The 105,256-nt window shown below is 46.0% G+C and overlaps 3 protein-coding genes and 1 long non-coding RNA gene across 15 annotated transcripts; 2 read left to right on the top strand and 2 right to left on the bottom strand.

Moving 5' to 3' along the window:
- Window positions 1–2,466: 2,466 nt before the first annotated feature.
- Window positions 2,467–10,874, bottom strand: NDUFV3 (NADH:ubiquinone oxidoreductase subunit V3). Of its 2 annotated transcripts, XM_064406779.1 has the most exons (5): window positions 10,718–10,788; window positions 10,563–10,629; window positions 8,607–8,834; window positions 6,337–7,281; window positions 2,467–2,740 (listed from the first exon to the last, which is right to left on the bottom strand). In XM_064406779.1, exons 4-5 carry the CDS (start codon window positions 7,214–7,216, stop codon window positions 2,583–2,585), a joined length of 1,038 nt encoding a protein of 345 aa, XP_064262849.1. In that variant the 5' UTR covers window positions 7,217–7,281; window positions 8,607–8,834; window positions 10,563–10,629; window positions 10,718–10,788; the 3' UTR covers window positions 2,467–2,582. The 2 variants fall into 2 exon arrangements, with proteins under 2 accessions (XP_064262849.1, XP_064262848.1); XM_064406778.1 differs by lacking the exon at window positions 8,607–8,834 and having other exon boundaries at window positions 10,718–10,874.
- Window positions 10,835–76,891, top strand: WDR4 (WD repeat domain 4). Of its 5 annotated transcripts, none has more exons than XM_064406769.1 (12): window positions 10,835–10,984; window positions 12,905–12,967; window positions 13,673–13,819; window positions 16,069–16,225; window positions 16,768–16,880; window positions 18,883–18,943; window positions 19,991–20,089; window positions 25,064–25,128; window positions 25,820–26,003; window positions 26,895–26,964; window positions 36,996–37,048; window positions 76,584–76,891. In XM_064406769.1, the coding sequence occupies exons 1-12, from the start codon at window positions 10,872–10,874 to the stop codon at window positions 76,698–76,700; spliced, it is 1,242 nt and encodes a 413-aa protein (XP_064262839.1). In that variant the 5' UTR covers window positions 10,835–10,871; the 3' UTR covers window positions 76,701–76,891. The 5 variants fall into 5 exon arrangements, with proteins under 5 accessions (XP_064262839.1, XP_064262830.1, XP_064262845.1 ...); XM_064406760.1 differs by lacking the exon at window positions 76,584–76,891 and adding an exon at window positions 42,834–43,058; XM_064406775.1 differs by lacking the exon at window positions 76,584–76,891 and adding an exon at window positions 42,373–42,420 and having other exon boundaries at window positions 10,836–10,984.
- Window positions 47,697–99,197, bottom strand: PDE9A (phosphodiesterase 9A). Of its 7 annotated transcripts, XM_064406736.1 has the most exons (18): window positions 98,714–99,197; window positions 84,556–84,626; window positions 82,634–82,711; window positions 81,711–81,754; window positions 75,082–75,136; window positions 74,172–74,242; window positions 69,819–69,903; window positions 65,630–65,711; window positions 63,402–63,476; window positions 60,323–60,409; window positions 56,741–56,845; window positions 55,059–55,141; window positions 53,951–54,107; window positions 52,718–52,831; window positions 51,966–52,070; window positions 51,092–51,220; window positions 50,367–50,462; window positions 47,697–48,804 (listed from the first exon to the last, which is right to left on the bottom strand). In XM_064406736.1, the coding sequence occupies exons 1-18, from the start codon at window positions 98,780–98,782 to the stop codon at window positions 48,754–48,756; spliced, it is 1,557 nt and encodes a 518-aa protein (XP_064262806.1). In that variant the 5' UTR covers window positions 98,783–99,197; the 3' UTR covers window positions 47,697–48,753. The 7 variants fall into 7 exon arrangements, with proteins under 7 accessions (XP_064262806.1, XP_064262807.1, XP_064262810.1 ...); XM_064406737.1 differs by lacking the exons at window positions 81,711–81,754; window positions 82,634–82,711; window positions 84,556–84,626; window positions 98,714–99,197 and adding an exon at window positions 76,719–76,848; XM_064406740.1 differs by lacking the exons at window positions 81,711–81,754; window positions 82,634–82,711; window positions 84,556–84,626; window positions 98,714–99,197 and adding an exon at window positions 76,401–76,575.
- On the top strand, window positions 98,007–104,940 carry LOC135292676 (uncharacterized). Its single transcript, XR_010354892.1, has 2 exons — window positions 98,007–98,758; window positions 104,586–104,940. It is a non-coding gene; the product is annotated as an uncharacterized LOC135292676 (long non-coding RNA).
- Window positions 104,941–105,256: the final 316 nt, after the last annotated feature.

The raw sequence follows: 105,256 nt of genomic DNA, 5'->3' as shown, positions 1-105,256 counted from the left end.
TTCAATGTGGAAAGTGAATTCCACTTTCCAGATTTTCTTGTACTCTCCCAGTAATGCAATTTACATTGAAAACCCCACTTCTGCAGTCTGTGCTGGGCCTGAACAGCTGGTTTTCACAGTAAATAAGCTGAGACTTAATTTCTTTCACATTTGAGGTTTTCCAGGAATTATGTTAGTATCCTGGATTATACATTCTTCCAAACAAGATCCCTGACTTATCTGACAAGTGCCTAGCACAGCAAGACAAAGTTACTAACGTTACAGAATTTGAGCATATTGTGTCACATCCTGCTTGAAATTTAAATGTTAGCATATGACTCAAGCACAGCAACATCTGACAATAGCCAGGGACAAAAGCATGAAGTCTGTTTCATTGAAATCCAGGAAAACACAACAGTGGGAAAAATTCTTGGTGCCTTTCTTGCAAAATCTGCCTTCCCAGGGCAGACTGGTTCACTGAGCAGGGCAAACCTAAGACGTGCATCACAAGAGTTACAAGGTTATTTGACTTCCAGCTTCATTTTAGAGGTGCAAAAAGATCACCAGAAGACACCAAGGTAGGGTTACATGGATAGAAAAGGCATCCACCACTTATTTTTGCTGTGATCTTGACACGAGGGTAGCAAAATGCCCATCCCAAAAGCAGATTAGAATCTCCTTAGTTAGAAATGCAGCTGAGCAGAGGGTGGGAGTTGACTGAAAGCAAGATACATTTCGACCTCAACCCACTCCTCCTGGGCTGATCCAGTCCCTGGTTAGAACACCAACCCTCCTGAGAAATAAAAAGGCCACGAGGTGAGCAAGTCTGACTCCCAACAGCCACCAGTGCCAGCTACTGTGGGCAGGCGGAGTAAATACACATTTCACTTTTACTGAGTAGAGCCTGACAATCTGCAGCCTCCTCCTGCAGTCCCAGAGCAGCTCAGAGCACAGTTCAGCACCAGTGCAGCTCTGGGGCTCAGGTTACCTCGTGGAGTCTCAGGTAATAACAAATCACAGCAGCAAAACTGGGGCCTCCTGTGGGCCCTTCTCAAAGGAAGACCCCAATTCTTTCATGTTTTTAATGCTAGCAGCAAATTTCTCTCCCTTTTACAACTACAGAGTGCATGGAACCCTTGGTGTCTCCAAGTGACTTTCTGCTCTTTATTCCTCAGCACGTGGATTTATACATTAACAAATTTCTAAATTTCAGTTGGAGTCACTAACATGCTCTTTATTTTTTACAGGACAATAAAATTGCTTGCCAGGGGTTTCTGACTTAAAATTCTACACAGCAAATTGATGTAGGCCTCTTGATCCTTCTTACCACATTTCTGCCAAGTTCCAGTATAAAATATCTGCTCTACTAATTGCACCCAGGGATTCACATCCAATATCCAGATAGACTCCTAAAGCTGACTCTGTTTTCTCTTTGATCTTGCCTGGTCTGTTGCTTGAGAAAATACAGACAGGTGATGGAAAATGCTGGAGTTATTGCAAGAACTGCTTAAAGGCCAATTAACTCCAAAAAAGCCCAAAATGAACAAGAAGCCAAAATGGAACTAGAGCCACAACAGCTGGCGGCCATCAAGGCGATTTTCCCAGAAGGCAGAGGACTGTTACTAATAGGATGGAAATACAAAATTTACTGAGACCAACTGGAACTGCTGATAACGTGTATTGAGAAGTGCCTCATGGCTCACATTTTCTGCAGAGCAAGACTGAGGCTGGACAGCAATTTTAACTTTTAGTGTGGGGAAAAAAAGAAGTGGGAAATTAAACAAGCTCTCAACAGTTATTACCAGGAGCTGTTTTCACCCTTATGGTATTTTCATCACATTTAAAAATAATTGTTCGAGTGTTTCTATCCATAGAAATAGGTTTTTTCCTGAAAGTTTAATCAACACAGTAAAAGTCTATTAGGAACTGCCCACTGAGATTCTCTAACATTTAAAGTCATTTCAATTACTGCTGGAGTCCCAACAGATGATTAAATAAAGTTGTATGTTCTGTTCTCCCTTTACAAGAGCAGAGGTTTTGAGATGTTTCAATCACATTACATAAACTTGCATTCCTCCACTAACACAAAACATTCACTCTAGCCACAGGAGACAAACACTTCTTGTGCTGCTCCCAGCCAATGATTTTAACTCCCAAATCCAGAGTAAACATTACCTCTTCAGAGCTGGGAACACGTTTGTGTGTAAGGAGCACAGCCCACTGCAGTACAGTGACACCAAATTAAACATGGCACACACTCCAAAGGAGCTGAATCCCATGGGAATCTTTGACATGATCCTGTAAGAATGGTCAGTACCCAAAGTTTGGAGACACTGAAAAGTCAAAAAGACTTTTTTACACTATCACCAAATAATATATATGGAGAGGTAGAAAAGATACTTTTATTCAGTGATAATTCATTTGCAGTTCACTCATTAAAGTCAAGAAGTGAGGGACTCCAACAGCCAGGAAGAACTGTTCAAAAGCCCAGGTTATTATGCCTTTATTATTTATTATCTGATTTCAATCACACAGATGAAGCAGCAGTGCTAAACAGAACAATTCCCCATCCTGCCTGGGTGCTGACTGTAAGTGTGGCTCTCTCAGTGCCTTGGTGATGGCCTGCCAGAGGAGGGCTGAGGCTGCCTGTACTTCGCGAGGACAGCGACATAGTCGTGGAAGGTGAACGTGTGATATTCGTGGTGCTGCAGGTTCTTGTAGGTGGAATTGTCAAACTCCTCTGGAGCAGGCTGAGCTGTCTCTGTGAAAACAAACAGGAACTGGTCACTATGAGGATGCCACACCAGAGGACAGTGTTTTTAAGCACTGAGTCAGCCTTCACAAATTGTCAGATCCCTCATCCAGTGAACATTTGAAAGAAAAAAAGTCAGCAACTTTAACAAAAGGAGAAGTTCAGTAAGTCCAGCTGGTGCCTTGTCTGGCCCCAAAGCAGCACATGCAGTGGGGAGCAGGGATCAGCACAAGGCATCTTGCACAGCACAGGTTTTAAACCCAAACCACCACCTAATGCTGGGGGTGGACAGGGCAGAACATTCCATTTGTCTCTGGAAGACATATGTCTGCATTTCCTGGCTTTCTCATATTTGCCTTGGTTTTCATTCCAGCCAGAACAGTAGGTGACATTCTTAGCAAACCAGGAGGGGCAAAGGAGCAGTACAAGTGATGTATCATCCTGTCAGACCAGGAGACACAGCTCTTAGAGCTGCTTTACAGATTGCATTTTTGCCATGGGGAGAAGCGATGGAATTAGCAAGATCTCCACCATTTAATTTCAGATGAGGTTATACCAAACAGTAATCTATCAAGAGCCTTTGATGTAAATTTCTTTTAAATATAACCTTCTAACCTTTGTATTAGCTTTCCTTCAAAAAAGAATAACCCAATAAAGTTATTTAGAACTCCTTACTTCCTGTTAAAGCCAACATTAATTCTTATGCTTTTAGAATATTATGCAAATCTAGGCAGTATCATTTACATAAAAGGTTCTTACACAGGCTGATTTTACAACTGAGCAAATTGCAAGAAATAAAACTTTACTCCCAGTATTAATTTATTCTTGCATACCCAGAGTTTTAACAACAGAAGAAGACACACAGTGTACTGAAAAGCTTTGCTGTATAAATTTGTATGTGGTGGTTCAGATTAGACTGTATAAAGCCCTTATTTTAACAGGTCCACCTATAATAAAAACACAAGAACTTGAACACCAGGATTTTCCTTTACTTATGAAATAATTACTGCAGTGTGAAGCTATCAGATTAAGAGAAATATCTGTAACATTTAGCAAGGCTTGCTTATAAAACTCAAGGTACTAAGTCATGATTTCAGCAAAACATGACAGGAAATATCCCTGTGCCTGCTGCTCAGTTCTCCTGACACAGCTCACAGGAGATGGGATCCAGAGAGAAAAGGCAGGTGATGCTCCTTGCTGCAAAGAGCCCCAGGAACAGGGAAAGGGAGGCAAGAGTAGCTCAACCTGCAAGAGCCAGTTGTTCCAAATTCAGAGACAGATGTGTAGGAAGGGAAGCAGCTGGAGCCTTGTTCTTCCTGCCCAAATACACTGCACTTGGCTTCTCAAAGGAAACATTTCTTCCTGAGTTCATCCTCCCCACACTTCATCTCTGCTTTGTCTCCTAAAGAGCAAGCACTTCTCAGGATGCTCTGATGAAATGAATCACAGGCCTATTTCTGAGTTCCCAGCTCCAACTTTGCTCCTCACTCAGCAGTTCAAGGCAGCAGTTTTTGCTGACTGCTCCAAACAGGGATGACATCACCTGAACATCCAGGTTTGCATTAAGAAAAATTCTTTTTACATCTTTTGTGCGGCTGCTGCAGAGTTTGCAGACATAAGGACACAGGGGAAGGACAGAAGTAGGAGTTACAGGTGGTGCAGTCAGCTGTGAATGCTGAACAAGGAAAAGCAGTGGCTGCTCTCAAAGAAGGAAGAGAGAACAAGATACAAATGGAGACACCAGCAAAGAAAAACGTTTGAGCATCTAGAACTCCACTATGGATGAATGGTGAGAAAAGCATCACCTGTAGATAAAAACAAAGAGCCCTCAAATTTTTGTTACTTTTAAAAGAAAGCTTATGCTGTTGACTGCAAGAAGCAACAAGCAAAACAAAATATTACTTGCAAACAGTGCAGCATTTTGGTTTTTAAATTGCAGAATTATTTAGGTTGGAAAAGACCTCCAAGACTGAGTCCAGCACAGAGTGCCACTTCCAGTCATCTGAGCTGCCATCAAGGGAGGAGGTAAGGAAACAGATGAAATTATGAGCCCTCAAGCAGAAGGCAGGCCTTTTACTCAGCACCATCTCCTAGAAGCTGACATACAAATGCAATTATTTTGTCTCTAAACCTGGTCAGGCACTTGAGAGCCACAGAATGGCTGAGGGTGGAAGACACCTCTGTAGATCAGCTGGTCCAACCCCAAATGCTCAGGCAGGGTCAGCTAGAGCAGGAGGCCCAGGGCCCTGTCCAGACATTTTTAAATGTCTCCAAGTTGGGTTGGAGACCCCACCACCTTTCTGTGCAACTTGTGCAGTGCTCTATCACTCACAGTAAAAAGTGTTTACTGATGTTCAGGCAAAACCCTGTGTTTCAGTTTGTACCCACTGCTTCTTGTCCCATCACTGTGCACCACTGAACAGCCTTACCTCTGTCTTCTTTGCACAAACCTCCTGTTATTTCCACACCTGGATGATGTCCTGTCTAAACCTTCTCTTTTCTGGGCAGGACAGTCCCAGGTCCCACAGGAGAGATACTCTAGTCCCTCCATCATTTCAGTGGCACTTTGCTGGCCTCTGTCCAGCAGCCCCACACCTCCCCTGCCCTGGGGAGCCCCAACTCCCTCAGCCTGCTCCTCCCAGGTCACCCTTGGTGGCCTTTGCTGCAAGGGCACGTTCCTGGCTCACATTCAATTTGCTATTCCCTTGGCTCCCAGGGCTTTTCCTGAAGAATGAGACTCAAGCAACCTTACAATTAATACTGCTTTGACTTCCAAGCAGGCAAATTCTTTAATCCAAAGTAGCAATGAGAAGAGGGGTCTCAAGAATGGCAGATGTTGCCTAAGATGCAAGGCAGAATCTCAACAGATCAGGACAGAGAGACATCTGCTACTGAGATACACAAAATGAGATCAGCAGGACCATCAATTAACAGGATGGCAGTAAATAAGAAGGGTAGGTCGGATAGGGAAGCACAGCTGAGGAGATGATTATGTGATGCACAATAGTCTTTCCTGAAAACACACCACTGTCTCCTCCCCAGCTCTCTACAAAACTGACTCACTACTTCCACACGAGCTGCTTGCAACCTTCCAGTCTCAGAATCAGCAAGGCCTGTTTCTGGCATTACACTGTGATTTCCTTCTGAAATCTGAAACACTGACAGCTTGAAAAACAAAACATCAAAACAAAACCCAAAACAAAACCAGAAAGATGGCAGGGTTTAAGCAACAATGAGATGGCACCAAATTTGACTCATGAGAATGGCAGCTACCAAACCCTTCCAAGAAAAGAGAAGAATGAAAACAAGCGTTGGCATATAAAACCCATGATTTCACTCGCAGTGGAAACAATCTTGTTTCCATTTTATAAGTAACTGTTTTATGAAACTATAAATACAGAGAAATGAAACCGCTTCCTTTCCCAGCATAGCTGGAGACTGAGTATTACTGACAGCTCACAACAATTAGCAGTGAACAATTTATCTTCCAGAAAGTCACTGCCACTCTGCCAGCCTCAGAACAAAGATCAGAGAAGATGTAGAAACCCTTTAAAAAAGTCAAACCCTACAAGAATCAATACAGTTCAAACAATTTAAAGCTGTACCATCTATTGTGCTGCTTTCTCCAGCCTGGACTCCTGCCTCCTGCATGGTCTTCTCCTTGGCTGTGGTGCCCATCACCAGCGTTGTGCTTCCAGAGGTCTCTTCCACTTTAGGAGCAGTTACTTCTTTTGCTTGCAACTCCTGTGTCTTCTTCATCTTTTCCTTCTCTCCTCTGGACAGCTGATCTTGCTTTTTGTCTTCCCGAGTCACTGCTGAGGTTTTCAGCTGAACAGCTGCTACCTGGGGCCCAGTGGACTTTTCCTCCACGTGATCAGATTTACGAGTGATGTCGGCCAGGTCCAGACTTTTCACCACATGTGGTTCTAAGACCTCTTCTTTTGGAGGGGATTTTACTTTGGGGTCTCTTGCTTTGGATTTTGATGTTTCCTGGCTGACTGATGTTTTAGAAAATTTGACCTGCTTTACAGGAGACACGTCAATTTCTGGTTTGCGTGGCAGCTTCTTAATTCCATATTCTTTGAGGGATTTCTGGGACAATTTCTCTTTTGTCAGCATTGATGCCTTTACTGCCATATTCTCAGAAATGACGGGATATCGTCTGGGAAACTCAACTTTAGTTTTAGTGGCAACTTCTGAATCATCAACATTCTCATCCTCGGAGTCTGAGCTAGAATCTGACTCTGAGCTGGATGAAGTCTGTTCCTCAGCTAACTTTTTCCTCAGGCCTCCTCCTTTTGCAGCTGTGGTGGGGTTTTCCTCCTCACGGGAGGAAGCAACTCCTCGCTGAGGAAACGCAACCTCAGTTTTTCTTGTCATGGGCATCCTCGTGTCTTCAGCAGGTTTTGCAGCTTCCTTGAGGTTGGTACTAGAAATGCTCTCACCTTTGTCTGCAGACAGCAGGAGAGAGCTAGAAGACAACATTTTACGAAATTCAAGTGGTGCCTTCACGGCAAGCAGCTTGGTGCTTCCCTGTGGTGCCACTACATCTAGAAATGGCATAAAGAGGATTATCATCATTGTGTCTCACATCACTATTACTGATCTTAATCACACAATTTTAACTTTCAGAGATAATCTACTACAAAAATAAACTGAAAGTAATTATAATGCTAAATACAGGCATTGCAAAGCAGAAAGCTTTTAGACTTTTTTAAGTTAAAGGAACTGGAGTTCTACTAGCACGTAACAGTTTTTGCTGCTGCGATGCCAAAACTCAAGAGACAAACCCTTATGTTCCTCACTTTGCCAGACCCCTCCAAGAGCTGCTTTTCCCTGTGCTTCAACTCTGCAGCACTGGAAAAGGTCTGCAGGCACTTCCCTATCTCAGGTGAGCACTAGGATGGCTCGTCAGCCAAGCTCTTCAAGCAATGCTGCAGAGACAACACTGGTGTGTGAACAAGGCAGCCGAGCAGAGACACAGTAAAGAGACACAGCCACAGCTGCCTGCAAGAGTTATCCTGGGAGCAGAGGGGAGGGATGGCTCCCAAAAGGAAAAGCAGCAGAGTAAGAGACACCTGAGTCCACCCATGAAAGTGTTACTTGTGAGCTGCCCCCTGAGGTGTGTCCCCACAGCTCAACACTGTTTCCCCAAGACCTCCTCTCCTCCAGGCTTCCCTTCCTATTTCTGCCTTGAGACCTCTTTGTTAAAGGGGCCTTAGAAGATCTCCTGATGCTTCATGTTTGTTTCTGTCTCAGTTTCTCCTCCTTTGTGGAAATCTGCATTAAGCTAAACTCTCCAGACAATGAACCAACAGTTGAAAGAGAAGGCAGCAATTTTCAGGTCCTTTCAGGGTATGCATAATATCCCTTGGATGCTTATCATCATCCTCAGGAGGCTGAGCAACAGCAAATACCGTTGTGGTTACAGAAAACAGGAGGTGAAGGAGGACTGGGAGCACATTAAGAAGATTCACCACGGCTGAAATTGGCTGTAGCAAAGCCAACTCCATTACAAGTTGCATCACTTCCAACCAGCAGCAAAATTCAACAGATTTCCAGCACATCATGCAGATTTTTCTGCAGAGTTTGGAAATCTAGAACTACTTTATATGCCCCTAAACAAGATACAGCTTTCCCCTCACTGGTATTGTATGGTAACACCTTGGAGTTATTAACAAGGAGTTATTACCATTAGTTCTGAACAGAAGCAAGTCTTTAGCCATGTCTACATGAAAACATCACAGAAGAGACAAGCACACGAAAATAAAAGCAAAGTATTTAAGAAAGAAATGCAAAGATTTATCATAACAAAACACAATAAAAGAAGATTTCAAGTTTACAGGCAGTATTTTGAATGATTTCAAGCACGTACTTCTCTCTGCCAGATGGAAGGTGCAGGATGGGAAGGAAGGGCAGGGGGAGGCAGGAGGAAGGGCAGCCACCTTTGGAAGAGGTCTGACTCCCTGCACAGACTGACCCAGCCAAACAGCAGCCTGGAGGATCTAACATGTGAGGATGAGTTCTTCAGAGAGGCACAGAAGAGTTAAACTAACACCAGAATGGCCAAAGGGAGGATAGACAAGGGAAAGCTGAGCAAAACCTGAAGAAGAATTAATGTTAAAACATCCTAAGAAACCAAGGAGGCAGGGAAAATTCAACTTGACCATTAATTACTGGAATAATACTTAAAGCAGTTAAGTTTGGATAAGTGAAAAAGATAGATTTTATGATTGAAAGCTGAAACAGCCAACACAACTGATCCACTTTAATTATTTCAAACTTTGCAGCAGCTAATCTGTACTGCATCACTTTGCCCAAAGAACAACACCTCCAAGTCAGTCACAGAAACACCATTCCCAGACGTGTTCCTCCTTGGAACGTCAGCATCATTCCCAGCATTCATTTAAAGGCTGCTCCCACTCAGAGAGGTGACAGGCAGCAATTACAGGTCTATTTCCCATCACTGACTCTGTATGTAAACACAACCAATTTACCAAAGCAAGGAAAATTTGCACATCCTGTTCCAGCCAGGATCTGGCACAGGCATCCTAAACATCTGAATTAAATTAACCTGAGTGTTTGCAGGGGAGCAGCTGCCCTAAGAGGGCTCCTGACACAAATCAGAGCTGCAGCACAGTGAATCCAGAAACTGATAACAAAGTGCCTCTCAAATACACTTAGTGCAAAAAGATAAATCATAATAAAAAGCAATTTGCTGTTCACTCAATCTGTGAAGGCTTTCCTAATGGAACAGCCAGGCTTTTGTTTGCTTTGGCATTTAAGGAGGTGGCAGCAGTCTGCCTTCAGCTGCTCTTTCAGTGATCTTTTCAACAGCAGTCAACAAGTCTGATGGCTCCTACAGATGGTTCCATGGAGCTTTCCTGTTCCAGCACCTGGATCTCTCATTTGGGACAGGAAACCTCACTGAACCCCTGAGCCTCCGTTTACACAAACAAGGCATCAGTCTCTGAAATTTGTTTGGACTTTGGTCAGGGATAAAAGGGTTCAAATACTCCTCAGTGCAGGATGCAGGGCAGCATCCAAACCAAGGTTCAGGCGTGCAGACCCATGGGGCAAGAAGCATTATAACCAAATTTAACACACAGGGCCATGGCAGCTTCTTACACCACTGCCTGCAGCTGCTGTCTGGGATATTTGCATCTTAAAAGCCCTTCTCTAGTCCTTTTATTTTTTAACCCTGGTAACACAAACATTTCAAAGGACAAGGGCAAACATCTTAAGTTAAAAACAAGATTTTACACCTCATTAAAAACACTTCCAGGGATGGGACACCCACAACTTCTCTGGGCAACCTGTGCCAGGGCCTCACTTTACTCTCACAGTAAAGAATTTAGTCCTGATATCTGATCTAACCCTAATTTCTTTCAGTTTGAAGCCTTCACCCTCATACACATTGAACAGCCTGACACTGCCCTATCCAGCCTGGCCTTGAATATTATTAAGGTGAAGGTGAACAGAAAAGAAGTGACAAATAAAACTATATACCTAGACATGTATATATATGTGTGTGTATATATATATATAGATATATATATAGATATATATATCTATATACACGCACACACCCATATACATATATATATATAAAAATTTATTCCACACAACCAGACCTTGACCTTTACTTCTACTTTTATTATTACGCGGTACATTTTATCAGACACCCTCGTTTACATGGCGGTGACCTTTCAGTCCTTGTTTTTTCCCAGCTTATGCAGCGCCTCTTCCGAGGCGCGACCCCTCCCCATCTCTCCTCCCCCGTTCCTTCACCGACACCCCGACACCCCTCACAGCCACACCACCCTCTTACTCTTTGGCGGCGGCGTCCCGGTGCCCACCGGCTTCGTGCACAGCCCCCGCGCCTCCAGCTGCAACACCTGCGCGGCACAACACAGCAAGAGTTAACGCAGCGGGAGGGAACCGCGACAGCCGAGGGGTGCGGGGCTCTCCCGGAGCGCCCCTTACCTCGCGGCTCAGCGCCCTCCCGCCGCCCCTCAGCGCCGCGGCCGCCGCCATCTTGCGCGGAGCCCTCAGGGCGCCCCGCGGCCTCCGGGTGGGCGGGGCGGCCGCGGGGTGACGTCAGCGCGGTGACGCACGCCGCGCGTGGCGGCGCGGGCGCATGGCGGGCGGCGATGGCGGCGGGCGCAGCCCCGGGGCCCGCCCGGCGCTGGCGCTGCGCGGGGCCCTGGCGGCGGCGAGCGGCGGGGGGCGGCTGCTGGCGGCGCGGCCCGGGTCAGTGCGGGGCGAGCGGGGCCGGGGCAGCGCGGGGCGCGGGGGGGCCGCGCGGGCCCGAGCGGCGGAGGCGGCCCGGTGCCCCCTGAGGGGGCTGGCGGGGCCCGTGTGGGCTGAGGGGAGGCGGCGGGGCGGTGCAGAGGTTCGTGCCTTTCCGAGCTCCTCGTCAGCGTTTTGTGGTGCGGGAGCATCGCTTTTGAACCTTCCGGCCTCGGCGGTTTTCTCCCCCAGTTAAAGTATAAACGGTTTGCTCCCCCAGTTAAACTATAGCATAGAGAATATATAGATATACACACACCGCATATATATGTATATATATATATATATATAGACACACACACACATATACATGTACACATATATATGTGTATATGTATATATGTATATATACATATATATACACATATATACATATATATATCTATATGTGTGTATATATGTATATATATCTGTATGTATATATGTGTATATATGTAAATGCATACATATATATACATACATGTTATATATATAACATAGTGTATATGTCTACATAACTTACAGAAAGCATCTATTATTATACATAAATAGCATACATTATTATACACAAAATATATTAGCATCTATTATTATTCATAAAACCACATTCTTGTGCATAAACTATATTGTTATACATAAAACATACATTGTACGTAGAACTATAAATGCCTAGAATGTATACAGTATTATTTTATATATATACACACAGACATATATGCATAGGTAATAAAAGGTCTATTTTATGTCCATAAGGAAGGTGCACATCAATACCTTCAAGGTAGGTGCCAAGAGGATGGTGCCAGACCCTTTCCCTCTCCTGTTGCCCAGTGACAGGATGAGGAGCAGTGGCCATAAAATAAAACACAGGAAGTTCCACCTCAGCAGAAGGAAGAATTTCTTTCCATGGAGGTGGCAGAGCTCTGGAACAGCTGGCCAGGGAGGGTGTGGAGTCTCCATCTCTGGTGACATTCCAGAGCCATCTGGACACTGTGTCACTGTTCCAGGTGACCTTGCCTGGCCAGGGGGTTGCCCTGGGTGCTCTCCAGAGGTCCCTGGGTGCTTTGCAGAGGTCCCTGGGTGCTCTGCAGAGGTCTCTGGGTGCTCTGCAGAGATCCCTGGGTGCTCTGCAGAGGTCCCTGGGTGCTCTCCAGAGGTCCCTGGGTGCTCTGCAGAGGTCCCTGGGTGCTCTGCAGAGGTCTCTGGGTGCTCTGCAGAGATCCCTGGGTGCTCTGCAGAGGTCCCTGGGTGTTCTGCAGAGGTCCTTTCCTACCCAGGTGATTCTGAGGTTCTGTGTAGTGTCTGAAGGGAGGTGTCAGGGATGGGCCAGGCTCTGCTCCACGGTGCCCAGCAATGGGACAAGAGGCAAGGGGCAGAAACTGATGCCCAGGAAGTTCCACCTGAGCATGAGGAAAAACTTTTTTATTGTGCAGTGACCGAGCACTGGATCAGATTGTCCAGAGAGGCTGTGGAGTCTCCCTCTCTGGAGATATTCCAGAACCATCTGGACACAATCCTGTGCTGTGTGCTCTGGGGTGACCCTGCTGGAGCAGGAGGTGGGACCAGGTGACCCATGGTGGTCCCCTCCAGCCTGACCCATCCTGTGAGACTGTGACTGACAGATGTGCTGAGTCTGACAGAAATAAACTTTATGCAAAATGCAGGGTTACCTCCCCAGCAGATCAGGATTTCCTTTTTGACACGTGCACACAGTGCAATAGTTTAACCTTCTGCCACATGTGTAGCACTCTGGGAGCCCACTTGGGCAGAGGTGGTTCTCAGGATGGGGGGCAGTTGTGCACAGTAAATAAAATAAGGGAATCTTACAAAAGAGTTGCCACTCTCCATAGTTAAGCTCCTGGTTGTTGCAGTGCCAGTAATTTTGGGTTTGTTTTTCCCTTGCAGTGATGAGAGTCTCTTTGTGTACGATTGCAGCAGTGCAGAGAAGCAGCCCTTAGGAGAGAAAGGGTGAGGAAATCTGCTCTTTTCTGGAGGGTGCATCTCTGAGCTTGTGTGGCTGTGAAGGCACTAGAAGGCAGCCACAGGATAACTCCCTGAGCAGGTGAAGGGTTGGTTTTGCTAACCCTGATGGATATATATGGATCTGTTTTTTGTTTCTGTTTCATCCAGAGTTTCATTCCGCTGTGAACCTTTTTTCTCTTTTTTTTTCTAAAAAAACCAGCAGTGGCAAAATCAAAATCAATAGTTCTGTCTCTTGTCAGTCAAGACATTTGTGGAAGAGTCCTGGATTTTTTGTTAGACATCTAGGACCAAAAAAACTCACAAAGCACTTACATAAGCTCTCCTCCAGATCTGTTCTGTAAGAGTTCAAAACACACACACAAAAAAAGTATTTTTCATAGCTTAGATTGAGCTGCTGGACATTGTTTTGCTTGTAGCCAAACAAGCAACATTTGACTGTTTTCCTCATAATTTATATCAAGATGTGCCAGCACAAACTTCTGTTTTCTAAACAGGCTTTGACCTGCCAGTTTCCTTTGTCTTGGCTCGTTTCTTTGCATGAATGTCCATGCTGGCTCAACATTTTAAGGAGAAATAAAAGCATTTAAAGTTTTACTTTGTTCCTCACGCTCCTGGTGGTTTGGGAACAACCTCCTGAGGGAATTCAGTATCTGTCAGGCTGTGAACTGTTGGTGCCCTTCTCTCCATTAGGCAGGATGGAAAAGGGACAGATAGAGGAAGTGATGACATCCTGGCTGTTGCCTTCTCCCCATCAGGAGGTTATTTTGCCTTGACAGATGACAGCAAACGCCTGATTCTGTTCCGCACGACGCCTTCCTGGGAGTGTGTCAGTGTCAGGTAAGGACCTGGAGGTGCATGCTGCTGTGGAGTTATGGCTGATGGATTTAGAGTTCCAAAATGGGAGTGTTTGGGATGTTGATATTTGTTATTACTTAGCTTCTTTTTTTTTTTTTAATTCCCTCGCTCAAACAAATGTAATGTTTTTGGGAATTCAGAGTATTTGTCAAGAATTGATGTGTGATCTTCCTCTCACTGAGAATGGGAGTGCAGATATTTAATTCCACTGTCCAAGGAAGGATAATTTCTTTCCTTACTCCAAACAATTTTTTTTTATCTTTAAGAATTAAAACTCCACCCACTCTTGGTACACTGGGGTTGGACCTGTAAGACTGATGCCCAGCAGTTCAGTGAGTGCATTCTCTGTTCCCTCTGATTTTGAGGAGTTTTGGGGAGTTTGTTAGCCTTTGAAAAAGCTGTCATCTTTTCAAAAAGCGCATCTTTAGAGATGCTGCAGCTGCTTTTCTTCAGTACATTCCTCCTGAGGAAACAGCCTGTAGCTGTCCACCAGAGGTCCTCCAGTTCCAAGTTTTCTGCTGCTGCTTGTGACAATTCTCTGTAGAAAAACCAGGATTGTGAAGGGCTTCCTGAGAAAGTACCTGAGCATGTGACATCTCTGCTTCTGTTGGTCTCTGACAAGTGTGAGACCCTGGTTGCAGATAAACTCAAGTCTCTGTAGCTTGGCTTTGTGTGTAGGATACAGGATGGGCCCTTGGGGTTAGACAGGGTTGTAGTGGGGAGGTGATCATGGCATGAAGCTGTGCCAGGGGACATTTAGGTTGGATATCAGGAAAAGGTTTTTTACCCAGAGTGGCTGAGCACTGGGACAGCTCCCCAGGGAAGTGGTCACCACCAAGGCTCACACAGCTCAAGAAGGGTTTGGACAGCACTCAGGCATGTGGGGCATTGTTGGGGTGTCCTTTGCAGGGCCAGGAGTTGGATTCAATGATCCTTATGTGTCCCTTCCAAGTCAAGATGTTCTGTGATAAAACCAGAAATGCCCAACTCTGTTCGTTCTCTCTCCTGCCTTCCCTGCTGCCCTGCCTTGCCTGTAGCATGCCACTGGATAATGGTTTGGTGGTTTAGTTTCTGCTGAAAGTTTAGGACCACAGCTGGAATTTTACCTCATATTGGGAAACTGGGAATACAGGCAGAAGGCTTTCTGCATGAATAACAATGCCATAGTTTGAGCTGTGACTTGTGTTGGTGTTTTGTGGCAAGCTGTATAGAAGTCTCACACCTGGAGGCCAGTGCTGGCCTTTGTAGTCAGCTTGTGTCAGACAGAGGGGAACTTTTGAATCTTTGTGCTTGAGATCCGAGGTGGTACAGTGAACTTGGAGCAAGACTTTCTGGTTGGCAAAGTAACCTTTTCTGGAACCGTGTTGCCTGTGATCCTGTTGTTGTGGTATTCCTTCAAACAGCCACTAAAAAATCTGGGAATTTCTCTCTTCTTACTGAAGCATAGTGTGTTTTCCTCTTGCCTCCACACGGCCACTGAATTTCAGAGCAGGTGAATATAAATATCCATTGCTGTGATCCTTGGTGCCCACAGTCCTGTGCTAACACACAGGATGTGTTTTCTGGCATCTGTGGTCCTTATTTTATCTGGGTGAATGTAAGAAAGCTTTTACCTGCTACACTGGCAGCTGGAACTATGAGATGGTGGCAGATGATGAGGGAAACTCAGAGTTCAAGTTCAGAGCTTTGTCTGGACAAGGAGCGTGGAGCCTGTGGCTCTGTGACTTGGGATATGAAGAGAAGAGAGTTCCAAGGCTCTCCATCAAGGGCTCCCTTTGCAGTACAGAGTGGTAACTGGAGTAGTTCCTACACACTTTTTAAAAAGTGTTGCTGCAAAGGACTCCTAATAGTACAAATCCTGCCTTGTCTTTTCTGTGTGTTTAACTCATGTTTTTATGATGTAGAGTGCAAGGAAGTCTAGCAGCCTTCATTAGAATCCTGGCATGCTGCCTGGGTGAGGTGCTCAGTTGAGAAAATAGCACAGCCAAATGCAGTCATGCAGCTTTTAATGGTCTCCTGTTCCTCTCCCCACCCCAGGTGTTTGCTATGACATAAGTCACTCATTTACTAGACTCAAAAGTGCCATTTCAGCCCCTTGGTGTTACTCTCATGGCTGCCATTTCAGTAATGTTGCATCTGAGAACTTTTTGCCCAGCCTCTTGGTCTGTTTAACTTCAGACTTGCTGAAGCTGCCATCCAGAGCTGTTCAAGCTGTGCCATTTGTCTTTCAGGTTTGTGAGCAGGAGATGCACATCCCTGGCTATCACAGCTGCAGAGGATAAGATTTTTGTTGCAGATAAGTCTGGTGATGTCTATTCTTACTCAATAACAGAACCTAAAGCAGATGGAAAGCTTGAGCTGGGTCATGTCTCCCTGCTATTGGATGTGGTAAGTGTGTGTATTTACAAACCTGCATTCCTGCTTGTGCTTGGGGCTCTGATTGTTGCTCTTGTCCCAGATTTGTGGTTTGCTTTTTATTTTTTTTAAATTATATAAATGAAATGTAGTCCAGATTTTTTACTGAGTTTGTGTTGGCAGAGTTTGGTAAGGAAAAAAGCTTTTGAGTGTTGAAAAAATCTTCATGCTACAGTCACAGAAGTCTTGGTGACAGACTATCTATGGGAGTTCATCCACTCTGCCATGTCAGCTGAGCTCTTTGATGTGCTAAGTTTCTTTTTAAGATGGAGTCTTCCAGCTGTACTTCCAGCTGTTGGGGCTCAGTGGCTTTCACTGGACCTGGAAGTCAGTGTTGCTTGTTTTAGTGAGTGAGAATGTTACTGTCACAAAGATTTAGGCTTCCATTGTTGGTGGAAAAAAGTGGCTTCATGTTTGTATCTGCCTTTTGGTGTGAGTTGATAATTTTTTTTCTTAACTAAGAAGAATTTCAAGCCTTGAGCTGCTGGGCACTAAAGCTCTCCCTTTGCCAACAGGCCCTGAGTGCTGATGACCAGTATATCCTGACTGCAGACAGAGATGAGAAGATCAGAGTCAGCTTGACCAAGGCTCCCTACAGTATTGTGTCCTACTGCATGGGACACAGAGAGTGAGTGCCTTGTGTGCCAGAGCCCCTGTGTGCAGCCATTCCCTGCACAGCCACCTTCATCCACTCCCAGTGGGTGAAATCTTCTCCTCAAATCACACTAAACAGCAGCTTGGTCTGTGGTAGAATCATGGAATGGCCTGGGTGGAAAGAGACCTTTAAAAGCCATCCAGTCCAGCCCCCTGCCATGAGCAGGGACATATTTAGCAAGATCAGGTTGCTCAGAGCCCTGTCCCAGCTGGCCTTGAATGTTTCCAGGGATTGGGCTCTACCACCTCTCTGGACAATGTGTGTTTCACCAGCCTCATTGTAAAAACTTTCTTCCTTATATCTAGTCTGAGTCTACAGTGAGTTTAAACCTGTTATCCCTCCTCCTACTGCAACAGGTCTTTCTAAAAATGTCTGTCCCCATCTCTTTTATAAAGCCCCTTTAGGAACTGGAAGGCTGCAGTAAGGTCTGCCCAGAGCCTTCTCTTCTCCAGGCTGAACAACCCCCAGTTCTCTCAGCCTTTCCTCACAGCAGAGGTGCTCCTGCCCTCTGCTTGTTTTTGGGGCCTCCTCTGGACCTGCTCCAACAGTTCTATGTCCTCCTTGTAGCCAGGACTCCAGAGCTGGACACAACCTCCTCTGGGGCCTCAGCAGAGCAGAGGGGCAGAATCATCTCTCCCCACATGCTGGCCACAAGAGGCTCCACAAATGCTTAGCTCAGGATGGAGCTATCTGAGCCTATCTTAGTCTTAGGAACTGTCTTTCAAGGTTGAACATATGCTAATTAAATTAATACCATCTCAATACAGAACTCAGACTTGTTAGGTTCTGTGGTAATAGAAGAAAAACCTGGCTGTGTCACCAGGGTGGATAGAGCATGCCTGCCTGGACACCAGCTGGAGACTGCAGTATGAAATACATTTAAGGAAGATGGAGAGAGTCTGTAAGAGCTTGGAGTGCCAGGACAAGGGGGAATGGCTTTGAACTGACAGAGAGTAGGTTTAAATTCGATACTAGGAAAAAAAATTCTTTACTCTGAGGGTGGTGAGGCACTGGCACAGTTTGCCCAGGGAGGTTGTGGATGCCTCACCCCTGGAAGTGTCCAAGGTGTTCATTAGTGGTTGCAGAGTGAAAAGCAGTGTAAATTAATTTAAATGTATTCCAAAATTCAGTATTTAAATTAGAAATTAATAAGGGTTACATAAATACAATAATGTCTCATTTCACACTCCTGGATTTTCTTCTTTCAGCGAGGCTCATGGTGATTCTTGCTGGAACTGTGTTGTGCCTGCTTTGTCCTGGAAGTTTGTATTACAGTGACCAAATCTCTCTTATTTTTTTCTCTCTATGGCTTTAAAGCTGTGCCTGTTTACAAAGGCAAGGCTGTCCCATTCAGGTCATGTTCTGCTCAGCTCACTGTATGTGAGGTTGGTGAGCTCTGAGATAATAATGATCCCCAGAAGCTCAGGTCATCACTGCTCACCAAAAACAAAACAGGATCACCAACTTCTGGAAAACAGAACTTCTGGCTGAGTGTAGGCACTGGTAAACTGCCACATTAAAATTCTCTAAAGATTGCTTTTAAATCATCTCCCATCTGTGTCTGGAGAGATGTGGCACTCTGGAGGCTGAGCCATCACTGCTGAGTTTCAAATGATCTGTTGATTCATGTTTTTAATGTGCATCATGAACTGAGAAAGGGAAATGTGCTACCTGAGTAAATCTGTCTCCATTGGCATTTTTTGATCTAAATTACAATGTTCTCAGCTGGGAGGAAGTCAGTAGAATTCCCTGAGTACAAATGGGGAAATGCAGTTCTTTATTAAATAGAAAATCAGTAGTTTGTGTAGTGCATGTTTACTGGTGACATTTTCTTCTTCCTCCTAATTATCTTGATGTGGAAAATCTGTTTGTTTATTGTAGGTTCTCTTTAAAACTGTTGTTTTCTCTTACTGTATGTGCTAAAAAAACAGGGTGTCAAGCAAGAGAGTTCAACTTTTGACTGCTTTTCCTTTAGGTTTGTAAGCAAAATACTTGTAATACCCAACTGTCCTGACCTGCTGTTGTCAGCTTCTGGGGTATGTATTGCAATTTCTTCCCAAAAGTGTTGGTTTTTTATATGTTTAAGTTTTTCAATTATTATTTATACTTGTGTTTTGGCCATATTCATTGGGATGCTTGGAATAATCTCTCATGGTTTGCAGCATGGCCTCTCTCCTCTTCCTGCCCCCTTTTTCTTGGTTCTCTTCAGTGTTCAGCCATTCTGTTGCTGGATCACATAAGAACCTTTTACTGTGCTTATAGTAAAAGGCAGCTTTGGGATGGTAGAACTACCATTAACTCTTGCTCTGGAGCACAGACATTGTGTTCTTGGGTGAAAACTGTAGAAATGAATGTTCCTTCCCTTCATCCCCAGCCCTTTTCCTGAACTGATGGCATCCTGCTGCCATGCCACATCTGTACACAGGTGGAGTTGGCCTAAAAGAAGGGAAACAATATTCTTTGTTCCCCAGACTGCCAAAACTGCACAGAAAACAAATGATGTTTCCTGTGAAGATGTGAAGATCACAGTAACTCCTGGCATTTGGTTTCAGCTGCTGTTCTTGCTTCCCTAAGGCTCTTGTCCCTCTTAATTATTGAAGCAGCTCCAGTGCTAGTGCTGCACATGGCTGTATTTCACTCTTAGCAAATGCCCTTGCCTTTGTTGTTCCAGAGAGGTGTTTAGTCTCTTAGTCTCTCCTCAGGAGGTTGCTAAATCAAATGAGAATTTGGTTGATAACAAGAGCATGGGGCAGAGAAGGGCAGCCTGGAAGAATTGTCATTAAAATGCTGAGCACATGCATGACTGTGCTGTTTGAGACAGGCTTGAAATGCCCTCCTCCAGCTACCCAATTTCCACTTCAAAAGGAGAATTAAAATTAGCATGATTGAATAATTTAGAATGCAGGGGGAAATTATGTTAATTAAAATGCTTTATCTGCAATTTGAGGTCTTAACTAAGTGACTATTTAGCAGCTTCTGTGGGGAACTCTTCAGGGAAGCAGGGTTTAGCTGAAGGCCAGGAGTGGCCTCTCTTTGCCTGAGTGATGCTAGTAACAGACTTGTGTCCACTTCCATCTGTCCAGGACTCCACTCTGAGACTTTGGGAGTATAAAAGTGGAGAAGAAGTGCACTGCTGTCAGCTGAGTACCATCTGTGGGCCTCAGGCAACCAAACCAGACCAGGTATGTCCATGAGTGCCAGTGCTTTTCCATGCTCCTGATCCTTGGCACTGCCAAACGTGTTGGTTGCATTTTCCCTTCTGTCACTGGGTTTAGAGCTTAAAAAACTGTTACAGTAGTCTGGGATTTTGGGAAGATGGTCCCTGAAATCCATTCCTGTGTTTTGTGTGAATTTCTAAACTGCCAAGCAGTGATCAAAAGAAGCTGCTTCTAATTCTTCCCAAATTTAAGTTCTGCACAGTGGACAAAGCCTTCACTTGAATTTTTTTCTCTAAAACCACAGGTGTTGTAGTCTCCTAGGCAGAAAACATCCTGTGACACTGGGAAGATCTAAACATTTGCCCATTTTTTAAAATGCTTAGAATTTCAAGTGTTAAAGTTGCAATTTTCCTGAGCAAAAAGAAGCTTTGTAATATTTTAACCAGTAACCTGCAGTAGTGCCCTGTGGAGTCAAAACGCTGGGCTTGTTATTTTAGGTTCTCTTGCAGCTGGACAGTGTCCAGAATTTAAATGTGTGAGTCCTACACAAACCCTGAGCCCCCCAGGAGCTCTCCTGAGCTTCCAGCCTGTACACCAGCAGTCTCATAGAAGTTTGGGGTGCTGCTGTGATTTGAGATGCTCACCTGATGTGAGCAGTTGTTCTGGTAGTGCTTCAAATGTAGTTTTGGTTTTTTTTTCCTTGTAATTTAATGTGCCATAAGACCAATTAGCAGTGAAATAGCATTTTCCTTGTCTCTGCTGCATGCATGGAATTAAACCACCTACTCATCTGCTGGGTTATTTGAGTTCAGCTCACCACCCATCCTGCTGTGTGTGATTTTTCATGTGAATCTATAAAAACACTTCTTTCCCTGCAGACCACAGCTGCCTCCCAGTTGTCAGGTGACTGGGAAGCCATGCAGGGCTCTTGAGGCAAATCCACTGTGGAATCCATATCCAGACAGAAACTGAATTAAAAATTCTGCCTTCCCCCCTCTGTGTTGTGGTTTTGGTGGTGGAAGTGTGTTGTGCTTCACCTCCCAGCAGCTGGGGAGCCACTTCCATCACAGCTGTCCCATTTACATACTGGAAATCTTGGGTTTGCCCAAGGGTTGGGCCCTTGGGTTCCTGTTAGCAGGAATTCAGGTGATATCCATATGGACAATTGAACCTGCTCCTTGGACTTGGGAGTCTTCTTGAGAACACACCTGAGCCACACACCTTTCACACACATTCACAAGGTCTCTGCCTCATTTCAGCTCAGTGGCAATGCTTCAAATCTTTGAAAAAGCTGTTTTTGGGGTTTGACAAGTGAAAAATGTACAAGATTGGGTGACAATCCCATCTAACTGGTATCCACTGATACTCTGGGTGCAGCAGAGCATTTGTATTAGAGGAAATAATGGGTTTATTTTAAAACAGTTTGCTTTCTAGATTTGTAGGATCACTGAGGACAAGTAAGCAACTAACTGAAGTGGGGAATTCTGTGATTAATATTAAAAATGCTATTTGTTCTTTAGACTGACTTAGCATTATTAAGATGGCTTGTGAGTAAATTAGCAGTGCTTGATCTGACACTGAACCCTAATTCCATTGATTACAAACAAGTTAATAAAAAATACTGAAATATATAATAAACTTTGAATGTACCATTGGATAAACAAATGTCAAAAAACTTGTTGCTGCAGGTAGGAACTGATCTAAGAAAACCCCTCCAACTCTCTTAGAATGTTTTTAAATGTAGTTTAGCAATACTTGCCTTGTCTCCTAATAAAATCCCTTCCATGAGATATTCTTCATGCTGATACAGCCTCAGGAGAAATTGGAGGTGCCCTTTGCTTGAGGAGTCTCCATTTACCTTCTTTACCCCAGTGTGAGTAAGCCAAGACAGAAAGGGAAAGCCCATAAACTGTGGGTTAATAAATAGAGCACAGTAATTAAGTAATAAATATTATTCCTGCAGTGCTTTGCAGTTTTTCCATCCAGTGCCACGTGTGGTGGTGCTGTTGGGAGCCACATGGTGGCCTGTGACTTGTCTCTGTGAAATCCTGGCCACTGCTCACTCTCACAGGTGTTCTCCTGGCATCAAAGTGCCAGAAATGCCAGAGGTGACGTCTGGTGACAGTGTTTAGTCATGCTGTGCATCCAGGTATGTCACAGATCATCTCCACAGCCTGGAGTGACATTCATGGTCTGAATTTAAGGACACAATGTCTTGAGCCAGCTCTTTGCAGCTTGTAACAAGCACACGTCTGCAAAGGACTGCAGCCAGGGATCAGATAGGGATAGAAGTGCTTTTTCTGTTGTTTTTTTTTAATTATTTTTATTGTTACATTTAATTTTTACCATTGATAGCCAGTGTCAAGGCACTGGAGCTTTAAACACAGCTTGAAGCTCAATGAGGGTGGAATCATCAGTAATGGTGGGTCATGTGAGCACAAAAATGTGGGCTTATTTTGCTTGGCACATGGTGAATATGTGTCTGTTTGGGGAATGTAGGAGTGTTTTGAGCAGTGTGGCATTGGTTTCAGCTGATGGCTTACAGATCCTAGTTCATTTTCCCACTAGAATGGGAGTAATTCTCTTAATTCCATAGTGCTATATAAATATTTTCCTGCTTCAGAGCTTTCACCTCATCTGATCCTCTTGACAGCAGAAGCTTGTTTAAAGTCCAGAACATGAATTGCACAATTCTACCCCAATGCACCAGTGCACTGATTTTTTATAGGGTCACCTCTTCTAACAGATGACATCAAAAGTTAATTTTAAGGTGTTGGCAGGCTGATAACAGTGTCATATAAATACTGACTTGAGTTCAGAGAGTATTAAGTGAACATCTGTTTGTCACAGAATGTTCTTGTAGCCCTTCCTTAACTGATTTCATAGCCCTGTCCTTGACCATGATACTGCTGTGGGTCTTGCATTCATTTTGCTGATTTTTTTAACTTACCCACACGTGGAAAGAACTTGGAAGGAAGATGCATTTTCTTGTCTCTTTCCAGCTGTGAATAAAACCTGGTTTAAATCAAAACAGCCTCCTCCTCCCTCCTCCAGTGGGGTTGGGAGAGAGCTGCTGCCTAATTGAAGTTCACAGGGCCCTTTGTCTCCCTAACAAAGCTCTTGGCTGTGTAGGTGGGCACTTCCCTGCATGTTTGTCAGGCAACAGGCAGGGAGGCAGAGCTTTGTTATTAGAAATAAATAGCACAGGTTTCAGCTTTTATATACATATATATCTATTTTGGCTTGTTCCCTTAAGTGTCTGAAGAACCCACTCATGGCTTACAGTAAATAGGAGCTGCCAGTTCTACTCCAGAGCTGTGGTGTGAGTGGCTCCATCCTGCAGAAGCAGCATTTAGCCACATTAGCTCCAGAGAACCTTTCTGGTTCAGCCCACTCCTCCTACCTGGTACTTGGAACCTTTTGTGTCTGTGTGAAACAGGGCTCCTGGGTCCCAGTGCTGAATATGGAATAACAACTTCATATTTCTGCAGAGTAGCAGGAGATCAATCCCATCTGTTCCCAGGAGCTCTGAACCATACCAGTCCTTTTGATGATGTTTTTTTATTAAGTGCTCCTCTTCTGTCTAAACAGGTGGTTGAGATGGGTGAAAAGTGTCTGCATGCTGTTCTTGCTTCCCCCTGTGAAATTGTAGCACACAATTTTTCTCATGTGCTGGAGGAAAAAAAAAATGTTTTCAGCTCTGTTATACCATGAATTAATTTTCTTTCCCACAGTTGGTTTATCTGTTAGTGGTTGCATCATGTGCTGTTGACAAAATGGTTAGCTTCTGGTGTTAAACTTGCTGACTTGAATTTTTGGAAGCTGTACAGCTTGTTTTTCTTTCCTACATGGATTGCAAAACTGTGAAACAAGCACCATGACAATGCCTATACATCAGCTGGTAGCTGCAAGGGTAAAATCCTGTGGAAACTCCCAAATTTACCCTAAATTACTGAACCAGAGGTTCTGTCCAGTCACCAGTGTCATGTTAGGGAAGAAGGTGGAAGTTAAAAAAATGAGTACAAGAGGATACATCAGAATTCTGCCAGCAGAGTGTCAAAAAGATGTATTTTGCCTGCCCTAAAGGAAATAACTGCTTCTCTACTTGGAAGGTTTTAGTCATCAGCAGTGTTGGTGTTGTCACTGCTTATAAAATACCCTTGAGAACCAGCCTTTTGCTGTTGCAGTTTTGCTGTTCACATTATATAATAGATACTTTTGAAAAAGCACCCCAGGACATCATTTTGCAGTTTCCCTGCTCTTCCCAAGTTCTTCCCACTCCAGAAGCCTCAAATCAGTTGTTTTATATTTCAAGTAGAATGGTTTGTGCAGCAAAGATGCTGCTTCTCTCCCAGATAAAACCGTGTAACTTCTAAATTAAGAAAGTGATGTAGGTTTGGTTTTGGTTTTGTGTTTGTTTTGTTGGGGATTTTTTAAATGAGGAAAATGGCCTCAGGCAGGCCTTCCTTGTTGTTCAGAACACATTTTCAGTGGAGCAGGATGGCTTCACCCAGATTCAGGTTAGAACAGAGGCAGCACAGCAGGGATATTGGAGATATTAGCTATGCATCACTATCTTTGTTTTTTAACAAACAGAACAGCAGCTAATAGCTTGTGTTTGTAATGTCTGAGCTGCTGGAGTGATATTCTGCCTGAGCAGGCTTAATGTCAATGTTTTTACCATTAGTATTGCAGGAGAGAATGTTTGGAGCTGGTGTATTTTCCTTCATCTCTCGGTTTGTTTGCTAAGAGTAGTTCGCTCAAACCCTTACATTTGAACTCTGGACAGTGTGGAAGGGAGAAGTGTGGAAAACTTTATAAAACAGCAAACACTGGTACAAAAATAACCTTGAGTGCAGTTAGAAGATAATTATGTTGCTTAACTTGCTGTAAATTAAGACATCTGCTAAATTTTAAAGGCTCATAGTGAAATGAAATGTGAATTTTTTGCCCATACATTTTTAACTTACAAGGATTTTTTTTTTCTATTCCTAATAGAAATACACCGTGTCAAGAATAACCTACTGCTGTCAAGGTGGTTATGTTGCCATTCTGTGTGACAGGTAAGAATAGATGGAATAATGCCTAAAATCATCACAGCTACTGCAAAGGCACGAGGAGCATTCCCTGCTGGCTGTCCTGGCTTTCCCTGGACCTGGAGTTCTTGGTTCTGTGGATCTCCAGATGTCCAGGAATGCCTGTGGCCTCCCAGGGAGCCTTTGTGTCCTGGACTTGCTCTGATTGCAGTGGGGAATGCAAGGGTTACCTGGCTCAGTTAATTTTTGTGATTCAAACATGATTCAAACAAATGATTCAGAGTTTGTGATGCCTTTCCCTCAGTGGAGGAAACACGAGGATGGGATGTACAAGAGCTGGGGGATGTTTTATTTTGGCTGGTGCTCAGCTGTATATTTACCTTCAAGTGCAGCCCTGTAGGCCAGTGTGTCACAGTGCAACACTCCTCATAAAAGTCCTTAGTAATCCTTATGAAATTCCATTTACTACCCTTTCTTTTAAAGAGGAGGCAGCACTGGCTGCTTTTTCTCTCACATAACACTTGAAAAGCTGTTTAACACTTTGGGTATTTACAGCTTCTGACTCAGATCATGTAAGCAAACAGCATTTGAAGTGCTCATTCTAGCCACTTGGCTTTGGCTCTGTTTGGAATTAGAGTGGGTGTCTGTAGCTTGCTGTACAAGTGATGGCTGTAGGTGGATTTGGTAATAATGGTAATTAAGTTTTTCCTCTCAAAAGTATTCCCACAGTCTACATCTTTCAGCTCGATGCCACTGCCCAGCAGCTGCTTTACAAACAGCAAATCTCTCTGAAACACAAAGGCTGGGACATTGCATTTGAGGAAATGGGAGACCTGTGGATTTTGCAGGAAGACAAGGAAGCTCCTCTTCTTTCCTACAGAGCATGTGATGGACAGTGGAAGGTACTTTCTTAATGCTGAAAATCCTGAGTGTTTAGTGGTGTCTTGAGGCCACAACAGAAGTGGAGTTTGGTGTTCCATGAAAGCTCAAAAGGCACCTTTGTCTCTGTCTTGGGATGGAGTAAAAGCCATAGATACACATCTCATTCTTCTTCTCACCTGTGTGTGGTGCAAAGGTGTCAAGGGCTTGTTGTGAGCACCAGTGTGTCTGGTCTCAGCTAAAGCTGCACAGCAGGATCAGAGTGCTTGTCAGCACTCACTGCTTCAAACCATTGCCTGAGCTTTCTGTGGGCTACACTTGATGATTAAAAAAAAAAAACAAAAAACACACAAACCAACAAAATACCTTTGGATTTGCTTAGGAATTCTTCCCACACAGCTTTCCTTGTGCCTGCCTCTGAGGGATCCTTTGCAGGACAAGGCATCCTGGGAGCAGTAAGGGAATTACTTTTCTTTTCAGTGAGAACAGGGAATGAGATTTGGGGTATGTGCTATCAAGTTCTCTTTTATTGCCTATTAAAGAACTGGAAACTCATTTGTTATCCTTGTAAGTCCCCAGTTAATTATGGTCTGGTTGTGAAGAGGTTTTAATGAAACTTCTGAGTGTGTTCTTTGACCCTAATGTGTTCCCTGGGATATTTCTTTTCCTCACAGATTAGTAAGTGGGAATCAATTTCTTTGTTCAAATGGCAAAGCTTCCCTAGCAGAACTTGAGCTCTCAGGCCAGGTTTCAACAACAGTCCTAGAAAAAGGAGCCTGGAAGAGATCATGGAGGTTTTACACTTGCTCTGTTTCACTACACACTGCTGAGAGCTGTTGCATTTTCAGCATGCTGTGGAACACAAAATTGTCCATTAATCCCAAAATAACATGCAGCCTTCTTTCTTTTCCCAGGCTGTAACTGATGACAAGGGATTACAGAAGATGTCAAAATACATTCAAGACAACTGGACAGTGTTTGAAGGTGAGAAATTTGGCCTAAAGGTTTAGGGAATGCAGTTTTTACAGCTGAAGCATAAGATTTAGGACAAGATTGGAGTTCAGGCCAGTTCAGCTGGCTCTTGAAGTCACTCAGTCTTTTCTCAGTTTCATCACTCTGTCTGGTGTGGAAGTCAGTGCAGATAATGAAGTGTGTTGAGGGCTCTGTTATCACAGAACCATGGAGGTATTTAGAGGTGAATTGCAGCCTTACAACTTTTCCATAGACATCTTCTCACAGGGATGCATCCAGACAGCCTCTGGCAGAGCTGCTGTCTTACTGCTGTGGTAGCAAACCCTGGTGGTTGTTGTCTTGTCTCCTGCCTGGGTGTGAGACTTTATCACAGGTACATGGAGACAGTCAGGAATGGAACAGCTCTGCTGTAAAGATGGGCTGTTGGGTCCACCTTGGCAGGGCAGAAGTCTGATGTGACTGGAAGGTGTGACCCTGGATGGGACAGGACATGACATTGCTTAGTGTCTGGCTGACTCATTTTGGTTTTGCTTCCTGCCCTACTCTGTCAGAAAAATAATGCCTGGTTTCCTCATTCAGAAGCACTCTGTGTTTCCAGGATTTTTTCTATTATAAAAAACACCCAGCTGAAACTTTAGCAGTGGCTGTGGCATATGCTGAAATCTCAATTATGTATTGAAACTTAATTCACAGAAATTTCTATCCTGCACTTTGTTGGGAGACTGGAATCTCCCTTAAAAAACTTGGTACAGTTCCCACCAGTCTTATGGTCTGTTCATGGTGGCCATCTATAAAGATGGAAGAGCTGTAGAAATGTTCAGTCTGGTGTAAAGTCTCCTTAATATCTGGTGCTGGATGGTTTAGCATGTAGCTGTCATTAAGTTGGTCATTAAATTGTAATTAAGGTTGTGCAGTCTTTGTAAGTCAGGTGCTCCTTTGGAAGGGAGATGTTTGCATGGAGATATTGCAGACTTGATAGTTACAGCCAGGCAGATAATTAGGAGGATGAGGTCTGAGTGGAAATGAGCACAGAGAAGTAGAGAGAGCAGGCAGGGGGAGAGATTCTGGGCATAATTAACATGTGGAAACTCAGTCACCAGCTCCTCTGCAGCTGGGAGGGGAGCACGGCTCACATGACAGGGTTCATTATTGTTAATTAGTGAGGGGAGGCTCACTTGATGAGCACTTATTCCAGTGCATAATTAGTGCTTTAAAGGGAGTTACATCTTCTGAAACAAGTGATCGTTACATTGTTTGTATTCAGTCCCAGTCCCTGCATATTGTCCTTTTATAAACTTTTCTCACCTGTCTGAGGTGTCTGTAGGATTTAGGATGGTCAATCTGGAAGTATCACAGGATCCTAGGATGGTTTGGGTTGAAAGGAACCTTAAAGACAGCCCAATTCAACTCCCTGCTGTGGGCAGGGACACCTTCCACTAGTCCAGGCTGGTCAGAGCCTCATCCAGCCTGGCCTTCAACACTGCCAGGGATGGGGCATCCACAGCTTCTCTGGGCAGCCTGTTCAAAGTGCCTCACCACCCTCACAGGGGAGAATTTCTTCCTAATGTTGACTCTAAACCCATTCTCAGTTTGAAGCCATTCCCCCTTGTACACAATAAACACTTTGGCATTGTGCTGTAACTGATCCCAGGAAAGGATTTAGTGCAGACTGATCAAGTGGAGGGCAGCATGGCTGTTCAAACTGGCAGCATGCAATTTCTCCCAGGGCCAAAGGCCAGTAAAGCCTGTATGAGTGCAACACCCCAAAAGTGAAAGCTTGAGCTTTGCTGAGTGCCACAAAGGGTAACTTGCTTTGTTTGTCTGCCAAGAAACAGGGGATGCTGTATGTGGGTTTCTGTGGAGCAGCACACTTAGCTTCAGGACCAGACCTTAGCAGGTACTGGATTTCTCTTTATTTGTTCTTTAAAGATTTTGGTAAGTGGGAAAAGATGAGAACTGGAGATAACTGGCTTTGTCAAGTGCCATTCCAACATTTTTTTATAAATATGGACCAAGCCAGCTGGTCTCATTCTGTGTTCTCTACAGAAACAATCTGATGAGGGATTTTTGGATAGCAGTTAGTTCCCTGCTAAACTCATCTAAACCTCCAGTCTTGGGGATGCTGTGAGGAATAATACCCTGAATTCACAGAAGGTGTAACATTGGAACAAATGCTTGGGAATCTGTGTGCTATAGAACACGACTATTTGAAGTCTGCTCCTTTGTCCTTCTTTGAAGTTAATACTCCAGGAGAAAATCCAGCTAAGCACAGTTGGGTGGCAACTCCCTTTGTAGTGCTTGGGTCTCAGGGAACAACTTCAGTAGATGAAAAACAGAAGCCCTGAAGTTTGCAAGTGTGTGAGGAGAGCTGTGGCCTCTCTTTGCTTCACTGTGAGCTGCTTGACTCTGTATGAATTTTTTAGCCTAAAAGTGGAGGCTGTGTCTGGCTGGTGAATGCTGAACAGGTGCTTGCCAACACAAATCAGGCTTACACAGTGTAAATGTTGATATTAAATCACAGAGTGGTTTGGGTTGGAAGGGACATTAAAGATGATCTCATTCCATTCCCCTGCCATGGGCAGGGATACCTTCCACTTTCCCAGGTTGCTCCAAGCTCTGTCCAGCCTGGCCTTGGACACTTCCCTGGATCCAGTGGCAGCCACAGCTGCTCTGGGCACCCTGTGCCAGGGCCTGCCCACCCTCACAGTCAAGAATTTCTTCCCAATATTTAATCTAAATCTGCCCAACTTCAGTTTAAGGCCATTCCTCCTTGTCCTGTCACTACATGCCTTTGTGAAAATCCTTCTCCAGCTCTCCTGAAGCCCCTTGAGGTGTTGGAAGGCTGGTACAGTGGATAGGACCACAGTAAATGAATTGGAATGCCACTATCTAAAATTACAGTCCAGGAAGTCACCGATGAGACTGCTGAGGGAATTAACATCTGTGTTCTTGCTTTGGCCAACTCCAGGTTTTGTTGGTGCAGGGAGCTGCTACAGCCACCTGTACAAGGCCTCCTTGGACAACATGGATGAGTACCTGCAGAGGAAGGAGGAAAGGTTACAGCAGAAGAAGAAAAAGCAGGGTCTGCAGCATGGTTCCAGTGGACAGGCAAAAAAAAAGATGAAGACTGAAGAGCCATCACTATGACTGCTGTGAGCTTGTGACCTTTGCCTTAGGAAAGGAAGTGGTCCGACTGTGGACTGTTTTTATATGAAAAGTGAATTATGCAAAAGGACTGGTTTAAAATTTTATTCAGGTTTTCAGGCAGGCTGATATGACAATATCCTGTTTGCAGCAAGTAATGCATTTACAACATAGCTAAACTTTCCAGCAGAATGCAGTGTTAGTGGCTCAGTCCTGTGAATCTCTGAGACATGTTTTAGGAATATTGGAGATGGTCTTTTCCTTGAAACAGGATGTTCTTTTTGCCTACTGTGTTCAGGCTTTCTTTTTCAGGTGGAAACATGCTGATTAAAGTGGATGCAACTTTGTTTTTATTACTTTTGGTTTGGGTTGTTTTGGGGTTTTTTTAAAAACTTTTTTTAAAAAGTCTGTTAGTTAATGTAACTAACTTAGTGTACCTGAGTATGGGAAAAGGAGTATAGAAAAAATTCTTGCTGGGTATGAGAGGTTTTAGCTGAGACTTTGCCTTCTCTGTTTTTATCCTTTACCTTTGGTTCATATGGTTGGGATTTTGCAGAGCTTCTAATCCATTACTTCCTGCTTGTGGAATATCTTGTAGGAAGAAGTGCAAAAGTTAATTTTGTATGCTGCAAAGTAAAATGTGTCAGTCAACATTGTGTTATTGGAAGCTCCTTCCATTGCAATATGATCCTGCTGGTGTCTGTGAAAATCATTCCAGAGGCCTGGGAGCAAAATTTGGAGTGCATCCTGCTTTTTTCATCGAGAACTTTTCCATTTTAATTATCCAAGAGCTACATCTTCTTGAGAAGTTATCAGTGAGAGCCTTATGGGGCCACTTGTTGCTTCATCAGGGGTGCAGAAGATGTGTTCATCTGCCAAATGGTATCATGTTCATGTGGAATATAATGTCCTTCACAAAGCCAGGTGTGGAAATCTGTACAGTCCATTAAAAGTACTCAGAATTAACCTGTGCACTGTGAGTGGTTCTCTCTGGAGTGTCTGGACATGCAGAATTTTTGCATTCAAATGCAGATGTTGGTTTGCTGACAGCTTCTCCCTTTCTCCCATGGAAGATTCTGAATGTCAATAATAGACCTCAGCAACAGAGAGGCAGATTTCTTGGTAGTTCACCTAAATGCCATGCTGGGATGAAAAACCTGTAATTTCAGTCTTCTGAAGGAAGGTGTGGGGTGAAAATCTTTTGAGCTGTACCTGGAACAGTGCAGTGGTACAGCACTGGGATGAGGATTTTCTTGGGTCTCAGGAAAGGGTGAGGAGCTGCCATCTGAAGTGCTTTGATATTGGGCAGCAGTGGTGGCTTGGCTTTTAAAACTTGGTGGTTCTTGTGTTCATGTAATTGAGGAGAGGCTCTAGGGAAAGCAGTTGGGGAAGCACTTAAGGCAGCTCAGCCTCAGAGTGTAGCTTTTATTTAGGAGTAGAGTTTGCTGGTGTGAGATTCTGTAAAATACCACTAGGAACAGGCTTGTATTCACACTGCCTGTGAACCAGACTGGACAGGAGGAAAAGGTTCTGACTGGATCTTTTGCTAGCTGTGAGAAAGAAGTGATGCCATGATGAAGCTTGCAGACACCATGCAAATTCCAGCATTTCTTAAATTGGAATCTGCAGCAGGAGCATGAATTGGGTCACTTCCAACCCATTTTCTCACTGCAGGAAAACCTGAGGAGGACACAGTTCCTTCAGTGGCTGGTTGCAGATCCTGTATGTCAATATTGTTAAACTTCTAAAGGATCAGAGGCTGCCATGGCAATTCCTATTCCTGAGGGATATTTTTCCTCAGCACAGGATAGACCTTGACAGTGATCTCCACTGGCTGCAGGCACTCCTGTGATCCTCACCCTGCTGCTCTTCTGGAAGAAACCCAAATTTTCTTCCAACACTTGAACTTATGACAGATTGCAGTGTGTGGGAGTGACATGAGATGTGATATCTGGCAGATGGCTCTAGCCTTTTTGTTCTTCCTGCAAGTTCTCCTTTCCTATTCCATTTCATGTTCCCTTTTCTGCACACAGCAGCTCCTGAGCTTCAGTTGTGAGACCACGTGTGCCTGGGCATTGCTTTGAAGGGCTCTGTGCAAAGTCATCAGAGAAAGGAAGCTTTGCTGGATGGTCTAAATCCTTCTAGATGTTTTCCAATCTTCCTTGTCTAGCTGGAAAACTCAAATCATTAAAAGGGAGTGGATACCACTGCTGAGGAGAGGAAGACAACACTCCTTTCCCTGGTATTTGAACTATTTATTTCTAGTGGTTAAACCTGAAGTCACTTGCTGGTGTTTATTTTCTGAACTTGAACCAAGGCCTGTCTGTGTGCCTGGCAAAAGGGAGTGGGTCAATGAGGGTGTAGTTTTATAGCAGGACTGGAAACCCTCAAACCATTCCAAGAATATTTGTAGGCCACATAAGTTCACCCCACGCTGCACTGGAGGTTTTTGTGGTGATTGTGCAACTCCTCTGCCTCTCTCCAGAGCACTGCCAATCCAAGGAGATTTTAAAAATGCAGGCAGAGGAAATGGTGTTTCTTTTCCTCAGTATTTCAAACCAAAATATAACCTTCCCACTCCTGTTGCTGGGATTTCACCAAGCCCCCCCTCAACAGCACAGTTGAGCAGAGTGACCTTTTATCTGTCATAGCAGGAAGGAACCCTAATCAAATGCAGCCCAGAACTGTGCTTTGGAACAGTCCTTACATTTTTAAGAAAACTTTGAAAACAAGCTTGTTCTATAAACAAAAATGACTGTAAACAAAGCTGTTCCTTTCTTTAAAAAGAAAAACCCCAATACAATGCAGTTGTTTTATCTCCAGGCTAATAAAAAGTTGCTGCCAATTTCAGTGCACTCCAAAATCTGCCTCAGCTTTCTTTGCTGAACTATTTTGTGTGGAGTGCTCTGATCTGAGGAGGAAACACCCTGGGGGTTTAACTCCTACTGCTTGTCCCTGCTGCCATCAGTCCTGGGTGCTGTGAAGGCAGACCAGGGTGACTTGGGAGTGTGGTGAGGGAAAGCACAATGTGATTTGTCAACAGCTGTGGATGCAGAGGCTGGAAAGAGAATTAAATGTTGATTTCAAATGTATTTGCACAGGTTATCCCCCACTCCTGCACACAATACTTCTTTCAATATTCTATTTCCCCCTCTCCTTTTCTATTAATGGGGATCATGGATGTGTTTGCACAGGAAGATGTGCCCATGGGCATGAGCTGAACATCCAGAGAAATGGCTGCCCCTCATTTCCTGACCAGCACTTACAGCCCTGACTGAACAGCTTCTCAAAAACTTATTGGAGTCAGTGCATTGCAAATGGGAGCTGGGTGCTGTTGGTTGCTTCATTCAACATTGAACTCAAACAACTCTTTATAGCTGGGTGGAGGCAGTAACTCCAGAGAATCAGCATGAAGCAAATACAGGTAGAAGCAAACTGAACTCAGCCAAGGAGCCTCCCCTGCTTCTGTCAACAGCCAGGCTCCAGCTCTCCATGGAAAGCTTTGTGCAGTTACTCACCTGTGTCAGATTTATCACATCTACACCTGCAGGCAGGATGTAGTATTTCTGCATGTTGCCATAGGGATAATCAGAATTTAATAGTCTTATCTGGCATAGAAATTCTGATTTTGGACTGCCAAACCTACTCATATATATATATATATATATGTTTGTTTATTTATTATACACATGTGAGTGTGTATATATATAGTGCATATATATATTTATTTACTATACACATGTGTATATATATAAAATTATATGTGTATATAAAAATATATATGTATATATATAAAAAGATATATAATACATACATATATGTACATAATAAACATATATAATACGTATATATATATGTGCATGTATATATACATACAGATAGAAATATATACAGTATATAAAAATAAATATGTATAAAATATATATGGATAAATATCCATATATATAGAGAGATAAATATGCATATCTATATGGATATATGGGTAAAACCATATGGATACATATGGATAGATGTATTTTTAATTTTTATATGTGTGTGTGTATGTGTATATATATGTGTGTATATGTATATATATGTATGTATATGTATATATATGTAAGAAACCCCCACCAAACAAAAAACCCCAACCATTCATGGACCCAAACTTCTTTCTAACACAAAATAGGGAGATCCTCACCATGTGTTGTATCTTTCTGTTCTATCACCCTTTGGCTTCATTTGTACATGGGAAAGGAATTATACTGCATGTAGCCCTCACTTCCTCACCCTCTGTGGGAGAAGGAAAACCTCAGTCCTGTGAAATGTCCAGGGAGCAGCACAAGTTGGCACTTCTGAGCTTTCCATGCCTTGTGTTAAAGAAAACACAGTATAAACAAGTAGCTGTGCTGTTAATCCTTTCTGAAGTGACTGCAGGAGGGAGGCAGTTATGAAACACAATATTCAACGTGAAAACACAATTAAAGCATCCATTTTTGGCACTCCATCTGTGCAGGTTTTCAGGCTTGCAGCTTGATTCGCTGCCTTTACAGCTGTGCTGCAGCCCACCAGCGTTTTGTGCTTTTAAATAAGAGCTGTGGTACTGTATTTTCTCATCAGCATCTTGTCAAGATGGCAGCATCCCATATAAATTCTGGTTAGTTTTTTGTAGTGCTGGATGTCGTGGATGTCTTCAGTGACACTTCCCCTTTATCACTGCAATATTTCACACAGCAGTGCTTCCTTTGCTTTCTAATATTTCAAAGCTCAAGAAGGGCAGAATGTCACACACCAGCTATATCAAATTAAAAGCAATATTACTCTGATTTTTTCCCCTGTTTCCTGGCCTGTGGAAGAATTCATATTATTATCTTACATGCATTTAGTTTTACCTGAAGTAGTAACTCATCATTGCCTGTAAAGCCAGCAGTATTCAGCAAACAAACCAGCAGTTTGAAAGTGAAAGCTTCTTATCTTCAAGGAAATAATGATTGTAGTATTTAGTCTCCGTCTCTAAGATTTGCATGTACTGCATTTCTGGAATACTTTACTGGGAAATTCTGTTTTGTAAACAAGGCAGAACTGTTCTGTGTCATGCAACTTCTACTGAGAGCAATATAAATCAACTGGTACTTCTCAGCTTCCCTGGAATCGATGAGAGCTTCTTTAGGGAGAAGAGCAGCTTTTACCTGCTTGTTTTTGGTCATTACGTCATAAAATTGAATTTTAAGCCTTTTCCCTCTGTTGCCACGACCTTCATTAAAAGCCAAAAAATATCTCCAAAACCCCAAAGTGATTAAAAAAAAAAAAAGAACCATGGCAAAAAAAGATCCCGGTGATCCCTCTGCTCAGTGTAAAGCCACCTAATTAAGATTTAGAATATTTGGTCAGAATTAGTCATATCAAATGAAGCTCTGTCCCTTCTCTCCTCTCCATGGTGCAGCCAGGAGAAAGTTTCAGCCACTCCTTGTTTTGTTTCAGCACAGGTACAATCTACAATAAATTTTTTAAAAAATAAAATGAGGGAAATCCTCCTGTTTCACCTTTGCAGCTGCAGAGACCCCTGAACACTCAGAGCACTCAGGTGTGGCAGCTCTGTTTGGATGTGTCAGGCACAGAAAAGCTGCTGCAGCATTTTCCTTTCCCATAAATAAGCAGTGGGTATATTCAGGAAGGCACTGGAAACAAGTTGATAAAATCAAAAAGCAAGAGGTTCTTTTCACCCTGTCAGCTTTTTTGTTGTGCTTGCTGGGGAACCCAGCAGTGTTGTGGAGGTAGCAGAAGGGAAATAAATCCATGTGTGAATTAATCACAGCTGCTGGGGTTCTTAGGAGGTTCCCAGGACATTTCTTGCCCTGTGGCTTTTCTGGCACCGCAGAGGCAATGCCCTGTCCCAGTCCTTGCCTGCCCTGTGCCACCCTGCCCTGACATCTGGATTGTCCCACAGAGGCTGAGGGATGCTGTCTGTGGCTGGGGTTTGTGCTGCACCCCTTTTTGGGGAGGCAAGGCACGGCAAGAGCTGCTCTCTTCACTGGCAGGGCTGGAGAGGAGGCTGCAGAGCCTGCTGAGGGATGTGTGACCATGAGAAGCCTTCACCCAGCTCCTCCCTCTGCTTTGATGTGTCCTCTCTGCCCAGCTCCCCTCACTGCATCCCACCCTGCTGGGGTACCTGTTACCCATTCCTCCACTCAGGCTGGGCCCTCCCAGGGGCTCCCCTGTCAGGGAGACCCTCCTGGAGTGGTTTTGTGTCAGGAAAGAGAGACACACTGGATTTTTTCGGTCTTCAGGTTCTTGTTTCCTTTTATCTAAAATTTTGCAGTCTGTCCACACCAGGCTCAGTGCACTGGAAAAGCACCACAAAAATGGCCAACAATCTCTTGTTACAAGGTCTTTTAAGACTAAACTATCCAGTTAAGAACTGACACCTAGATTATTTCCCCTTTTAACTTATCCCCAAATGCCCCAATGTGGATTTTTCCACCCAATTACAAAATGCCACCCAAACCCATGAAGAAGAAGGAAGAAGCATGAAGAGGAAACCCAGGATGACATCCTGTGCCCTCCACCTTGCTTCCATCCACAACATACTAAAAATCCCAAAACCTAAATTTCCCACACTCATCCCTCATCACTCCCTGAGAGATGCCACCTCTTTTTTCTGCAGGCATGGGCAGGTCCATGACCCCTGTGTGCATGGGGAGATGGAGGAAATCCCTCCCTGTGAGGGTGCTGAGGCACTGGAACACGTTGCCCAGACAAGTTTTGGATGCCTCAACCCTGGAAGTGTTCAAGGCCAGGCTGGACAGGGCTTGGAGCAATCTGGGATAATGGGAGGTGTCCCTGTCCATGGCAGGGATTTGGGAAGAGATGATCTTTAAGGTCCCTTCCAACCCAAACGAATTTGGATTCTTTTTTAAATACAGATCACATCAAAGTGGCAAAAGATGAAGAAAGGGTCAGGAAATGGCACTGCCTGGTAAGCAAAGAGCTCTGCAAGAGTGGCTGCCTTTATTCCTGACTGGGAGGTATCAGGGATGAGAAGGTGTTTCACCTTGGACACCCAGCCCTTTCTGCTGCCCTGGGGAGCAGGCTGGCAGTGAGAGATCTCCCTCCCCAGTGCCCTTGCTGATCAGCTTTCCTTGGAAACAGCAGCTCTGTGGGAGGGACAAACCCAGGGAGACAGGAGAGCTGGCAGGCTGGGGACACACGCTGGGGAAGTGGGGCTGTGTCCCCAGCTCACTGTGGCCATATCTTTACAGGACTTTCTAAAAGGGAATATAGTGATAGGGTGATAGATAATGGGTTTAAAGGGAAACAGGGAGGGGTTAGATTAGGTTTTAGGAAGAAATTCTTTCCTGTGAGGCACTGTGAGGTGGTGAGGCCCTGGCACAGGGTGCCCAGAGAAGCTGTGCTTGCCCCATCCCTGGAAGTGTTCAAAACCAGGTTGGATGGGGCTCTGGGCAACCTGAAGGTGTCCCTGTCCACGGCAGGGATTTTAAAAATGAGTTTTAAGATCCTTTCCAACTCAAACTGTGATTCTGTGGTGTTTTCAGGCCCCTGGGCAGGAGGCAGGGGGACAGGCGGTGTCGCTGGGAGCTGATCCCACCCTGGCCAGCTCCATGGGGGACATTTGCAGAAGCAGATGCCAGGGAAGCCAAGCTGCCCTCAGGCTTTGCTCCAGAGCTGGGGGAACACCCAGCTTGCAGCACTCAGCTGCCAGACCCTTCCCAGCCACTGCCCACACCGCTCCATGTGGGCTCCATCAGACAGAGAGAGCTCCTGTCCACCTGCAGCACATCACACACACCCAGCACATCACACACACCCAGCACATCACACACACCCAACCCCCTCTGCTCTGCCTCAGTCAGGCCTTCCAAACCTCCAAACAAAGGGAATTTAGCCCTGGTGAGCACCAACTTCCCCAGTTTTTAGCCTTGCTCCTCTTGGGGCGGACAGGGCTGCACCACCCCTGTGGTGGCACGAAATTACCCAGCCCTTACTCACCTTTGGTGACATTCTGCCCTGCTCCCCTGGCAGCACTGGGCACTGATTTCCAGAGAAATCACGTGTGGTGAGTAAAGTACAGCCCAGGTAAAGGAAAAGCCTTTCCTGGGGTGGCAGAGGCTGCCTGGGCTCACCCCAGTGCTCTTTGCTTTGTGCCCGTGGGGTCAATGGGATCTTTGCTCTCAGCTGGGCTGAGCACGGTGTTCCCATCTCAGCTCATCCACTTACAATAAAATGACTAATTCGTGAGGAAATCATATCTAAATTATGCTGGTTTAAATTCATCGGAGGAGATGAATGCTCAGGGGAACACAGGGATCTAGGGCAGGAAGGGAAAGTCTTCCTGGAGCTGAGGTTTCAGCCAAGCTCCTCTGGGAAGTGAGCAGATCCCATCTGTAGAGTTTCCAAGAAGGATTCTGTCTGTCTGACTGTAGAGGAGCTGCATCAGTCCCTGCACACCCTGCCATGGGTAGGAGTTGTGCAATCAGCAAATCATTCCTGAGCTACAGCAGGAGAAACAAGCTGTGGCCATCACTGCCCCTGCCACAAGCCAAGCAAGAAACTTCAGCCAAAAAAAAAAACCCCAAAAAACAAAACAAAACAAAAAACCACAACCAAAACCAAAGCCCAAAAAAACAACAAAAAAACCCCAAAACCAAAGCCCCAAAAAACAACAAAAAAACCCCAAATACCAAACAAACAAAAAAACCCCAAAAACAAACAAAACCAAAAAAATCCCCCCCAAAAAACAAAAAAAAAAACCCAACAAACAAACAAAAACCCCCCAAAACCCCAAAGAACCCCAAAACAAACAAAAAAATAGCCCAAACAAAAAAAAAAAAATTCAAATGGCTTTGCACTGACAACTTCTTTCTTGTAATGTAATGTAATTAGTGTTTCACTGATTGGGTTCTGCATCATGCTGGTGACTTTCCTGACTTCTCTCTCAGATGAGCAGCACTGTGCTCACACAGAGGTTCAGAGCAGGACCTGCAGAAGGATTGAGGTGGGAGGAGGAGTTTGCTGTCCCTGCAGAACGTTCAGCACCATCACTTGCTGACCCTCCTAGGGCATGCAGTGCACCACTGGAATTCATTAATGTCCCTTTTGGGGTGATGTGGTCAGCTCCTTGAGGCAGGAGGAGCTGTGCTTCACTTCCCACCTGCAGCCTGCCCACGAGTTTGGGGCTGCTGTGGTATGAGGCCTTTGTCCAGAGAAAGTAACATGCAGGATTAGAAGTGGAAATAAAATTAATGGCATCTGCTCTAACTTCTCCTAGAAAAAGGAGACAGCCATTCCCATCTTATCCTGGCAGATATGTGTCTCCTGCTGGGATGTGGCTGTCCCTGGAGAAAGATGGATGAATTTTAAACTGAGAGGCTCCCAGTGACAGTTTTATGGACCCATGTGGGTGAGCACTGTGGAAGTGCTGTTAGAGCCAGACTGAAGAAGCAGTGTTTAGATTTGAGAGGTTTAGTCTCAGATTTGAGGTCAAAGTTGCAGCTTGAGCCAAACCCATTTGGGATGACTCACGTCAGAGACCCTCACTAGCATCTGTGATTATTGTAAAATTGCCAGCTGGTAAATCTCAGCTTGATGTGGAGGAAGAAAATACTGGAAAAACTTCATGGTAGACTCAGTGCTGAGAGGGTAAGCTCTGGCTCCCTTTCAGCTGTTGTGGTTTTAGGGGCTTTTTTTGTCTTTCTGGTGGCTCTGCCTGTGGGACCACTCAGGGCTGGGTGGCTGATGTACATTTCTTATGGATTCATATTCCTGGCAGAGGTGTTGGAAGTGATCAGTAGCTTTTGATAGTTGCAAAATTTACTGTCAGCACCATGTAATCACTGAGAAAAGTGGTTATTATCCTCTCCACCCCGCTAACTCCTTGAGGATAAAAAAAAAATCTCTAAAAATTTTGTGTAATTTTCTTCTTTGATCCTCCCTTGGCAATTCTTTGAACAGTGGTTGTGCAGCTGGGAGTGGGGAGACTGATGTGGGTGTCATGTGAAAGATTTTAGTGTTTTGTGAAGGGATAATGAAACAGCCCTCAAAAATGGGGAGTCCTTCAAAATGATTAGTCCCCTTCACCTGTGTAAAGACAGACATTAATATTCTTCTGGGACTCTGTGAACAGTATGTGCCAGCATGAAAAGAAATGTCAGGCTCTTATACATGTCCTTGTTATTATGCTGCTTTTCCTTACATGAGAATGCATTTAGATGGGTTAAAAAGAGGCTCTTAATGGACTGGAGTGGCTAATAATATAATGCTGGAAAATGAGATAGTGGAGGAGATGAAAGGTTTCAGCTTTGGGCAGCATGGGACATGGCTGGAGCTGATGAACCTGGATTTGGGCAGGAGGAGGTAAAGTCATGCCTGGTGTAAACACTGCAGCCATCACATGGCAGGAATTCACCTGTTGGGCCTCCTGCACCCATGAATCTCTAACTGGAATTTTGTCTGATGAGCCTGGTTGTCACCGTCATGTTTTCTGGAAAAATCCCCTTGCCCAGGATTTTCTCCTGGGAAGCTGAGAAGCCTCAGTTTCTCCTGGGTTTTGCTGCTTTGGAATGCAATATGGAGATTGTTTATCCAGCATGTGAATTGTTTTTACTTAATGATCAATCACAGCCAGCTGTATTGGACTCTGGAGAGGAGTCAGTCACGAGTTTTCATTATCATTCTTGTTAAGCCTTCTGATGTATCCTTTCTCTATAGTTTAGTATAGTTTTAGTATAGCATGATATGATACGATATGATATATAATTATAATATAATATAATATAATATAATATAATATAATATAATTAATATAATATAATTAATATAATATAATATAATATAATATAATATAATATAATATAATATAATATAATATAATATAATATAATATAATATAATATATATATCGACCTTCTGAGAACATGGAGTCAGATTCATCTCTTTCCTCATCCTGGGGACCCTCACAAAGACCACACTGGTCTGCAAATTTGTGTGCAAATGGAACTGCCAAATTTTTGTTAAAGGCTGTGCTGCAACTTGAGAGCGCCCTTCCTGAGCCTAAAACAGAATCCCAGAATGGTTTGGGTTGGAGGAGACCTTCAAGATCATCTTGTTCCACTGTGCCAGGCTGCTCCAGCCCCAGTGTCCATCCTGGCCTTGGGCACTGCCAGGGATCCAGGGGCTCCACAGCTGCTCTGGGCACCCTGTGCCAGGGATGAATTTCTGCCTAATATTCAATCTAACCCTACTCTCTTCTGGTTTTTCCCCTTGTCCTGTCACTCTTTAAAGGGACTGGCCTTGCTGGGGGTGCAGATTGGAGCATGAGCTCCCTGTCCTGCAGATCAAAATTCTCCTGCTGTGTCCCGAGAGGAATGACAAAAGGATTTGGCTGCAGATCTCCTTTAGTGCCTGCAGTGATTCCTCCTCCTCCTGTGGGGGGGGGGGGGGGGGGGGGAAGGAAGGAAGGAAGGAAGGAAGGAAGGAAGGAAGGAAGGAAGGAAGGAAGGAAGGAAGGAAGGAAGGAAGGAAGGAAGGGGGAGCCCCACAGCACAGAGCATCCGTGGCCGTGTCCCAGGGCAGCCAAGGCAGCATGTGCCACACACCCAGAGCTGGTCCAGGCACTTCCATCTGCCCTGCTGTGTTTACACAAGCTCATTTTCCAGGCAGCTCTTGGAGGCACCAGCCTGCAGCTTCAGGATGACTGCCCTGGGCGAATGCACATCCAGAGAGCACATTTTGATATGACTCAGGGAGGTGAAATGAACTTTTTGCTGAGCTCTGAAAAAGACAGGTCTCAAAAAACAAAATTTAAAAACCTCAGGCAAACCCCATCTGGCAAACAGGCTTTGATTTTGACCCCACGGTATGGAGTAATAAATCCATCCATGAAGCAAAGCACAGGACTCAGTTCTTTTCTGAAAGAATGTCAATGTGAATAAAGGTTGTTATTCACTTTTACAGTCTGCAAACACCATTCTCACTCTGCAAACTCCGAGTTCCTCCTGCAAGTCACGCCATGGAACCCCTCTCCATGTACAATGTGTCTTTCAGAGTGATTATTGTCTCCCCTGTTAAATGTTAACGACTGGGATGAGAAAAGACCTTTGTCCTGGAGATAAATTCAGAGGTGTCACAAGGTTGTTGCACTGGAAATAATGGACTTAATCTCAGCATTGGAAGTAGTAAACTCTGAGTTAACACAGTTCATGTTTGAAAGAAAGAGCTGTACCATACTAATTGGTGCAAGCTTTTAATACTAATCAGCTTGTAACCTTTTCAATTTAATTTTAGGTATTTTCATGCAAAGTATGCCTGGATCTGTAGAACACCTACATGAAGCCATGTGAATGTCTGTAATTCAGTGCAGTTCAAAGCTGTGGGAGCTGCTGAGTGCTCACAATTTTCTCCTCAGTAGAAACAGTTCAAGAAATACATAAATAAAAATGTAGGCTTAGAAATGCAATTTTTTTGGTGCCTTTTGCATGCAGCTGCCAGTGGATGAAGCTGGATGACCTGTCCTAGCTCAGTGTTTTATGAAGGTGCATGGGTGGAAAAGGCAGCCTGAAGCACAGGTCAAGGAGTAAATCACCATGCAGGGTGGAGAAATGACACAGCTGGGAGGATAAAATGAAAGGCTGTAAATAAAGGGGACATTCCTGTACTTTTTGTCCATTACAAGCCAGGATCTCCCTGGCTCTGGATGACACAGCCTTGGCTCAACAACCCTAAAATGGGTGATGTGTCCTCTGCAGGAAAAGGAGCTGGGAAGAGTCACTGCCCTGGAGATCTGCCCTTGGCAGCACACACAGCAGGCAAGAGAAAGAGGAGGAGGAGGATCAAAGTCTTGGGTGAGGGGGAGAAAAATGAAGAAGAAAAGGAATGAAGAGATGAAATTGTCCTTTATGACGCACACGCCACCCCAGGGAACTGTCAGGAGGACATGGGGACCTGTGACCCCATAACCTTTAGGAACATATTTCTTCAGCTCTCCCTATGACAAGAAATCACCTCCCTGCAGCCAGTCCTGGAGGCACCAGTGGGTCCAGCTGCCCTGGGCAGCACTGGGGAGTGGTGGGAGGGCAGCTGCCACTGGGGGAACACCAAATTCCCAGTGTGAGCAATAAAACTCTGCCTGAAATGATTTTTTTTTTTTTTTTGGAAGGGAAATAATAACTCAAACACATAAGCACAGCTCTGAATGCTCATTTCATTTTGCTGGGGCTTGCTCAGTAAAGAATATGAAATTTCCATCTTTCAAGTTCGTACTGGTTTTTGGGCTTTTGGTGTTTTTTTGCTAGGGAATTTCCTCATCAAAAGGGAAATCTTTCCACCTTCCTAGAGAGGTGGTTAGTGCCCCAAGCTTGTTGGTGCTTAAGGTGTGTTTTGCCTGAATAACAAGCTGTAATTTTGGCCAGCCCTGAAGGGGCAGCAGCAGTGATGAGGGACAAATTGGCTTCCAGGGCTTACCCAGGGCAGCTGCAAGCTGGGCAATCCAGAAGGCATGGCTTGGGCACACAAATTTGAGGAGGATTTATGTGGTTTTGTGTTGATTTTCTCACGCCATTTTCCAGCCTGGAGTGTGTCCCAGCTGTCCTGAGCCCAGAGCACCATCAGTGGGCTGAGAACAAGCTTTTTGGTTTTGTTGTTGTTTTTTTTTTTTTTTGTATAAAATGACAGAGCTGCTACAAGTCCCTGTCAGTTTGGAGCTTTAGGGCAGAGGATCTGCTGGGTCTGCCAGCCAGGCTGTAACTGTGCTTCCACACAGTTTGGAAAACAGATTTTTCCTCAGAGACTTTACAGCAAACGTTGGCTGTGACAACACCGGTTTGCACTTTCCAAACCCTCCTGGTTCTAAGTTTGTCTTGCAACAGAGCCAAGAGTGGTGTTACAAAATTGTCTACAGATAGCTGCTTTATGTGTGTGCTTGTGCCTGAGTACACCTGTGATTCCTGACTACCTGCCAAAATAGCCAGAAAGCTTTTTTTGTGTGTGTGAGTTTGACTTCTCACTAGCCAAGAGCCAGACTTGCTACACCACCATGTCTGACCTGTTGGTTACAGCTCCTTCCTTTATAAAAACATCCAAAAAGTGGGTTTGGCCAGAAGTTTTTATTTTCTGATAATGGGAGCTGTTGGTTTTTTTGCATCCAAAAAAACCACAAGGTGCTTTACAAATGTGGCTCTCCCTGTTTGAAAGGAGAGGGAAGCCCTGGCTGCTGACTTGCTCCAGAAGGGATTTGAAGCCAGTGACAGATTATTAAATTTATTATTATGATGTGTGTTCTGTGTACTGGTGTTCTGTGCCATCACAGCATTCACACACAGCCCTCCAATGCCCCATTTTTTCAGAGTCCAAACAACATCTCTGCCTAGGCACTGCCCTGGAGAGCTGAGAGAAAGGAGAAATCACCTGCTGCTCTCCCATCTTGCCTAGAAAAGGAGCATCCAAGCTCTTCCATTTTAAACACACTTCAGGAAGTTTTTGCTGCATTCTTCTGGTACTAAACAGTCCCCTTGACAAGGGTGCTGTGTGGAAGAGGGTGGTGCATACAGAAGGGGGCTCAGGAGGCCCCAGAACAACCTCTTGGACAGTGATTTCTTTGAGCTGGGAGTCAGAGCAGCAGCTGGATGGCCCTGCATGAGGCTCCCTTCCTAGAAACTCTTCCTGTGGGCTGGGGGTTGAGTGCTCCTCATCCCTGACAGGTTTTATCCTTTGTTTTATAGCCAAGGAGATGGGAAACAGGCAGAGAGGGGAGATTCTGTGTTAGTGGAGCAGGTGATTTGCCCACTCTGCTCTCTCACAGAAATTTTTACAGTATGACAGGAGAATAAAAGCAGAGTGTGGCTCTTAATCCCACAGACCAGGCATGAAGGTAAACTTGCTCTTCAGATGTTTTTAGAGAGAGGCTTGCAGCAAAATCCTGCTGTTCAAAATGGGAAAATTGGACAGTGCATGACAGTGCTTCTCCTGACAGGCTCAAACTCCCACATGGGGCAGATGCTGCTATTGCTGCTCAGAGGCAGCTCTGAGATGAACAATTTCCATGTGCAGATACTCCCGTGGCATTACATGGCTCCTGTATTAACAGACACTGAACTTCCCTTGTTAAATTTAAAAATTTAACATTTTTAAAAAGCTGTTTCCCTCCCAAGACGTGCAGACTCAGTTTGATATGATTATCAAACCACACTAAAACACAGAGTAATGGGCTGTGGGATCTCACATCTTTAAAAAAAAAAGAAGTAAAATCCCAGAGCTCATCATTAGCTTCCCAGGCTAAATGGTGTGGAATTGTTATAACCCATTTCATGTTCAGCTTTGATCACAGCAATGCAAGGCTGGGGTGCACCTGGCACTGTCATGAAGCTGAAAGCTGCAACAGGTCATAGAAAATTCTCTGTAAGACACCTCCTGTAAACAGAAACAACACTGAGACACAATACCCACTCTTAGTCATTGGAATCGGGGGAGAAAAGATTAAATCACACTCAGACATCTGTCTCCCTGCCTCAAAAAATTTCATTCTCATGCTAAGTCTGGTTTTAAAATGTCACCTTGAAAATGTGTGACATTTTAATGGGCTGATTGCCTGAGATTCTCAAATCCTTTAATTAGCATATGAATCACAATGTTAAATATTGTGGGAAAAGCATAAGAAACTAGAATTATGAGAGAATGCTGTGCATTTCCCTTGGTTAAACATATCTTGGGAGGACTGTCTCACAGAAATCTAATATTACAAAGACAAATGAGATTTAAAAAAATACTGGGTATTCCCATTTATACCATCAGCTGGTTGTTTTTTTTTTTTTTTAATTTTACAGCTGCCTGTGAAAGCAGCCTGGGTGTTGCCTGTTCTTTCAATAACCCTCACAGCACATTACAGCATCACCACAGTCACTACTGCAGCCCTCAGGGTGGGTTGCATTCCCTTTTTCCACGTTTCTGATGCAGCTCCAAAATATTCAGCAGGATTTCATCAACGTCTTTTGTTCATCTCTCTGCAGTAAACAGTTTTTTTTGGTTGTTCCTAAAAATGGTGGAGGCCAAAACAAGCCATCAATTCCCAAAAATCCTTCAGTCAGAGAAAGCCAAGGAGCCTGCAGTGTGCAAGAAGCTCCTTTGTGCCAGGCTGGTGGGAGCTAAGCACACAGATAAATTATTGCTGGATTTGGGTTTGTGGTCAGAGAAAAACCTTCCAGCTGAAACAAAACTTCCTATAAGGATCTAACTCTTGGGGAGTTTTAGTGGGAGGAGGGGGCAGTGAAGTTTGCCCAGCAGGTTTTCTCATCTCAGTGCAGAGCTGGCAAGGCCTGAGCCATTGTTCATGGCTCCTGCACAGCTCATCTGCTCTGGGAGCTGATTTGGGACGGAAATCCGCCCGAATGGAGATGGTAAATTCCATTTGCTTGTGCAAAAAGTGGTGAAGAATTCCACAGAGGAACAATCTGGGAATGTACTTTGGATTATAAGATTTAGGAAAGAAAAAGGGCACAAACCACACAATACAGATTTGACCTTCAAGCATCAGAAGTTTGAGGTTAATCAAAACTAGGGTGTAGTTCATCCATTCATGAAGATGTCTGTGTGAGTTGGAGCTGACCCTGGGCTTGGATCCTTCCATTTCCCTTGGGATCTGTTCAAATCCAGGGATCAGAGCCCTTTCCAGTTTGCAGCAGAAAGCCCAAAACCACACACAAAAGTTGTTTAAAGGAGGAGGCACCAGCAGACAGAACCAGCTGTGAGTCTGTCCTGGGTCTCTGGAAACTTCCAGGTAGGAACAGAGTAGAGGGATGGAAGTTTTGGGCTAATTTGGATCTCTCTGAGAGATTGGAGAGTAACTGAAATAACACAGTTTGTGTGCCAATGAAAGAGACCAAACACAGGAAATGGCACTGGGGGAGAAACGAGAGTTAAACTCAGGATTATTGTGCAGAAACAACAGGAGAACAACCTGAATTTCCAGAGCAGGAGGCAGAATTTGCTGTTCAGGGCTGGTTCCAGAGGCCTGCCAGAGAGGCTGAGCTGCCTCAAGTGTTTCCTGGGCCATGGTGGGGGGAAAGATTGTCCCTTTTCTGCTCATCCCCCTGACAAGCCAGCTGCAGCTTTGGGATTTACAGAGCTGGGGAGCCAAGGGGAACCTGAGCAATGTCCATGCCTGTGACTGCCACTGTGGGAGATGCCAGCACACCAAGGTGCATGGAATCCCTGCTCCCAGCAGCCACACCTGATGGGGTGTGAAACCCCCAGCAAGGACAACCTTTCCCTCCAACCTTTCCCAGAAACCAGGTGAGCAGCATGGCTGTGGCTTGATTCCCATGGGGGATTTATTCAGCCTTCCCTTTGGTGAGCTGGTGCACAGGAATCCATCCCAGCACTGTCTGTTCTCACTGCTCCAACCCCTGGGCAGAGCTTGGCTCCCAACCATCACTAAACCATCAATGGAATTGAAACTTTCCATGCTGTGCCACAGGAATAATTCTAAGGCTTCTCCTCCAAGGAAAACCATCTCTCTCCCCTCCTGTACAGCCCCTTCCCTTGCATTCATTCTTGGTCTTTAGGAACATGGACTGTTCTCATGTGAACACATGCACAAAATGAAACAATAACACCCATTTCTGTAGAAGAATATATTATTTAGCAGATTGGTTTAAAAGGTAAAAAAAAAAAATCTGTACATCTTTGAAGGTGTCTCTTGTTGGGGTTTTTTTTGCATTAACAAGGATAAAAATGAGTTTGCACCGTGGTTTTTTCAGCTTTGTGCTCCATTCTTTGCTCGTGCTGAAGGATCCCATGGTATCCAGCTGTACCAGGCCACAAAGCAACCCAGCAAACTCACTACAGTTTCTTCTGATTTCTTCTAGTGTAGGAAAAAAAAAAGAAAATTGAATCCACTATGCTGGGCTTCTGAATGTACTGTGAACACTATAAAATTCAGAGAATAATGAGGAGAAATGTGTCATTGGGGCCTACCAGGCAAACAAAAATGTATGCCTGGACCCTTGTCAGTGCACAAGCATCTGGTGAGCTATGCTGCAATTAGCATACTGCTGTACAGAGAGTGTCTTGACTAAAACAGCCCCTGGTGCCAGGGGACCATGTCCCAGAAAAGGCTCCTTAGCTAAACTCTGATTTGTCTCTACAGACTGCAGGCAGAAAGGCAGATCTGCTGAAGGGTGGAGCTGTGCACAGGGAGAATCCTGCCAGGAGGCTGTGGAGGGAATGCTGGAGCCTGGGCAATCCTGCCAGGAGGCTGTGGTGAGAGTTCAGGATCCTGGGCAATCCTGCCAGGAGGCTGTGGTGAGAGTTCAGGAGCCTGGGCAATCCTGCCAGGAGGCTGTGGTGAGAGTTCAGGATCCTGGGCAATCCTGCCAGGAGGCTGTGGTGAGAGTTCAGGATCCTGGGCAATCCTTCCAGGAGGCTGTGCAGGGAATTCAGGATCCTGGGCAATGCTGGCAGGAGGCTGTGCAGGGAATGCCAGAGTCTGGGGATCGCGCGGTGTCCGGCGGCAGCAGCAGCTCTGTGGGAGGCTGCAGGCTGTGGATCCATCTCTCCCTGCATGGTCCCACTTGGGTTTTGACGTAGCCACCACCTCTGCTTGGCCAACACAGCATTTCTCAAACCAGAGTAGCCTCAAGGCTCGTGGTTTATTTGTTCAAAGGCTGTTTCCTCTCACTTTTCGGTGCTGCCAGGGGTCAAACCTTCACTTTTCTGTTTCTGCAGCTGGAATGAAGAGCAGAGCAGGATTAATCCCCCCTGACTCACACTCACAGTGCTGCTGTGAGTCCCACGCTCAGCTCTCCACAAGGCATGTGCAACATTTCCTGGGAAATAATAGGCAGCAGCTTGGAATATCACAGGCATTGTTTCATCCAAACAGCTCTGGATGAATGTCCTGGGTAAACAGAACTCAGTCTTTCTCATCAGCTATTGTACTAGGCTCTCAGATTATTAATTAAGTTCTCTTGTTTCAGAATATTTCTGAATTCAAGCAGCTCCTATTTTTTAAGGCCTCTTGTGCCAATACACTGTAATTAAAGCTCCATCAGTTTGTATAAAAATGCTGTTTTGACAGCTTCTGTAAACCAGAAGTAAAATCTCAGCTCAACTTGAAAGATGAATAAAACTCAGAAAGTCTGGCAGTCGTATTTGAGTTCTTTTGCCCTCCTTTGACAAATGCTCCTGTCTAAATCGAAAAATGCCTAAAAGGCTTTGTTCTCCTTTAAAATTTAGTGCCCTCAGAGCCTGTGCTCTTTGATCAACAAGCCTCAGTACTTGAACTGCTGAGGGGCTTTTTCTCCAAAGCACTTGGGAGGAGATGGGAGCTACAGCAAAGCCACTGTTCCACTCATGGATGATCAAGTGGAGGAACCTTCATTACCCACATACCAAAAATATCAGCACAACTGGTTCTCCAGGGCACTTCCCAACTTATTTTCAATGATGGCTGATAGTAGCCTGCCTACATAGTGATTTTTTTTTAATGTCAGAAACTCCCTATTCTGTGATGACATTAGGGCAGGTTTTGTCGTGGATCTTGGCAGGGAAAAGAGGCACTGTAAGAGGTGTGCAAGAAAGGAGTGCAGGGCCATTGTCACAGGCTGCAGGGAGCTGGACCAGCACTCTGCTGCCCTGGGCACTGCTCTCTGCCCTGCCAGGCTCCTGAGGCAATGCAGACCTGCTGAGAAACAGCAAATGTGCTTACCTGGAATTCCCACCTCCCCTGAGCCTCACAAAATGAGAGACGCTCTGTACATTAAACTCCCCAATGGGCAATTAAAGGACTTCACTGGTTGTGTGTTTAATCCTCCTGGGTGCTTTGCATGACTGAGTGATTCCTCATAAAATGCCAAGCCCATCCTCGATGACACACACGTGACTGGAAGTTCCTTCCCAGAAAATAAACTGGTGCTGCAGAGCCTTGAACTGCCCAACCCCAGAACATTTTGCTGCAGTGTAACCCAGGCAAACTCCTTCCCAAGGGAGGGCAGATCCCCCCAGGGAGAGCTGTGCTCCCTTCAGGGGTTATCCCTGGGGTCTGTGCCTTGCAAGCAGCTCCTGTCCCCTGCCCATACTTGTGTGGCTCCTGGTGGGCTCTGCAAGGACGTGTTTTTACTGCTTGTGGCACACACCTCTCTCCAGGCAGGTGTAATGAATGTGTTTCTCAGGATAATGATTATGCCACAAGCATTCCCACTGTTTCAGAATTAAGCTGCTGCTCAATTATAATCTTTGGCTTATTCAGTTATAATGTTTGCTTTATCAAGGAGATAATTGGAGTTTACCTCTTTCATGGCATCATCTATTTGTTTTAACCCCTCGTAGTGGTCCCTGGATTCCCACAGAGGCTGGAGCATCACCTCCTCCACTTCTGGGAACAGCTAGGTGGGAACAAGAGAAAGACTATCAGCATTTCCTTTTGCATTCCTCAGCTTGCTGCATTAATTAACTGTACATGCTGAAAACGGGGTGTGGAAGGTACCTCCCCATTTCCCTGGGGAACTGAACATGTGGTGGGTGTCACAGTCATATTTTCTGAAAAATCCCTTTTCCCAGGATTTTTCTCCTGGGAAGCTGAGAAGCCTCAGAGAAAAAGGAAAGCAATATTATCTCATTTGCTTCTCATGTGTTTTGCTGCTTTGGAATGTGTTTGGAGATTGTTTATCCAACAGGTGATTGTTTTATTGGTTTCTGCTGTGAATTGTTTTGACTCAATGACCAATTGGGGCCAAGCTGTGTTGGACTCTGGAGAGAGAGTCATGAGATTCATTATTATCTTTTAGTCTTCTGTAAGTATCCTTTCTGTACTCTTTAGTATTCTTTAGTATAGTTTAGTATAGTATTCATTAATATAATATAGATCATAACATAATAAATTAGCCTGCTGAGAACATGGAGTCAGATTCATCATTCCTTCCCTCCTCTGGGAACCCCGCAAATACAATAGGTAGGGGCAAACACTGAAGCTCTGCTGTCCCCCTCTCTGGTTTCTGGCCCTGGGTGACTTTACCTTTGTCACTGTTTCGAACATGGGGATGAGGACAAACTTGAGGAACCCAATCTGTGCCGTGGGTTTGGTCACTTTGTCGCGGTCCATGAACGGCGCCACCGGCAGCCCCTCGGATTTTTCTCGGTCGCTCTGGAACAACCAGAGGAACAACCCAGAGATAACAAAGCCAGAGATAACAAATATTAATCCTGTCTAGCAGGCTGTGGGGAGAGCGATGCACCAAGGAGATGAGCAGCCCTCAGATGCAGATCACAGATGTAGATAGCACAGAATAGTGATGTGCTTCCCTCAGGCCAATGTCTCTGCTTTGTGGAGAGCAACAGCTGAATAAAGAGAATTCTGTTCAGTTATTTCTGCTCAGCACTAGCATCAAAGTGTTCACCTCCAGGCTTGCAGGGAGGCTGACTGCCTTTGCAAACCCACTGGACTTGTGAGGCAAAATATTTCAGAGCATTCAGAAAGCTGGTAATGGCTCTTGCTGCTCTGAAAGAGATGGAATAGTTCTGTGATTTCTTCATTGTTCTCCAGAGAGTGATTATTTTCTGGTATTCAAACAGAAATTATATCTCATTCTTTACTAATGATTAAAAGAGAAAATGAGTTGCATCCACTTGCTTGCTGAGCAAGTTCTTTTGCTGGCATTCTTCTCTGACTTTTTGTAAAATAAGATTTCCATGGAATCATAGAATGGTTTGGGTTGGAAAGGACCTTAAAGATCATCCAATTCCAATCCCCTGCCATGGGCAGGGAAACTTCCACTAAACCAGGTAGTTCAGAGCTAGAACAAGACTGGGCTGTCAGTGAAGCACCTGTGGGATTTGGAAATAGCAGAAAATTGTGAAATTGTGCAATTCCATCTCTCCCTCTCTCTTACCTGCATAAAATACTCCTCCAGCAAGCAATCTACCCAGGGCTCTGCTACCTCCATCGGGCGGACTTCGTTGGAGATGTCACAGCATTTTATCAGTACCATCTTCAGCTGAAAGAGGATAACACTTCAATGCTGCACTCCCAAAGCCAGCCCTTTCCCCCCTTTCCACAACCCCTGTCCTTGCAATGCACTGGGAGGCAATGCTTTCAACCAGAAAGGACAATTTCAGGATTTAACCAGAGGTCTTAAATGATCTGGGTTCTTTTTTCCCCTCTCTAAGTGTAAATCACTTATCCCTTCTCTGCCTTGGTTTCCCCCTCTGGCATGTGTCACAGTGGGATGTGCACTTATCTGCTGCAGGAAGAGATTCAGTCACAAGTGACCATTCAGGTTTTTGTGGAGCACTCAGAGGCAGCTGGGAAAAGATTTCCCCGGGAATCAAACACAACTGCACTGAGGAATAGAGAAGACTACGGGTTTTACTCTTACGGAATTTTTTTGCCCCACAGTAAAGGATTATAAGAACTTGTGGCCTAATAGAGTAAATTTTTTCATTTTCCTGATGGGATTCCAGGATTTCAAAAGCTGGAAAAATCTATTTAATATAGAGCACTTCCAAATTGTAATTATTTTTTGGTGTAGGATGGATTTTTTTTTATAATATATATTGAACCTCAGTTTTTCAACAAAAAAAAAGTTAATCTACAAGCTTTCACTCCATGCACAGAAAAATAAAATCCACAAAACCTCCTTACACAGGTCATGTGTTCTTCATTTGTGTAATCAAAGTTTTCCATTTTTTCCTTGAAAGAGTCCAGTATTTCTGCATGTCTCGCCATGTCTGTAGCCAGGATTAACGTAATTATCCCCTAGCAAAGAAAACATGTTCACATATTAACTTGACATTCCTTACAAGGTCTGCTATTCCAAAGCCAAGTAGGGTCTGTCTTGCACACAGAATGCCTCAGATGCACTGAATTGCTCATGCTGGAAGGGGAAGTTTCTGACTTGGAACTGCCAAGGAAATGGGAAGAGGGTTATGAAGAGTTCGTGGTACATGAGGATCATGGTTTCATCTGATATTCCAGAGACACTGAGGTTTTTCCTTTCTCATTGACTAATTGTAGAAAAGCAAACTGTACAACAGGATGTTAAAAGCCACATTCTGGCTGCCAAGATCCACTTTCCCCTCCTTGGAAGGCACTGTGGGTTTTGCTGCTGACTCTTAGTGGCCCTGAGACAAAAATCATGATGTGGATGCCAGCTGTGCCCATCCTCTTTGGATTAAGAGCTTTGAAACATTTGGATGCAGACAAGGAGCTCTGTTTCCTCCTCCTGAGCAGAGCTTATGATGGGAAAACATGTGGTTAATTTAAAGTTGTGGGTTTTCATACAGAACAGTCCATTTTGGGGCTGTGCCAGTTTCCCACACACTGGCAGAATCAGGAACTCCAACCAGCCTTTATACTGATTCTTCACTTGGTCTGTAAGGAAGGTGTAATGTGGAAATTAAGACTGAGTTTTGGCCCTTAGAGGCCTGATGGGAATTGTAACATTGTTCAGTGCCTCAGAGATAATTGTGATGACTCCCAGTGCACCAGGGCCTCTTCCAACAGTACAAGTGCTCTGCTGTTGCAAATATTTTCCCCTTTTGAAGCCCCTCTTAAAATTAATACAGTGTTCCCGTAAAGCACAAACTTCTGCCCTGAGAGCTCAATCCTTCCCCAGTCAGAGCTAATTGGCTCCTCCAGCAATATAAACATCTACCCCCAAAATGTCATAGGCTTTAATAATCAGGATGTACTCATTACTCCTCAGCAATGCATTCCAGGGAGTGCTGCTGTGGAAATTTTCCAAGAATTTCTCTTGGACCTTTCCAGTGTGAGGGGCTTTTTCAGCCCTGCCCTCCAGGGAGGATGAGCCACTCCCACGGCGGAGCAGGGAATTCCGTGCGCCTTTCTAACCGTGTGCAGGAGCAGCATTCCTACCTGTCTTATCTGCTTGAACTGGTCCTGGTCCACGTTGGAGAAGATGTTGAATTCAGGCTGGGAGATGATCTGGAAGGCCACGGCGCAGTGGTGGTTCTCCAGCGGGGAGATGTCGTTGTAGCGCACGGCCAGCTCCGTCCGCGCGTTGATCTGGTAGCTGAGGGCAGGGAAAGCCGTGAGGAAAGAGCTCCTCAGACACCCTCCAGCTGCTCCAAACCACGCTGCCTCCTCCTGCTTGCATTCTTTTCACTGCTTATTCGGTTAGCTGCAGCTTTGTGGGTTTTTTTGGTTGTTGGTGTTGAATCAGATTTTCACAGAAAATAGATATTCAATATCATCTCAGGCATTGATTCCCCTCAGTGGGTGAATGTTCACCCAAAAGGTTTTTATTCCTTCTCTAAATTTTGCCACATGTCTAGTTTAAAATTATGTAGAACAAAACCACAAGGAACTGGATTTGGTTTTTTTGATTTTGAACAAATCAAAAACTGTTTTGATGGTTTTTTCTACCTCTAAAAAAAATCTGAACTTTTTTTTTTTGTTTTGACCAGAACTGAACTGTTTAATTCAACCCCTACTAATGGCAAATGCAGAGATTCTCACTGATCCCAGTTAGAACTAGGTTCTGCCCTCATTTAATGAGTGGTTACAAATAAATCAGATTCTCTCTCTTTCACATTCACACAAAAGTGTCTGTGGGTCAACAGTAATAATTTCCTCACATGAAAATAAACAGAGTAAAGTATACTTCATGATTTATAATTATGAAATAAAGTATAAGCTAAATCACCCTTTGAATTTTACTGTAATTATTCCATTATAATAATTTATAGCTCTGTTACCAGCTGTAAAATATTTCACCTTGTTTTCTCAGGAGTTAGGGAAGAAAGTGTTTGAATAGAAATCTGAAAAAAACTATTTTCCTTAAAGAACCAAGGACACCTGGCAAACCCCAGCCCAGACCTGAGCTCTGCTTTGGCCCACGTGAGTGACCAGCAGGGAAACAGGTCAGGCTGTGAGAAGGAAAACCTGATCTACCAAAAAATGCCAACCAGGGTTACCTTCCCAACAGATTCTAAGGGAAGAGAAAAAAAGAGACCAGACTCACGTATTGTTATAGCCTGGATGGTCCAAGTCATGGCACACTGCTGCAGTCATGAGAATCAAAATGTCAATTTGGGAAAATTTCTCCTGTAAAATACAAAACATGAATGTAGTATTATGACTTCTACTTCCCCTATCCCTGTAAATCAAAAGAAATAAAGAAACCAGACATATTTGCTCTTTAGAGAAATGCAAATCTGAGCAAAACGAAGCATTTTTCCTTAGATGAATTTACTTCAGTCAAGAGAGAGAAATCTGCCTTCCCTTCCAGTAAAAATGACTCAGATTTGCCTTTGTTGCATGAAATAACAGCAGCTCAGAGGAGGCAATTTCCTTGAAACTTGCTATTACTGCAGAGATGATATAAAAGCACCGAGACATTAGTACAGTCTCTTACAAGTCATTTGAGCACCCTGATTAGGTAAAGGGAGGGCTGGAAGATGGCTCTGTTGCCACTGCATTCTGCATTAAATAAAGTTATGAAAAGAAGTTAAGAAAAATTAAATTTTGTGTTCCCACAGCTTTTGAACAGCATGGACTTACATTAAAGCAAATTCTTCTTCATTCTGCTACTGGCAGGAAAACAGACTTAGGCCAGTAACTGATATGTGTAACTATGGAGAAAAAAGGGGTTTTTTACAGTGAAAAAACCTCAGTTTTGTAAAGAAATGAAACTAATATATGAGTGCAGGTTATCCAGACAGTGAAATTAATTGATACCTATAGTTTTGGACAAAATAAAGGTGAAATGTGTGTCCTGCACATGCCAGGTTATGGGACAAGCACAGGTAAAAGCACAAATTTGGAGGAAACCTCTTGTGGGAACATTTTGTGTCCCAAAGAAAGAACAAACCCACAGACCATAACTCAGCAGGGGTTTGGCTGTCACTCCTGAATGTTTCACTCCATCACAGTACAAACTGTGGACATCCAGGAGGTGAAGTTTCCTCCCAGCAGCCTCAGAAAGATGTGCAGGTGCTGGAGGTCAGGAATGGGATGGCTGAGGTGGAAATGCAACACTTCTTCTTGTGTACCTGGGTGTCAGATTAAGTTTTTTTCTGATCTAGAGATGGGGTACCTGAGAGGTGTTTAAAAATCTTTTGTTCCATTTGCAGTTTCATATGAAGGGTGAGACAATACAGATGTTATAACTCATGCCATCACAATCAGAAGTCAGACATTTCTTAACTATAATACACTATAAGTGTTTCTTGGCCTGTCAGTTTTTGCCATGCTATACCTTAAATAAAACTGTAATTAATAATAATGTAACAATAATGTAATTAATACTGTAAATGCCTTAAAGCCAATCATCAAAAATTACTCTTTGTGGGTCTTAATACAATGCACCTTTCATAGTTCTAGGTATCCAGAGGCCATCCTTTGCAAGGCCATCATTTAAAACTTATTTCTAGTTCCATTTCTCTCTCAACAATGTCTGTGCTATTCCATGGCATTTCTGAGTCAGCATTTCTTGTCTCCAGGTTTGCACAGGGATGCACACACTGTGTGAGCCTTCTGTCAGGCTTGGAGAATTCCCTAGAAATCCACTTCCCACACCTAGGGACTGAGCAGGAGCAGCCCCCTCAAAGGCCACCGCTTGCCAGCAGGCTGGTGGCTCGTTGTGCAAGAGAAGTGGCTCAGGTTTGAGGTGGGAATGGAGTGGTGCCATGGAGGGGGTGGTACCTGGAGGCTGCAGAGCGAGATCATGCTGTACATCATCTGGGTGACGCAGAAGCAGTGCCGGAAATTGTGGAAGGGGTTGTTCCTGTAATTGTCGTGGATACACAGCTGCAGAGAGAGGGAATGGAGCTGTCAGAGGGGGCAGAGCTGTTTGCCAAGCACTGGAAATCCTTAAAGAGTCCTAAGGGGCCCAGGATTATTCTGCACTAGGACAGAGTGACAGCACAGGGCTTCTGACACTTTCTGCATTCCTGGGTGAGATTTGTGTAATAGATACATATTATAATGTTGGCTTTTTGCAAATATTAAAATGGATTCTATATGTGTGGTGTTAAAGTAACTTTGTTACATAGTTTTTATTTCTGTTGTTAATTAAGCTTTGACATAGTAGTGAAATAGCTGATATAAGTATGCTTGTGTTAAAATTCCTGCTTGGATGGGATAACACCCAATGAACACAGGATGAGGACACCTGTACAGATCTGCCAACCATCAGCACTCACTGTCTGAAGACAGTGTAGACCAAGGTCCAAAAACTGCAGGTGATAAAAAAGGACTAAAACCAAAGTCAAGGAATGTGCACGCTCTAAAAATGTGGATCCCAAAGAGATGTGCTAAACAATTCTTGGAACATGTAAACTAGTTTGGGGAAAAGTTTACTATGCATAAGGCTCTATGAATATGCAAAAAGCTGATGTAAGAGAAAAGGTATTTAAGGAGTATAAAAGATAACAGGGCTGAGGGCCAAGATGCACCTGTAACAACCTTTGCTCTATGGTCCTTGTCTCCTGTTGTCCTCTATTAAACTTTTAATTTTCACAGGAGAGTGAAGGTGTTTTTCACATTTGTGTGTTCCAAGAATTCAGCAGCAGGTAAAGCTCACAGAAAATTCCCTCTCATGCCAGCCAGCAATGGGCAAACATCCCAGCACAGCTGCATCTCAGTCCTCAAGAGAGGACACTCTGCTCTCATCCTGAATTTGTATTTCAAACCTTGCACTGGCTAAATGGGGGACTGTAAAGGGCTCAGAGCCCACCCCTGGCTCCCTCTCCTGCTGAACACAAACTGCAGCTCTGATACCTTGAAATGTGGCTGTCATTTCATTTGCCAGTGCTCAGAGGTGGCACTTTGGGACGTGTTGCTTGAAAAAGGGAGGATGTGAATGCACACCAGGCTGGAGCACAGCTGGGTGGGTTTTCTATGCCTGTCAGCCTGGGAGAGATTGAGCTGTCATGGGCTCACAGGAGCCATTGTTTCGTTTCACTTTCTACAGATCCTGGCTTGGTTGCCCTCATTCCACAAGCAGGATAAAGCCTGTGTGTCCCTGTGTCCTGGCACAGGGAGGCTGGCACAGCTGGGTTGGCACATGCTATGGTCATCATTCCAGTGCTGCTCTGGTTTCCTGTCCCTCACACAGCAGCCAAGAGTCAGCAGCACTGCTGGACCCCTCTGCTGAATCCTCCTCCAGAGCTGGAGTCCAGAGAGCCCTCAAGCTCCAGTTACTGAGCCTGAATTCATGACATGGACAGAATTCCTGTCCCCTTCCCCAGCTAAATCAGGAATTTACTTCAGGAGTCCTCACACTCCATCAGGATCAAACACTTCAACCCATCACCTGACTTCTAGGCAACCTCAAAGCTCTGGATGAGGTCAAGAGAAGTGAGGTATTTCAGTGCTCATTCAGTATTCGTGGGCTTCATTGCAAAAGCTGCACAGATTATTCTGCAGCAAGGATTTTAGAAACACATTTAATTACTTTAAAATGACTTAGGAATGACATGATATGGTTGTCAGCCAGGCTCACAGGTGGTATCTCACAGCCTACACATGGCTCTGCACAAAGCTGCATGGATGTAGTGTGCACACCCAGCACTGGAGCCCAGAGCATCCCAGGGCACTCCTGGCTCAGGAGGGATGGAGTGACCGGGTTGCATTAATCACTCTTTCCTCCCCTTTCTGGAAGACTTCTGTAGCCAGTGGATGTGGGATAAGCATGAGGTGGCTTTTTCTCTCCCTCTTGAGTTCAAAGTGATGCCCACACTGTGCCACTTTGCAGCAGAGCCCTTGAGGCTTTTAAAACTCTTTTTTCTTTCTTCAAGAAGATAGGAGACCTCACCCTGCCTTGCCTTTGTAGAAAATACACAACAAACTCCCCTTTTGTGCTCAGAGTGAAGCTGTCTTAAATGCTAGTGGTGACAAACCACTAGCCTTGAGACACGAGTAGGGGAAGCTGCCTGCAGCAGTGTGTGTGGGTGGGCTGTTGGTGTGTGTTGACATATCACCTTGCTTCCCATGTTTTGGGGCTGTGAAACAGGAGGAGGAGATCTTCTGGTTCATCTACTCTGTGTTACCCTTGTTTGTGCTGGGTTTCATCCCACCCCTTGTCTTCAGCTGCTTTATAAGGTCAACACCACCCAGCTTTTCATTTTCCTTCTTCAGACAGAGAGATTTACCAGCTTTTGATAATTTTTGGGTTCTCCTCTAATGCAGCCATATTATTTTTCTAAAAAGGCTTCACCAGTGCTGAGAATAAATTTCAGGTGAGCCTCCTGCCTTCTGTGGTGACATTTTATCCCTTATTCCAGGCTCTGCTCAGCCTTGTGCCTCGTGGTGTCCCTCCTGCAGCAGGACACCCAGCAGTGACAGCCCCACGTGTCTCCTGCTGTGCTGTAACATGTGATGGACCCACTCTTTCCTTTGTCTTTTCCAGCTAACTCCTGATTTTGTGAAATTTTTTAGGAGCCTACATCCATCTAAAACACTGCCCTCTACTCTCTGCGAGCTCCTCAGGGAATTAGAAGAGATTAATGAGGTGTAAGTCTTTAGTACAGGAATCCTGTGAAACATCTGCATGATGAATTCACACCATGGTGTTTTTAATTATTGTCTCAATCAATTTGTGAGACACAGAGGTAAGTTTTTACTAGTTGTAATTCCTCAGGCTATCCCTGGATGCTTTTTAAACAGTGGTTAAAATATTCACTGGTCTACAGTTCTCTAGGAGCATGATGGGTTTTTTTCTAAGAAAGCCAATATATTCTTCAGCTTTTTAGCAAACACTTTCTTTTGCTCTCCCTTGGACCTGAAAACTCATTGCTTTTTAAATATTCCAGTGTTTCTCCCTCAGCCATCTCACTTTTGGTATGATCTCATCTTTCTCACATTTTTCATCTCTGCAACACTCTCACATCAAAGAAAGTTACCTTCTCAGCAATTCCTCTTCCTTCCTGACTTGCTCTTTCCTCTGCTCCCTGTGATTTAGTACATTGAATGATTATTGCACTTTTTAGCTGTATCTGAAGGCACTTGTCTTGCCTCCATTTACAGCAGGTATCAAGAGCATTCAGCAGAAATGAACTCCTTTCAGGGATGGAAACCTCAGCAAATGAATGCAAAACAGTTACAAAAGAGTCATTTGTGACCACAAGAATGCAAACATTTTCTGAAGTACTTAAATTTTAAGAATTTGTATAGACTGACTGCTTTCATTACTCATGCCAGTCATGTTAATTCCATGACTAAATGCCTTGTTTATTGATTTTTGAATGTGAAAAATTGCAAACACCAGTAACTTGAGACACTCACCAACCACCTCTTCAGGGTGATAGGATTGATGTTGAAGTCTTTCACCAGCCCAAGGTCGTGGTACATGTGCTCCAAACAGCTCAGCATCTACAGCCAGGAACAGGCAGGTTATTTTGGCTCTGTAAATATCCCTTGAGGACACCCTGTGAAGTGAACCCCCCCTTTGCAAGCATCAAATAATTGCAGAGCCCTCTTTAGATGAAAGAAAGATGTTCAAAGATTGCATGATTAAAGTCAGTGCAAGAGGGGAGACAGAGAGGGCCTGGAAGCTTTTTGAAGCAGACACGCTGCTCTTGACTTCACAGGTTTTGTGCAGGGCTTTGAATATCACACCAGCACTCTTCAGTGATTGTGATTTGTGTGTATCACAGCGATTCCTGCTCACAAAAAAAGCACTGCCATTTTTCTGGTTCAGCTGGGATGTGTCCTATTGCTCAGTGAAAGCAGTGGGAGCTTCTCCCTGGCTGTACAGAAATGGATCAGGCTCTAGCTGAACAGAAAATGACAGCAGAAAATAAGAGATCCCTCAAGAAACTTACTTCAGACATTTGTCAATACCTTCTTTCTTTATGACTTCTTGTGAGCTCCCAACTCCACTAGCTCACCTCACATTTCTTGTTTAAAAGATTTCCCATTATAACCCTACAAAATTGCAGCAGTTTTGTGATTATTCCCTCATAGAGACTGTAACTATGAATCCCTATAGCTGAAATGCAAGGACAGGCAGCTCTTTTGAGACAACTTTGCTCTGCAGCAGCAAGGGGGATTCAGGTAATTTAACACCACCTCTCACATTTAATCGTCTGGGCTTGAAAGAATTGAAAACAAACTATATTGATAATCTCAAAGAATTGAAAACAAAAGATATTGATAATCTCAAAGATTTGAAAACAAAAGATATTGATAATCTCAATCTAACAGCTTCCACCAGTCAGAAATGAACAGTTTCCTGGAGTTCAGGAGTTTATGTGTATATGCATTCCCATTTCTGAAGGCCCAGTCTGCAGGGGATAGAATGTGGTTGGTCATTGTGTTAGAAAATGCAGTTTTTAGACTGTAAAGCAAACCAGGGGTTTCAACATGAGGGGTAAAATATCAAAAATACAGCCCTGGGGGCACTTCTAGTCAGTTTTCTGTTATTTAGGCTCTTAGAAACTCACCAGAAAAAATTATTTAATGTAACGAAACTTTATATTTATCCAGGGAAATATAAATGTAAGTCATGGAGTAACAGCAGGGCTGATTTTAAGTAATCCAAACAGAAAGAGACTTTCCTGCAAGACCTGAGGGACAATGCCATGAGCTGAATGCTGCTCAGATCACATGGACAGCATTTTGCTGAAAATCCCCTTGTCCTGGTAGAATACCTGTTTTGCAATAGTTCCATAAAAGACTTTCCAAGACAAGAAACTTTATCCAGAAGTGCTGAATTGCCCTTAGAAATGCAGCTGTTGCCAAAAGAGCTTTGGGTGAGTGAGGAGGTGACTCTCAATCCCAAAACTCCTGCCCCTGAACACAGGGGAATCTCAGTTTTCATGTTTAGCCTTCTTGGTCTGCAGCAAAAGCTTGAAAATGAGACTTTTGTAAGGCTTGAAAAGTGAGAGGGCATTTGAGAAGGAGGACCCAGGCTTGCTGCAAAGCTGTGTTTACTGAGATGCAGCAGGGCACATTATTCATTTGCTTACAGCTGACCGAGGTTTATGACCTGCCTGTCCCACTTGGAGCACGTGGGCAAACACTCACTGCTAAACAAGCACTGACAGAATTGAAATGTTCTCTGTAAACATAAAGCAGAGCTAAGAGGGAGAGATAAACCCATATGGTGCTCACAGCTTGTGGAGAATATAATTTCTGAGCACACTCCTCCTTGCAGGGCAAGTTAAATCTCCACACCCTCCTGTTTGCCTTGTTCTTGCCACCAGACAATGTTTCCTAGCCCTCTGAACGAGTCACTGTGCTAAAGCACTGTCCCCTACCCACAGGAAACTGTGGATAATGGGTTTTGTCTCTCCTCGTTCTTTCTTAATAGTCAGAACAACAATAATCCAGCAGGGTTATGGTGCACCTGTCAGGCTGTAATTCCCTCTTGCTGCAAAAACCTCACAGGCATTTATGGTACAGAGAGGGAGCAGTGGCTGCAGAGCACCACTGGCCACACAAGGGAAGCTCTCAGCAAATGGGAGATGGACCTAAAGCCACCAGAGAGCCCTTCTGTTGTTCTTCCAGACACAGGAAATACCCTGAAGGGAACGTGCTGTTCCCGTGGATGGGGTATGGGGTGTTTTTCCTTGTCATGCTGAGCCAGAATCACTCTGTGCAGAACCTCTGAGAAGGTAATTTGGGTGATTGCTGCTGGGGGTGCTGCCAGAGCTACCCAAGCCTTCCCCTGGGAAAAAAACACACTAAACTCCTGATTTAGTCCTGTCCTCCATCATGTTTTTCTTGAGTGAGATTTGCTAGTGCTTGCTAAATCTGGTTTTACATTACATTATAAGCTGTCCACTCTTAACATCTTTCTCCTTCATGCTTCTGGAGGTTTACACATAGACCTTCCAGAATCTTCTTCAGTACAAGTGATGAACCATGAATAACACTAATAGCAGTAAAAAAGGAAGAAAATTGGCTTTGAATGCAGCCTTGCAACCTCTTCAGAACAAACTGCAGAAAAAACCCTCAGCTGAAGGGGTGTGAATCAATGTCTGCACCTCTGCCTGCTGCTTTATTGATTTGAGTGGAGTTATTGATGATGTGCTTAAGCACACACTTCACTGGGGATTGATTTTTTCAGATAAAATGGTATGGGAGAACTCATGTGACAGCAATGACAGTGCACCAGTTGAGGGACTTTACTAGGAAGAGATTAAAGAGCAAATAAAGAGGAGCCAGGATATGATAAGCAGAATAATCTACCTGGCATCTGCTAGGAAGAAGCACTGCATTTCTGGTGTGGTATGGAAATGAAAAAAATATAGAGAGTAAGGTGCAGAAAAGGGGAAAAATCCTGCAGACTGTCTCAAAAGGCTCTTTTGGCTTTATTGGCTCTCAGAAAGTGCCAACCCTGCCAACCTGGCATCCTCACCTCGTTGGGCTCCCACAGCCAGACGTCAAAAGTTGGTTTCCGCAGAGCCTCGATGGTCTCCTGGGACAGCATGTACTGCAGACAGAAAGGCAGGAGATGTAAACAAGGGTGTCCCTGCCATGGGAATGCTGTTGGCACATCCTTGGGCCTCCCAGGGTTCCATTCACGAGGAATTTAGCCACATTTCCCAAGGAGAGAGCAAATGGTCTCTCCCTCTGGCCACCCAACCCTCCTCACCCTTCCTGCCAGCTGGCAGCTGCTCATTGGGGCAGATCCTTGTGGAGCAGAACTTGGGAGAAAAGGGAGAGTGGAGATGTTAAGGAGAGGGTCATGGCTAAATCCAGCACGGAAAATCAAAGGCACAGGCCACAGACCCATCCCTGCACTGGTTCTGCTGCCTGCAGAGCATCAGGCACCCGAAGCTGCCAGTTAGGGAGGGGTGGTGTGAAGTGTCTCTGCTTACAGTGCTAAATTAGCTGGTGGGGATGATATGTTTATTTTCAGATGATTTATGCTCTCATTTCAAGTGTTTTTTCAAGAGTGCCCACAGTTTCAAATTGGTTGTCAGCCTGCAAGATTCAAGTGATTTTTTATCATTACGCTCAGAAGCCTAAAACAAAATCAAGCTCATTCACCAGTTATGGTTGTATACAAGATGAAAAGAAAAGGAATGTGCAGGGTTAAAAGACTTGGGGATATCAGGACTCTACAGATTCATCTTTTCAGGATCCTATTAATCAGTGGTTTGGGGACTCAAAACCCTTGAGGCTTCAATTGGTCCATTTACCATGGCTGTCTCTCTAGTCTGGGTTTACTCTCCTGAGCAGGTGAATGACAATTTCTGAGCCATCAAATTGTTTGATACCAAGTCCAAGGAGGAACAACACACTTCTTCAGAAGGCAAGGAGTTTTGTATTTGCACACACAATGCACATTTGGTGTGACTATGCCAGAAAACTGCAAATTAGCAGTACAGATTTGGAGTTTCAATGACAACTTCCTTCAGCCTCACTGACACTGGACAAATCCAGCACCTGACAAATTTTGAAAATCTCCAAAACCCCAAACTCCCATGAGTTTTGGTCTAGGAAAAATGCAGAAATACAAAAGTTTACTCTGCAGTGGGGCAGTGCAACATTCCGTAGCCTTTATTCTTAATTTAAGATCCTAGTGCAGTAGTCCATCAAAGTTTAATCTGACATATATACTTATCAAGGGAAAAAACCTGGCTTAGAACTGATGTGTTCTGTGAAATCATGTGTTAGTGTCAGGAGCACAAGCCTCCTGGGCAACAGTAACTAAAAGCAATAGAAGTCCCAGAGTCTCTGCTTCAGTGGAGGTCACTTTAGCGAGGCAGAGCAGAACAAAGAGCAGAATTTATTGCTCTGCTGGGCTCTGAAGACAAATGTGCACAGAGCCACGTCCATGTCACAGATCTGCATCACACAGGACTGTGAGGATTCAGGGTGGCTGAGCCAGCTTTGGTGTGTGTGAGGAGATGCTCGTGGTTAAACCATGATTTGCAAATGGGTGAGCTGGTGTTTTGTCGGGGTCTGAGCTGGGCACTGGGCAGGCATAACCAGGCAGCTTTTAATAATTCTTGTGGGCAAAGATTGCTGGTTCTGGGATTCAAGACCCTGTGCTCTTCATGGTTTCAGCCTCATTCATCACTGTGGATTTGTACTTGTGCTTGCCCAGGAGACATTTTTCTTCCAGCATTACTGTTTTCTCTAGCAAATACACTAAGTCATTTTCACAGGGACAATGAATCATTTTGGAGAGAATCCAATGTCGCATTTTCTCTTTTTTTCCCTAGGTGAAGCATCCCCATAAATTACTTTTTAAATTAAAAAATAATCTATTAGGAGAAAGCAGGCAGCAGCACTACTTTCAATCAGAACACAGCATTACAGGGTGTTTTTGATTGTTGCTATGAGCGTGGAGAATAAACAAATATACCTAGACAAAAGAGCATTAAATGTTGATGAATGCACGATGTTCATTAACATTTCAAACACTAACGAGCTTTCAAGTATTAAAGACTACTGAGAATTAAACTTTAAGTCACCACGGGCAACTGTTGGCTTTTTCCATTGGCATTTTGGATCAGACCTTGGATTTAGAATAACAGGGAATTAATGGCTAAGGAGTCACACATTGTAAAGCAGCACTTGTCAGGATGGCAGCCCTGCAGCAGGAAAATGGGAAGAGCAAGGGTTGTGTGGTACCTTTGGGTAGGCTGGTACATCCCGCCGGGGAGCTGGCCTCTTGTTTTCATCCAAAAAGCTGTACTTGCAGGGACAGTTAGTCCTGAAATGAAATATTCATCTCTTAACATTGAGGGAACAGTGCCTCAAAAAGTGCCAGAAGTGCTCTGGTCTCCCAGTGGCCACCCCTCAGAGAAGCACCCCAGCCCACAGCCTCTCCCTTTCTAATGCAGTGCTGTTCAAAATGCCTTGAAAGCGTGATCCTCCTCAGGATTTTCTCCCCTTGTGAAACACCCCTGTTGCCCTTTCTTGGTCTATTTGCATTCAAGAGAGAAGCATCTGAGTTCAGGCATGTATCCATGGATACCCAACCACTTCTCCTTAAACTTCCAGTGAGCAGCGTGCTGTCCATGGCAGGCAACCTTCTCCAGGGCTGCCAGGGACCACGCTGGCTATGGGCACACCTGTGTTGATTTACTGCTGAGGGCACCCACGGAGCCTTGCTGCAGCCCACGAGAACTTCCACTGTGATAGTGTGACCTCCTTGGCTGCTGCCCCTCATGTGGGACAACAGCAGAGAGGCACGGACTTGGCAGACATCTCTGCTTGGCTCCCTGATCCTGGAGAAAGGGAGCCACTGCCAGCAATTACAGGTAATTAACACTTGCCTGGTTATTAACACTGCCAGTTATCTACTCTTCTTTCCTCTGCATATGGAAAAGCCAAGCTGGTGCTTTCCCATCTGGGCAGAGGCCCAGGAGGGACCTTATCAACAATTCCCTCATGAGGCTGCAGCCAGGCGAGGGCTGGGCCCTTCTCCCAAATGGCCTCAAACTGTGCCAGGGGAGGGACAGGCTGGACATCAGGGAGAATTCCTTCATTGAAAAGGTGGTCAAGCATTGTCAGGGGCTGCCCAGGGAGGTTTGGAGTCCCCATCCCTGGAGGTGTCCAAGGAAAGCCTGGACGTGGCACTCAGAGCTCTGGGCCAGGGACGAGGTGGGGATCAGGCACAGCTTGGACTCCATGGCCTTGCAGGGCTTTTCCCAGCTAGTTGTTTACATGGACTTTATTAATTCTTGTGTGAGGCTGATCTTCCTGCATTTTGCATTTATAGAGTCATGAAATGGTTTGGGTTGGAAGAGAACTTAAAAATCATCCGTGGGCAGGAGTGCTGCTCACTAGGTCAGGTTGCTCAGGGCCCCATCCAGTCTGGTCTTGAGCACTTCCAGGGATTTATCCCTGGAGTCCTAACATTTGGATTATCCTCTCTCAGTTTTCAAGCCCCCTGCCAAAGGAAGCAAAAATAAACCTCCCCAAAGAAGCCAAGCAAAGCATTCCATTAACTTGGTTTTTGCATTTTTGATTCTTATATTTTTGCATTGTGTCTCTTTTGAGTGATTCTCTTCTCTGTTGGGAATTAATCCAGGTCTCTTTTCTCCTCTTAACATTGATGTCTGCTGTCATTTCTGGTGGCAGTGTCTGAACCCTGTGAAAGTTATGTCACTTCACAGCTCATGGTGGTCAGCTGACTTCAACCAGCTGCTTTTTCCTGCCCTGTTTAAGGAGATTCTCACTTGATGAAAAGCTGTCTTAATCATTTCTAAAGCCGTTTCCTCAAAACTCCACTGTGTGGGGTATTAGTAGGATAAAAATAGTGAGATTGGGGCATTCCTTGCCCTAATTGGAGCTGACTGCCAGGGTCAGCTGAGGGTCAGCCAGCTATCTCTAATTCCCAGCTGTAGAAGGATATTGAAGCCTTCGTCCCAGCACACTGGGGAACACACCAGAGCCAGGATGCATCAGACCTTCACAAATGCAAAACTGGATCAGCAAATGATCATGATTTTAAATGACACCATAATGCTATTAGCATCTGCCAGTGGTGAGTGCAGAAAGCAGACAAGCAAAAAAAAAAAAAAGCAATTTGAGGAGGATGCAAATGGAGCTGCTTTGCTTTTCTGAACAGAGAGATGCACAATCCACTCTGCTTTTATAAACCTGGCTGCCCAGCCTTACTCTCTCATTTGGTAATGTAACAGCAAACATAAGAAAAGGTAAACACCCATACAGCTGTGCACACCGTGATCTTTTTCAAGGAATACAGGCACTCACAAATATTTATGTACATTAATTAAATTTAGATGGGATCCCTAATTGCAACCACAATGCATTATCTAGCAAATGACACTGCACAAGGGATGACAGGTCCAAATGAGAGCAAATAACATTTCCACTTCCCTGGGATGCCTCAGTTCCCACACACATCTCATGCCAGCTGGAGAGGGTTTGCTCAGCCACCCTGGGGTCAAGCAACCCTAGGCTGGGGTCACCACAGGCTGGTGACCCCGCTGCTGTGGGGCTCTGGTGGCTTGGGAATAAGGAACCTCAGCTCATTCCTCAGCAGCTCCTGATGGGAGCCACCAAGGAGCATCATCTCCTCAGTCTTGTATCCACATCTAGCTGCTGCTTTGGCTCCCACACCCACAGGGTGCAGAATTCTGCATGAGCAGGAGGAGCTTTCAGCAGCTGGGATGAGGGAGATGCAGCTCAGGGTAACCAAGAGAAGCTGTGACAGAGCCATGTGGACACAGCACCAAAGTGATGCTGAGCAGAGCGAGCCCTGCTCCTGCTCCAGAGACAGCAGCTGTGAGTGTGAGCTCAGAGCAAGCCAGGGTGGGTGTCTGTGCCCAGCTGAGCCCACTCCCATCTTTAGCACAGCTTTCCAGCCTCACACCCCTGCTGGTCTCTGGCTGCAGGAGCCTGTCACATCTCACCACGAGCCCTCGGTGAAGGTGACACCCCAGCTGGAGCTGGCTGCACTGAGCAGATGGAACACCCCCCATTCCAGCTTTTCTTGTTAACAGCTCGTTGTTTAGACCACAAAATATAGATTGGAAGGTGACAGGATCCGGGATGGGAATTAGTCATGGCTGCTGGGACAGTCTCGTACTTCCTGATGTGGTGTGGTGGTGACTGAGTGAACGTGAACTTGCCATAACTTCTTTTTTTGGACCTAATTCCCTGTCCACCTGTGCATCACTGTTCATCATCATCACTGTGCATCACTGTTCAGCTCTGCCAGCTCCCTACCACAGCTGAGGCAAAGACACATGGGCACACACGTTTCTCACATCACACCCAGCACAAATCAGCACACATGCTCTTGCATTTGCTGCCAACCTGGGCTTGGATTTTTCTAATGAGATTTCTCCACACACCCCAAAAAGAAATTATGCAAGTCACAGGACAGACTGCATTCCACCCTGCTAGGATAAATCTGAGGCACACATCTGAGGTTAATAATGTTATTCTGCATTTATGCTAATATGACAGCTGAATTTGGTCTTGGACTTCATGGGAAGGAGTTATCATTGTGCCTCCTGACATATCTGGATGGCAATATTTATAAAAATGAGTGATTATAAAGCCTGAATCTTTTAGCATATCTCCCACTGCCCTCAGTAGGAAACAGTTTTGATTAAGGGTCAGGCAATTTGACCCCGAGACTGTCAAGACAGCATAGTTACATTTGCTGAGAAAAATCCCCTTCACCCACATTTTGAGCAGCAGGGTATATTCCTCTCCAGCAACCTTCCCAGGAGTATTCCCAATCTCACAGTGATGATTTGTTTGTCCTAGTGGGGCACTTCAGTGACACAGGGGGCATTTTCCAGCTGAGACCACGCACCGTAGGAAATGCAATTTTTTCTGCTGCTGTTTTAATTACAGCAAAACCATCACAATGAGCCCTTGCATTAGAATGTAAATTCCCAATTTCTCGTTGAATTTGAAACGGATGATTTATAATAGCATGAGATCATAATTAGAGGAGCTGCTACATATTTATTTGGTAATTTCCCAGAATATATTGGAGCTGATTCGAGGGCTAACTTTGGTTCCCAACCAAAAGCTGCAATGTGCCGAAGTTCTTTTCCCATTCTCTCTCTCTCCCAGTAAATCTGGATGAAGAATTCCCATTCTGTATGGTGACAAATAACTCCCAAGACCTTCTTCTCTATTCCCATGGCCCAAGCTAATTTAACTGGTGAACGGCTATAAATCTTCAAATGGTAAATAAAAGCCCCTGTCCTTGATGGTTATTGGTTTCCTTGCTCTTTTACTTCTAAGCCCAGGAGATAATTCTGTGGAAATGTTGCATTAGGGTTTGAAACCAGACGCTCCTGTGGTTGGGGTGCCAAGCAGAACTTACCTGCTGCTTCTCGCTGCCATTTCCTCCCTCATCTTTTTAATGTCACGCTTGCATTTCTCAATCTCCACCACTTTCAGGCCTTCCACTGTCAACAAAGGCAAACAACAGGGGTGTTACCATGGCAAGGAGTCGCAGGGCCTCGTTTCACAATGGTGCAAAACTTCAGGGAGCTCTGCCAGTGGGGTTATCCGGCGAGGAGGCAGCAGCTCCACAGCCTGCCTGGGTTCTCCCACGTGCAGGTGCTGCCAAAGCGAGTCGGGATCTTGGAAAGCCACAGGAATTCTCTGCTGCCAATGCAGATAACAGCCTTCATTCACTCAGTGGCTATAACAGCTCGGCTTCTCCCCAGCAGCAGGCGGCTCTTCTGGTGCCTTCACCCCTCGGCTGCAGAGCAGGAATCAGAGGAAATCCTGAGCAGGAAAAAGCCCCCCTCCCGTGATGGGATGATAAGCAGGGCTATGCAAACACGCCCGGTAGGATTAGAATTCCCATTAAGATAAAAGGTTTTAATACAGAAGTTCATGCAGAGCATTAAGGAGCTCGGAGAGGCATTGCTGGACACAGAAAAAAGAAAGCGAGAATGCAGGAGGGAGAGAAAAAAGGTTGAAAATTCGCCTCTAATGATAGATTTTTTTTTTAAACTATTGAAATCCTGTCACTTCATTTTGCCGATCAATTCTGTAATCAAAGCTTATTTCCACATGCAGCACAGAAAATCCTATATTTCCCTTCTGCATGCAATTGTGAGAGCCATGAGGCAAAAAGTTTGATTGCTTTTTTATGCAGCAGGGCACTTTATTCCCCGTAGCTGAGAGAGCCCAACGCAGTGAGAGTGTGAGAATAATTGTCCCTTTTCTCTCCCCCTCGTTGAACTGTCAGTGTGATCAAGGACACAGCACCATTTATAACTCCATGTCATTCACATGCAATCATTTCACAGCTCATTTGTTTACTGAACTCGTTGTTTGCATGGAGGAAAATCAGTATTCAGCAACTTTCTTCGAAAATCGCAGTCTGGATCACACTTATCTGGAGAGCAAGTGATAAAACCCTGCCTTGAAGGGCACAGCTCTGGAGATAAGCAGAGACCTCGGTTTTGTTTACCTTTATGAGAGTAACAACAAAGATTGCAGCTGGGACTGGGAAAAGGGAAAGAGATGTGTCTGAACTAAGCCCAGAATGCCATATATTAGGAGAGGAAAGGGAAAGGGGCTTAGTTTATGTTTGTTTACAGGGATGCTCTCTTAAAAATCCCATTTAGACAATTATGTTTTTTCGTCTGTCATTGTTACAGGCAATTTCTTTGGGTGACAGCAAGCTGCTGTCCTGCTCATTGGATATCTTCGTTCTGGATACCTCCCCGCACTTTTTTTGGGTGCTTTGTTCAACTGCAGATAGTCAGCTTTAGCTGACCTGCAGGCCCTGTGCTGCTCTGTACCACACTGATGCATTCACCTGGGAGAAATTCCATTTGCCAAGTTGTCTAATTGGTGGCCAGTGCCTGTCTGAAGCAGAGGGAGCCAAGCAGAGTTATCAGTGACAGGGAAGTGGGGCAGGCAACTGCAGGGAGAAGAGGAGTTCTGGTGCAAAATGGCAGCCCTGAGCATTTTTTCATGCTGCATCTCTTTGGTTTTCATCCCAAATCTCTCTGGGGGAGCAGAGAATTTACATAATTATTTTCTTAAGGTAGATACGAAGTGATTACAAATTGCAAAGGATTTTTTGCCAGCTTCTTTATTCTTGTGTGGGCTGCTGTGCAGAGTAAGTCAAGCCACTGGACAAAGCATTCCCAGTGCTTGCTCTGCATGGGCTCATTTTCCAAGGGGAACTGACAAGCTTTAGCTGGGATTTAAAAATCAGCTCAAAGATTTGGCTCCCTGAAAACACAAATGGGAAGGAAGCTGAGAACACTTCTTGTGAGGTGCAGATGTAGTGCTGTCATGAGCACTTATCCCCACACACACGTCCCCTCTGGGCAAGAAATCCTGGAGAGCACATGTGAAAGTGGTGGAAAAGGGATCTCTGAAGGAGGCAGGGGAAAAGGCAAAATAAAAACACAATTCTTTCCACATTTGGCTTGCAAATGATAAATGGCCATGTCATGTGCACTGATTAAGGGTCTGTTACATTATTCTGCAGAGAGAAATACCTTCTGAAAAGACCCTGTGCTGTCTAAAGAAATCCTTGGGCTGAATCCAGCAGTGAAACATGGCTCTCAGAGCAACCTCTGGGAGCCCAGCTCAAGCAGGGAGGTTGGACACTCCCTCTCTCCCACGGTTTTGCTTCTTAAACATGACAGCCCGGGGAATTATTTCAGAATGCTGCAGACTGGGCTCTGTTGCAAACTCTGGAAGTCTGACTGGGAGCAGACAGGCAGCCCAGGGAGCTCCTTCCCACAGACTGCTCCATCAGCTGCTGGTTCCATCAGCAGTGGGACCCACTGAGGGAGAGAACCCTCCTTTGGGGAGCAGGGAATTCAGTCCAGCTGCATGGCCCAGCAGCTCTGGGCATGCTGCCTTCCCTAAACCAGCACTAAAGTGCTGCAGTGGGCAGGTGCTCAGTTTTTTCCTGCCAGGAATGGCATGAATGCCTTGGTTACCTCCCTCCTGGGCCATGAGCTGCCAGTGTTGAGAGGCAGAGTGTGTGCCAGGGATCCCAAAAGCAGCCCCTAGCTGGCTGGGATCGTTGCTTTCTTGGGCTGCCAAGGGGAGACAAAGACCCACAGCTTACCTCGTTTGCTCTAATCCATGGCATTTAGCCCTGAGCAGTGGAGCTGGTCAGAAGTTTCACTGAAAATGCAGAGTGACTGAGCTCATTTTTCTTTTCTCTTTTTTTGGGGGGGAGTCAAAGAATAAACCAGCAGAGCCTTGGGAGAAGCAGCAGCCAAACAGACAAGGAGGAATTCATAGCTGGGTTCCTTTCTGGGGGTGGGTAAGCTGCAGGTTGCCCCCTCCATGGACATCCTCAGCACCAGGAGCCTGAGGCTGGGGTGGCCACAGGGAGAGGCTTCCCTGCAGCTGCTCTGCAAATGAGGACATTTCTTCCTCTCTCTGCTGACAAAGGGATCAGTCTCTCTGAGCAGCTGCAGGGTCAAGGTAGCTTCTGGTCAGGGGAAGTTTCAGGAACCAGAAACTCTTTTTTTTTTTTTTTTTTTTTTCCCAGCCAGCCCTAGTGGGAAAGTTCTTTCTGCAGCTGTAGTGCTGGGAAAGGCTCTCCCTGCTCCTGACTTCAATGCTGAACATCCTCAAGGATGTGGGGTTTGAAGTCAAAATTGGATGGCAGCACCTTATTCACGCCCCTTCCCTGCCTCTCTGGGACCTATGTTCTGCCTAATGTACTGAAACAACTCAGAGGCTGCACAAGGGGAAACAAAACAACCCCAAAAGCCAGGAAAGGAGCTCATTGACGGGGTGAATTGAATTTGGCTGTTGCACTGTAACAATATGGTCGTGTTACAGTGCAAGGAATGACTGAGGGAGCTGGGGGTGCTCAGCCTGGAGAAAAGGAGACTCAGGGGTGCCCTCCTCACCCTGCACAGCTCCTGAAAGGTGCCTGTGCTCAGCTGGGGCTGGGCTCTGTCTGCAGAATGAGAGGTCACAGTCTCAAGCTGTGCCAAGGGAAATAGAGGTTGGACATTAGGAAAAAGTTTATTCCAGAAAGGGAGATAAAGCTCTGGAATGGCTGCCTGGGGAGGTGGTGCAGTCCCCATCCCTGGGGGTGTTTAACAAAGCCTGGATGTGGCACTGGGGGCCAGGGCTCAGTTGAGCTCTTGGGGCTGGGTTGGACTCGATGGTCTTGAAGGTCTCTTCCAACCCAGGGATTCTGGAATTCTGTGGGGATGGGACTGACAGCAGAAGGAGGGTGTTACCCCTGGAATTACAGACCAGACAGCCCCAGGGAGGGTGGGATCAGCTTCCCCAGAGTTAGAGCATCAGGGAGGGCAGAGGGATGGGGAGGTCACTGCTGGGGGCAGGAGGTGACAGACACCTGGGCCACGGGGACACCGGAGGGCTGGCCAGGGGATGGGAGGTGGAGATGGGGAGGTGGGTGGTGGAGACCCTCTGCCACAGGGGCATGGGAACAGCAGGACGTGGCCCCACAGCTCAGTGGAGGGCCCAGCAGCCCCTCACAGGGAGGGCAGGAGGAGCTCTGGGTGCTGGCAGCACCAGCCAGCCCACCCTGGTCCCCACACCAGTGCCACCACAGGCTCCCACCATCCCCATGGGCTGACCTGTGGCCTTTGGGGCTCAGAGCTGGCCAAATTACAAGGGATTAGAGAAAGTGGAGGAGCAGGACAGGTCAGAGGTCACAAGGCACCAGTTCCCACTGTGATAGGAATAAAGGGACACTCACATTCAACCTTTTTCTCCAGCATTGCCAAGTGATTAGCTACTTCCGTTTTCAGTTCATTGATTTTAAAAACCCTGGAAAGAAAACCCTCATGTATTAATGTCATACATTTAATGCTCTAGCTACCTTAGGTGCTAAGAACTTCTGCTAGAAATGCCATATTTGTGTCTCTAAGATTGATCTGCCCAGCCCACATTTGTCATAAGGAAAAGCTAATTTTCCATGGAGATGCTAACATTGGGGCAGAAAAGACACGTGGGTTTAATTTTCAGAAAAATTAACAGGAGATTTTTTTTTATGGCCCTGGCAATATCCCGTGGCTCTACAACACTTCATCTCCCCCTCTCTCAGCAGTGACTTGCTACTGTAGCCCCCCAGGGAAGCAAAGTTAAATTGATAATTGTTGAATCGGTAATTCATAATTGTCCAAGAGCAGCGTCTTGGTGTCTGCACACTCTGAAACCTCCTCCCCTCCTGCCGAGTTACGCTGCTGATTTGCTGGGCTGTGGTGGGACTGATCTGTCTTATTGAAACCAGCTGGGATTAAATAAGCAGCTACACAGATGTTGAGAAATCCTCTCTGAGGAGAGACATTTTTGGGTGATAAAGGGAAAAATGAAACAAATCTGATCATTTGACTGCTCATTGAAGAAGCATTTCTTTTGCTTCCTAAGAGGGAAGGAGCATTTACTACTTGATCTCCTTTTTAGATCAAAGATAATCACTGAAATTGCTTTTGGTTTGAGCTACTGTATTGCTGTCAGCAGGAAATAATGTGTCCCAGACCTAAATTTGGCAGGCAGAGTGGGATTTGAAAGATGTCTTAAATGCCCCTCTGCCTCCTGTGAAAATTTCACTTCAGGCTGATAAAAGAAATAGCATTTTAAATTAATAATGATGTTCAGTTTCTTACCTCGAGAACTGCTCAGCAATCTGTCCCAATAAATTCTGGAACAATTCTTCTTTCTCTGAAAAAAAAACAGAAGAAAGACATGATAGGAAAAAAAAAACAAAGGAAAGAAGACACAGTCAGCCCTTCTGCAGAGTGGTGTCTCCAGGCTTCCAGCTCTGATGGTGAGGCCAAAAAATTGTTTTGGTCCTTTGAAGAGTGACAGGGTTTGGGAATGACCCCTTGTCTCACCTGCCTTCCTCTTCCTGCAGATTACAGCCAGGGTTTCCCAGAATTTTTATTTTTGGGAGGCTGGGTCTCTGAGAGGTGGCTTGTTTTAAGGCAGCACTTTCTGGGGAAGAGTCCCTTTCACAGACCTTGGGTGGGACACCCAGAATCCCACCTGGCTTCTGGAAGATCCTGCTCACAGCTGGTGTCTCTACACCACCAGCACTCTGTGACAGAGTGCCCACGAACACCACGGCTCATGAACACTAAATATAACCCAGCCTGCCTTTCAGTTTTATCCTGGAGACCAAATTTTTTTTTTTTTTTCTGGTGCAAATGCCTAAGGATTGTGCTGCCTTGCATAAGCTCCAGGCAAACACGAGATGACAAAGTGCTGTCCCTGCAGAATGAGGTCTGCCCTTCCTGGTTTGTGGGATGGACACAGCAGGGCACAAGTTTCCCAGCCCCTTTTCCCTTGAGAACACAGCTTGGACGGAGCTGCCACAGGGATCCTGTCAAGATCCCATTGTTCCCTGAATTCCTGCAGGCAGTGGCCACACTGGGAGCCCTCGTGGGCTCTCAGGATCTTCTGCTGGCTCAGGAAAGTCAGCCTGATGAAGCCCCAGCCTCTTCCCAAGATAATTACAGGATTGCAATTCCCAACACAAGGAAAAGCAAACAATCCCTCAAAACAGGACCCTAGATTTCAAGGGACAGCACACTTTAGGAAGGAAGAAGTATGACAGCAATATTTTAGTATGTCCACACAGAAGGGGGAAGCACAAATCACCTTTGCTGAGCCCTGAGATCTTGTTTTGGGATTGTTCCCTCTTTCCCCCACCAGCTAATGCAAACTGCCCCAAAGTGCTGCAGTGACTCCTGCACTGGGGATATGCTCAAGGAAAGGAAGCATTGAGTGCACTCACAAACACACTGCAGATTACAGAACACCTATTTATACCCCACACAGAAACACCCCATGGCATTTCTGCAGATACTTCTTGTCCTTCCCCGAGGGAACACAACACTCACAAGTGCAATCACCCAGGCAAAACACATCAGACAGAAATACAGCCCAGCATTTACCATTTATTTCTAAATAATAGCTCCTGTACCTGTTGAAAGGATTTGCAATTCCTCGGGTATTAGAGACGTCAGCAGTACTTGCCAAGAGCATTCACATCACCGGTCCAAATAATTTGCCTGTTCCCCCATGTCTCAAAACTGGAGCAAGCATTCTGTGCTCTGAAAGTCTCAGATCTAATTCCCTCTTTTTTCTCCTTTTTTTTCCACCCCAGCTCCCAGCAGAGTGGCTAGCAGAGAAAACAGATTGGTTCTTCTCACAGAGACCCATTTTCCAGTTTTCTCACAAAAACCGAGCGCTGAAACAAAAGCAAACGCCGCGTCCTATTTAAGAGAGGAGCAAAACTTACCGTGGGCAGCACCTGGGATGGCACAGAGTCCAACAGGGAAAACAAGCAGAGAAAGCAGAGAAACCCGTGTCCTCTCTCTTCGATGCTGCTCAGCCCTCTGACAGTGGCTGGAGCGTGCCAGAGACTGACAAGTTCCCTATAAACACTGTTCCAGTAAAAAAAAAAACCAAAAACCCAACAATCTTACTTTCACTCCCTCCCCCTGTCAAAACTCACTTGGAGTACTAAGAAATTCCCATCCAGGGAACAGTCAGCTGCAATCTGATGTTTATGGATGTAATAAAAGACTTTCAAAATGAAGATGTATGTTTTTATAACCCTAGGGTGCAGTAAAGATATATGACTAAGAGTGGCAGTTCGCCTCATCTTAAAGAGACAAAGATCCATTTCTCTGCCCTGCTCCTTTCTGAGGAGAAGACCTCTGGTAACCCCGGGTTCTGAAGAAAATGAGACATTGCTCTGACATAATTTAGTCTTGTTTGTCCCCTCCTTTGTAAAATAGGAGGGCTAAGTGTGCTTTTGCTCCCTTCATTACCCTCAGCTTTTTTTTTTTTTTTTTTAATACCTCTGGGCAGGGCTGAAGCCCCAGGTTCACACAGATACCTTTTACCTCGGATTGCTTCCTTTGTTTTGCTGCAATTCCCTCTCTGAAAAGGAAATCCTGCTGCAAGCAGCACTGGCAGCAGCTCTGGGTGCTTTGCTCAGGGTCCTGTTGCAGCATCCCCCAAAAAAAACCCCTTTCTTCTCCCCTCCTGCCAGCACTGCAAATGAGCAATATTTACAAACGCAGGTGCTCAGCAAGTCAGGTGTTTTGCAGCTGACAGAGGACAATTAGAAGCCCCCAGAAGATGCTGCAATGGTTAATGCTGGGCAGGGCCAGGCCAGCTCAGGCTTCCCCAGGCTGCCCAGGGCTCAGTGCCCCGCTGGCTGCGGGCACAGCCACTCCTGCTCTTTGCCCTGTGGCCTCTGCCAAGCTCAGCAGGCAGCTTGGCCAGGACACCGTGGAGAAAGGAGCTGGTCTGCCTCGTCTCCAGCAGGTTCTGGGAAGAAAGCAGGTGAGGGGGAATATGGCACAGCCTTTTTTCCCGTGATCCCCGCCGTGGCCGGGTGGGAGGCTGGCAGGGAGAGCCCACCTTCCCTGCCAGGCTGGCACCAGGGGCACGCTCAGCCGAGCTGCCCTGGCACAGATGGTTTATTAGCCACTGGCAGGCACCCTCTGCCTCGCACCACCCTGCTCAGCAGTACCTCTTCCTCTACCCTCTCACCCTCTGGGATCACGGCCAGGGAGCCACCTCCATCCTCCCACTCTCGTGGCTCCCTTTGCACCCTGCCAGCCTCTGCCACCCTGCCAGCCTCTGCCACCCTGCCAGCCTCAACAGGCTGTGAGCAAGGAGTCCCTGGGGCTGTGGGGGTGGCTTGGCTTCCCCCTGGCTTTTCTGCTTGGGCCAAGCAAGGCTGGCAGGGCATGGGCATCTCCCTTTCCTTGCCAGCATCAGGCTGGTGAATTCCTGCCCTGTTTCTCACAAATGCTTCTGCCTCTGGCTCAGGCTTCTGTCTGCATTTCACTTTCTGTGGTTTGCTTGGATCAGGGCAGTCAGAGTAATTAAAAAAACCCCACAAGCAGCCAGGTGGACAAAAGCCTCGGGAAGGGGTGAATTTCAAGCTCAAGCCCACATCCATGAATCTGTCACATGGAGCCCCAGACCCATGTAATTCACAGCTCAGGTTAATTTGGGCTGTTGCATGCAAATTCCCCATCAGGTGAGCAATCCCAAAGGAGCTGGCCTCATCCCAATGCACGCATCCATGTGGGATGCAGTAAGGAGCAGCAGTGGGAGGAGGATTTTTCTCTCCCAGTCTCTGCCTCCTCAGTCTTGCCTGAGCTGAGAGCAGGAACAAGACTCCAAAAGGAGAAGAGAGAGATGCCAGAATAAGAAGATGTACACACCGTGACAAGCTTCTGTTGTTTTACCATACCAAACCACACAAGACCTCAGGTATTGAATCATCCAGGGGAAAAATCATCCCTGCAGATGTCCAGTGCAGCCACTGCTGGGCTTTGCTGCCCTAACTTTGGAGCAGTAGAAAAGTCCCTGAGAATGTTTTCCTGTCCTGTCAGGACCACAGTGAGTCAGGCTCACTTTTGACTCCACAACAGCTCCTTTCTCTGCACTATCAGAAATAAAACAGATTTCAATTTTATCCCTCAAGAGGGTGCTGCTAATAGGGTTTGTTCATTTAATTGTCACCCCTGTCAAATCTATAAGTGCCTGAATCCTACTAATTAGAGCAACAACACAGCCATCAATTTGTGAGTTGTGAGCCAGTTTCACCAGGAGGACACAGACCAGAGCCATTCTGCTGGTAGGAGGGAGAGGATGCTCACTCCATGGGAAATTAAAATACCACAGAGAAAAGGATTTGCCAGAGGGGTTTTTGATGCTCTGCATGGATAGCCATGTGTCTTCTGGTCCAGGAGGAGGGGGAGGGACAGAGTGTGATCCAGCAGCCTCACAGGCTCAGAGCCAGCCAGCTCAGGCCTCCTCTAACCCTGACCCTGACCCTGACCCTGACCCTGATCCTGATCCTGACCCTGACCCTGACCCTAACCTTCACCCTAATCCTAACACTTGCAGACAGCTGACCTCTGACACATTGATGGCTGCTGCATCCAGCACTCTCTGGAATAATAATTTTTATTTATTTCCAACCCTCTCCCCTGACTGTGGCCAGGAAATGAAGAACTGTCTCTTAGCAGGGCTCCGGTGGATATCTCCTCTGCTGGATAGCAGCCACTGCTTATGTTTTTCCTCCTGAATGATTATATTTCCCAGTCCCACCTTTCACAGCCTCTGTTCCCTGTGTCATTCTCCTGCAGCTGCCTGGGAGACTGCTGAAAGAGATGCATTACCTCCCACCACTGTGAAAATTGGGGTGACCCCCTTTTTGGCACCTATTTGGATGAGCTGCTTTGGGAAGCAGAATGATGCAGGCAGAGTTGTGTGAGAAGTGAAGAACAGAACAGAGTTTGGTTTGGTTTTTTTTTCTTTTAATGAAAAGGAACAATTTCCCACTCTGTTTATTCTTCCTACTGTCAGCAAAATGTCAGGAGTGCTTAAGATTAATGACAAGCCATGTGAAAGAGAAAAAGATACCAAGGAACATTAGTTCCATCACACTCAGCTCAACTTTCTTCCTCTTTCCATAGCAGACTCTGTCTTATGTTTTGACAATCTATGGCCAGAATTTTTCTTGCCCTTTTCAGCTCAGATCTTTGGAAATCCTTGTTTTATGAAATGCAGGGAGTGAAGAGAGATCTTGCTGACACAGTGAGCTGTGCTCTGCACAAAGCAGAGCCATGTGCTGTCAGCTGGAGATGAAAAATGAGGGCCTTGGGAGAGTGTGAAAAGTCATCCACGGTCCTATAAAAATATACTGTTAGCTTCATGTTAGGGGAATAAAAAAAATACATTCAAAAAGGAGTATATTTTCTAGAAAACCCCTCAATCAGCTTGTCAGCTGGTCTAACTCAGTGGCATTCCCTGCTGGAGCCATGCTGGCCCCATTTCCCTGCCATGGGGCAGTTGGAGACTGGTTACTCACAGGAGCTGGGACACAGAGCCACGTGCTCCACCCCACCTTTTCTGGTGTGATAATGCAAACTGTGCTCCCAGACCAGGAGAGTGATGCTGCTGCAGCAGGGTTTGTCACAATAAGGAAACAGTTTGGCAGACAGATTCTTCCCCTTCGCAGTCACACGTGTCCCTTGGCTGTGACAACCTCCTCCTGGCAATCACTGCCATGGGATTTGTTTATGGCTTGTTACAAATCTCACTGTGGGTAGGTTCTTCCCTGTTCCCTACCCTCTGTGCTCTCTCTGCTCTCTGCTCACCTTTGCTCCCTGCACAATCTCCCAGCTGTTGCCTCTCTGTCCTCCCCACATCCTCCTTTCCAGATGTTTCTGCCAAGGCAGATGCCTCAGAGAATAGCCTCAGTCCCTTCTGGAAGACACAGTGCTGTCAGACATTCTGTTTCCATCCATTTTTCAGGACCCCAAGCCAGAAGATGAGGTGGGACCACCCAAACACCATCTCTCCTCTCCCAACAAACTCACCTGCTCCTGCACACCACTTTTTCCAGCCCCAGGCTTCCTGTCTCACTCCTGTTCTGAGTTTCCAGGACAATCACAACCTCTTGCCCTTTGTCTCTCCTATCTTCCCACTTGACTGCTCCAAGGAGTGTCCCCAGCTGATGTCTCCTCTGCTGCTGCAGCCCTGCCAGCCTCTCCCTGTGGCTCCAGAGTGGCAGGAGACTCTGCAGCTGCACAGATGAGAGAAACCACGAGCCAGATGCTCACAGGAATTGCCCCAAGCCAAAGTTCTGCTCCAGTGTCTGAGAGCATGATCCTGACAGCAAAGAGAAGTGGAGGAGTGGCACTCCAGCCCTGCCTGGGCTGGGGAATGTGCTCCAGATGTGTTCTTTCACCCAGGTCCTCTTTAATCTTGTCAGGTGAATTTAAATATTTATCACACTTGGAGCTGCCATGCCCACAACAGAAATTATGTTCTCTCCTCAGCCATTTGGAATAACATGAGGCTCAAATGTTGTGCTCAACTTTCCAGCAGAGGAATGGGCAGGTTTAACAAAATACTGAAGGACAGGCTTTCATTTTTCTTGCCTGAAAAACCCCCACTGCTCCATGCAAGGCTTTCCCCAGGGCATCAGGAGTGCTGAGTCAGACCAGGCAAGGCACTGGGAAAGTTCCCTGGACTCAGCCACTCACCTGATCCTCAAATTCATTGAAATTCAGGCACATTTTTAAAGCTTTCCTGCAGAACACTGTGATCAAACACTTTTTATTCTGCTGCAGCTACAACCATGACATCTTCAGGTTTTTGCCTGATGGCCACATAATTTCCACATGCAAATGTTTGCAAATTCAGCTTTACTTAATTCAGCTTCAGCAGATTCAGTTCAAAAGGGTAATTTTACCTGAGAGCTGCTCAGTCATAACTGGTATCACTTTGTATGGAGACCTGGAAGAGCCACAGAGGGTTGATGTTAGCAACACTCAAAATGCAGCTTGTATTTCACATCCATGCTCCCTGAGGAGTACAAAGAAGTATCTGAAGATATTCCAAGACCTCTTAAAACCTGTGAGTTTGAATAAGTAATGGGCACTTTTTCTGAACACACAACCCTCTGATTTACAGAGAATTTAGAATTATTAGATTCTCTGATTTAGAAACAGAATCATAGAACCGTAGAATGGTTTGGGTTGGAAAGGACTTTAAAAATCACTCAGTTCCAGCCCCTTGCCATGGGCAGGGACACCTTCCAGCACCCCAGGCTGCTCAGAGCCCTGTCCAGCCTGGCCTTGGACACTTCCAGGGATGGGGCAGTCACAACCTCTTTTTGCTCTGTGTTTGGGCACTGTCCTGTGCAGGAGCTCCCTCCCAGCTGCTGGGTCTGCACCACACAGGATCAATAAAAGCAATGGCAGTGAAAAATCATCATGAAATATGGGCCAAAGCCAGCAATGAAGAGACCTAAACTCATCACTCATCACAGGCTTTGAGTTTGCTTTTCAAATAATCTGCTGGTTGTGCCTTAGCAGAGCAGTCAGGAGTGGGGGAACAACAGAGCTTTGACAGCAAACAGGGAGGGATGGGAACACATGTTCTACATTAAACACCTAAAAGTATTTTTTTTTCTCTCGGACAATTACTCCTGCTTTAACAAGTAAAAATCTTCCCAACCAGCACAGGTGCTACAGGCCAGCACTCATTTCTTCTGCCATGCCCCTCCCTCTGCTCACCTCCCACTGCACACAAAAGGAGTTTTCTGCAGGAAAACCCCCTCCCTTCCCCGGGGCCTGAGCCTGTTCTGGAGGAGCAGGTGGCAGCAGGGCTCACCTCTCTGTGTTTGCAGGCATCGTGGGATCAATGGACACCATGCAGTTGTCTGCTGTCAGAAGGGAGATGGTCGTGTTCCTGAAAAGCAAGTTCCAAAGAGGGTTATTTGACCTAGAAATGCCAGCTGGAATTCTGTGCTGCTGCATGTGATGCAGAGCCATTTTCCCTCCTGCAGATGCATCTTTTCTCCTTGCTCCTGGCCTGGCACCTCTGTTACCTCAGAGCAGAAAGAGTCAAAGCCCAGGGCAGGGTAGGCTCAATGCTTCACCCATGTAAAATGTGAAGTGTGATAATTTTTAATCTCAGAGAAGACCTTGCTCCCTGCTAATTAATTTATTCTTTTGACTCACTGAATAATATTTTCGGTTAAAATGCTATATTTTGTGATACATTGACTCAGCAGCTATGTATTGACTCATACCATATGAATGACTTTTGGTGCTATGAATGTCTTGAAATTATTTAGTTACTCATTTACCAAAACAAACAAAATAAATATCTTGCTGAATGTGGCGTCTTTTTTTTTTTTAATTACTGTGCTAAGGGTGATCTCATAGGCTCAGATGTAAATCTTGGAGGTTTACTTTGGCTCCAGGATCCTGGTTGTAATGCAATTTTCCTTTGAAAATCTTCTGATGAAAATAAAATGCCAAATATGCAGTGAACACCCTGACTGTGAATGATTAAAACTGCTGAACAAAGTTTCCTGGGTGATGGAGTGGAAGTCTTTGACATCATAGGAAAAGGAGAGTTATTAACCTCTCTAATGTCAAATGGGAGGAAATAGAACAAACAGCAAAGGGCATTAATTCAGTCCAGCAGCTTATGCAAATTCAATTTTATCTTTCAATCCCCAGAGCTGGAGTCATGCAATAAAACCATGATTGAAAGACTGGCTTATTTTTCTCCTGCACTTTTCCTGTACTGTAAAGTTGTGTGCACAGAGATAAAGACTTTGCCTTGTTGCCTGCAGCCTGTCCTGCTCAAGGGCCTTATGCAGGCAGCAGATTTCCCTTCTCGGGGTGATGAAGGGCTCTGGAGATGATTGAGGGGCTTCCCTCCCCTGCTCCACTGCCCGGAGGTGCTGCAGAGGTGGATGGATGATGGATGGATGGATGGATGGATGGATGGATGGATGGATGGATGGATGGATGGATGGATGGATCATGGATGGATGGTGGATGGATGGATAGATGGATGGATGTTACACCGTGCCACCCTCCACCACATCCCAGCCTTTCCCACACACCCTCCCCTGAGCCTGGACCCCTCTCAGCACTGAGGTTTCAGCTGGATGCTGCTCTTGAGGTTGAAGGGGACAAATCCTATGTGGATTTTCCCCAAATTGAAAATTACAGCAGGGGGGATACAGGGACTTTTTGAGACAACATAAATTAGGAAATACATGGCCTGGGCAATGGATTTGGAAATATTTATGCTCTATGAAATGGCTCAGCTGACTATCCCATACCTGGGATTAGATTTTAAAACACCTAAAGAGAAAGCTTATTACCTTATGGTAATACTTCTTATTAGCCCCATTTTTTCCCCTAAAAACCAGGTTCTAAACATATGCCTGCATTTCACTCAATATGGGCAAAAATGTAGTGCTGAGATATAAGTGCTAGGTGTGCCCAACCTGTGTGCACTCAGGGCTGGGCTTCTTCACTTGCTTTTATTTTAGATTATTTCTCCTCTGTTCTACTCTATTCCACTCTGTTCCTCATGTGCAGCCAACACCGTGGCTCAATTCCCTGCTTCCACACTTTCCAGCTCTTGATTGCCCCAGTTTCTTCTTCCAGCAGACTGGAACGAGAGGCAAGCCTGAATAGCAGCTAAATAAATCATTTGGGGCCTGTCTTTAAATTGTTCCCAAAGGAAGGAAACAAAAGTGAAATGAATGTCACAAATGACAGACCTACCTCGGTAAGCCTGTTGCAATGCAGCAAAGGTCCATAATATCTTTGGAATTGCAGTATTTACTGAAGATCACCTTCCAAAGGAAACAGCAGCAAAGGGAAAAAAAAATAAAGAATGAGAGAAAAGATGGTTAGTTCCCACAGAGATATGAATCCTGTTCAGGCATGCACTGGGCTAATTTTAAGGCACAGTCTGTGACTTCAATTATCTGATTTGATTTGTGAGCTGGAATATTTCTCTGCTCCTGTGTAATACCTGTGTCTTTGTTGATAAAGCAAGCAATCTCTGGAGACCCAAGTGCTGTTCAGATGTGGAGCAGTAATGTGTGTGAGCTGAGAGCAGGGGGTTCCTCAAAATGAAGTGCTGCTGTGGGATGATAACAACTGTAAATTAAAGAGTGTAAGAGCCTGGATTTAGGAAGAAAACTGCCCAGATTTGAGCAGGACATGGGATGGTATAAAAGGGCACTGCTTTTTGGACCACACCGGCTTGTACTAGGTTGAAAGTGAGCAGAGCTCGTGCCGAAATTCCTACTGACTGTCAGATGTTCCTGTTGTTAGGTCAGAAGCCACATCTGGAATTACAAAATTTGCCACTGTTACCTTCCCATCTCCCCAAACACCTCTTCACCCCACAATCCTTCCACAGTCACCAGGCAGCCCCAGTGCAGAGAAGGCTGAGCAGCACATCCCCCAATCCCATTTTTCTATTCCTGCTATTCCTGTGCTTTCAGTGACACAATCCCAGCCACAATTTTCCCCAAGACTCCTGTGTCTATCAGGACTTGTAGGTCATGGTCTTCCCAGCTTCTTCTGCAGTCAGAAAACACTTTAATGATACCATTATAGTACTTCCCATCAGTCTCACTACACCCCAGTGCAGTATTTAAACTCTGAAATCTGAAGCTTGTTTATGTTAAATTACTTGCCCTGTATCTTATCATGGGTGAGTGGCAGGCCAGAAACAGAACCCAGGAGTCCTAATTTGATGTCTTGTTGGATTCAGAGACAGCACACTGCCTCTGAAAGAAAAACACTCAAGAATTTAACAGCAGCACACTGCATGAGGAGTGTCCCATTTCAATAAATGTGTATTTATAGGATGTCTGCCCTTGTGACTGAGGTCCCTGAGGTTGCTTCCAATCCAAACCCATATCTCCTCTGTTAGGTGCATGTTGCACTATTGAATCTTCCAGTGCTCTAAATCAAAACCTTGTTCCTAGTGGACTTATTGGGGAAAACAGCCATTGAAAAGGATCTCTGCTGCCAGTGAAAAGAAGCAAGAGTGGGTGGAATAAAAAGAAAGTGTAGACTTGAGAATGGAGGATGGGGCTTGAATGCTCCTGCCAGTGTTGTGATCCTTTCCTCAGAGCAACTCTGAGCTCCTCCGAGTGCCTCTGATGGAGGCAGAAATTAAGTGCCTCATTGCAGCCAGACTCTCCTTAAAGCCAGGAACAGCAACAAGCAGTGGGGATGGTTTGTCCACTGGGGATGGTTTATCCAGTAGGGATGGTTTATCCAGTGGGGATGGTTTGTCCACTGGGGATGGTTTATCCAGTAGGGATGGTTTATCCAGTGGGGGTGGTTTGTCCAGTGGGGGTGGTTTATCCAGTAGGGATGGTTTATCCAGTGGGGGTGGTTTATCCAGTAGGGATGGTTTATCCAGTAGGGATGGTTTGTCCAATGGGAATGGTTTATCCAGTGGGGATGGTTTATCCAGTAGGGATGGTTTGTCCAATGGGGATGGTTTATCCAGTGGGGATGGTTTGTCCACTGGATGGTTTATCCACTAGGCATGGTTTATCCAGTAGGGATAGTTTATCCAGTGGGGGTGGTTTGTCCAGTGGGGGTGGTTTATCCAGTAGGGATGGTTTATCCAGTGGGGGTGGTTTATCCAGTAGGGATGGTTTATCCAGTAGGGATGGTTTATCCAGTAGGCATGGTTTGTCCAGTGGGGATGGTTTGTCCAGAGGCTGCTGGTGTCGATGGGATGGCTGCAGGGGCTGGCAGTGGGGAACAGTGGTGTGGACAGGGGCAGCTTCCCTGCCCAGCGCTGCAGCCCTCTCCCCTCACATCCCACAGCAAAGAGCCACAGAGCCTCTGGGCTCAGGATGCAGCAGCTCAAAGGCACTTGTGGACATTGATCTAATGGCAAAACTCAGGAGGAACAAGAAACCTGCATTTTGCAGTTGAAGAGGGACATCAAGGTCAAAGTTCTCTTCTCCCTGTGAGTGTTGGAAATGCGATTTTCCACCCCCCACAACCACCCCACATTCCCAGTCACCGTTTCTGTTGTCACCCACCACAGGCATGAGGGCTGTGCATGTCCACAGGTCAGCCTGGAGACCGCTGGCCCAGGAAATAAGGGAAGTGTCACCTGGGATGACAGCTGGGAGAGGACAGGGGGGCTGCAGCCGCCCTCCCCGGATTGAGCAGGACCTGTGTGTTCAGTGAGGTGAGGACCACGCTGGAAAAATAACAAGTCATCATCTAATTAAAGCCTCCTCTGAAAGGTGTAGGTGCCAGGAGGTAATTAAGCCTGCAGCTTCACTTTGTCAGCCTTGATTTTCAGGTGTTTTAATTCCTAAACTGTCACAGCACTGGTGTGACACGGTTCCCCTGCTCCTCCAAGGTGCCTTTCATACTTCAGGGGATGTCCCTCACCTGGAGGTGTCACAGGGTGCCAACCAGAGCTCTGCCACTGGAAATGGGGAGGTTTTGGGAGATGCCAGGATGTGCTGTGCTGCTAATTCCCCCTCAGGGATCAAGGCATGCCAGCCTGAAGTACCAGGACAGTCTGGACAGCACAGCAAGGCCTGGCTTGCCCTGGTGGTGCACAGACACTTCAGCAAAGCTCCAGCTTTCAGTTTTCACTGCTGCTGAGCAGCCCTCTTACTCCTGAGCAAAGCACCAGGGGTTTTGTGGCACAGAGGAGGATGATGGTGGTCGCTTCTAGAGGTGGGTGACCCACACCTACTCTCACACCCACCTTCCCTGTGTTCTGCCCCAGTGAAACTACTCCAGGCAATATCTTCACAAAACCTGCAGGCACTTGATTGCTGAGGCAGGGAGTAACTGCTTCTGGGGAAATGGGTGTGTTTTGAAAGTCAAGATTGACCCTTGGTTATTAAAGCACAGAAGCAATCAAAGCAATAAAACATAGCCAGTGGAGCTCAGATAGGGCTGAAATCCTGCTCCTAGCAGAGCCCAGCATCCTGACAGACTGATAGCTGCTGAGATTGACTGGCAGAATATTGGAGTACAACTGGTACATGCAGTAACTGGGCAGATGATGTTAATTGTGGCTGAACAGAGGCCAAAGGCTTGTGATGTGCCAGGAGTGCTGTTTCAGGTATTGAGGCTTCTTATTCTGGAAATCAATTATTATTGATCATGACAGAGAAGAGAGGAAAAGATAAAAAAATTATTAGGGAACATTAAAGGTAAGAAAGTTGGCTTGACTCATAGAAAGCAGTAGCAGCTTTCAACACACTAAGGATGAATTTTAATGTTTCCTTTTACTCCATGCAGTAGTGAAAGAGTGGGAAGCAAAACAAAGGCTGTGATACTAGATAATGAGCTATCTCCAAACACGCTTTCCAGTTTTCCATACTTGGCATTTTTTACTTAGGTTTGCTAAAACTGGATTGTGAATCACCCACTGCAGTTTTGTACTCATCTCAGGATGCTTGTCCTCAGCTGGTTGGTTTTTTTAATCAAAAAGCACATGCTATTAAAATTTCCTTCTTTTGCAGCCTGCTGAGCTTTTCTGAGCATCTCCCTTCTGCTCCAAAACACAGCAGCCAGCCTCAGATGTTCTGTAGGGACGTGCAATTGTTCCTGTTATTGTCCCCAGGTCCGTGCTGCCAGCAGAGACGATGCCAGTTGTGCTGATGGAACACAACTGGAATGTGGTTTGGAGCAGGGCAGGACAGCCCTGGGTGCTATTGATGGCTCCAGCACAGACCAGGAATCCTGTGTGCCTGGAGCCCACTATCCCTGGGGGGACATCAGCAGCAGGAAGGCAATGTGGGGACACTTGGCTGGTGGCCACGCTTTGGTGGCACCCACGTGGGGCACGTGGGTTCTCCCGTGAGCTGCAGGGGTTGACCTGCAGCTCTGAGGACAGGCAGCCCTGGCACTGGGGCTCAGGACATCTCACCCAGCCCTGTGGACATGTCCCTGCTCGGGCAGGTGTCCCCAAACCCTTGCTGCTCAGCCTGAGTGTCCATGATCATACATTTCTGGCACTGCCTGGGGGTCTGATCCACAAATTTTTCCTCCCTTCAGACCTGTCTCAGCTGTCTCTGACCCACATCTTGCTTAGGTCCCTGTGGGTGACAAGCCACTGCTGAGATGTCTCAGAGGACCCCATTCCCTGCATTACTGCCTGGTGATGGAAGATATCCTTGCTTAGGAGAAGACTGAGGTCTTGCTTAACAGAGGCCAAAATTGAGAGACCACAGCAGCTCCTGCAGCTCTGGTAGTGGGCTAGGATCATGCACGTGTAGGGTTTTCTGTAATGAAATTCCAGGTTTCCTCATAGTACACATTTTAAAAGCGCATAGTCATGCAAGTCAGCCCAAAAAATCCAGGGATGAACCTCCAGGGATGAAGAAAAAGAGGATACAGAGACTCTGATATTGCCTGGTGGCATCAAAGTCTCCTGCAAGGCCAGTCAGCACACAAGACACAGCTTCTGAAAGCAAAGGCAGAGCTGAAATCAGGTCTGAGCAGAGTGACAGCAGTGACAAACCACGTGGGGAAGGGAAACAGAGGCCTCTGCTTCAGCTTGCAGATTGATGGCTAATTGCCAAGAAGAAAATCAGCCACATATAAACCCTGTTAACTGCATTTCCCTTGGGTTTGTGCCAGGAGGAAAAGGCTGTGTTCCTGGAAAGTCATGCAGCATCTGCAAACAGGTTATTTTTCCCCTCCTGAGAGTTAACATGATTTCATATTCCTGTCCTTGCTGTTGTTGCCAAAACCCCTGGGATGGTGGATGGCCCATCCCTGGGGACATTCAAGGCCAGGTTGGATGGGTCTCTGAGGAACCTGAAAATGTCCCTGCTCATTGCAGGGGCTTGAACTAGACCCCTAAGGGTCCCTTCCAACCCAATTCTATGATTCTACCACGTGTAGGAAAATAAAAGACAGGAAAAGCAGCCTTCTCTGAGTGTTTAACTTGTTTGTGCCAAGGAGTTTCCTTCAAGATCAAGGAGCAGCCATTCCATTTAAGTGGGCAATGCTCTGTGTGCCTTGGAGAGCAACGTGATGCAACTGGGAAAAAAGCAGAATGAATAATGACTGAGGCTTTTTGGAGTGGAAATAACATCTTGATGAGGCATGCAGGGACTGCAAAGTAGGACAGCTGGTTCTATGGGGATGCCTGGTCCTGGCCTGGCCCTCAATCCTGTGGGACTGGTTTCTTTCCTGGAAACATTTCTGCATTTTTTTAAAAAACATTTTATTCTGAAATAAAGAGCCATTGTCTCTTAATCCACAGTATCCACCTCTGGTCTAGGACAAGGATTTAAAAACCCCTCTTGGGAAGAGCAGGGATTAAGAGCCCTGGTGCTCTGGGCTGGCTTTCCCTCTTGGAGAGGAGTTTGTGATGGAGATTTTACTAAAAGACCATTGTGCACAGACTCTGCAGCCTACCAGTTTACAAATAATCACATTATATTTTTCTTTCCAATAGGATAGGTAAAAAAACAGCTCACAAATCCAATTTCTGTTCTGTATTTGATCCTTAGAACAGCTAATCCTCTCTGTAAACAGCAAACTCTGTCCAGAACATTATCATGTTCTGATCTGCTCTCTGTAATTGGGTATTCTTCCAAGAATTTAATTTCTGTTTGATTATTTTTATTTTACCCTAGTAAAATTCCTAAATAGATAATGTAAAAATATTTTTCAAGCCAGAGTACCCTCAGTTTCCAGTTCTACTTCTTTTCTTCTAGTTTCAACCTGCTGCCTTCAATACTTTAGCACTTGGTCATGTCTTTCATTCAGCTCAGTGAGCAATGTTCAGAGTCAGGGCTGAAATTGCAGGCTTTAAACAATCTAAATTACAGTCTTTCACTAATGAGAGTGGGGGATACTATGTCAGAAAAGATTCTGGTAAAACTCAGTTATGTATCTTGCATGGACTGTGAAAATTGCTGCTGCTTCTGTAAGAACAGCTTTCATGGAGGATTTCTGAACTATTAGGGCAGAAGATTCATGTGAAATTTTTCATTGTGATTTTCCCTGTCTTTCCAGAGGTGTTTGTCATCCATAACAAAATGAAGAACAATCCAGAAGTTTTAGGTATCCCTCTGTAGGAATCACTGGAAGGAATTCATATTTCTCAACCCATAAGCAAATAGGTCTTCCTCAAAAAATATCCATAAATGTCCTCTCTGTTATAGTCCAATATCCAAAAGAAGCTTTACCTAAAATCCGATATTTAAAAACATTCCACTAAAGAATTCTCATTCTTTAAACTCAGATTCAAACAGCATCAGCCCAACTATACCCAAACTCTCCGTCTCCTTTTTTATTTCTGGCACTAATTAACAGCTGATATTCAGAAAACCACTCATTTATCTGAGCTTCGAATGCTAGGAGCATTAAAAATAGTCTGCCAGATTTGCCATCTGTTTGATACAGTGGGAGCTTCTCTAAGAGAAGAACAGAAAACCAGAGCATGTGTGCATGTCCATGTGTGGAGGAGAAACACGAGAGCCCTCAGCTGAGGGTCTGAGCAAAAACTAAAACTCCCCTGAGCTCTTCAAGCACTGACTCTGACAGAGGATGAGAAGTGTGGCAGATATTTTATCCCAAAAGCCACAGCTCTGTAATCCTGCTGATTCACACAGTTTTGGGCAGGGACGTGGCTCGAGAATGTTCATTTCAACACCAAGTGTGGGGTTTGCCTGACGTAGTTTTAACCATCCACAGGCTCAGCATCTCTCGAGTGCCTCCCTGCCAGGTGCCCTCTGCTGCCAGCAGGAAAGGAGGACAATCTCCAAATCAGCCCACACGCCTCCAAAACCCCCTTTAGGATGGGATGAATCATCCCTGGAGATGCCACCTGCCTCCCCAGTGACTAGAGGGGAACCTGCAGGATTCTCCTGGAGCAGATCCCTCACGTTGGGATGCCGGTGGCTCACTGGGGTGAATCCCATTCGTTTCCCTACACATTGCCCTAAATTAAGAAACAGGAGCTGCCAGACAGAGCTGATGTACCAGGATCCTGAGGCATGTGGTAAGTCACAATTCCCACCTCTGTAACATCCCTGAAAAGAGAGCTCTGGGGAAAGATATTTTCCTCTTTTTAGGAAAGAAAAATGTCTACGATGCACTCATAGGTGTGTGAGCCCAGGACAGTCTTGCAGATTGTCACTGAGAGGGGCAGCTTGGCAGAGGTTGGCTCTTCCACTATGAGCAAAGAAGGATCTCTGTAATTTTTAGTAATTAGGGCTCAAAGAAAAAGGGAGATTACATTCAGGAGAGATTTGTGCAACCTACTGACTACACTAAGTGGCATATTGCAAATATTGCATTTGTCAGCACTAATTATTAATGGCAGAACACAGCCAGGAACCAGCAAGGCTGACTGTGAGGGGCCAGGCTGAAAGTTTCCTATCTTCTGCAGCAGAAATAAAAACATTTCATAAAAGTCTTTCAACCTTTAACAAACAACACTAACCTCTATATTCTGGCTTTTCTTAAAACAAGAAGGGCACACATTTGCTCTAATGGAGTACTAAGTGCAATTAACCCTGCAGCACATGAATGCACGAGGCTTGAAATGTTTTGTAAACTGGATAATAGGGATGCTTTAGCACCAAATGTTCTCAGGAGCTGTGAGTGAAGCTGTTTCCAAGCTGCTCACACAATTAAAGTCTGACATTGGAACTGGCTTGGTAATAGAGGACTGTTAGAATGAAAATGTTAATTAATGGAGTGAGGAAAAGCAGGTTTGAGGAGAGGAAGGTTCTGAAGCCTTGAGAGGCAACCTGGAACAGAGGCTGGACAGTGTTAAAGGAATAAAGCAGGGATTTATTTAAAAGGCCTTCAAAGGATACACCTTGGGCAGTACAAGAGCAATGGATGATGGGTCACAACTTTTCACACTTTTTAAAATTTTAGTCCATTTCCATATTGGGGTTAATTGTCCAATTACAGCTCCAGGTTATGCAGTCCCATTCTCCCAGATTGCTCTCCTCAATTCCCTGCTGTTTGCACTTTTTGGGCCTGAAGGTGCAATGGTGTCCTTGGTTCTCAGGCTAGAAAAGGATTGTTTTGTCTGACTACAGTGTGAGGAGACCTTGCTAACACTTTATATGAAGTTCAGAGTTCTGCACTAATGCAGTACAGGATCTGGAAAAGTGAAAGTTAAAACTTAAGGCATCAGTTCTAGAAGCAGAATGATTTTGACTTGTTTGTGAGGAGCCAGAAGAGTTGTTTACGAGGAGAATAAGCTATATTTGGCTGGTCTGAACCCATAGGTAACACCAGAGTTACCTATGAGAAAAGTGTTAGACTGAGAGTGTTAAACTTACACTTCGTCTGGACTAGTGTGAACATAAACTGCAATAAATACAATATACTGACTGTGACTTCACAAAGATAAACAGCAGTAAACAAGCTTTGCTGGGTGATGGCTGTGGAAGAATTTTGGAGCTGTGCTGGAATTACAGAGCTGTGCTGGGATTAAGGTTTCATCCCCTAAATGCTCTGAGGAGCCCCCACTCCTCAGGGAGGAAGGAGAAGGGGGAGTAGAGGGGAGAGAGGCCCATGTGTGACATTATCTTTCATGTCTTTAAAAGCATGGGCTGAAGCCATTTTTACTCTTTAAAATGTTTATGTGCTGCAATGTGACAGAGTTCAAGGATCCTGCTGCTCATTTTGTGCTGCTTTACAAAAAGAACAAGCAACCACCTCGAGTTCACCAGGGCCAGCCACAGGGAGAAAGCCAAGCTCAGCCAAGACCTGCCCAGACTCAGGCTGTTCCACCTTTTCCCTCCCACACCACAGAGCTCTGCCAGCGTTAAGAAAATGGCCTTGATCCCACAAAAACATTCCTATGGCTCCCGGTGCTAAAGCAGGAGGTGGCACAGAGCATCCCTCAGAGGTGCCCATGTCCTGACTGCCCTGAGCACCCATCCTGTGCACCCCTTTGCTGTTTGGCAGCTGGAAGGGTGTTCCCCTAAATCCTCAGTCCAAACAGAGCCAGCATGGGGTCCATGGGCTTGCCTTGCTCTGTTGAAAGAGTCGTGGGGATGCAAAAATATTTCATCGCCTCAAAGCGATCATCACGCCATTATTTTTTCTGCTGTGTTTTGTTTTTCATCTGAATCCAGTTTTGCAGGTTATAAATAGCCTGGTGAGCCTTGGAAAAATCTGTTGGCTTTGCTAGAATCTGGGCATTTATACCACAGATGCTGCTGCTGTGATTGAAAGGAAAAGCTCACGGGACAGAAGCTGATGTTTCGATGCAACAACCACAGCACCAAAGCTCAGTCTGAGCCTTGTCCTCTTCTTTGGGGACCTCAGGCCAAGAGGAACAATGGCTGTGGATGGCTCAGTGTCCTGCAACACAAGGCAGGCCAGTAGACACTCAAAAAGTTTGAACTCAATGGATTTCTTTGAGAAAAAAAAAAAAAAAAAAAAGGGCAAATTTTCTGCTTAACATCCAGAATGACTCAATAAACCAGTGAATGACTCCAAAATTCTTTACTTGCTTTCTGAGGAAAATACCATTGAGTGATTTCATAGAATCCTTGACAAAGGCAACAGTCCTTTTTTCCAGTTACTTCAGGCTCTGTAGCTCTCTGATTTTCCATACTTGTTACAAATATGATGTTGATTAAGACATTGGAAACAGAAATCTTCTTGAAACAAGGATTTTTCTCAGATGAACTCCTCAAAACTCTGCAAGCAAAGCCACTAGCCTGTGACATTTAAAAAGGAGAGCCATGAAGCCATCCTGCTGGGAATAAGGCCACTGGCTGGTTCTGCTCTGCTACCATTTAAATCTCAAAGGTCAAAAGAAAATGTTCCCAGTAGTTTCTCCATGGAAAAAAAGATTAGGCATGAGCTGGGGAAAGGTTTTTTTTTTTTTTTTTCCTGGTGGATTTTTAATTCAAAACAGACTTAACAGGAATTTTTCTTCAAAACGCAGCCAAAGGGTTAATAACAGCAAGAAAGAAAATAAGACTCCAGATCTGACTTAAATTTGGCACCTCTCCACTGATATTGGGGGTTTGGGTGCTTGACCCCATCTAGTGGCACTCCAGGAGCTAGGAGAGACCCCAGCCCATGGGGGTTTGTGGAAATCACCTTATCCCACATGAATCACAGCCAGGGCTTCCCCTGGCCCTGCTGTCCTCTGCTGTGCCTGGCAGCACAGCGAGCTGTGGCAGGGCTGATGGAGCTCATTCCCTCAGTGCTCAGCCCTCAGTGCTCCTGAGAAGTGTGCACAGGGAGGTGTGTGTCCAAGCAAGGAGGGGATGGACTTCTGGCTGAGAAGATCCTTTAGAAATAAATAAACTGAGCAGCACTTGTTTCCCCCAGGTGTGCATCCCTTGTTTCCCCCAGGTGTGCATCCCCTTCACCTGGTGCTGGATAGGAAGAGGGTCACACTGGAATTTCATTTTTCCCTCATCTCCAAGAACAAGTGACCTCTTTGAAGCTGGTTTGTGCAGAGCCCTGGATCTGGAGCATGGCTGTCATCTCATCCCACAGCCCCTTCCAAAGCCCTGCATGACCATTCCTCTGCCAGCCTGGGGCCCCATGGGTGGGCTCTGCTGGGCTGGGCACCTCAGGTTGCTCCTAAAGCTGTCCCAGCTTGGAGGGGTGTTCAGCCAGCTCTGCCCACTGGAGGAGAGCCCAGCACTGTGGTCAGCTTTGCTGAAGACAATTCTGTGCCTGGCTGAGCCTCTGGAAGGTCAGTGCCCTCTTCTCCAGTCTGAATAGATAAAGTGACCTCAGCTGCTCCTCAAACAGCTCCTTGACCATCCTCATGGCCCTCCCTGGGACATTCTCTAACATTTTAATTACTTTTTTATATTGTGGTGCCCAAAACTGTGCCCAGCACTTAAGGTGAGGCTGCCCCAGCCCAGAGCAGAGCAGGACTGTCACCATGATATTTTCTGGAAAAATTCCCTTGCCCAGGATTTCTCCTGGGGAGCTGGGAAGCTTCAGCTTCTCCCTGTTTTGCTGCTTTAGAATGTGATTTGGAAAATTGCTTATCCCAGCATGTGAATTGTTTTTACTTAATAACCAGTCCCAGTCCAGCTGTATTGAACTCTCTAGTCTGTCACAAGTTTTTATTATACACTCTTTTCTAACTTTATCAGAAACTATCCTTTCTTTCTTTAATTTAGTATAGTATTAGTATATAATTTCTTTTATTATAATATCATAATATAACAAATCAATCTTCTAAAAAATATAGAGTCAAATTCATCTCTTTCCTCATCCTAGGACCCCAAAAACACCAACACAGGACAATCCCCTCCCTTGCCTGGCTGGCCATGCTGGGCCTGATGGCTCTGGGACTGGGATGTCCCCTCCTGGCTGCCAGGGCACTGCTGATTCATATTCAAATTTCTCTCAGCCAGGACTCCCAGGTCCCTTTCCTGGGTGCTGGTCTTCAGCATCTCACTCTCCAGTTGATGGACACAGCCAGGGTTATCCCATCCCAGGTGCAGAATCCTTCATTTTCCCTTGTTGAGCTTCATCCAGTTGGTGATTGCCCGGCCCTCAAATGTGTCAAGGTCTCTCTGCAGGGCCTCCCTGGCCTTGGGGGAGCCAACAGCTCCTCCCAATTTAGTGTGATCAACAAACTTATTTGGTATTCATTAGAATCCTGTGTCCAGGTTGTTGATGAGGGAGCTGAAAAGTACAGGAACCCTCCAGAGCCCCACCAGTGACTGGACACCAGCCTGATGTCACCCCCTTCACTACAACCTGTGAGCCAATTGCTCATCCATCATTTCCACACGGTTATCCAGCTGTGGGCTGGACATTTTGGGCTGGACATTTTGTCCAGAAGGACATTGTGAGAGACAGATATGGGCTTCAGCCCTTCCTCTGGGACGTGCGTGGTCCTGCTTCCAGCAGGGCTGATGGTGCCTCCTTTATTTTAACAGCTCCTGGGAAGGGTTTCAAAGGCAGCCAACTCTTCTTTCACAGCCACCAGGCCCCTCTGCCCTCCCTGCTGGACCTGCCAGCACACAAACCCACCTACTTTAACTCCACTCTCCTGCTGCAGAGCTCTTTGCCATGCTCATCTGCGGGGTCCCGGGGCCAGGCTTGTCCCTTCCTTTACCCCGGCACCGAGGTGAAACAACTCCTCCCAAAGCCAACAGCACGCCCTGCGGCTGCACCGCTGGAAATTCAGGATGAGGCCATGGAAAGGCAGGAATTGCCTCCGAGCAGCTGCAGCCACCAGCGGTGCTGGGGTAGGATGCTCAGATTGCCCAGCAGGGCCTGTTGGAGCTGGAGCTGAGCCCTTCCAAACTCAACAAGTGCTGTTATAATGAAGCTCGTTCTCGTCATTGGTTGACAAGAAGCTTAGCTTTGATTTAATGAGTTCCCTTCAGAAGCCTCCACTGCTGCATTCCTCGGAAGATTAAGGGCTGCTGCTTTTTCCCCCCTCCTCTTTTCTGCTTCTCTCTAATGATGTTAGTGAGAAGGCAGGAGAATCTGAGCTGTGCCCTGCTTACCGCTGGGTGAACCCCATTTACACGGCGTTTTTACTCCAGGAATCCTTCCAAACATTACACGGGCGGGATTTTACATCTGACAAAAGAAACAGTTCACATTTACCGAGATTAAACCCCCTTAATGCTGCCTGAGTTTGCATTTGCTTGCTCATGTGACTGTGCCTCTCCTGTGCCTTTAGCGTTAAAAGTACTCTCCAGAGGCTGGTTGGAGAAATGCTGTATTTTTTTTTTAATCCAGCATAGATGACAAACACTGTGCATTATCTATGGAAACACTCACCACTCATCTTCCGAAATGCCAAAACATTTTTTTTTTGTACTGAACTGCACAGGTACCAGCAGGCTCCATTCCATCCATGCTTTAGGAGCCACCAGACAACCAATCTATTAAACCCTGGGAAAACAGAACCAGTGCCCTCAGCTCGGCAGAGCCGGCAGGGACAATCTCACAGGGACCATCAGCACGACTGAGCTACGCCTGAGATGCATCAAGAGCAGCAGCTTTCTCTGGGGAATCCGGCACAGATCTGGATTCTCCAAGGTCTTGCTGCTGAGGACGCGGCTTTGAGCGGTCCCCGTGGGTTTCCAGGGGATGGGAGGCGTGTGTGGTGGGATGGGACTGTGAGCACCAGCTCTCCATTCACTCACACGGCAGAGGGCAAGGAGGGCACAGGGCACCTTTGCTGTTTCTTTACAGAATTAAAAACAGAAGGCGAGATTGGGTGAGGCGAAAATTTAGAGCAGCAAGACGGGAGGGATGTGAATTTTGCAAATCGGAGTTTACTTGCTCTGGAGCCTCTCAGCAGCTCTCTCTTTGGTTTGCGGCCAAAGAACTGCCGACAAAGAGAAGGGGGGGGGGGGGGAAAAATCCTTGCAGAAAGGCGTCGGCATTGTTTCTGTTTAAAGGCAGTGCGCTGCCAGCTCGACAGCGTGCGAGCTCTCCCTTCCAGCCAGGACACATCTCTCCCGCAGCCCTCGCTGCGCTGCGAGCCGAACCGAACGAGGCAGCGAAAAGTTTCGATTATTATTGTCATTTACCAGCAACTCTGGCAGAGGCAGCGCGGTCCCCGCACCTGCCCGCCCTCCATCCCGGGGCAGAGCCCTGGGGCAGGAGCCGGGCACGCCGCGTTCCCCGCTCCCATGCCGGGGGGGAAGCCTGGCCCCGGGATGAACTTTGTAAACACGGCTCGGGAGCCGAGGCTGCGGAGCCCGGGATCCCCGCGCCGGCAGGGAGAGCTGGCAGCGCTCGGTGCTGGCAGCGCCCAGCCCTCCCCTCTGCCAGCCTCCCCTTCCCCTTTAAATCAACATCCGTGTGCGAGGCAGGCAGGCAGGATCCCCCCCCTTCCCCTGGAAAAGGGATGCGGAGCCCGGCCGGGATCAGGGAACGCCGCCCGCAGCCGCCTCCGGAGCCGCCACTTGGGGAAAAACAGCAAAAGTACCTTTTGAATTCTTCCGTCAATGTCCAAATAAATACATTTGGGCCGGTAAGTGGAGGAGGCAGATCCCATCTTGCTACAGCTGGGCTCTCACCGGACTTGTTTCCAGTGTCAATCAGGGCGGAAAATCGGGTCTATCCTGCCCGGCCGAGCCACCGCTGCCTGGCAGCTTGGTGTCCCCGCTCTTCTGTATCCCACTGTACTCTCATTCTGGGAAGGTCCCTCCTCTAACATGCATGCATTTTGCTGTGCCTCTGTCTCTCTCTGCCACCTCCTTTTAGTTTTGCTTCCCTCCGAATCCAGCTGCCTCGGACCGGGAAAGGCACAGGCTCCAGATGCTGCCTGCGAGCCCCTCTCCATTCCCATAGCAACAGCCCCTCGTGGCTTTAAGGCTGAGACTTGCTGGGCATCCGCATTCGGGCTCTGACCCTGGGACTGACCGGCACAAGGTCAAGCGGCATTTATCCCCCGGGGGGGCTGCGGAGGAGGAAAAACCCCCTTCATGGGGGTGGTGAGAAATACAATTTGATTTTACGCTGAAATAGTAGTTATTAGTGCCTCTCCCGGTGAGCTGCTTGCACAGTGACAGGCTCTCGTCTGGAAGTGCCCTGTGCTGGCAGTGTCCTTCCAGACACCCACGGCTTGGACCGTCTCAATCCAAACTCGGCAGCTCCGTTTCCACACCCCTCCCGTTATCATTACAGGGCCAGAAGGAAAAAGCAGACAATTTTTCCCCCTCTGTAAGCAGCAGCAGCGAGAAGAAAGCACAAACCCCGTGCTCTCGCCCACCGCCATCCCTGCCACCCCCGGGGTGATGGAATTTGTTATTTAATGCCATCTGCAGTGCCCGGGGCAGCAGAGAGGCTGCACAGCCAGCACACTGCCCCTCCTGCCAGCAGGACTCTGCCCTTCCTGGGGCTTTTGATGGAAAAGCATAAAAGCATTTCCTGGCCTCTTGTGTAAGCAAGGCTTGGGGCGACGCTCACCCTGCCCACCCCGAGCCCTCTGTGCAGCCAGAGAGAGACAAAACTGACCCCAGCAGGGGCCAGGGGCTGGGCTGTGGCTTGTCCTTGGCTGTGGCTTGTCCTTGGCTGCCCCTGGAAAGGCAGACAGGGCTCTGCTGCCCTGCAGAGGGGATTTGTAGGGCTGGAGCTGCCTGGGAGTCAGAGTTGGGCTGACCCTTCAGGATGAAGGCAGTGGTGCTTCTAAAGCTCCCAAAGGCAGCAGCAAGGATGTTCTTTTGGGAAGTGCAAGACTTTGCTTCAAATCCTTCCCCTGCCAGCTTGGAGCAGGCTCTGGGAGTCTCTCAGGGGAGCCCTTGGCACTGCAGGAGTGTCCTGGGGGTTGTCCTGTCCCCTCAGCTGTGCCACAGCCTGTCCCACACCCACTGCCCACTCCACTCATTCTCCTCTGGGCTGTATTGCAGCGTGTCCCACAGCCTGTCCTGTGAACTATGCCAGAGGCCAATCCTCCAGGTTACTCCACAGGTGATCCCCATGGCTACAGCTTCTCCCAGCTCAACATCCCTTCCACAGCAACCCCACTGCTTCTGCTCACCTCTGGGAGCCACCATTCCATGCCCTGCCCTGCTAGGCACTGCCTTAGTCCTGCTTTGCTGGGTGACTTGATTGGCCCAGCAGGTTCCTGAGGAAGATGGCCACGATGACAAAAATGCAGCCCTTTGGGAAGAGACAACAAGAACACTCTCTCTGGGGGATGCACGTGGGACATTTGGGATTGTAGAGGAGGATACTGAGCTCTCCCACTGGGATCACCCATTCCAGGAGGGGTCAGACAACATCACTGGTGCATTTCAGGATTTGGTCACACCTCACTGAGATATCTAATGACCAGAGTCTCACACTGGTGAGAAACTACTTTTTGATTATTGTTTTTTTAATGTGACCAACTTTTCCAGTCAGCAAAGGACAAGCTCTGAAATCCAGATGATGATCCTAGTCTGCCTCTCCACTGTCCTTGTCCCATCTACTCTCCCTGTGTATTTAAAATTGTGTTTCTTAAGCTCCAGCACACATCCCCCTCTCCCTAATTACATTAACACTTGTTGGAAAAACTGCTTTGCTGTACAACTGCTGACTACTGCTCTTTTCAAGAACCTCGTGCAGAAGTGAATCTTCAAAAGCTGAGCCCTCAGAAATGATGACAAAAGCCTGATGCAATCAAAGGCCCAGTTTAAGACCAAGCCTGAAAGAAGACAAAAGATAACATTCATCAAAGAGAGCGTGCAGCTCCAGCAGGTCACTGCCTTGAGCTGGTTTAACCTTCCAGAGTCTCCTTATTTCAGTATACACTGGGCAATGTGGGGCAAAAATTATTGGGAAGCATTACCCTATCATCAAATCCTTCAAATCCAAGACCAAACCCAAGCAGTACAGTGCCAGACAATGATTTTCCATCACTTGCCTTAGAGGAATGTTGTGCCCCGCTAAGGGCAGTACCAGGCTCGTGTGCCCCTGACCACATCAGGTGTTTCACAGCTCTGCTTTGCCTCCCCTGTGTTTTTTACTGAGGCCAGCACTCTTCCCTGTGTCATTCCAAGCCTGGAATGTGCCTTTTGGAGAGCTGCAGGGTCAAGCCTTGGGCGCAGGGATGTGGCAGAGCCCCAGCTGTGTCACTTACCCAGGGGTGCTCCCAAGGAGTGACAAAGGCACTTCTGTCTCCCAGCCCTGTGTCAGCTCCGTGTGGTGCAGAGGCAGATTTTAGGGTTTCCAAGGAGAAACCAGAGGATGTTCAGCTCCCACGTTGCCCTGGGACTCGCTGCTGTCCAGGCACAGCTCAGCCAGGCTGGCTTTGCACAGGCTGAGATCTCCCCCTGCTGCAAACCCTGCTCAGAGGGCGAGGGAGAAGCTTTAAGGATGAGAAGAGCTGCTCGAGTCACTCTCCGTGCAGGCCTGGGCTGGGGTGGCACCATTGCTGTCCCCTCCATCTGTGCCTTTCCCCAGCCCTGAGGTCTCTGTGCTCAGCCTCTCTCAAACCTGGTTTTCCTGCTGCTGTCAAAAAATTCAGTGCCCCTTGCAACCCACTGTGTGCACATCCAGACCTGGGGACTGCACAGCAGGGATCTTGAAAGGGATTGAAATGGGGGGAAAAGAGCCAGGAAATGGAAAACTTCCGGTGAAAGATTTTGTACTTCGAAAAAAAGTTTGCCTAGAATTAAAAACAGAGAATAGCATTTCTTTGAAATCAACTTTTTTCATTACCAGTTCCATATCTAAGCCTTCAAATGCTTTCTTTGCCCATCAATCCCTTCTGCTGCAGGTCCCTTGTGTCTGTCTGTCTGTCTGTCTCCCTGTCCCCACAGGGCCCTGAGTGCTGCTTCACCTCCCCATGCTCCAACCTGCCAGAATGCCAGATTGCCCCTGGAGCTGGGAAGGTTTTCCTTTCCCTCCCACAGCTCCTCTTCTCCCTGCTTCACTCACTCTTCTCTCTTTTCACCCTCTTTGGTGCTTTGCCATTTTTGCTTCGAGGTTGTTTTTTTTTTTCCCCCACAGACCTGAAGTCATGCAGGCTTTCTGCAGGAATGAACTTTCTGATTTATGCTGTTAACAGCCAAGTGGTGGCTGTGGCAGTGGGAGCTCCTCCATGCAGAGCACCACTGACCTTTCCAGCTCTCCCTCCTCTCCACAAACCCACAGGAAGAACATGGCGTGCTGCACATGGAAATTTTACCTCACTTCTTTGCACATTTCTTTTACACCCTGCCAGATTTCCACAGGCCCAGTCCTGGAAGTGATCACAGTGAATGTTAATTAGAGAATGGCTGATTATTAATATTAGGACCTTTGTAGGATTTGTCCACACAGGCCCTGAACACCCTGGAGGTGGTGTTCACCCCAGCCCCACTCCCAGTCCACACAGCAGAGCCATCATGCTGGTTTCCATGGCAAACCCCCAGGAACGTGGGCTGGAGGGAGCTGTGACATCTGACGTGGCTGGTCCGGGGCACTGGGGTGCAGAGGCAGAGCTCTGTGGGTGGGAGATGTGGGATTACTCACCCAGGAGCCAGCTCTGCTCTTCACCCCAGCAGCCTTGGCCACCCCGGTGACCTGCTGCCTTCTTTCTCTTTACAGCTGCAGGGAAAATTCTGGTGCCTACCAGCAATCCTTGCTGTGTCTCAACACTCAGAGCCAGTTAATGGGCTCAAATCCTCTGGAAGTGAGAGCAGCCATCCCTGGTACCTCACAAATATCTGTGTGTGCAGTGCTCAAGCCATGGGCAATCCTTCCGTTTTATAAACCACTTGTCCAACACAACATCTGGCATTTCTTGGCTTTTCTCTTTTGTCTATTGAGGGAAAAAAACCTTTTTCCTCCTGCTCTGTGTTAGCAGTTTTTTCATTGATCTGTTTTCTGCACCACTTGCAGTTCCTGCCAGGTGCCAGGCTGGTTTCCTGAAGGTCTCCCAGTGCAGACCCACTGCCCTTCCCTGCTGGGTTGGAAGGAGCTCACTCTCCACAAACATTTCCTTCACTAGAGCAGAGGCACCAGGTCCTTGGCACAGCCCACCCTCCATCCTGGCTCCACTTTCCAGTGGAATCCAATTCCAATTTCACCTCCAGGAGCCACAGGACCCCAGGAATCTCCACGCCCTGTGCCATGCTGTGCCTGCAGAGAGCCTTGGCCACCCTCCTTTCCATTGCATCCTCTCTGCTTTATTTCCAGCCTCCCTTCCCTCTCTGCTTTCCATTTTCTACCTCTTTGCTTCCCACTGCCATCTCCTCAATCCAGCTCTCTGTTCCTGGGCTTTCATTTCAAGTAGGAGAGAGCCAAGAATCCTGTCCCAGGCACCTCTGTAGGATGTGGAGCTTGCAGGGCAAAGCACACACAGACACACAGACACACAGACACACAGACACACAGACACACACACAGACAGGGGCCCCAGCTGCCTGTAATGACCCTGCTGCATCCCTGGAGCAGAGCTGCTGGGAAAACCCAGCTCCCAGAGCTGTGTTTTCATAAGGTTATGGAAGAAATTAAGAGACCCAACGGGAACTTTCAAGAGCTGATGAGAAAAAAATAAATGAAATTAAGTGTGTCTGGAGTCACCCAATAGATCATTTAGAGGGATGATGGCCAAGAAGTGGAAAAATCAATTCCCTCCACTGGGCAAGGTTGGCTGGTGCTCTTGGCAGCAAAGTCTGAGCAGGGGCTGCAACCCATGATCCCAGGCTGGAGGGGAGGGATAGATGGCTCCACTTGAAGAAAGCTGCCTGGCATTTTACGTGGTGCAGGAAAGTGGAAGTTTCTTCAGATGCCTGTTTTGGGAGGCTGCCATGTGAGCAGCTCGGAGCTGTGCAGTGACTCACTGCAAATCAGCTCCAAATCAGCTCCTGCATCTCCCTGACGAGCAGATCTCAGACATCCCCAAAGCTTGGCAAGCCAAGGATGAACCCAAAGGCTGAGGGCTGCTGATCCTGCTGCCAGCCTGGTGCAATCTGTCCCACAGCTCACAGAGCTGGGCCAGAGACCTGGCATGGGCAGAGCACGAGGTGATCCTTGCCTGCCTCACCCCTGGGAGCCTCCCTGCCTGCTCTCCACCCCCTCCAACAGCACCAGCACAGCAGCAGGAGTGTCTGCAGAGGGTGTCACTGCTTGGGGCTGCTTTTCAGTGGGTGGAAGATATTCCCTCAGCAGCATCACTTCAGTCATGTGGAATTCCTGGAGGGTCAAGCCTGTCATTCCTGGAGGGTCAAGCAGACTTTGCACAGTTCTTTGAAGTACATTGAAAATTAGACTTTCCGTGTTAACATTTTCAAAATACCAGTCTTCATAAATAGCTGGATAATCTCTCAGATAGATGACATTTTTTCCTGTGATGTAGGTATTTTCTCATTTTTGTTCTCTTTGTGCAGGGCTGTTTCCATCAACGGGCAGAAGAACTTTTTCTCAATAGAAGAGATGAAAGAGTCTCTCAGCTTTTAGGGAGGGAGGCCAAAAAACCGTCACAGAATCCATGTGAAAAAGATGACAAAAGCCTCCAGCAGCACTGAAACTGTCTGATCTGCTCTGCCAGAACATTGGAAGCCAACATGAAACAGGGACATTTTTAACTAATTCCCAAAATTACGAGTACTTGAGTGTCCCTTTTCCTGGGAGTCACACAACTCTCCAGAGCGTTCCTACCATCTCCAAAAGTCCCAGGTCATGACAATCAAAGGAACTAAACAGATTGGATGGCAAATCATTACTGTCTGCCTTCAAATAACACATTTGTGCCTCTTCTTTTTTTGGGTTTTTTTTTTTTTGGTTGTCTCCTCTTCACTGAACCTGACTGTTCATCCATGTCAGGTACATCAGATTCCCTCTAGAACTCTGAGAGCCAGAAACTCTCACTGAGGAAAATTGAACTGAGATTTTCATGCAGTAAGACAATCCAATTTCCTGAGGAAACAGTAAACATCATGGATTAATGGTATGGTCAGGAGAGAGGGCAGTGCTGAAGTAATGCAGAAAATGAAAGGGAAGTGGCTTATGGGGGGAGAGAGTGCCTCATAGAGAACTTGAATTTTATTTTATTTTCGGA

Source organism: Passer domesticus, chromosome 2 (genome assembly GCF_036417665.1).
Source record: "Passer domesticus isolate bPasDom1 chromosome 2, bPasDom1.hap1, whole genome shotgun sequence".
Lineage (NCBI taxonomy): Eukaryota > Metazoa > Chordata > Aves > Passeriformes > Passeridae > Passer > Passer domesticus.
The sequence above is the reverse complement of the archived record's forward strand: the minus strand, read 5'-3'. Positions and strand labels throughout refer to the sequence as shown.

What these genes read in the sequence shown, in the direction of transcription:
- NDUFV3 (XM_064406778.1), bottom strand. Translation starts at nt 10,768, where the DNA reads ATGGCGGCGGCCGCGGCGCTGAGGGGCGGCGGGAGGGCGCTGAGCCGC. An exon ending in GGAGGGCGCTGAGCCGCGAG is followed by an intron (nt 10,630 to 10,717) that starts GTAAGGGGCGCT and finishes TGTGCCGCGCAG; the next exon opens with GTGTTGCAGCTGGAGGCGCG. An exon ending in CGGGACGCCGCCGCCAAAGA is followed by an intron (nt 7,282 to 10,562) that starts GTAAGAGGGTGG and finishes TGCCATTTCTAG; the next exon opens with ATGTAGTGGCACCACAGGGA.
- WDR4 (XM_064406760.1), top strand. Translation starts at nt 10,872, where the DNA reads ATGGCGGGCGGCGATGGCGGCGGGCGCAGCCCCGGGGCCCGCCCGGCG. An exon ending in AGGCAACCAAACCAGACCAG is followed by an intron (nt 20,090 to 25,063) that starts GTATGTCCATGA and finishes TATTCCTAATAG; the next exon opens with AAATACACCGTGTCAAGAAT. An exon ending in CATGTGATGGACAGTGGAAG is followed by an intron (nt 26,004 to 26,894) that starts GTACTTTCTTAA and finishes TTCTTTTCCCAG; the next exon opens with GCTGTAACTGATGACAAGGG.
- PDE9A (XM_064406736.1), bottom strand. Translation starts at nt 98,782, where the DNA reads ATGGGATCTGCCTCCTCCACTTACCGGCCCAAATGTATTTATTTGGAC. An exon ending in GCTGGAGAAAAAGGTTGAAT is followed by an intron (nt 69,904 to 74,171) that starts GTGAGTGTCCCT and finishes CTTTGTTGACAG; the next exon opens with TGGAAGGCCTGAAAGTGGTG. An exon ending in ATGGCAGCGAGAAGCAGCAG is followed by an intron (nt 65,712 to 69,818) that starts GTAAGTTCTGCT and finishes ATTTCATTTCAG; the next exon opens with GACTAACTGTCCCTGCAAGT.